General features: G+C 40.8%; 2 protein-coding genes across 4 annotated transcripts in view; one reads left to right on the forward strand and one right to left on the reverse strand.

Annotated features, from left to right (window-relative positions):
• Nucleotides 1-15,069: 15,069 nt before the first annotated feature.
• TEAD2 (TEA domain transcription factor 2) lies at nt 15,070-97,907 on the reverse strand. Of its 2 annotated transcripts, XM_072156869.1 has the most exons (14): nt 97,859-97,907; nt 95,631-95,739; nt 70,188-70,523; nt 49,725-49,993; nt 34,769-34,833; nt 33,479-33,541; nt 28,275-28,409; nt 26,374-26,432; nt 25,895-25,959; nt 23,000-23,127; nt 22,709-22,882; nt 19,020-19,160; nt 18,205-18,357; nt 15,070-17,376 (listed from the first exon to the last, which is right to left on the reverse strand). In XM_072156869.1, exons 4-14 carry the CDS (start codon nt 49,924-49,926, stop codon nt 17,263-17,265), a joined length of 1,299 nt encoding a protein of 432 aa, XP_072012970.1. In that variant the 5' UTR covers nt 49,927-49,993; nt 70,188-70,523; nt 95,631-95,739; nt 97,859-97,907; the 3' UTR covers nt 15,070-17,262. The 2 variants fall into 2 exon arrangements, with proteins under 2 accessions (XP_072012970.1, XP_072012971.1); XM_072156870.1 differs by lacking the exons at nt 70,188-70,523; nt 95,631-95,739; nt 97,859-97,907 and adding an exon at nt 69,704-70,126.
• Nucleotides 97,908-122,576: 24,669 nt separating this feature from the next.
• The window catches only part of LOC140135394 (dickkopf-related protein 3-like), a 22,926-nt gene continuing 1,323 nt past the window's right edge, over nt 122,577-144,179 (forward strand). Inside the window, exons 1-5 of one of the 2 annotated variants that reach the window (XM_072156871.1) lie at nt 122,577-122,896; nt 129,133-129,198; nt 132,456-132,545; nt 133,437-133,584; nt 137,791-137,947. In XM_072156871.1, coding sequence (XP_072012972.1) covers nt 122,771-122,896; nt 129,133-129,198; nt 132,456-132,545; nt 133,437-133,584; nt 137,791-137,947 — 587 coding nt within the window. In that variant the 5' untranslated portion in view covers nt 122,577-122,770. The remainder of the gene's footprint in view (nt 122,897-129,132; nt 129,199-132,455; nt 132,546-133,436; nt 133,585-137,790; nt 137,948-144,179) is intronic. The other variant, XM_072156872.1, reaches the window with a different exon arrangement.

Raw genomic sequence — 144,179 nt, forward strand, 5'->3', positions numbered from 1 at the left:
CATTTCTCGCTCTCCAACTTCAAAAATCCATAACTTTTTCATTTTTCCGTGTACAGAGCTGTGTGAGGGCTTATTTTGTGCGTAACAAATTTTACTTTCCCGTAATGTTATTTATTTTAACATGCCGTGTACTGCGAAGCTGCAAAAAATTCCAAATGTGGAAAAAATTTTTTAAAAAACCGCACATGTCACGTTCTTGTGGGCTCAGTTTTTTCGACTTTGACTGTGCACTCAAAATAACACCTCAGCTTTATTCTTTGGTTTGGTGCGATCGCGGTGATACCGGATTTATAGGTTTTATTGTGTTTTAATACATTTTCAAAAATTAAACGCATGTGTGCAAAAAAAAAAAAAAAAAAATTTTTGCCATCTTCTGACGCTAATAACTTTTTCATATTTCGGTGCACGGAGCTGGGGGTGGGGTCATTTTTGGCGAAATGAGCCGACGTTTTCATTGCTACCATTTTGAGGTCTGTGCGACATTTTGATCATTTTTAATTTCATTTTTTATGTGATGTAAAAAGGTGTAAAAGTCGCATTTCGGACATTTGGGCGCCATTTCCCGCCTCGGAGGTCACCGCTGCCCGTAACCGTTTTTATATTTTGATAGATCGGGCATTTTGGGACGCGGCGATACCTAATATGTCTGTGATCTTTACTGTTTATTATGTTTTATATCCGTTCTAGGGAAAGGGAGGTGATTAGAATTTTTAATATTTTATAAATTTTTTTTATTTTTAAAACCTGTTTTTTCTTTTTTTTCCACTATTTCTTAGACCATCTACGGTACATTAACCCTAGATGGTCAGATCGCTCCTACCATATACTGCAATACTTCTGGCTCATTGTAACGAACCTGCAGAAGCCATGTAGCCTCGTGTCAAAAGAAGACCCGAGGCTACCACGGCAAACGATCGCCGACCCCGATGACGTTCGGGGGCACAGCGATCGTAAAAAAGACTTTGCCGGCGACAATGACCGACTGCGGTTATTAGCGGTGGGGGTTTTCTGCAACATGCAAAACCCCCCACCTTGTATGAAGAAGACTCAGCCCATGAGCCCTCTTCATACACTCCTTATACTCTCTGCGTCGTAGAGCTACGGCGCAGAGCGTTAAGGGGTTAAAGGGGTTTTCCCACAAATACAAGTTAGGCCCTATCCATAGGACAGGGCTTAACCTGCTGATGTGTGGGGGTTTCAGTGATGTGACCCCCATAGATCATGAAAACAAGGGGTCTGTTGGGGTCCACATAAGGTCCATGTCATCGCTCTATGACGGTAATGGAGCAGAATGGTCATACACGGCCGTCTGCTCCATTACTCTGACGGAACAATTTTTGCGTTTCCATATTTCACTCCCCACTTTCAAAAATCAATAACTTTTTTATTTTTCCACGTACAGAGCTGTGTGCGGCCTGTTTCTGCGTAACAAATTATACTTCCTAGTGACAGTATTAAATATTCCAGGCCCTGTACTGGGAAGCGGGAAGGAAAATATCAAATGTGTTTTTTATGGCTTTCACTGCGCACTCAATAGGACTCCTCCCCTTTACTGCGCTCCATAGGACCCCTCCCCTTTACTGCGCTCCATAGGACCCCTCCCCTTTACTGCGCTCCATAGGACCCCTCCCCTTTACTGCGCTCCATAGGACCCCTCCCCTTTACTGCGCTCCATAGGACCCCTCCCCTTTACTGCGCTCCATAGGACCCCTCCCCTTTACTGCGCTCCATAGGACCCCTCCCCTTTACTGCGACAACGAGCATGTCCCCCCCCTAGACAACGAGGATTTCCCCCCCTAGACAACGAGCATTTCCCCCTGCTAGACAACGAGCATGTCTCCCCCTGACCCCTAGACAACGAGCATGTCCCCCCCCAAGACAACGAGCATGCCCCCCCCCTAGACAACGAGCATGTCCCCCCCCCAGACAACGAGCATTCCCCCCCCTAGACAACGAGCATGTCTCCCCCCGACTCCTAGACAACGAGCATGTCCCCCCCCTAGACAACTAGCATTCCCCCCCCCCCCTAGACAACGAGCATGTCTACCCCTGACCCCTAGACAACGAGCATGTCCTCCCCTGTGGCTGCGTGCCCTTTTTTGTGTGTTTGTGTTATTTTTGTCTTCCAGGACCGTGCCTGCTGTGGACTGCTTCGGATTCGAAGGATTACGTCTATGACCGACATTTCTAACAAATAAAATGGTCAACGAGGGTGTGTCTGCGTCTTTTGTTCAATAAAATTTTCTGAAAACGGTGTGATTATTTATTTTTTTGCGACACTCTTCATAGTTTGCCGTAGTAGTGGTGCCGGCTAGGTGACGGTGCTCATTACTAAGGGCTGGCCTTAGTGTTTGCCTTAATTTTTTTGGCAAATTTACACTAACGCCCATACCATTACCCCGGTACCCACCGCCACCAGGGGTGCCGGGAAGAGCCGGGTACAAACCAGTACCTGACCGTCTATAGATGGTCAGGTAGTGGGGCGGCTGCAGGCTGTTATTGTTGCGCTGGGATAGCCCCCTAACAGTGGCCTATCCCAGCTCAGTAATGGCGGCTGCTGCTGCTTTTTTGTATCTGGCTGATTTGAACAATAGGGGGCACCCCATGCCGTTTTTCCCCCCCATTTTTTTGTAAAAATGGGGGAAACAGCCTGGGAGCCCCCTTTAAAGGGGGGACCCCACGCATATTTTTGTCAAAAATTTGAAGAAAAAACGGCATGGGGTGCCCCTATTTTTCAAATCAGCCTGATACAAAAAAGCAGCAGCAGCCGCCATTACTGAGCTGGGATAGGCCACTGTTAGGGGGCTATTCCAGCGCAACAATAACAGCCTGCAGCCGCCCCAACACCTGACCATCTATAGACGGTCAGGTACTGGTTTGTACCCGGCTCTTCCCGGCACCCCTGGTGGCGGTGGGTACCGGGGTAATGGTATGGGCGTTAGTGTGAATTTGCCAAAAAAATTAAGGCAAACACTAAGGCCAGCCCTTAGTAATGAGCACCGTCACCTAGCCGGCACCACTACTACGGCAAACTATGAAGAGTGTCGCAAAAAAATAAATAATCACACCGTTTTCAGAAAATTTTATTGAACAAAAAACGCAGACACACCCTCGTTGACCATTTTATTTGTTAGAACTGTCGGTCATCGATGTAATCCTACGAATCCGAAGCAGTCCACAGCAGGCACGGTCCTGGAAGATAAAAATAACACAAACACACAAAAAAGGGCACGCAGCCACAGGGGAGGACAGGCTCGTTGTCTAGGTGGGGGACATGCTCGTTGTCTAGGGGGGGGGGACATGCTCGTTGTCTAGGGGGGGACATGGTCGTTGTCTAGGGGGGGGGACATGCTCGTTGTCTAGGGGGGGACATGGTCGTTGTCTAGGTGGGGGTACATTCTCGTTGTCTAGGTGGGGGTACATGCTCGTTGTCTAGGGGGGGGTACATGCTCGTTGTCTAGGGGGGGGCATGCTCGTTGTCTAGGGGACATGCTCGTTGTCTAGGGGGGGCATGCTTGTTGTCTAGGGGGGGCATGCTCGTTGTCTGGGGGGGACATGCTCGTTGTCTAGGGGGGGGCATGCTCGTTGTCTGGGGGCGGACATGCCCGTTGTCTGGGGGGGACATGCTCGTTGTCTGGGGGGGACATGCTCGTTGTCTAGGGGGGGGCATGCTCGTTGTCTGGGGGCGGACATGCCCGTTGTCTGGGGGGGACATGCTCGTTGTCTAGGGGGGGACATGCTCGTTGTCTAGGGGAGGACATGCTCGTTGTCTGGGGGGGGCATGCTCGTTGTCTAGGGGAGGACATGCTCGTTGTCTAGGAGGGCATGCTCGTTGTCTAGGGGGAGTGGAATATGCCCCCCAATTATATACATAAATATACATTGGTGCCAGTGGATGCGTTGAAGGTATGAGCAGTGGCGTGGCCAGGGGGTGTGGTTAGGGGGCGTGGCTAGGGTGTGGCTTCTGTGGGTAAAAAAATCGCCGCGGCGCGCTTCGCGCGCCGCCATTTTGTCCCTCTTTCTCCTCCACAAAAGTTGGGAGGTATGGGTATAGGTACAGTGCAGCTATACACCCCAATTCTAGTCTGTTCATACTTCAGGTAATGACAAAACTAAACAGAATGTAATCTTCTATGACAAGATATAACAGGTTTATCGGTCATAATTCCTCCATGACAATGTCTAGTAATATCTCACACTCAGCCTGAATAACTGGATTAGAGTTAATGAAGCATTTACACAATCTGGGGTGGGAAAGGTTTTTTCTTCAGCCTTTGTGTTCAGTTATGCCCCATTATCCTGTTATCATCGCTTCCAGTATGCGACACTTTAGAGGATTATCCAGTAATCGGAGAGGTCGCTGTTTACACCAGTAGTGACTCTGTTGTGTCTGACTGTAGTCTTGGGAGATTAGCAGCTGGATGTAATCGCCTTTCTGCTAGCAGCTAATAAGCTGGTTGCATCTGCAGAGAAAATGGGACCATTGTATACAGAAAATTAATTATACATAGTATGATGAAATATTAAATGACCCCTTTAAAGGGAATCTACCACCAGGATGAAGGATTGTAAAACAGGCACAATAACATGCTGGTGTGTGCTCCCTCTGGCAGGATCTGCTCTTCTTTAAGCTTCCTATGCCTTTGTTTTTAAGAAAAAAAAGCAAAAATTATGTAAATGCATATGCCTGCATATGCCTGAGTTTCCATTAACAGAGGGGACGCGCACCAAAATGTCAGTGTGCTTGGTTTGAAACATTGAAAGTTCTAAGTTGGCATGAACGGCTAGGTGATGCGCAGGAGTGTTTGAAATGGTGTGTTGCCAACTTTGTGTGTTTTGTTGCTTTGTTCATGTCTGAATATCAATCAGAGGAAGAAAATCTGTCTGAATTCATTGATTTTGCTGATGCGTTTGATAGAAAACTTTACCACCAGATAGACCTTATAGCTGTGGTATCAATCTCTGCCCAGGGTCTTATAACCCAAGGGCAGGGTTTTTCTATTTTGTTAAGAAAGATGGTGGACTTAGGCTTTGTGTTGATTATCATGAGCTGAATAACATCACCGTCAAAAATAGGTATCCTCTTCCTGTAATTCCTGACTTGTTTAATCAAGTCGACTCAAGGCCTTGATTCAACCTGATTTGAATCATCCATTTGTAGTAGAGGTTGATGCATCCGAACTGGGAGTCAGAGCTATATTATCTCAGGGGTCAGAGTCTTGTAGTAGAGGTTGATGCATCCAATGTGGGAGTATGATCTGTATTATCTCATGGGTTAGAGCAGTGATGGGCAACCTTTTGAGCTTGGTGTGTCAAAATTCGCCAAAAAAACGAGCATAACTCAGGTGGTGTGTCACCTTGACAAAAAACATAATTTTGTGATATTTATAGTTTAAATAACAAATATGTATATTATTTAACTTCTAGGGTACTTTAACTGTAGGGTCTGATTGTCTGATTGATCCTACCATGTACTGCCATTCTACAGTCTGGCAGTATATGGGGATTTTCCGCATCATCTATTACTATGTGCAAATCACACATTGTAATAGATCGGTTACAATCAGACAGGTGTGGAAATGCTTAGTAACATGTGAACTTTCAGTCATGAAAGTTCACAGGTTATAGCGAGGGCGCAGGTGCCGCTGTCTGCATCTCCCTTATGCCCTCTTGGCATGGAGAAGTTGTGAGGAGCAAAATAATCGCAATGTCTGGCGATTTGCAAGGCGTTGCTATTATTTCAGGGCTTGTACGTCACAAAACTGACACACAAGCCTTGATGACTGTCTTCTATCATACAGTACACTGACCTAACTTACTATATGATGAAAGTGGTTGTCCTCCCTTTCCCCTGCTGTGGAGATGGTCAGTGTAGAGGGTACAGCTGCTGGGACATCACACAAGGCAGCAGCGATGTGACCTCTGACTGTGCTGTCATCCTCCCCCCACCACAACTATCAGGAGCTGCAGAGGAGCCTCCTGGGTGTAAGGCCGGGTCACCACTCCTGCTGTGCCCCATGCTGATACCTGTGCTGACTGGAGACACTAGGCACAGCTCACACATGGGGAGAGATCGGTTCGGGGAGGAGGAGGAGGGGGGAGTGCTGGAAGCTCAGTGCAATCTCTCAGCCTCCCGGCTACTGCACCTGGTCATGTAGGATGAAACTTAACTCTCAGGCAGCCGCGTGTCAGTGAAAATGGCTACGCGTGTCAGCACTGACACGCGTGTCATAGGTTAGCCATCACTGGGTTAGAGTAACTAACTAATCTTAAGCCTTCCTTCTCACAAAAATTATCTTCTGCCGAATGCAACTATGATGTGGGCAACCATGGGCTTTTGGCCAACAAATGGGCGTTCAAGGAATGGAGACATTTCCTTGACGGAGTTAAGCATCAAATAGCTGTCATCACTGACCATAAAAATATTCTGTATTTGGAGAACGCCAAGTATCTTTCAGTGAAATTTGTGCCAGGTCTAAGGTGCCCCAAAGGGTACCAGAGAGGCTCCTCCAACCTCTTCTTTCTTTTCTGCATTTTACCCTAAGACTAGTGGGAAGACTGAGAGACTTAATCAAAGGCTACAGCAGTTCTTAAGGTGTTTTGTTTCTGATGCTCAGTAAAAGTGGAGGACCCTTCTCCCTCTCGCCCAGTTTGCCTTAAACAACAGGATTAACATATCTTCCAAAATGTTGCCATTCATTTGGAATTATGTGTTTAACCTCAGGTTCTCGTCTTGTAGGGATATGGAGTTGGTGAACCTGCACTGAAAAGACATTTCATCAGCTGAGCTCAGCATGGGACCAGACTCGGAACTGGTCAAAGCCCAAAACAGTTAACAATGTAAGGCCAAGAAAATCAGTCCTGAGTATGTGTTGGGGGAACGAGTGTGGTTATTAACCAAAAATCTTCTTCTCAAAGTTCTGTCTGGAAAGTTTTCCCCTAGATTTGTTGGGCCATATACTATCAGTGAAATCATTAATCCTGTATCCTTCAGACTACAATTACCAAGTTATTTCTTTATCCATAATATTTTTTAGAAGTCTCTTCTCAAAAAATACTTCCCTCCTGTGCTACTAGTGACTAACCCAGCGGCCCCTGTTGTTATCCAAGGTGAATTAGAATTTGAAGATGAGAAGATTTAGAATTCTTGCATGGTCCAAAATTCCATCCAATACCTGGCTCATTGGAAGGGTTATGGTCCTGCGGACCGAACATGGGTCTCTGGCAAAGATCTTCATGCTCCATGTCTCCTCAAATTGTACCCATGCCAAAACCCTTCCAAGTTTGATGGATGTAGTGCGGGTCCACATTGGTCCATAAGCCAGCATCGTCTTCTTTCCACAGAATACAACTTAGAAGGCATTAATGCCTATTTGTGTTTCCCATTTGTGAACTGTGGTTTAGGCTTTTGTTTATTGAGCCACAACCGGCTCCCTCTCAAGCAAAGGGTTAGTGGTGTAATGGTCAGCCGATCCACTCTAATGCAGGAGGTGTGTCCAGGAACTCCTTTATATACTAACCCAGCCCCACCGCACTTTGTTGGTTATAGTTGTATATCTCAACTCTACATCTTGCCTGTGCTTTCTATTCTATCCTTTATTCTGGTTTATTGATCTTGGTTATTGTACCTTCGACTATCCGTCTTGGACTCTGATTCTGTACTATATCTGCTATCTTGTTGTTACCCAGACTGCTTCTGGCCCTTGTGTGGGATTTGTTTGTTTGTCTTTTGTCTGCACAGTCACTTAGGGAGAGACCGTCTCCCTGGTTATCCCGTATCAACTTAGGATACGAGAGGCGAGTAGGCAAGTGACAGCTTTGGGGGGCTCAGTTTAGGGATCACTGTCCCGTCTGTTTTCCCTGTGCCCCTTGCCATCCTCCTTACAACTTCTCTCTGGAATAATCTCACAGAGATTTGACCCCGACTATTTATTCCACTATCATCCATCTTAATTCTGCTATGTGATGTTTTATATCATAGAAATGCTGTGCCACACTTGTTTTCCCAAATTCCCTCTGTTTCTTGATGTGCACTATTGGACTACACTCTGTGTTGGAAGCTGTATATATATATATATATATATATATATATATATATATATATATATATATTCAGTACAGACCAAAAGTTTGAGCACACCTTCTCATTCAAAGAGTTTTATGTATTTCATGATTATAAAAATTCACATTGACAAATCAAAACTATGAATTCACACTTGTGGAATTATACACTCAACAACAAAAAATATGTAAAAAATATGTCTTGTATTCTAGGTTCTTCAAAGTAGCCACCCTTTGCTTTGATTACAGTTTTACACACTCTTGGCATTCTCTTGATGAGCTTCAAGAGGTGTTCACAAATTTTAGCAGTCTATTCAGTAAGACTATCAGCTGTGCATCCACCTGGCTTCTGCACAACACAATTGATGATCCCAACCCCATTTATAATGCAAGAAATCTCACTTATTAAACCTGATATCTGTGATGTGAAACCCTTTTCTGGTGACTACCTCTTGAATCAAGAGAATGTGCAAAGAACTAATCAAAGCAAAAGGTGGCTACTTTGAAGAACCTAGAATATAAGACATATTTTCAGTTGTTTCACACTTTTTCGTTAAGTATATAATTCCACATATATTAATTAATAGTTTTGATGCCTTCAGTGAAAATCCACAATTTTTATACTCATGAAAATACAAAACACTCTTTGACTGAGGTGTGTCCAACAGAGAAACATTGTTTTCATAACAAAATTGAAGTGTGTTGTAGTTCTTATGATTATGAAAGCCTCCTTGTGAATAATAACAGATCTAGAAAACAATTAGAAGTTGAAACAGAAAATATAGTGGAAAATTGTACAACTCTTTAATGTACTTAAAATAATTGCTGAAAATGGACAATGCTGTTATGGTCAAGATTCTATACATTTACAACATTGAGCATTAAGATGTCAAGGAACTATGAGCCAGGATTGCTAACAGCAATTTTATGGTCTCATGCAGTGAAATTTGGTGAGTTCCCCATCCTCAGCAGACAGTACAGATTCCCATACTACAACATATCACATAAATATCATTGTTTTCAGTGGCCACAGCTCTGAATAGACATAAGTGCTATCTAACAACTTACAAATGACACTTCTGCTCTTTTATGTTCAAAAGTTTATGATGTCTTATTTCCACCATCCACTCTACACCGTGCTTCAAAAAATTCCACAGTCACAGCATAGTGTCAACTGGATGTTCCACACTGTGCTGCTAAATAATATACATCCTTTACAAGACAAGTGAGAACAGTGTGACCCATTATTCAAAAAATACCCTTGAAACAACTGACTGTGCCCCCACTGCAAATATATGTGACCTTGAATAATTATATTAAAATAAAAATATATCCTGTGACCACTAAATTAATAAACATATACACTGATACCCCTTAATTGATTATAATAAAAAGTTCTTGGTATAAACATAAAGCCATTCTTTTATTTATGTTTTGTACTGCTATAATGCTTAGGACGTATGACCTATTTGGCTTAAGGGAATCAGTCATCGGAAAGGTAATTGTTTTACATGAAAGATTCTATTACATAGGTTCTAATAGCCTCTGGCATATTGATTTCAAAAATTCCTTTTGGCATACATATGAATAATTCTAGTGCTTTTCAATAGTTTCTTTACAATTACCTGGCTCCCTGCTAGCAGCATGTGGTAAGCACATGAGGGCGGCACAGTTCAAATGAGAATGGCTTGTATCAGTGAGCTAATATAAGTGAGGGAAGGAAGGATGGAGCCGGGAAGAAGCTGAGGGAAGGAGAGGGCAATGAGTGTGGATGAGGGGAGGAGAAATTGAGGAGAAAACAATTGTGCCAATTGAACTGCCCCCTCCCCGGGACCCACCACACAGTTCTGGCAGGGAGCCAAGTAATCACAAAGTCATATTTGAAACAACATGCCAGTGGCTATTGGAACCTGCCATCATGGAAAAATTACCTTCCTGTTGAACTTATTTATATGACTTTGGATATTACATAGTTTATACAGTTGAAAAAAGACACATGTCCATCAAGTTTAACCTAGGAAGATAAGATGAAGAAGGGATTAAGGGGAAACAATTCTATATAACATAATGGTCAAAAAGGCATCTAGACCCTTCTTGAAGTTCTCTTCTGTCCCTACTGTGACCAGCTGCTGAGGCAGGCATTCCACAGATTTGCCGTTGTCACATTAAAGAAGCCCTGTCGCCTTTGGTGATTAAACCTTGTTTTCTCCAGATGGAGACTGTGCTCCCTTGACTTTTGATTTGATTTAATCTGGAACAACTCTTCACCATATTTTTTGTATGGACCATTCATATATCTATATAAATGAATCATTTCCCCATTACTCACGTTATTCCTCATTTTGCTCGGCGCCTGACATTCTGACAAGTGAAGTCACCATAGTACAGCCCGGCTTCACAAGCGCTGTACACACGGTGCATGCAGTGGCGTAACTAGATTCCACTGAGCCATGGGCCAAAAATTCCTAATGGCCCCCCCCCCCAATTATACCTAAAAAAAACCCCCTCAAAACCCTTTCTGCTAACCAATATTTCAGTGATTATTACATATTCTCTCCCCCCACAATGAATTATTAGATATACTGCCCCCCCCACAATGAATTATTACATATTCTCTCCCCCCACAATGAATTATTACATATTCTGCCCCCCCACAATGAATAATTACATATTCTGCCCCCACAATGAATTATTTCATATTCTGCCCCCCCACAATGAATAATTACATATTCTGCCCCCCCACAATGAATTATTTAATATTCTCTCCCCCAACAATGAATTATTAAATATTCTGCCCCCCACAATGAATTATTACATATCCCCCCCACAATGAATTATTACATATCCCCCCACAATGAATTATTACATATTCTGCCCCCCCACAATGAATTATTACATATTCTACCCCCCACAATGAATTATTAAATATTCTGCCCCCCACAATGAATTATTACATATTCTGCCCCCTCATAATGAATTATTACATATTCTACCCCCTAAAATGAATTATTAAATATTCTGCCCCCACAATGAATTATTACATATTCCCCCCCACACAATGAATTATTACATATACTGCCCCCCCAAAATTAATATTAAACATATTCCCCCCCCCCAAACAATGAATTATTACATATTCTCCCCCACACAATGAATTATTACATATTCCCCCCACACAATTAATTATTACATATTCCCCCCCCCCACAATGAATTATTACATATTCTTGCCCAAACAGCCCCCCCCCAATGAGTTATCAGATCAAATTAATGATTTTATACAATAAGCCCCTTTAAAAAAAAATCCTGTACTCACCTCTGGCAGCGGGTCCCGCGTCAGGACAGATGCGGCCGCGCAGCCTAGTTCATGGAGCGATGTGTGCCGGGGGTTGTATTTCGGCCACATCGCTCCAGTAATAGTGCTCAAGCGTCCGGAAACGGCCACATCGAGCACTATTCAGTGACGGACAGGAGATTCCTGTCCGGACGGACGGAGGCCCCTGCTCGACTACCAGTGGTGTACCGACTGCGGTCGCCATTGAGACGGTCACCCGGGCCCCCCCCCCCGTCCGATGGGCCCGTTCTCAATGGCGACCGCGGTCGGTACACCACTGGGTGCATGCGCAATGAAACCAGATTATTATTAAGAAGTGTCTTATTGGCCTTACATTTAGGTGAGTAACAAATTTGCCACTCTAAAACACAGGGCCATAAGGACCTATAGTTGCTTTAGGGTCCCAAATCGACCCGACGGGTCCTCTTTAAATGGCTTAGGAATTTAGGAACCCAAATTATTGGCTAATATTCTGACCAGGTGGTATACCAGGCTAATATTCTGACCAGCTGTGTGCGCCTTGTACAGGACCACAGATCCATACTCACTATGAGGTTTTAATGTTTTGCCTTTAATAAGATATTTGTTTTATTATCAATAAAGATTGATATTTATTTATATATGTGCTTATTCTTTTGTGTGTGTAGCCTAAACAGGTATCTGACCCCCCTACCCGCAATTAATTATACTATATAGGCTATATATTCCTAATTATAATATATATCATATACCTCAATAACTTAGTAATTGTCACAACATGTTAAAAAACAGTCCTTTAAAATCAATCCTTTAATATCTTCATCTCAGGTATGGTTAGTATTATAACAGATTTTCACTTTATTTATTGTGGTGTGTGCTCTACTATCTTGTGATGTCTGTCACGGGTGCTCCTCCGACCCGTGTCCCCGGTCGCAGGCACACCCGTGCGTCCCTCTGCTACATCCCAGACTCCGGTCCCGTGCTGTCTGTCTTGGCCTCTTGCATGTCCACGACTCCGTCTCTGCCTTACGATCCTGCACCCTGCATTGGCCACCTCGCCTGTGGAGTGACATGATGGTATCCCACCGCAGCAAGTCCAACCTGCTTTGCCCCGGGTTCTGGTGAAAACCAGGTGCCACTTAGACTCTGCTCCCAGGTGTCGCTTACGTCTTTGCTTGTGGTGGTTCAGTGGGTCTACAACCCCTGATTCTGACACTGCTCAAGACTGCCTGCATAGTAAAAAGTTAGGAAGATCCCACGCTCCATTAACAGAAATTCATCTAGATGTGTGCTCCTCTTCTTTTATGTCCTTGCTTTTAACAAAAAAAGTCTTTAAAGTTTATGCCAATGAGCCTCAGGGGCTTTGGGCTCTATTGACAGCTATGGAGCTCAGAGAGCCTCAGGCTCATTTGCATATTTTTTTCATTATTTTTTCTAAAAAGAAGAGCAGATCCTGCCAGAGGGAACACACACCAGAAAATAAGTGTGGTTGGCTTATTATCTCTGACCCTGGTGGTAGATTTACTTTAAGTGCTGACAAAGAATTTTACCACATCTCTGACAGAGCACTCTCTCCCTCTACCAATCCTGACATTGACCTGTAATGCAGGCCACAGCCAGCATTGGGGAACAAATTCCTTCCCTAACCATGCACTGTCATGAAAAGAGGTAAAATTCTGAAGGCCTTTGGTGACATCATTAGCATTTGATCAGTCACATAAAGAAGATGATTCAAATAGTTTCCATTGAATTGGGTTAAATAAGTATAAATTCTCATTTTGCAAGTCCAATGAATAATCCTATCAGAATCTCAAGAGGACCCATTAGAGTATTGCAGGGCCCCAACACCAGACAACATCCACTCAAAAACATATTGCACCATTATTCAGAAAAATAAAAAACGGCAAAGAAACCAAATTTATAATTCATATTCATGAGGGGACACAGGTTATTTTTGCTCCTACACCTTCAAATTACATGCTGTGTTAGACTATATGCTCCATTAGAAGAGGTGCTTCTAGTGAAATAACTCAGGCTCGCTAATAAGGGCTAACTAGGCTCATATTATCGGATTGGTGAGGGTCCAACATTAGATGTTCTCAGAGACTAGAAAAAGAAGCAGACAGCTTCATTCTCAGTGTAATGACTGTATCAAGTCACTGCATTTTAGTTTCCATTCAAATGATTTTAAAGGGAAACCATAAGCAGAAATTGACCTTATAAATCACTACCAGTATGTTGCCAAGCAGCTGAATACCTTCCAGATTGTGCTTCTTTCATGGTCCAGTGTGGTGGCATCATGAAGAAAATTTACATTGAGTGAAATGTAAATTGGTTGTATAAAGTCAAGGAGGTGGAGATTTTAACACTGACAACACTGAAGTCAAGCTCTCTTTTCTCAGAAAGGCCCCATCACTGTAATTGACGACCCTGCATCCGGAGACCTCACTAACCAGATCTCCTGAAGTCCAATGCATGATGTCAATCACAGAGAACGAGGCGTTCAGAGCTCCCCACTTTGACTTCATGTTAAACTTTATACAACCAATTTACAGCTCACTTCATTTTCTAGATGATGCCATCACACTGGACTGTGAAAGAAACAAAAACTATGTATTTTGCTGTTTGACAATGTACTGGTACTGTTTTTTAGGCCAATTGCCGATGACAGGTTCCCTTTAGGGTAACATGGTCTACACAGAAATTGAAGGGTCTGCTTATGAGTTGCTGACAACATTTGGTTTGTGTGGGTGTTGGACCATCACTTATTTGATATTCAACTAATATTTGACCTATTCTATAGCTTTTAATATTTCAGCCTGAAAACCTCCCTTTAAGGAAACAAATCTCATACAACCCAGTTAAAATAGAAATGTAAACTAGTTCAGATTATGAGAAATAAACTGGACAAAATGCAACCACTTTTTTTTGTAAAATGATTTTATATACTAAGAAAGTTTTGTTCACAATACAAACATAGGCATACATTAGAGTCCACTGTTTTCTTTTCTCCTGTGTACAATAGTTTTCCTTAAAAATCAGAGCAAATGAAGGATGATATTGAAAATTTGTCTGTATGCCAGTGAATAAAAAAAATACTAACTGGGGTCACTAAACACGTTCTTCCTGTCATCCTGTTACCACTCATGATTTTCTGTCATATAATAGGTTTATACTTAAAAAGGACCATCATTGACTTCTACATTTCCTCTATGGCAGGAGAACTGTGCTTAAAAATTTGTTCCCTCAAACATCAATTATGAACATAAAATTTATGGAATTGAAACAACCAATTAAAGACAAGCATCTCCTCAATGTGGTGCCCAAATCTTCACCAAAGCAGTCCGATCATAGATAATCGATGACACTCTAAGGAAAACCTGTAACAGCGATAACCATGTATTTTGGTAAATAAGCTACAACTTTGCATGGAAGATTTTCCATAACCAGGCAAAACTTAAGATACTTGAGGTAGGTTATGTTCCAAAAGACAAAGTTAGTTTTCTTGGCACACAAAACTTCATGTTGGCAAAAGTCCATTGAAGAACTTTGGAAAAACATTCCCCAACTTTTCTGAGTACTGCACTCAGCTATACAAAAGAGTGCAATTCAATTCAAATATCTTAAATTTAGACAGAAAAAAAACTTCATACACAGTATATATTGTAATATTATAATAATGAATGCCACAATAAATTTTGAGCGTTGGGTTCCCTTTAATGTTCAAGGGCAATAATGAAAAAAAATAAAGATGCTTGGGGTACACATAGGTTTAACATTTGGCAACAGAATGCAAGCCAAGAGTTACAACACATTGACCAGCAAGTTGTCAGGACAATTTATGTTTTGCTAATTGATAACATGAGGGGATTACTTAATTTTGTGGTAAACCTGCCCAATGTCTAGGATGTCAAATATCTATATATGAATATCTTTCCACACCTTCTCATACGCCACATGCATTCCTTCCTGTAAACGTCCTGCTTGGATTAAACACAATAAATATATGCATTCTTTAGGAAGAACAATGACCGATTTAAAAAAAATCAATGGCACAGGATGAAAGTCAATTCTATTTTACAACTGTATGAGCAATACACTCAGGTGGTTAAGGTTTGGCTTCAACCAAAGCTCACTGCTAAGAACATAAAATATTGCCCATGAAATGTTATAAAACAAAACACAAAAAATAAGAACTGAACAGGTGATCAGTAGATACGCATAGTAGGTATATCTTTGGTTTGACCAATTTGCTGCATGGTGTCTTCACATTGTTCTTCATCATACTCCCAACAGCAAAGTAACTGAAGACCTAAAGCTGTTCATGTCTTTTATTATTTTTTCTACATTTGTTAGGTCCACGCAGTAGTGGCATATATGAGCACATTCAGTTAAGTTCCAATCAACAGTCTCTTGGACCATTCTATGTCACATTGTTTTCTTTTGTTAATCGGGAGGTATCAAGCACTCAATCTGCACACCCATCATTCTTTCACTAGAAATACCAATTCTGTTATCATTCCAATTCCATAAAATTCCACGTATTGCAATGTAAAACATGAAAACCTCCATTAAAATACTGTTCCACCTGACATTCATGCCTTTTTCTGTAGTGCTTTGAGGGATGTGGGTTTTCAGTTAAGTACATATTGTCATTTTCATGGCACAAATAAAATCCACTTAGTGAAAAAAAGTTGCCTTTTCAATACAAAAAATATATATGTCTCTTTGTCATTTTAGTTTTAGGCACTGAATTTGTGACACCAGTGTGAGAGTCACTATACATTTCTTTCGATACTTTACAAATGTCCAACTGGTAGATACAAATCATCTTCAGTAATTTGTCTTCATAGCAGGCAAATCTGCAAGTATTTTTCTTCAGGTTGACGTTCCACCATAACACTTGTGGGAATCACCTAATTAAAGTATTTTACACATACTTGATTGGTCTTCTGCTTCTACTCATCAAGACATCACCAGGCCCAGATGGTAAAGCTTAATCACGTCTTGGCTACTTGTTACATGTTTTTGGCAAGCAGAACTGCTTAAAAGTTATTACGTCACATAATATACCAACTTCTGACTTCCATATAACTTTACAAGTCCATTATAGAGATTTAATGCTCATCTGCTTAAGGCTGGATGGCGCACCAAACCTCCCACACAGTAGAAATTGCTTTCCGTTACTCCCTGATATGTAAAATTTGACATTTAAAGTCTTAGTAGCTGACCCCCCAACACAAGGTTGAGAGGTGACCCAGATTAAAATACTGTGCAAGCCTACTATTAAACAAACAAACAAAAAATCTTTAGTGGACTAAAAAATGGTGGCTATAGCTACAAGGTTTCGACCACAGAAAGTGCAGGAGTTACATTTCAGTGGGGTCAAAGATGCTGGTTTAAAAAAAAAATTAAAAAAAATAAGTGAGAGGAGGAGTGTTTATACGATTCTCCTATTCCCCTCAGTCTTCCACACCTTACTCATAAATCGGTGCCGTACCGTGAACTGATGCACTTGGCAGCAACACAATGTAAAAAATAAAAATAACATTAAAAAATAAACAAAAACACCTTATGACAGCTGCGATTTCTACATGGTTTCCCCAGTTTGGAAACGGTTTCACACACAAACATATATTTATATTTATATATATAGATATTTATATATATTCCTTTTGGCTCAAAACATAACACAGAAGGTTCTGTTAGGTGAGGTCTTTGTGGTTTTGTGGCCCTTCCCCCGCATGTCCGTGCATCCACTAAAGGGTCCCATACCCATTTTTAAGTATCCTTTCCCAGGAAGTTTGAGGAGAATACGAGATGCCATCAAGATTAACAATTACAGCCAAGTCCTACATGGCTGAGTCATGAGGAAGGGTTCTTTATGTCTCAGTCTTTGACCAGTCTATAGATGTGATGCTGAGCTCCATGTTCACTGGTGGACACTTCAAAAACATAAGCTATGCAGAGAAGAAGTTCTTGGGTGTCCCGATTTGTAACCACCTAAAAATTAAAAGCAGAGACTTTTCAGTGGACATTATATGCATAAGGAAGCTATGAAAATAGGAACTATGAAAAGCAAGAAAAATAAATGTATTTGTCAAAGACACTGTAGACCATAAAGGTAATATTATATTTGTTCATAGATTTAGTGATCGGTCATAAAACTAGTATTAAAAATGAATTCAAGAGGAAGTTTAAAGGTCCTTTTTTCAGGAAAATTTTCTCCTATACATAACACTATACAAGGATACTATTATAAAATATGGAGCTAACGCTCTATACAATGTCATACTGTAATTAAATTCATATAAATGAAATCATAATTTACATTATCACATGACATTAGTATAAAGGTATTTTAAAGAAAAAAAACATGCTACGTTGTACTGGTCCGCCATTTACAGGATGAAAAATAATTAAAGAGGCTGCCTGGATTATTAAGATATTCTTATCGCGTTCAAGTATGCAAATTAGATCTTTATCCAAAAAGTCACTGTACAACCCCTTAAGAGGTCTGGCAATATGACTAGAATGCAACCAGAGAGTCTTCTGCAAACAGCAGTTTCAGAGTGTTTGCCACTCATCTGTACAGTGCAGAGGACCGGTAGGCTAGGTGAACCAAATACCATATTAAAAAATATATGAAGTGCTTAGTTCTGTGCAGAATGCCTTGCAAACGAGGAATGTGCATTCAAAGGACAACCCATTGATTTCAGAAAAGTTTCCTTGTGACTTAATAAAGTTTATAAACCCTTTTAACAAACATAAGAGCATGAATCCACTACTTGTGTAATATGACAATGCCCCATGTCTTATTCCCCACATTACCTGTAGTATGGTGAAGTTTTCTAACACGCTATTCATCATGTATTTTTCAGGAAGCTGCTTCAACTTGTGGATGAAGTTAATGAGATATTCACACATAGGTGAGCGATGGATGCGATAAAGGAAACGACCATTTTCAAACCGTGCATACTCTGTCTGTAGACCAATAAGAACAGATACAGCATGGATTATACAAGGTGATTCCTCAGGTTATCAAATTGTGCAAATCCATTATAAATCTAATGTATAAAGCTGGATGTATGTGTGTGTGTATGTATGTATGTCTGTTTCCATTATTGCCAGAAGCCATTGTCTGCTGCTGCATCTGTAGATGTTAGCTGAGCCGTGACTGGTTGCTGTTCTGCCACAGGTCATTAATATGAGCTCTGAGCTTTGATTGGCTACTACAGCCAATGAGTAGAAGACACTACTGTGTGAGGTAAGATGGATAGAGATACAGAGATAGGAGGAGATTTACCGGCCACACAGACAGTCACTGAAAAAGACTGCTGGCTATACAGACAGTCACTGAAAGAGACTGCCAGCCACACAGACTGTCAAAGACAGTCATTACAGTCAATAGATACATATAAAATATTTTTTGTTAACCCATTCTATTTTGTTGTAGCCAAGAGCAGTTATTTACTATCCCGGGGACCGCCGGGAGCTACTGCTAGTTCATTATAAAACCAACTAGACTGAAACTATTACCTTCGACGCTTACTTGAAATGAGTTCTAAAGGTTTGGGAGACACTTATGAAAATGCAAATAACTTCACCATTATGTAATAAACATACAAAAAATAACGATAACTCACCTCTACTTTCTCCACAACTTGTTTACCGAAAGAGCATACTTTGGAGGAACAAGTGATGGTCATATTCTCAGGGCTTTCATATTGACTGCTGACACCATAAAAGACACCTGGCTCATCCTGAATGTTCGTATTGAGGTCAGCCTGTCCAAAAATTAAATACAAGACTAAAGAACACAGAAAAACATCTTTTGTTGTAAAATATTTAACCAACACATAACTTCCACAAAAAAAATGTATTCATAGAATCTAAATGGAGTTTTACAAAGCATCTTTCCCAACGTGCCCCATCTGAAACTATTTGCTTAGGAATTGAAGGAGTACTGAAGGAGGCAATCCAATATCTAAAAGATATTACCAGGCTGTCTGCCCCAATCCAGAGGATGCGCCACCTACTGGCAGAAGTCGCACTAACATTTTTCCAGAAGGGTAAAAATACTCCTCTCACCATTTTTGAGGATTATTTTTACCCGAGGAGGAGTATGAAGATTTCGGTAATACACAGCGCACACACGACACTACACTCACACAGAACACACACGACACTACACTCACACAGCGCACACACGACACTACACTCACACAGCGCACACACGACACTACACTCACACAGCGCACACACGACACTACACTCACACAGCGCACACACTACACTACACTACACTACACTCACACAGCGCACACACGACACTACACTCACACAGCGCACACACGACACTACACTCACACAGCGCACACACTACACTACACTCACACAGCGCACACACTACACTACACTCACACAGCGCACACACTACACTACACTCACACAGCGCACACACTACACTACACTCACACAGCGCACACACTACACTCACACAGCGCACACACTACACTACACTCATACACTACACTACACTCACACAGCGCACACGACACTACACTCACACAGCGCACACGACACTACACTCACACAGCGCACACGACACTACACTCGCACACGACACTACACTCACACAGCGCACACGACACTACACTCACACAGCGCACACACTATACTACACTCACACAGCGCACACACTACACTACACTCACACAGCGCACACACTACACTACACTCACACAGCGCACACACTACACTCACACAGCGCACACACTACACTCACACAGCGCACACACTACACTCATACACTACACTACACTCACACAGCGCACACGACACTACACTCACACAGCGCACACGACACTACACTCGCACACGACACTACACTCACACAGCGCACACGACACTACACTCACACAGCGCACACACGTCACTACACTCACACAGCGCACACACAACACTACACTCACACAGCGCACACGACACTACACTCACACAGCGCACACGACACTACACTCACACAGCGCACACGACACTCACACAGCACACACTACACTACACTCACACAGCACACACTACACTACACTCACACAGCACACACTACACTACACTCACACAGCACACTACACTCACACAGCACACACTACACTACACTCACACAGCACACTACACTCACACAGCACACACTACACTACACTCACACAGTGCACACACTACACTACACTCACACAGTGCACACACGACACTACACTCACACAGCACACACTACACTACACTCACACAGTGCACACACTACACTACACTCACACAGTGCACACACTACACTCACACAGCGCACACACTACACTACACTCACACAGCGCACACGACACTACACTCACACAGCGCACACACACACACTACACTCACACAGCACACACACATACATTACACTACACTCACACAGCACACACACACACATTTCACACAGCACACACTACACATTTCACACAGCACACACTACACATTTCACACAGCACACAGAACACTGCACACACTCACCCGGCCTTAAGTCCCGTCGGGATCACATAAATGCAGGCAGCTGCGGGCAGGTAGGGAGATGCAGCAGGGCAGGGAGCAGCAGACCCGCTGTCCACAGGTATCGCGGGGCCTGCGCTCTCGCTCCGGAGTGCTGCTGACACAGATCACTGTGTCACGTGTCCCGCTGAGCGGTTCGGCGCGCGCTGTGATCGCGCTACAGACATTTACCTCTTTTGCAGCGCGCGCCGGGCCGCTCAGCCTGCGCGCTGCAGGGAATAATTGCCAAGCGTAACTCTACACATGGCAATTATTTTGGGGGGTAATGGCGCCTCATCACGCGTCTATGACACGTGGTGAGGCGTTAATGCGACCTCTGCCTACTGGTAAAATGTTTGTGAAGCATACATAGTGCCCATATGGTATTACAGAGCTGTAGGCATTCCTAAACTATTACAATTAAATTAACACACAAAACTGTGTTAATATGTATACAACTCACTATTTTATTATTATGAAATGTTTAGCTAAAAATTACACATACATACACTATAAAAAAAGAATTCAATATAAATTAAAAAAAATCCATATAAAAATCAATTAGGTCCTCTAACATCATTTTACATCTATCTTGAAGCTAATAACGCTGATTGTGGATCAAAGTGTTATTATGTTCATGTGGATAATAGATCCATGACTTATGGCAAGTTTTGGAATGCACTCTATATAACTATATAACTATGGGATGCTCTATTACGATTATCACTAATATTTACAAGGGCCTTATTGATTTACTATTTTATGAATTGTGAACTATTTAGATACTGGAGGAGAGACATACACAATTGATTTTATTTATGTGGATATCATTTTATTTATATTCAATTCTTTTATGCATTTTTACGGTCTATTTATGTGTAATCTTTACGTAAACATATCATAATAATAAAATAGTGAGTTGTATTTTGTGCCATGTTAATTTAATTTTCTTTTTTGTCCAACTGATACCCGGAATAACATTGTGCACAAACTTATATGTGAAAGTACAGTGTGCCTCCTATTATCAGATTTATACAATATTGTTTTACTCCTGAACTATTGTTCCTCTTTGGCGCACCAACATTTCCTTTACAGCAAACCTGTCACCATGAAAATGCAGTCCAACCTGCAGGCAGCATGCTATAGGTATTGACAGATATCTGTATATCAGGTATGAATTAGGACCAATTCTTTGATGTCTGAAACACATTTCCTGTTGTTTTTTATATGATAATTTCTTTTGTTCATCTAATAAAGTTTTTTTCCTTTATTTTTTCCTTTATTTCTAATTTTGCTACATGTTTACTTTGGAACTGGCCCAAGTGATTTTTTTCCTGGCATTCCTGCACAGTATGAAATAGGGTAGTATACCCAGTTGGGTGAGCTTATTTAGATTTTTCTCTTTTTTACTGTCTTGTAGATATTTATGCATACAGTACAGTCATCCATGTAGGTCTGTCAATCACCAAGAGGACACCCCATCCAATTCTTCTTACTAGAGGACTACAGTATTTTTCGGACTATAAGGCGCACCATCAATAAATGCCTGCTAAAATGTCTAGGTTCATATATAATTGTGAAATATGGGCCCATGTGTTACCATTTCATATTTGTAATGATCATATGCCTGTGTGTATGATTCCCCAATTCTTTTGAGACACAAGCCCTATATAATTCTGAGAATCAAAACAATTGTGTTGTTTCGGCAAAATCCTACGTATAAAAAATGTCATGGATAAATGCTTGGTTTTAACAATCAATTTTCCAATCTTACCCAGAACTTGACTAAAAAGAAGGCATTTGGAGGACCCTTTTCATAGAGTTCTTTAAGTCCTCCCTTTTTCTCTGGAAACTTATCATAGATTTGACGTACATCCACAGACTCCAATAATGCATCGCTATAGGAGGGGTTTGACTGGCTTATATGTACATACAGGTGCTTGTTATACTATAGGGAGAGTTCAAGAATACAAAAAGTAGTTAGTACAATTTACTATTATAAAACTAGTAGACATTATGAAATATCAATGATAAATTCATTATTTTATCTTCTTCTTATACTTACTGCATCAGGTTCTCCTTGCTGTTCCATAAAAGCCATAAATTCAACAAGACGCAATTTTGGTGTTCCAATAGACCGGCCCTGCCATGCAGGTCCTGTTGGGGAGAGGCTGGCAGGACTTGCGTTGTAACCTAAAATGAATGAAAAGTAGACAAAACAAATCATAAAAATCACAGCTCAATGTGTATTTGAGTCTATAACACAGGTTGGGCTCACAACTTCCCTTTTTCAGGACAATAAGGTTCTTAACCCCTTAAGGACCAAGCCCTTTTCGTTTTTGCATCTTTATTTTTCACTCCCCACCTTCAAAAATGTATAACTTATTTTTGCATGTACAGTGCCGTGTAAGCGCTTGTTTTCTGCATAACAAATTGCACTTCATAGTGACCATATTTAATATTCCATGCCGTGTACTGGGAAGCGGGGAAAAAAAATTCTGAATGCAGTGAAAATTATGAAAAACACATTTGCACCATTTCTTGTGGGCTTGAACTTTACGGCTTTCATTCATTGGGCCAGTACGATCACGGGTATACCAAATTTGTATAGGTTTTATAATGTTTTCATTATAATGTGTTCTGGCGCAAATAACTTTTTCATACTTTGGTGTAAAGAGCTGTGGGTGGTGTAATTTTTTGTGACTTTTGATGACGTTTCCAATGCTTCTATTTTTAGGACTGTACGACCTTTCGATCACTTTTTATTGAATTTCTAATATTTTTCAAAATTTCAAAAAAATGCCATTCGTCTCGAATGGGCAATATTTTCTATTACAGGGTTAAACGCAGAGAAAAACAGTCATTATATTTTGATATATCGGGCATTTTCGGACGTGGCCATACCTAATGTATTTATGATTTTTACTGTTTATTTATATTTATATGACTTCCAGGGAAAGGGGGGGTGATTTGAATGTTTAGGTTTTTTTAATATCATTTTTTTTCTTTTTTTACTATTTTTCAGACTTCCTAGGGTACTTTAACCCCAGGTTGTCTGATTGATCCTACCAGGTGTTAGCGACGGGCGTTTGCTTCATTTTGAAGTAAACGCCCAGTGAGTATAAAGAGAGTTCAACCCGTGAGCCCTTTTCATACTCCCCCCTGCACAACAAGACGTAAGGGTACATCTTATTGCACTATGGAGTTAAAGAAGCGCTGTTACCTCTTCTGACGTTTTTATTTTTTAATACTTTTACTTTCCATGAAATAACAATACTGAAACATATTTTTCTTTATTCAGTGTTTGAATAAAAAATATGCAAATGCTTTAATTTAATCGGACTTTGTTATTTCTTTTGTTAACAAAAATTCTCTGGATCTTGCTTTATTTGGTGACATTTAGCACTTTGCACTTTTTTCTTCTATTTTTGCACTTTGCCTTTTTACTTTTACTTAGGTTGCATCAATTTATTTAAACATTGACTATGGCACTAGCACTTTGATAAGAGTATAGTTTCTTATTGATTCTGCAGTTGATGATTTTTATTGGTCCCTGGTTTCTAAATTTGTTGACTGTATAGTGCTTCTATGGGATTGTGATTTAAGGCTATATAGTGGACACTTTCATATTATTCATTACTTTGTTACCCTGTCTACCTATATGGAGGCTAGGAGGCATTATCAAGTGTTCGGACAGTGGTGTTTTGTGGTTGACCCCCACTCGGGTCTCCGCTTTTGTATTTTCTGAAATATATATCTTTTAAATGTTTTTAAATGTATGTCTTTGTCTTTTGGTCTGTTCCTTAATAAAATTTATGATACTTTGACCTATTACAAGTTTGCTTTTGGTGACCCATTTTTGATCATTTCTGAGTCTTTTGTGGTTTACTATTCTATGGATAGGCCATTAACATTTTTGCAGAAAAAAAAACACTTATAAAGGTGACGACTGCAGCCCATAATTGGTCACAGTGACCATTGACCTGAACTAAACAAATCTTGGCCAGTGCAGGATACAATTACGAGTAATAAATTGCTTAAAGGAAACCTACCACTTGAAGTGGTAGGTATAAGAAGGAAATACCGAGCACCAGCCCAGGGTGAGCTGGTGCTGGAGCTTATTTTTGTTAGTGTTTTAAACCGCTGTATCGTGGTTTAAAACACTTTTTAAACTTTATAGCCAAAGCTGCTACAGCGCTTGGAGGTATGCGCTCGGCGCACCATGCGAGCGACCGTGCACGCGGCTACATAGGAAGTGAAGGAGAGCCGGTGAATGGTGCGCTGAGCCCGTACCTCCGTGCACCGTAGCAGGTCGGCCATAAAGTATAAAAAGTGTTTTAAACCGCGGTTTAAAACACTAACAAAAATAAGTTCGTACACCTACCACTTTAAGTGGTAAGTTTCCTTTAAACAAATATGTGAACCTGTACAACCTGCCTTTTAAAATCAGCTAAAAATGTAAATTCTGCTTAGCATGGTGGTATATATGAATAGAAGACATCTTCTAGGTGATTACAAATGGAGGGATTGTTTTTTTTTTATAGCAACAAGCGGTTTTTTAATCACCAGGAAACCCACCTAAAACCCTGATCTTTTTTCTATTCATACACATGTGACATTTTTGGGCATTGACCTAATTCACCTGTAACCTGAGAGGCTGCGGGATCAGAGAGACATGCAAGCGAAGATTCTCCAAACCAATAAGGTGAGAAAAATCTAATTTGCCTAGCTCACCTTACAATTTGGTTTTATCTGCACATGGTATCTATTGGTTCTTTTTATTTTCTACAGCTATTTTAGCATAGTTGTTCAATTATAGGTAACCAAATACCATGTAGTTGGGCCAGGATGTTTGCAGGATACATAAAGGAAATAAATAAGTGTAAAATCAAACAAATAATATATAATAAAATCATAACAAAATCATAAAGAAAAAAAAGCTTATGAAACTTATTTGTACCTGGTACAGGAGGAGGGGGGGCAGCAGGTTGCAGGGAATATGGAGGCTGGGAAAACGGCTTAACACTAAAGAAAATAATACAAATGATGAAATAAACATGAGTACATGAAGAAAACCAATTCACCTTTGACTTCTTTCTCCATGAAGCAGTTTATGAGAAAGAAAAAAGCAGAGTGAATACAACATTATAGAAAGTTTGGATAGCTACACAACTGCTTGTAGACATCAAGTGATATATGGTGATCAGCACTCGCGCAATGCTATAAACGTAACTGCGTGTGGTCGTAAAAAGGTTCCAAGGACATGTAACTTCCCCAGGAAACCTGATGGGGGAAATGGCTACAAAGGAAAAACCAACAGATTGTTGGTAGATGAAGGCAAAGTCACATTGACAAGCCATGACCTTGACTGAGACACAGTAAAGACATACAGTAGAAACTTTCAATTAGAGAAAGCATGAGCATATGACGATCACTTACTCCTGAGTTGGCCGGGGCTGGCCCGCTCCTCCAGGCCAGAACTGGAAAAAGTCTGGAGACTATAAAATAGAAACAATAGAGAGGAAATTAGAATCTGCATCCCAATCCAATCTCAGAGAAAATTAGTAAACATTCTTTCACAATCATTCTACTTAGAGAATATATCATCAGATCTATTAGCTGTAGACCACAGTAGCCAGTGCTCTGGATTGGGTATTTTATTTTGTTACCATCTAGATCTACGTAAGGTAGGTAATAGGTAGGCTTTTCCATTGGCCAACAGCTTTCTCTTCAGGTTTGTCAAATTATTCTTGGTATGCTTGGTTTGTCAAAATGTACAAACATACCATTGAAACTGTGGATACCAGCTCATTACAAACAGAGCTACATTTCCTGAAAAAAATGCATACATTTTCTATACTGGATTTTCTCAGTTTTGAGAGTACATCCTCATGCACAGGGTCAGTGGGCCCCGACACCTGCTGACCCGTATCTGAGCAGAGTCCGCCTCCTATCTGCATCAATCCCACCCCTATCTGTGCAGACTCTGTTGAGGATGCGAACAGCAAAAAGCGGCACTGTGTCCTTCCGACACAGATAGAGTTGAAAGCAATGATACTGCAAAGAGCTATGAGCTCTCCACATCCTCATTGTGCCTCTCTGCTGCCATGTGTTCTGTAATATTAAGAAAACATTTGTTGCTGCTGACACAAGCTGCTGACACAAGCGTTTACATCCAGACACATGTATGTTCAGGGAGGAGACTTTTCAAAACGCAACAGAATCGCATGTTGTGAACATGGCTCTATGCAGCTCTCACACTATAAGGGAGATTTTTCAGAAGTGTCTGAAGTAAAACTGTTCTTGTTGCCCATGGAAACCAATCAGAGCTCAGCTTTAATTTTGTAAACAGCTGTTGGAATATGGAAGCTGAGCTCTGATCTGCTGCCATGAGTAACTAGAACAGTTCTGCTCCCAGACACTTTTGATAAATCTCCCCCTGTGTGTTTGTATTTTAACCCCTATTTGTCACAGCCTCAAAAGGCTTAAATGACCAGGGCATTTTTATTGCATTTTCATACCTATTAGTTTAAGGGCCATAACTTCTTTTTTTGTGCAACATCATAAAAATGTTTGTGGCGTTTCTTTTGGGATAGTTAAAAAAATAACAAAGTGTTAAAGGTCCTTTTAATTTTTAGTGGTTTTTGGGGTTACATTTACAAATACAGGAGAAAAATATTTTTTATGTACTATATAATATATATTTTTTAAATTTTTATATAATCTCAAAAGGACCATTATAAATGAATTCCTTAGTGTATGATAGGCCATTTTGATAAATAATATGTATAGTCTCAGGCAATAGGGGCGACTATGGCAATTTTTATAGTGTAATGAGGGTTTTTTTATATTTTAGTGGGGAATATTAATGTGTATTTTAAAATATACATTAATATGTGATGAGCATGTGTGTTTTCACTTTATGTCATAAACTTTATATGGACATTTCCACAAATGTTCTTTTTTTTTTCCTTTCTAGTTTTCACCTGTAATTGGGACATCTGTAAGAGCCCCAGTTACAGGTGGAAACAATCCGCCATGGTGACAGATGTTTGCTCAGAGTTAGACTGGGTCTGATCAGACCCAGCAGCTTTGATTAACCCCTACCCCCATCCTGCTCATGTACATGACTATGTAATAGGGCCCTGTGATAGCCATTGTTTTTTTCTAAATAACATGAAACCCCATTACTTTTCCATGGGCTCATGCCCTTCTGATACCCTTCCACCCAGCACTACTTTCATTGCTATTGGTTACATAACATCTAGAAACTCTCCAATACTAGTAACAGAAAAAACACTCTCAAGAGCAGCTGTAAATAAATAGTAAAAGACACTTACCCCTGCAGAGGGTGGGAATGGGGTCTGTGATATACTGGGCACCCCCAGTTTATTTTGAATGGCTGTCGCAGATACTAGTTGTGCCGAAGACATTGCTGCCATACTCTGCAAGGCTTTATCTTTTGCTACCTGATCCTGCAACATGAGCACAAACACAGCATGAACTGCAAGGTAGAAAACTTTTTGTACATCAAGTACAGTGAAAACAATACAATACATTGCATAAAATGATATTTTATCTAAATCTGCCAGAATAATTCATATTTTTATACTTGAAAAGCTTTATTGAAGATGCCTGGCCCAGCAAAGATGCATAGTGTCTCTCTTATCTCAGTAAAAGGTGTCCCCGACTTAAGGTTACCTGACTTACAGATGACCCCTAGTTACAGACGGACCTCAGTGCGTCCTGTGACCTCTAGTGAAGCTCTCTGGATGCTTTAATTTAGCCCCAGGCTGCAATGGTCAGCTGTGAGGTGTTTGTAATAATGTTTTATTGATAATGCTTGTTCCAATAACAGCAGAAAATTTTGAAAATCCAATTGTCTCGGGGGCAAACATTTTTTTGCCTGGAGTTACAATGATAAAATTTAACAGTTCTGACTTACATACAAATTCAACCTAAGGGTAACTAAGGGCACATACTTTTCCTAAATTGTGTCATCCAGTATGGATGGCAATACCAATCTGCACAATGTTTACCATGTATTAAATAAATACATTTTTAATTGTGTTGTTGGGATCCTTCCCCATTTTTTCAAACAAACCTAAAGAACCTATCTTGTATGTAAGTCAGGACTGTCTGTAGTTCCAAAAAATATTAGTCCCTCTAGCATATTCCTAATGTTGAAGAGATACTGTATAAAAAAAACAATATCCACAAACCATAAAGAAATATAATTTGCTGACAATAATATTGAGGAACCTATTGCCTATTCCCATTCATGAGTACATCCATTTGTGGAATATGTTGCAAGTTTATGTAACATATATACGTTTGATAAAAATAAACCAAAAAAATATAATTATTTAAAATAACATGCAACTTCCTAAAACAGCACTATCAAAACAAAGAAAGCATTACGGACATAGTCAATTGTAGGAACAAAGCCCATAATCTAAATGTAAAGGCTTCCAAGTCAAGATCACACACATTCTCATGGATATAGGAAAAATCATTCAAATAGCATATGCAGATAATGGCCAGTGTTTTATGTGTGGTAAGGACATGTGCACAGAGAAGACAGTTTTGAAGGCCAAATCCCCAAGTCTATAAACTAAAATAGTGCATGCTGGGATTTCTTCCACACATACTGTGATTTTGCATGGGGAGAGAATTGCAGGATGCACTACAGTGGGTATGTGTGCTGCCCATGTACTTACATTACATATGTATAAAATACATTAAGGTCAGGAGAAAAGCTAGTAGTACTGTAGTCTCAATGTATGAACTCTGTGCCTTCTGCCATTGCCCTGTATACTACAAAGTCATGAAAAATATGGCTTAACTTTACAGGCAGAATGTAAACACTTCTATTTTTAGAATCTGAATAGATTATATAGATGTTCCACATACAAACACTTCCAGCTTTTGCACTTGCTTTTTGAACATAAGATTTTGTCATACACTATTTATATGGACTACCAACAATAACCACTCTCGTGGTAGCAGTGAAATACACGTTGAAAGAAACAACAAAGGAAAATACAGTGCAAGAATTCCTCAAGCAGTTACAGCCATTGTTTTTCTGTTAGAGGTACAATGTGTCACATTTACTAAGGGCTTAGCGCCGCACTTTTGTCGGACTGTGTACATTCTTCTAGGATAAAATGGCTTTCACAGGTATTTAAGAAGTGTCTGCGCCTCCATAGTGGCGCAGTTGCGCTAGCTTCATGTGACACAAATTAGGGGGTGTGACTGATTTGGACCGAGCGCTGCATTTAAATTGCAAATTGTGTTGCACACCCTATGTTCAAGGTGCACCACAGAAAAGATGGTGAACCCTGTCAGGTAAGTACAGGGAAGCGTCAGATTCATTATTTCTGGCACGCAATCTTATTGAATCGCCACAGCGCCATAGAAATGTATAGAGGAGTTGGCACATGCATGATCGGCTGCTTGTTCATCTACAGTTACAATAGGGGTAAAATTGGGGGACCACCCTTCTTGTGATCCGTCCTATCACTGAGACCCTCACTGCCGCCGTCATAGGGGGAAATGGAGAATAGCAGTCCCAGGCCTGGCCACTAGATGGGCCAGAGCTGCAGTCGGCCCCTTTCCAATCAGCAATTGACATTAGCACTGCCTGCGCCTGTTCCTCCACAACTCTCTATGACCCAGACGCCATCACCTATGAATAACTACCTAACTACCGCGGGGCCATGTGCTGCACTGGCTACCTATCTACTAGGGGGCCATGTACAGCACTGGCTAGTGATCTCCTGAGGGGGCCATGTGCTACGTTGGCTACCCACCTACTGGCTATACATTATATACTGTTATTGCATTGTGAATGTGATTGTGAATTCTGTGATTTGTTATATGAACACAGCCTTAATTAATGAATTAGTGGGTGCTATGTATAATCAGTTCAGGGAGAGCTGTATATATAATAAAGAGGGGCTGCTATAATCATTATAATCCATTCCAGGGAACTATATATAGGAGAATGAATTCATTAAGCACTTATTTGCGAAATGGCAATAGTATAAGATGGGAACTAAATTGTGGGGGGGTCCAGAAATTTTGTCAGCAGGGGATCCCAAAATTCCTAGTGGCGGCCCTGTCCTCACTGATCAACAAGTTAATAACTTGCTATGACTGGATAACCCCTTAAAGGTGATTGTAGTCATCCTTCTCTAATCAATTTTATCTGCCATACTGCCATGCTGTTTCCTAGCCATATTTCCCACTGCTGCTGCTAGCTGGGCAGCTGCACTACAAAAAGGCATAGCATGTTCCTTTGTGGCATGTCCGCTCTGCTTCCTATTGAGAGGGGGGGGGGGTGAAGTGTGTTCACCACTCTTCTCCACTTAGCCATGAAACTGAGGTTTCAAATCATACAGCCTTTGACATGAGAACAGAAATTGGCTAACCTAATAATGTCTATAGGAGACTTTAAGAAGACTCATTACATATCCCCCTACCCTCTTTCAAGAACACCTGCATCACATCGAGGAACAAGTATTAATAAGTTAAACACATTCGCCCTTCATCCAACCAGAAAGTGTCTATTGAGTGTTTTACCAATGATTTTAAAAAGTAGTGTTCTTTGTCTTCAGTGAAAGCCTACAAATTCAGTGAATAGTTTTGCAAAACGGCCAAGGTTTACTCTTTCTCCCATAGGACCAGAGCACATAAACTATACAATATTGGAAAATTTTATCAAATAAATGGGAAGAGGTTATTATATTGTAAAAACACCAACTTACCATGTTCATAGCCTGGACACAAAGAGATTGTCATCCAGAGCGGAGAACAGGAAAGTTGCAATCCACAAGAGGGATGAGGGGACAAGTGGCATTGAATGGAATGGAGAAGGGTAGGGGACCAAGGGAAATGATATCCAAAGAAAGAGAAACAGTAGGAAGAGGGGAGGAAAGGTGAATCAAACAATATTACAGGTGATTCAATGAACAACTGGATGGATTACATTTGTCGGGAATGCATAATCATGTAGGTAGACAACAGGCAGCTACAAAGTGGTTAGGGATGGAAGGAAGGAGGTTTATTTGCTTTACTTCATTAACAAGGAGTTGGGAATGCAGATGGCGCAAATAAGTGGGTTGCAATAATTGACATGTAAACAGACAAAGTACATTGTTAATATATGTGAGTGCTGAAAAACAGCCATTAATGAACGTAGGAGTGATCCTTGTTGATGCTACAGGAGGATGCCAAGCCAAGCAAGACAGGGATCTATGATCTTAGAGTAGCACAGACAAGCTGGTAAAATATTTTAGAGCAGGAAAAGATAAGGGGAAATTTGTGATAGCATGAAATCTAAGTATTCTCAGCTATTTTATTTTGCTTTTATTTAAACTCAATTCAAAAAATTGTAACATTAACCTGGTATTAACTATCTAGCAAGTGTTATGTCAGTCTTTGAAGACATAAGGCACAAGTTCTCCTAACATTGGTCATACTTAACATATTAGCACCTCTACCGATACATTATCCTCTGTTCCCTTGGCATTAGGTACAATAAAGTATTTTACCCACAACCAGTCATCGCCCGTATACTTCTGTATGAGATTTTTTGCAAAATCCCTCCTCATCTTTATGTGAAACTGACACCTCCATAATACAATCCAAACTGTAAGCAGCATTTTCTAGAGCAAGGTAAATGGAGATGTGATTTATAGAAAAAGATCTAATATAACTTGTAATTCACTAGTATAAATCCCTGTTGTCTTTTTCTCCTTAGGAGTCCAATGGGTCTCATCAAAGAAAGAGGTTAATTACCGATAATAACGAACAACTGGATTCCAAGGCTAGAATGAACAGAGATTTAATTAATAGAATTATTAAATGTACTAAATATTTACTCAATAAATTATACAGTGTATCAGTCTGTTCAACTCTATGCCTGTAATCCCATACTTACAGCTGGTGATTTACCAGGCAAGTCTAATAACTTTGATCTAATGACCGAGACATAATGAAATGTACACAAAATGTCTTAATTTTTCCAAGCATGTTCCTCTTACATCAGCTTCTAAACTATAGGTTACAAAGATAAGAGAGACTTCCATACTGTAAATGTTGAGGCAAAATACTTAGGTGTTTAAAAAACCATTTAGATATTACATAATTAATTAAATTTAATGATCATGAAGCCACCATAGATAGTTTCAGGAAATATCATAGCTGAGGCAATTCCTGGTTTGTCATGAAAAGTTTGTTTCATTTAACAAATCTTTGTTGACTAGATTCCATGGTTTAAAACAAGGATCTCATATGTACTGGATGATGTATATAACACACCTTCTTCAAGGGATCCACCTGCACTCCCTTTGCTTTTGTAAAAGAACCCCTTGATCCATTCCTGCCAAATGGCAATAGCAAACATGCATGTCTCCGGTCTAGCGCATAAGCCAACTTATGTATGATGCAGGCAATTTAGGAAGCCAGTCTGGGTGCCATGAAGCAGGCAGAAGCAGGGATGCCAAAGCCAGCAGATATGAGGAGCAGGTGTTTTACTTACCTTTAGCTTGGACTGGATCTCTCGTGATTTCCTCCGTGCTAGGACTTGTATGTGACTTGATACCTAAATCAAAGAAAATACTGTTATTAAGTGGATTTTAAGTGTACAGTATTGCCAAGCTGTAGCCCAAAGTAATCATGAGTAAATGTAATATATTAAAACATATGCAAACAGGTCAAAGAAATTTGTACACATACAAGTTTTGTCATTGGGTATATTGACAACTAAAAAAAGCGGCCTATCCACTAATGTACACTAGGAGGCACCATAAGAACAGCTTTAACAAACAATAGCAGTAGCTTTATATTCCTGCTACACATATGCTACTTGTCAGAGAGATGTGCTATGTTTAATTTTAGTTCTGTCATATGCAGGTTGTTCTTGTTGCATCTGCCAAAACAGCAGTTCGATGTTATGGCTGAAGATTACTTTTCTGTCTGTGGATAGGATTTGCGGTTCTGTCCATTCACTGTATTTGTCAACCACCCAATTTTCGGTTGATGGTCTGGTGTCAGCTCATTTGAAACCAGTTTAGGGCACATAACATTTTGTTAAAGTAAAAAAAAAAAAAACATTTTATGACATCTCATCTTTGTTGAATTGTTGGAATATTTCACAGGGATGAGCACTGACAATGATTCAGAACTATGAATCAGAACAACTTCCTACAAGTCTGTTGAAGAGTCAGAATGACCTAGCATCCTAGCAATGACAGACATGCACCCAGATGGTTTTCAGGAGTGGGTCTTCACTCAACACTGAGACTGGAAAACCATTAACCAAAAAAAATGTAAAATTCCATAGGTCATGAAAAATTCTTGAAGAATACTAATCTTTAAGGACAATATGGAGATATAGTAGTTATGGCCAGGTCCTACCAGCAAGCAGGCGTAACATTTATGTAACAAAGGTAGGTTACAAATTATCTGATGGGACAAGTCACAAGACTGATTACTCTTCAAAAACATGGAGAATTAGAAAATCAGAACTTCTTTGCAGACATTTTTCCATTATAAACACCCCTTGAACTATATCTCAGCTTTAAATGTTACAGCCACAAATGTAATCATATTTTATTGATATTGTAAAAGATGGAGCAGCACAAAGTATCAGGTATTTGTGATGTGTGCAGAAAATAATGCCCACGTTTACACATTTTAGCAAATAAAAATAACGTAAAAGTTTTGCATGCTTATGTCACAATACAATGTATTATAATGTAATACAATTTCTATAGGCATACCTTATATATACAACTATAATTGCATTCCTTAACCCCTTTTTCCTCACCTGTTTTCGTGTTCGCGTCTTTCCTGTTCGTAGTTTTATATATCTGGCTATTAGCTCATTTCGGCCTGTAAAAAGAAGGCAGACCCATTAAGAAAAAGTGTTTGATAAATATTTAAATCCAATCAAATGGAAATTATGAAATCCAAGGAAAAATTATGATCTCCAAGGGACAATATACAGATATTATGAAATATAATAATTGTGGGAAAATACATTTGAAAAATAATAATGTGTAAATAATACAGAAAAAGACCTGATGAGTTGGATCTTCAAAGTTACATTTTATAAACCTAACACATGTTGTGTTCTTTCTGGGTTATTTAAATGGCATACATTGTAAGCTCTTGTGACCGGGTCCCTCATTCCTATTGTTTCATCTGACCAGGTAGCTACTCTCTAAGGTCTTTATTTGTATACGCTCAACATGATCTGTCAAGCCCTGTAGAATATGGTGAAACTCTGTAAATATAGATTTATTATTATATTAATATTTATCTTGATTATGGTATTTCATAAAGGGGTTTTCCCACACGAAACAAGTTAGGCCATAAACATAAGTTACGAAAACGGGGGTCCGATGTCCCTGTGCGCTGTACTCTCCGTCAGCTCAATCGTCATCTCGGGAAGCAACGAGTTGTACATCAGACCCCATTAAACCCCTTGTTCAAGTGATCTGTGGGGATCCCATCACTTAGACCCCCACCAAATAGCAAGTTAGGTCCTATCTTTACGATAGGGTCCTAACTTGTTTTGAGGGACAATGAAGCCTACTTAAGACATATCTTGCTTAAAGGATTTGTCCAGGAATAGAAAAACATAACTACGCCACACCTTTCTAAAGGTTTCCTCCAGTACTGCAGCTCAGCCCTAGTCACTTCTGCCGAGTATATTATTGTAGCTCTGCTCCATTGGACAGGTGTGGCTTTGTTTTAAGACAAAAGGAGCCATGTTTTTCCAGTCCTGGACATACCGTGTAGGCCAGTTGTACAAGAACAGGTTTGCTCCAGGACGGCAAATCCCATACACACATGGACACAAGCAGTTGCTGCTAGCATTCCCAATCAGATTTTAGGCATTTTAACCCTCATATGTGCAAAATGTGTAATATTTTGCTACTGATGATTGGGAAGGCCCACAACAGGCTATTGAATACAATTGTGATGAGTTAAAATGTAACAAATGTAAAAATTCTCCAACAACTAAATTGGGAGCTACTCATCATTTCATGAGCTTAGGCAGAAATTTCCAAACTTTTTACTGGACACTTTGCAGCTAACAATCTTCACCGGAACATCACAGGCTTATATTTTTTTTCTATACAGGTGATTCCATCTTCAGATACTGATACCACCACTGAATGGAAAACAATACTGTGGCTTTGGAATATGGAATACAAATATTATTCCAATATATTAAAATAAAATATAAAGTTTCTAAATTATTAGCTATGAATACTAACATTTTATATTGTGCTCCTTCTAGTATCTGAATTTTATTTTTACAGTAAAGATATTATAGATTTTTAGAAAAAGAATTACAGATTTATTTTCATTAATTTTCTCATGTCATGGGAGTGAAAGATTCAGGGGAAAAACTAAATCTTAAAACGAAATGGTTGAGTGATCAATAAACAACTGAAGAGTACATGGCTCAGAAGGAACCTACTTTTCTCCAATTGTTAAGTTAATGCAGCAGCCACTTACTGCCCTATGGATTCATTGAATTGTTGGGTCAGCGAGGTGGCATGTTTTGAAAACACCTTCACTCCCAAGCCTTGGGGGAAGATAAGGGTCCCAGGGTCTTCATTATCTTTTGTTAGGTGGAAGGGAGGAGTCTTCCTGCTTATAGCTGTGGGCGATATGGGTGGAGGTGACTGCACCTGGGGTGCCTTACTGAAAGTAATGAGATCTCAGCTCTGACAGCACTTAATTGTACAAGATGGTAAATAAATAAGCTACAGTGTTTGGTTACATACAGGTAATAACAGTAAACCCATTAATATGTGAATAAAGTTATACAAATAAACCACATTTATAGAAGCAGCTATAAGGACAATGTTGTTATATTGTGAATGCTATGGTAGGGTCTAACATAGAATAACCTCAATTACATAATTGTGAATTTTTTTTTGGCAAGACCCAGGGCATCTATAGGTCAACAGAACTGACTGATCAACACAAAACTCCAGCTAAGTTCTCTTCTCTTCCAGCAGTGTAAAGCTGCTAGACAGTTACCACATGCTCACCATACCACACATTGATGAGATACATTCTATGACAATATTGTAGTATATATGACAAGCATAATACGGTATGTGTTTGGCATTTGCTGGACTGCTATACTGTGCATGGAACAACAGATGATGACGATTAGACTGATGCTTTCCCTAAACATACATAAAAGTCTGGCATAGGTTTATGAAGGTGTCTTTGGTGTATTAGGCAAGTTTCATTTTACTACGTACAGTCTCGTGGCATACTACAAATTTTGCATCAAAGAGCTTCAATTGTATCTAGATGGGGATAGTTCCATTTGTTTTAACAAAGTCTTCATTTTGTACTGGGTTACTATTATAATTATAATTTAAGGGGTTCCCTGACATTAGGAAAACTACACTACCTACACCCTTGGGCTCAGGTATACAAGAGAGTTGTGATGAAGTACAATAACAGATACAGCCCCTAGCAGGAGATTTTATTTGATTTAATCTAAAACGGACGATCTTTTATATCACATGGATACATTTAGTAAGAGAAAAAAGAACACAAAATATACCACCACTTTAAAGGACATCTACTACAAGGATTGCAAACCAAGAACACTTACATGTTGTTGTATACACCCTATGTCTGGATCTGCTCTTCTTTTAGCTTCTTATGCAGTTATTTTTACAAAAACAAGGCTTTGCAAATTATACTAAAATTTTAATGAAGCCTGAAGCCCATGAGGTTCATTTGCATAATTTTTTAAGAATAAGTGAATAAGAAGCTAAAAGAAGAGCAGATCCTGCCAGAGGGAACACACACCAACATGTAAGTGTTCTTGGTTTACAACCCTTCATCCTGGTTGTAGATTTCCTTTAATACAGGCATCTGGTGGTGCAGAGTAAAATTCTAAGTATAAAATAGGTCATTGGAGCCTTCAGCTGCAGATTACAAGAGTAATCTGATTGGTTTAAAAATCCCTGTTCAAGACCTTTTTTTGCTTTCACTTTGGGGTTAAATCTGGTTTATTAAAGCAACAGAGAACCATAATGCATTGTAAGTGCACATTGTAACGGTAGCCACCAGAATACATAGAAGGACAGATTAGTGAGATAACAAGGGCTTATTGTGCTTATTTTAAAGATTTGTGCATGTAACAGGTTGCAAAGTTTAGAGCCAATATTGTCACAGCTGGCCATTTCCACATAAAGCCACCATTTGGTCATCTCCTAACACATCTGCTTCATGCCCCCACCCTGTCTCGTGCTGCAGCACAGCCGTTGGGAAAACACATCCCCCTGAATGAAACAAGTCACAGCACATCAGTGACCAAATATAGCCATGGCAAGACTCAAAGCAATACCAAGCCAAATCCCAAGTAACTCAGCAGAAACTCTGGGCTACATACAAAAACAGCAAGCAAGAGCCCAGACTGACTTATTAACCCCCCCCCCACCACCACCACCAAGATATGAGTCACTGGCTATTGAGAATCCTGGAAGCAAACCCAATATAACAAAATGTGCTCCGGGCAGGCCACTTGTAGGGATTTCCTGCACTTATTTCTAATTACTAATAGAAATGCACAGTCAGCTAAACTGCTAAATTAATGAAGGCATAGATATTTCTGTGCTTCTTACGGTAAGTTATCCATAAAGTATAGTGAGTATAGTAAGTATTTATGGATTCTATATAGGAAAATTTGTGCCATATAGAAAAATGACATTGAATATCACATTTAGTTAAAGGGGGGAAAAAGAAAGAAAAAAAAATCTAAATCTAAAAGAACAGAATTTTTTTTTAAAAAAACCCTTAATTTAAGTATTTTTTAACCATTTTAAGCGGATTAGTATTTCCTAGTTCAGACTTTCAATGGGTTAAATACAGTAGTTTAATAGACCATGGACATATAGCTGTTCTACTTCTTATAGTGTAGAACAGGTTTTGGTGAAGAGACTGCTTTCTTTTTTTCAATAGTTCTACTGTGCCTGAAGCAAATGTCAGCGTACAGCTTCCCAAGGCATGATGTGCAATGTCCGTCACAATGGGGACAGGTGGCACAGGCAAGAAAGACACCTGTTCAGTATTTTTACAGACAGGGGAAGGAGAGAGTTGATCCGGTTAGGCCAGTGGGAGAAAGAGCAGATTTGTTTTTCTGTTAAGCACATTATAACTTATAAATCCATGCAGAGTGGCACAGTTGAACTTGCAGTATTACAGTTATCCGGGCGTGTTTTCACACGCACGCACACATCAGGTTTGACTAGGTAACCCGCTCCACCCCCAGAGTATTAAGACACTCATATGTATGATTCATACCTCCCTCTATAATTGTGTACAATGTTCTTTTAACAAGTTCAATGGAAAGACACATGATTGCACACATTTTCTAGAAGAGGAAAGAATGAAGCCAAGAACAGTGGGAGAGTCAACATTTCCAACATGTATTCTTAAAAGGGCTTCCAAGATAACACAATATGACTTATTTTAGCTTTCATGAAACATCACTATTTTTGTCCATAGTAATGAAGATCCAACCCCTTAATTGTACCCATTATGAGAGCCAAGGAATTCCTTTACAAAAGAACAACATTGGCCAAATCAGACAAGCAGACCATGGGGTCAGAGAGGGCGATGTTAGTTGGGCAGTAAAGACATACTTCACACACTATATTTCCATGATTCGGAGATTGGAAAGGACATCACATGCACAACAAATGTGACATCTTCAGTTCTGGTTTAACAGGCCTGGATGCACCACAGAATGGAGAGCCAGTGCAGGGAATGAGTAGTCTCTCCAGAGAGGAAGTATACTTTTTTTGTTTTTCATATTTTTCTCTTACCAAGTGCTACCCACTAAAGGAGGAAAAAACCCTCTGAAGATTAACACAAAAGTTTGATCTAAAGAGAATTTGACCATAAAAAACCCTGATGAAAAAGACAAAGAAAATCTGTATAAAGATTACCTTCCTACTACATTAAGGAAGGGGCATTAATTATTAGGGTTATGAACTGGTTTGGCAGAATTGAAGAATATGATCAATGCGATTCAACCAATGTACATGTATACAGATAATAATGTAATTCAATCCTTGTATTCTACTTGTCTCATTTCTATTCTCTATTAAAGTAATGCATATTATATGCTTCTCCACTTTGGACATACCTATACTTAATGTATTCTAAGGAGACCAGTCAGTTCATCTTTAGTTATATGGGTGGAAGACACCTTTAATTATCTTAAGTAGGTCACTAGACACATCCCAAGTTCTTTAGACCAAAATTTCATTGTGAACAAGCTTCCTGTTGCATAAGATACTAGACATTCCAATACATGAAAGTGCTATATATTGCATGACATTGCCCTGTTAGGAGACAACCTTGAACCTGACCTTTTCAGTTTACAGGTCAACTTACAAAACATATCTAGATTGTGTGGATAAGACCAGCCTACAAATCTGAACAGTGCTATGGTAAAATTGGTCAATATCACAACTTTTTTTTAACAGTTTTAGAATTTAAGCTATTGCGGAATCATTCTCCGCAGAAAGAGTTTATAGAAGAAGTTCATGTGCTGCCGGTCTTCTTTGGGAGAGAACAGACAGTTGTTTAGAAGAGAAGGAGGATATGGGGGTGGGGAGAAAGTAGAGCAGGAGAAAGACTGAAATTCAAGGAAATAGGCATGCCTTGGTGTTAAAAGAAAACTACAGCAAGGCATGACAGCTGCTTTGGGGGTCAAAGGGCATTACTTGTGCATTCATGGGCTTAACAGTTAGAAGGCAGCACCTGCCAGCTTCAGGGTGTGTCTGGAATATTCACTGTTGACATGTGACCAGGAGCGAGTAGAGGGAAGGAAAAAAGAAAAAAGGGGGATTAAATAGATAATGAAAACAAAACAGAAAATTGCACAGAGGTGAGGGTGCGACCAGCCTGGAGTTTATTTAACAGACACGCAGGAACATTAGTAAGGTAGATGGAAGAAGAGCAGAAGCATTGAGGGAAATCTAATAACTTCAGTAAACCACAGCCCTATACCCCTTTGGTGTGGGCACTTTGTACTCACTTTATTTAGCAGGAGCGTTTCCTGTGCGGGGATCATCAAATTCTACTGTGGCCCTGGTCTCAAGATCCATATTAACCATTTAACACTATTCTCATTATAGAAATCACTTTATTTTCAAGTCCAAGTAGATGCTGGCATTTTGACTGTGTATGTTCTCATTGGCTGGAGTGTGCTTTACTTCACTCCAAAATATACTGAAATTCTTTTTGACCAATTGCACATTTTATAAATACCTGGATCCTCAATATGCTGTAAGCAGAACTTGGCGTTCTGTGGTGTCTCTGTAATTTGGACTGTTAAAAGATTTTTACTTAGTAAAATGCCTTGCACACACTTGCCCTTCAATATGTACATTGTGCCAAAGTATGTATTAAACATTTTACCAATACCCAATAAAAAAAGATGGTGTCCTTCATGATACAGATTTATCACAACCTTACTTCCACCCTTCTACCAAAATGATTTGAAACAATAATGCTCATTTACTAAGGGTCCGCGGACCGCACAAACTTCAGATATTCTGACGATTAATGTTTTACGCCACAGTTAAAAGGGGATTGTGGCGCATGCTATCGGATTTAGCGCTTTTATGTGACACAAATAGGGGGGCTGGGCGGTGGGCGATCCGACGGATTCGGACTGAGCGCAGGATTTAACATTTGAATTTGTGTCACAAGCCATGCACCGAGAAGAAGATGGTGAACTTTGGCTGACCTGATCGGGGAAGCGACACATGCAGGATATCGGGCGCACGATCTTAGTGAATCGCGCTGGAGTCCCAACGCACAGCGGGGATCGCGCAAGGGAAGGATAAGTAAATGTGCCCAATGTGTTAGATAAAGAATTCACAAATGTTCCCAAGAGGTGAAATATTACAGATCCTCTTACTTCTAAGGTAACTTGTTATATAGCTATATATTCATCCCTACAGGACACATCACTAAAGAATTTACTTTTTTTTAAATTTTGTTTTATATAAGCGCGCATATAAAAGTCTTTACAGGACCATATACCAGACAAAAATGCTCTCCTTTCAGTTTTTCCTCCTGTCCACATCAATCTTCTTGTGTTCCACATGTAAATTTGCAGAGCAGCCCCATCTGGAAGGCACATGTGTTTCACTCTAAAGTAATTCTGAGCAATTGTGGCTGAGGACGCTGGAATTCCTGGCACGTAAGCCAGTTGTAGAAGGGTACTGTAGAACAATAATCAATGTAGAGATGGATAAGAGATCCCATCTTGGTCACATGTCCTAATCCCATCTTGTGACTATGTAGGAAGTAAAATGAGGTTTCCCCACTATGCAGTTCTAAATCATTCTGAAAAGATTATAACTGGTCAATTTCTTGCTTTCACCTGGATTGTTTTACTTTATTTGGAGGGTTTTTTTTTAATCTCTTACCTTATTTTGCCTACTCTAAAAGTACACTTGAAGGGGCATTGTTTTTAAAAAAGGGAAAATATGAGATAAGCATTTTACTGGATAACAAAGAAGTTCTTTTACACATGGGCTTCCTGTCATGTGACCTTCAATCTCATAAATATACTTTTAGGAGAGGATGGCATCTGACGGGAAGTCCATGGCCTGAGGTCTATAGAGGCTCTTCAATGGCATCCTTAGAAAAAGGAAAATATAAACGTTCTGACATCATAAAAAAACAAACATAAAAGAACATATATGAAAGTGTTATTTTTAGTTAAATATCTATTGCATATAGCATAATCCTTTAAAGTGGCATTCCAGGTAATTCATATTCAAATGGGTCACTAAAATATATGCTAATATGTAATTAGATGTTTTTGCTCCCTTTAGCAGAAAAATGTTGTGGACATACACTATAATGGAGAATTAAAATGCTACTGGCCCTTTAATGAGTCCTGTGAGAGAGACAAAGGACAGAAGATGGCCGCTGGTCACATGTCCACATCACATGTCCTCCACCTCCCTGGGCCAGTCATTTGATCATCATTTTGTTTGGCTGTAGTCCGTTGGTTGCAGAGCATCCAGTAAGGCGCCAAAAAATCTAAAAATCTGATGCATTCTGAAGGCCATCAAAAACGTGTGAGACTTTATGCTTTTTTAGTGGCACCTTCAAGTGGCATGAACAGGAGGGGAGCTGAAAACCCCCCAAAAAAATTATCTTTTTTTTAATCCCATGGGAAGTTTCCTCAAAAATAGGTCTCTATACAACAATGTGTCTCTTCAATAAGAAACAATCAATAACTTTATATATGATTTGCACAGGAATCTAAGTGCTATCCTAAACATTATCTAAATAAACTCCTTGCTCACGTGTGTTTGATCAAGATTATTCCATGGTCATAGACCTCTCAAGCGATATTTTTTTACTGAAGTGATTTGATGGGACATGCCATGCAGCAATAGAGATCTTCATGTGGTACAAAGCCTTGGCCATGAGTGGGCCATGAGTATGACACCTAAGATCTAATAAAAATTCACAATTTGTATTTGATTGAACAACACTTTCCATTGTGAAACAACATCTCCAGCAATTTTTCAAAATCCTGCAATAGTAGCTAGATCGCACATAATTTTTCTCCCTAGTAGTTACACAATTTGGATGCATCTTTAAGCCACCAATTTTAAGCTTTTTTCCCCCATCATACAATAATACTATTACACAATAAACAATTTCAAGTTAAAAATAGTTTGTATTGAGTTTTCATTACTCTGGGCAGTAGTGGGCCTTAGTTGTAGCTTCTTTTTGTCTGAAATCAATTTAGATATTTTTAATATAAATTTACACCACATAAAAAAATGCTTGAGCATTGACTGTCACTTTAATTAAGGGTCTAGACAAGGGGTTGTGATTTTGTAGACTCCTAAAATAACCCAGATTTTTTACTTGCATGGAGCGAAAAGCAATTCTCAAAAGTATACCAAATAAAAGTTGACTTCAATGAGGAATGCAATTAAATTCAATGAAGATAAATAAAAAAAATCACAATTGGGCCTATTTCCTCACTTACGCCACCTCCATGCCTGGTGGCTTAGTGGGCTGGCTATAATAAATCTCCCCATTGTGTGCAACTTTAATAAATATGACACATATTCTGAACTGAACTGGTGACAATATTCCTATACAATCCATCATTTTTTATTGTAAGAAACTCAAAACTTTCTTACAACAGCTCTACACTTGTCTAGGGTTGTGTCTGCTATGCCAGCTTGGATCTATTAGGGTTCAGTTTACAAATGCAATGCTTGCGGCCAGGGGCGGGTCTTGGGCCGAGCGCATATGCGTTGCAACACTTGCGATTGGGGATCAGCACACAGTGGGGCTCATTTACTAAGGGTCAGTGGAGTGCATTTCCGTCGGACTTCCCGCCATTTTCAGGATTTGCGCCGATGGGACAGGTACTTAGAAGGGGATTGTGTCGCACGTGATCAGATTTTTTCATGCGAAAGAAATCGGGGGCGGGGGCGGACGATCCGACTGAATCAGACTGTATGCGGGATTTCAAATTTCAAATTGGTTGCATCCAATGCACCTATTTACACCGGGAAGGAGAAGGTAAACTCCAGCGATCCGACAGATTCGGACTTAGCACTGGATTTAACATTTGAATTTGTGTCGCAAGCCATGCACTTACATGCACCGGGAAGAAGATGGCGAACTCCGGCAGACCTCAGCGGGAAATGACACAAGCAGGAAATCGGGCACACGATCTTAGTGAATCGTGCTGGAGTCCATGATCATCGGACAACACACAGCGGGGATTGCGCAAGGGACAGATAAGTAAACGTGCCCCACTGTGGGCAGGTTCCCAATTGCATGCACTTCCATGAAAGTGCATATATGATCAGACCCCCCACCAACCCCTCCGGGCACGTGTGACTGCACCCTCAAATTGACTATGATTGAGTTGTAATGCTACATTAAAGCAATAGACAAAAGGTGTGCTGTTTTTTGAGGAATGAGAATATGTTTCTTTAATCCTGGACAACCGTTTCAAAAGGTTTCTGACCTATTCCCAGCAGCTATTCAGCAGATATTGAGAATTGATATAAAGGACTGGTCATCAATAGCAGAGGCGCTGTGAGAAAAGTTTCATATATTGCTTGCAGAGATGTAAATAACACTGTGCTTCCTTTAGATAGCAGTAACATTTCATGTCATGTATTGCAACAGACCTAATATTCCTGGCAAGATCAGGCCAACTAAGAGTTAAGTGTGCAAAGTAAACCTTCATGACAGGGCTGTCTTGTAATAGATTAGGTCTGTATGTGCTACTCCCCCCACCAACCCCTCCAAACACACCAGAGCTTGTCCTGCCAGGCAGAGGCCAGGATCAGATTTCCTCTCCCACCTCCTCCCTCTTCTCCTCCAGCCTGACTCCCCTCCCCCTCCCCACCCGCTGGTGTCTTCTTTCCATGTGACCTTGCAAAGTCTTGATTTACTGGAATCACAGACCCCCTAGAAAGGCAGGGAGAGGAAGAGTGGGAGGAGAGACACAGGGTATTACACAACAAAAGCTACTTCTAGGTCTCTCCCAGCCAGACACCAATAAACAGCTGCTCCAGAGCGGGTACACCTATGCCAGGTGCACATTACATACGCAGTTCCATTGATAAGGCTGGCATCTTGTAAATAACTAGAATCCGATGGTATGAATCCATATATAAGCACATCTATGTAGTGCACGGATATACACAGGATAGAGAGGTCTCCAACAAAGAGTAAACATATAGTTCACTAGGTGCACACATAACAACAATAACACTTCCAAAAACTACTGCATGAATAAGGACAATCATTAGAGCGGATTCAAAGATATGCATGTGTGTGTGTACGCCAGATGAAGCTCTATATTCATGTCATCTGTTGTGGGTGATGCTAGCTGTTTAACAATTTCTTTACATTCTAATAGTCTACATGATGTGCCATGCACATGGGCAAATTTACACAGGCAGACAATCAGCACAGAATAAATGACGGTCGGGGAGGATACATGTAGTAGCCACTGTTCTCTACTAGACCTTAATCATTTTAGGCCATTTGTACACAAACAAGTTTACTACGACAAACTCAATCCATGTATCTGCTGGATTTACTGGTCCAATTGTGTACCAGTAACTGTACTAGTTCAGTAGCGCTACCCTCAAAAAAGGTAAATCCAGTAGACCCTGGCATAGATTTATTAAAGGACGTGCAACAGTTTTCTGTCTGACTCTGCACATTCTTCTATGTGAAAACTGCTTGCACATGTATTTAAAAAGTTTTGAATGCGACCCTTTTGAGTCTGACGGAAGTGAGTCACACACCCCATGTTAAAGGTGCACCAAAAAAAAGTTGGTGCACACTGTCAGAGCGGAGGGTGCCAGATTCATGAAGAACACGCACCACAAATCATGAATCTGGCACACTACACAGGCAAACTGCAGTTTACACTTTTTTTTTTTTTAGTTTTTTAGTAGATGTGCCCCACTGAATTTCATAGCCAAGGGGGGGGGGGGGGGCGGTTATTGTCCAGCCACACAGTTTGCAGCCAGATCTCAGTGCCCAATCATGCTTTTGGCACCCAAACGAGGTGCAGTGAGCACATGTCTCAGCACATTGTTGTCATGCATATCATATCGCCGCAGTATGCAGCCGGCTGCTCGCTTCTCTATGGAGGAGGGGTTATGAACAGCACTCACCCCTCCTCTCTCCAATGCATGACTGTATGCGCTTTTGTGTGCAAGGGGTCTAAAATTGCTCTTGTACAACTGTCCTTAAACAGATATGTGTTATACATGGTCACCATAGAAAACACATGCATCCATTAACTAAAAAAGATCAAAGTATTTTGTTTGAAAAAACCCAACGTGTCAGCAAGTTTGTGTTCTGTCCCTGGAGACCATGAACAGAACACAATTGTGATATGTAGCGGCATGCATGCTGCTAGTTTCTTGTTAATGGCCACTCAGTTTGGTAGGTTTGGCTGGCAAACTGTGCAGTTACTACATGTAACAGTAGGAAGTATTGAAGTAAAAGAAACAAGGGTTGGCATGCAGGGCAATACAGCAAGTGCCATGTCCTGGCCAATACAAATATGCATACTCTTATAGATTTGCTATACATGCTCATTTATCTACATTTATTAAAGTAATTATAATGAGCATGCATTCTCTTGTATATGGTTATTAAAGTAAACACAACCATGATAAAATTGGGAAATATACTTCAGACACCATGACTGTGGTAATCTTCTTATATTTGTTATCCTTGACCTCCTTCCTTTTAAAATCAACTTTTAAAATTATTCTAATTATCGGGAATTGTTTCCCTTGCTGCTCTGTGAACTGGCTTTACAGGCTTTTACACCGTCTCACCCTCCCCCTACTTCCTCAGCACTGAGATTACAGCAGGAATTACTCACTGCACAATGGTATTGTTCATCCCCATACAATAAACATTATAATTGACATGACATCTATTTACACCAGATGTACCATAGCAAAATGGATGATTTTAATGCCAGCATAAAACATTCATTCATCGACACATGTGGATGATTATCTGATAACCCAAAGCGATTGTGTGTTGCCATCTTAAATGAGATTCCAGTTAATTTCAAAAGATTTGTTTCTCAGGAACATACTATTATGAGCGTTTTCATTTCTCACATGTTCTTGGAAAATGGACACAAATGCCAGTTTTGGAGCAATACTTGACAACTGAGAGATGATTAAGGGATTATGATCATGTAGCATTTTAAACTCAGTTTTTTTGAAGTGCACCTTATTATATACCACACTGGAACGAGTTTGTAACCATATTACAACTTTTAAAAAGTTTGAAAATCTGGTCTAACAGGCTTTTACACCCACTGTTCAAAACTGGAGCAAGTGGTAGTAAGAATTATATGTTGTGAATTATTTTACTTGAAAGGTCACAAATATGTTCTGTTTTGCAACATTTTGAAACCAGAGTTCAGAAATTGTACTTTTGGGGCAACATAAAAGATATATGGCAAGAAAACTATTGACTAGTATCATTGGCAGAACTACCAACTGCTACAAACATCCAAATCTCAAGTACTGCTAGATCTCATGAATACTGGAAGCCATGTTTAATGCATAGAGAACTGAGGAGTTTGGCTGGATATGACAACTAAGAAGTACCCAGAGGAATTCCTCAAAGGTTAACTATGGGCAGTGACTATCAATGGAGGTGGTCTCCTGCATCCTAAGTATTACAACACACAACATACTCACATAGCTCCCAACCGTCCCGATTTTGACGGGACTTTCCCGTTTTTCGTACCCCTGCCCCGCGTCACGGGCAGCTATGATATTGTCACGGATTTCCCCCCCAGGTCCCGCTGTGTCCCGGCGCTGTGTCCGCATAGTAAATACTTTGAAAGTCTGAACTCACAGTACAGAATGGCTTCTACAGACATCGGGAGCGAATCCTTTTCAGAGAAGTGTCGGGCTTAGCGCAGAGCAGGGACCACGTCATCAGCTTCAGATCTGTCCATATATGGTCGCTGCATCTCCTAGGGTTCCCCAGAGCAGACATCGGGAGGGAATCCTTTTCTGAGAAGTGTCGGCTTAGTGGAGAGAGCAGGGACCACATCATCAGCTCAGATCTCTATCTGTCCATATATGGTCTCCAGGGCTTCCCCAGACACAAGCTCTTTATATAATTAAATTAAATAAAGTTTTGCCCAGGCTGAGATTCGAACCTGGGACCCTCTGCACCATAGACAGGAGCTTAACTAACTGAGCTATAAGCCCAGTGATACAGAGCTGGGGATTTCTGGTAAGTAAGACTTGTTATCTGCCATTTACATTGTGACACAGACTAATGCCCTGATATATAGAGAGGGATCTTCTCAGAGATTATTATTGTAATTATTGAGACTATTATTATTATTATTATTATTATAAATTTTATTATTATGGAGATGATTATTAATAATGGTAAAAATAATAATAATCATCTCAATAATAATAATAATAATAGTCTCAATAATTACAATAATCTGAGAAGATCCCTCCCTATATACCAAGGCAGTATATAGTTCTTAGTTACCAAAATTCTCCACTTGTTAATCACTGAGGTTATAGCTCAGTGGGTTGAGGCGCTGTGTTATTATTGTACATGGACACTGCAGGTTCTGGGTTCAAATCCCAATGAGGATAATTTTTTTTTTTTTAAATTATGATTTTTATTATTTTTAATATGGCTAAAATTTGGGGCGTGGCCAGGGAGTGATTGGGGGTGTGGCTTAGGGGGATCGCCACGGCACGCTACGCGTGCCGCCATTTTGTCCCTCTTTCCTTTTCCCAAATGTTGGGAGGTATGTACTCATACTCATACCTCTGCAAAAGGCATTACAAGGAGCTGCCCTGGAAGTAAAAAGCGATTTATGGGGGTATTCTTGAATCAAAAAGGGGTGGGTTTGAATTGTCTTGTGATTTAAATGTTAGGAGGCATGCAATAGTGTCTATCAATGTTAACACATGTCTTATAGTATATCACAGAGCACCACACAACTTCTTGTGTAACATCTTGCTTATGTCCACACCACAAGAATATTCTTTTAACATGCTGATATCCATTAAACTTGTCACTTATTGACATGGTTGCTTTCAGGTTTATCGAAGGGTGATATAAACAAGTCATGAAACACAGGATAATGATGCATTTAGGTGCATATTTATTGCAATAGAACTCACCATACATCTTGCCTTCATCAGATAAAATAATCTTGCGCCTCCCGCATGGCGGGTATATAGCCAATGCCTCCTGGAAGCTCTGTTCTATGTCTGGACTCCACACACCTTCCGCATCATTGTCCAGACTCTTCTCCATGGAATCTCCCAAATCTCCTGTGCTTTCAGCTGGGCTGCCAGCTTCACTCCACCCGTTGGGGTCCATAGTTGGAATAGGAGGGTAAGGAGAGGCTCCTCCAAGCCTCACCTTGCTAAAGAAGACTCAGCAAATTCTGCAAAATAAGGAAAGTTATATCAATATTTGACTCTATAACCACAAATAATATTTGTGAGTTTTGCTCAAAAAGAGATTAAAAAATAACCAAACAGTTATGATATAAATGTCAACTTGAGTAGCAATATTTCTGTTGGAGATTCAATTTATTGTCAAATAAAGAAAACCAATGAAATATTATACCAGCAGAAATGTAATTGGAACTATGGATTATACAAAGATTAGTTATATATCATGGAAGTAAAGAGATAGTGCCCACTAACTACATGCAGCAGAGTAAAGCTACTGCTGAACTATTTGGTACTAGGTACAGTAGATGTATATTGGGAAGAAAAATCTGCAAACACAACTTCAACACCTTAATAAAGCTAAGGCATTGTCTACAAACTGTGCAAAAAGAAAGCTATTTAGTTTTGAATACCCTTCAAAATACAAAAAAGGGTATACAGGAGACATTTTTAACTTCAAAGGGGTTTTCCATCAGGTACTTTCATTATATGGTTATTTTATAAAAAGGTATTAGAAAACAAAACAAAAGAAGCAAAACCTACCCAATACCAAACCCCTGCTGCACCCATTTAACCACTGCCTGGGTTCACTGTTCATTTCCACTTTTTGGATATTTTCCACATAGACAAAATCACTGTTTATTCAATTACTGAGGAGTGATCCGATTAGCCAAGATACATTTTCTGTATTAACAAGGGACCAGGAAGTAGAGAGTGGAGGCTCACCCAGAGACCACTGGAATAAATGCAAGTACTGCTTACTTTATGTTGTTCTTGTAAAAATAAAATAAATATTATCTGTCAGACAACCCATTTACAGAGAGATGTCTTGTCTTCCCTTAAATTTTCATAAACATACTGGAGACCATGATTTTGTTTACCCACAGCAGGCGCACATAAAAGATCACTGGTGCCTCCTCCGCTCCACCCCTTCTAATCTTAAACGCTTAAACAAAGGTCTGATAAAAATGCAAAGCATTGATATTTAAATGATGTGGTGCCTGCCGGAAAACAAGAGATAAGACCTTTTATTATTCTTCATTTTTGTTGGGAACTTTTACTTTATGAGGGGCATGAACATAAGAACTTTGGTTGGCTTGTGTGGTTTGGTTTAAATTTTTGAAAAAAGTAATCAAAAGCTATGGCTTTCAAATTAGCCAGGACTTAAAACAAACAAAATGGTTGTCCAATAAGGTCTGTGTACCCTTGGCAAATCTCAAGATACCTGATCTTTCAAAATCCCTGGCCGTAGTACCATTTAGCATAGGTCCAAAATTTTCTCGTATATAGACTTCTCGATGAAATAGGAAGCAAGAGGACATTTGCAACATTGAGCTGTGTCCAAGTTCATTTACAGCACAGTGATCTGGCCAAGCGCTAACATTGTGATGTTAATTTTTAACCTGGATTTAATGAGAGGCTTGGGCTGTCTGAAAACTTTGGTTAAAAAGTTTATTTAGCATAACTGCTTTGAAACCAGTTTCGAAATGCACATTGTAAACAGATCTCCCTTGCTAAAATCTTTCGACATTTAACATTGTGATCACATTGGTATATTTTTGTTTTCATTAAACATTTGAAAAAGTGTTTCTTTGGTGTGAATGTAAAATGTAAACCCCACACCATTCAACACATGTGAATGTGTAAACAAAAATTAAAATAATATAACGCTTTAACAGTTTATTGAACAGCAATGTATAAAAATGCAGAAAACAGACCTCATTTGTCACCCATTTTATCATGCAAGCCAATGTTTTCCAATAAGTGATCATGGAACCACATATGGATCTTGGGTTCCTAGCCTTGAGAAAGTGGCAATTGTAAATATTGGAATCTAAAAGCAAGAAGCATGACCATAAATGGCAGTGCCATATATCTCAATTATATCTTCTGTGGCTTTTTCTTTCGTTTACTAGTGTTTCTCGAGATGTTCACACAATTTATGATGTATGATGTACAGAGGATAATGGGAAGAGAAGAGTAAGTTATTTTGGACATCTAGACTTAGGGACATATACACACCCAAACACTACAATCAGTTTTTCACAGATCAATTGCCATAGGAAGTCTTAAGTCTTTTACACGTACATTTTATGCGTGTTATCTGCACATAAAAAAACACATTGCAATACAAAACATCAGTTTTTCACACATTGCTTGTGTAGAGGGTCTTATCCAACTGAGTGCAAGCTAATAAAGTATGCAATTTAACAGTGTTTTGGTAGACCCCTGAAATGGAATGAGGATCCCACCACTGGCAGGATCACTGTGCACACAGCACACACAAGTGACAAGATCCATCCAGTTAATATTTGGCTTGAATAGCCAATCCTCTGATGATGTATAAAGCATGTGGAAAATACAATTGCTGGACAGTTTACACAACCTATATGACCACATTGCTCCATCATAAGTGCTGACATTTTCGTACTCAAATAAATCTAAGAAGAATATTACAAGCACACAGGTGAGACATTCTAAGCTCACATGATGAATTTCATCTGTCCAAGAGGATGAGTTCAACCTTTTTCACAAAACCTGATCTCGTAGGGACATTTAAAGATTTCCAATGCAGAAACCTAAATTCTGCCTTTTTTGGCCCAAAGCTTTGGTCCATTCTCCTTAAGAATTACAGTTGGAGGGAAGTTATGTAGCAATTGGGTCCAGACCTACAGCTACTATCATCCACCAATGTATGAGATCAAGTACCAGCACCAACCAGCTGTAGCAACTGAGGTCATATACAGAGGTCATATGTCTAACAAAGGTAGAACCAGTGGTCACTTGTCACAGGCAATCATTTTTATTAATGTAGAGTCACAATAATCCAGATTTTTTTGCCACATGTAGAAACACTTCAGGTTTTGCTTGTTTTAACTACCAATGTTTTTTTAACTATAATTGGTTACAGTGATGTATTGCGGAAGAATCAAGGAAAACCAGAAAAAAGTTTCATCAGCAGCGATGTCCTACACTCACTGTACCACAGGACAAGCAGTCTTCTTCCTGTTGGTGGGCAGTTCTTGGAATACAAGGACAGGTTGACCTCAGCCACATTGAGTGGGTCTGTCAAGCTGCCAGACTGCAGCAGGTGTGAAATGAGCCCATGTCATTGGATCCACGGGCAGGGACAGGGCACAGCAACCCTTCTAGCAGAGCACATATACAGTTTTAAGAGCTGTTAAAAGTGCTACTGATACCAAGGAGAGGAGTAAATTCAATTCATACATTGGAGCTTGAGAGAAAAAAAATTATCAGCCTGCCGTCCACTTGGCCGTCAATGAAAGCATTTTTATTTAGTCCTGACATTCAGATTTAAGAGAAGCAAAAGTTCACATCACAGGCACCAGATCAACTATTGGACCCTTAGAAACTGTATATTCGTTAAGCAGGGCATGTAGCCATGACATACAATGGAGGATAGGTATGTAAGGTAGACGAAAACACAGGTTTTTGTATATGCGCTATCCCCAAGACTGAAATGTAAGCCAAATGAGTTGATAAGAGGTAGTTTTTATTAAGATCTTTTGTTGTACGGACGTGTTTCGAGGACGGATCGTCCTCTTCATCTGGTCCAATATATATAAAAAAAGCACACTAAAAAGAAATTGTTGCGACGAAACATACAGATAAAAACATGAATAAAATAAATATAAACAATCTCAGACAAAAACTGCATAAGAGAATATTAAGAAGGAAAATAAATGGAAATATGGACAAATGATGGTCAGTATAAAATGTCATGCTTAGCAAAAAAATTTAATAAATAGAAATTTATAAATATACATCATAAAAGTACATAATCATTAGTCATAATTTGTTTAAGACCATATACCATAGAAAATGTTAGCATAAAAAAATGGGCTAAAAAAATATCATAGGATTTAGGTCATTTGAGGTGATGATGGTGAACTGACATGGGGGGAAGAAGAAGGGGAGGGGGGTTGTAAGGCTTACCTGGGAGCAGTAGAGAAGAGCTGAGATACAGAAGGGTAATTGGAAGAGGGGGAATGGGAAGACCAGGGCAGGGAAAAGGGAAAACCTGGAATATAAAATACCAGTACATAGAAAAATAGTGGTGTGAAAATTATAATTGATGCCATGTATTAGAATTCATAAGCTCATGTACTAATATAGGTACATGGGGGCCATAAATGTATGTACAGAGCGACTTAGAGAGTATACTAGGGCAAATATTTATTCATAGAGCGGTTTAGAGAAAAGGGGGGTGGGTGGGGCTTTCCTCGGTGTTATGGAGGTAAATCAGGAATCCTATGGTCAGAGATAGACGATAAGGAGACCTGTTGGAAGAGGGTGTTAGGGTGATAGTAGCGATGATATGCCTATCCTAAGTATATGTGTATATATATTTTATGCCCTTTTTTAACATACAGCTGCAGCGGAAGAAGCTGTGAGGCGAAACCCAGGGTCAGGCAATGACTGGTGCCCTCGTGGATTTGTAATATGCACATTATTATCTGTTTTATGTGAGTAGATTTAATATTAAAATTTAATTGTATGGAAACTGTCTACGCTATATCTTCTCTATATAGCAAATTGGACTATGGTGGACATCTGGGGAAAATAAAAATGATAGAAGTTTTGTGTCTGAATGGCATCTTATTCTCACTGAAGTCTTTTGGTCGAATTGCCTCACGAGTTACAAGAAATTTTATGCACTTTTTTGAGCTCCGGTCGTACTGCACTAAATAAAAACTACTTCTTATCAATTCATCAGCTCATCATCTTACACTTCAGTCTTAGGGACAGCGCGTATACAAAAAACCTGTACAGGCAGTCCCCGGGTTACATACAAGATAGGGTCTGTAGGTTTGTTCTTAAGTTGAATTTGTATGTAAGTCGGAACTGGATATTTTATCATTGTTATCCCAGCCAGAACTTTTTAGGTCCTTTTGACAATTGGATTTTAAAAATGTTGGGTTGTCATAAGAATCAATATTAACACTAAAGCTTCATTACAGACACCTGTGATAACTGTTATAGCTGTTTATTGTATCCTAGGACTAAAGTACAATAAATTACCAATATCCAGAGGTCCGTTTGTAACTAGGGGTCGTATGTAAGTCGAGTGTTCTTAAGTAGGGGACCGCCTGTATTTTCATCTACCTTACACTACGGACGGACACTGACGGACACAGGTAACGCTGTAGTCCCCCTATGACTGTTTAGGACACTTCACATATTTCTATATACATATCGATCACTTCAGGGCGCCACGTAATGTCCCCTCTCTACCACAATACAATGGAGGAAACCACTGGTTGTGGTCTACAGACGCTTAAAAGCTATTTTATTTCTCAAATAATAAACCCAAGTTTTAAAGAGCTTATCAGCGAACTGTTATGGGTACTATGTCACTGCTAAGACCAGAAATTTGCTTTGGTAGTGACCTTTCTCCGACTGACTACCCCATTAATACTGAACAAGACTCTTAAAGGTAATGACTAAATTAATGCATTAATACCTAGGGAAAGTTATGTAGAGCTCATAATGAGGGAAAAAAACACAACACATTGCAGACATAAATGATGGAATGCCACTAAAATATTGCATTACTCAACTGCAAACCCATACTCATGGAGTGTTTGAAGAGTGTTCCAATATTTTCTTGATCTATTCTTAGTAATGGTCATCAATGTCAGATTGGTAGAGGTCCGCTTTTGGAAGGGTGTGTTTTTATTCCAAAACAAGGGAAATGTATAATGACCATGCAACAGGTCTGACTAAAGTCACCAAGATAATTTCTCCATTAACCTGAAATCGAGAGCTTTAACGAGATTGTTGTGATCAGTACTGCTGACATCTTTAGTAACACTAGTCTTCATGCATTGAAGAAGTAATCTTCTTTATAACCTTCTTAGACTGTTGACTGGAGCTATAAATTTATCATAGAGCCAAAGATTTTGTGCTCAGAGATCTCAGATACATTGTATTACACAGTAATAGTATTCAGGAAATCAGTTACTAGTTGGCATAGGAGAATGGGTTACCAGGCCTTGCTGTGAGTTTTAGTTTTGTAATAGCTATAATACAACACACAGAAGAAAAGTCCTATGGTGCAACACACTAAAGTAAAAACCATGGAGCTTTAATGTGGATAGTAGAGTAAAATATCAGACTACCATAATCCTGAGTGTGGGAAATAAGCCAACCATTTTCCCTACTAACTGAAAGAGAAAGCATTCAAGGAGGTATGCAGAAGAAATAGCTGGAATTCTGCAGGGGACAGGTAACTAGATCATTATGACGCCGCCATCCTGCAGGTTACTACACACTTATTTACCTAAATAAAACCCTGAACTTCAGCCAAACTCATAGGAATAAGGACAATGTCCACAGCTTGTTATGACCTAATTGTTGCTATTGGCTGTGAGCAGTGATAATGTAGTTATAAGAATAAATTGCCAAGCCGCGAAGGCACTAGGATATCTAGTTTACTGCCTCACCAGTTTAAAGTGTTCATATGTCTATTTCTAGGAAACAAGTTACTGATATCATGAATAGTACAACCTGCACAAGTATGATCATCGAGATCTCCCTTCCCTGAATGCTGAAAACAGCGCCTTCTCAGGACTCGCAGAAAATCCCTCTGGCCAAATACAGGTCATCTAATCATTAACTAAATCTGAAGATGGATATACATATTAGAAGTGTTTGGCAAGTTTGGCAAATATTTTTTCGGATCCTGGTGACTTTGCTTTGTTAGCCAAGTGCTAGACTTAATGCTATATTATGTTTTTTTTCAATGTTTTCATTAAACCTCTACTAATGTTAGTTGCAGAAGCAGGGAGGTGACAACTCCTTTTAGGCAGTTATTAAAAATGCCATATGTTGTCAATTACTTTTTTTTTTTAAATCAAATTAACATATAAATATATATATACCCACACACATAGACTAAATGGAGTTATACAGGGAGAAAAGAATCATTTGGTTTTTGCCACACCTCTGTCTCCCACAGCTTTCCATCCCCCACTTCCACCCACACCATGGGCAGCCTGTCAAGCAGCGCTGACACGCCAGACCTCCTGTTCTCCAATCTTAGCCGCAGAACAGGTGGACTTGCCCAGGGCAGCTGCTCCACACAGGATCTGGAGATACAGGACAGAGATTACAGTGGATAGAGGGCACCAAGGGCAAAGGCGAGGACATTGAAATCTTTAAAAAGAGATCACAATTTAACAAACACTTCAATTCAGCCATTACCATCAAAACAGTGGTCTTGCACTAGTTTAAAAAAAGTGGGATCGTGGGAAATAATATCCATAATCTTACAATGGAGCTCAAATGATAAGACAGATCACATTCAGAATCCTTTGTGTGATATTTACAGAACGTTTCTACCTGGCAGGTCTCCATGTGGACATAGACATGTTAATTCTTTGATTTGGATGATGAAGACTTGTATCACTGCATGTAAAGTATGGCAGGCGCCCAGTTCTATCCTGTTAGATCACTTCTGATGCACCTGGATTGGAATGTGTCCAGTCCATCAGCTGCACATGCCACTATATTGGTTTTATATTTGGCTTAAACATAAAGCACTTCGTAGATGAGATAAATATATTTTTACAGCTCTGGCACATTTATCCATCTTTTACGCATAGGATATTTTTCTAACACCTCCGACTATTTCCTGTGGAAGTCAGTCTCAGCACAGGAAACAAAATCTATAACAATTTCTATAGTCCAAATCTCCAAATGGTACCATAAAAACACTACAACTGGGCAAAGATATGGTAGATTATCTAAATATCATGGATACCGCTAAACTTCTACAGTCCTAAATTCATAATGACATATACAGTATAAAGTCGGTATGGCTTCCAAGGGGGATTGAATCCAAAATACACAGGATCTGAAGAAGCATATCACAATCTGTTTCTATACATTTATTATAAGAAAACAAAACTCACTATGCCTCCCACATGATGGGACCAAGTATGGCTTCTTAGATTACAAACCTATGCTAAATTTTGTCTGCGTATAACCTGGAAGTTATTTGAAACTACATTAAGGTCATGTGCATAAAGTGAATAAGCCATACTCAAGGTCATGCACAAAAAAATAAAGTAAAATAAAGAATAAAAATACTGCTGTTCAAAGGAACAAATGCTAAATATTTTTATATATCTGCATATATTTGTGTTGTTTTTTACAAGACAAAAAAACATGGAAGCTGCTCACTGTATATTTTTCTCATGTTTCCTGTTCTTTGGTCCGTCATCTGCTCTTTCCTGCCAAATCTTTGTTTTATTCTCCCATTTAAACATTCTGGCCTGCACTCTCCTTTGTGCAAGGAACTGTCAAATACTCTAAACAATAAAGTTTCCATGCCAAATATATACAAAGTTCAGATGGTCTCTGCATTGTTCCCTTCAGTTGTGGTACTTAAAAACACCAGCATTTATGGTAATTTAAAATCTCCTCTGTGATTCCATTGACTTCACCAAACACACAAGGTTCACTTACACTGTGCTTCCTTGTATACATTTTGCATGTAGGAATCACAACTTAGAAGCTACAAACATTCTATAATGTCATTTCCTTCAGTAGAAGATAAAACATATGCATTGTAGCAAGCAACTCCAATGTAGAAAATATATGTTAAAAAATGTAGACAATAACCAGTGTTGACAAAAGACTAAACATTATTTAAAATTGAGCTATGTGAATGTTCCTGCTTATTTTTAAATATACTCTTTATTATGGATGTTGGGTAAAGCTCCTTGCTTATATTTTCATATAGTGTCTTGTATGGAGAGTATATAACGTAAGTGAACATCAAAGTGACTTATAATACAGTGAACATCAGTAAGGGTAAGTACATAGAATAAGGGTACATTCACACTCGACCGACGTGTGCTGGAGAGAAGGAGGAGGTGAACCCTCCTCCCTCCATAGAAAACACAGGTGCGCAGCCGCACATTCGCAAAAAGATAGAACATGCTTTTTGCGGTGTGCAGCGCGGATCAGTCACCGCACCACCGCCGTGCCGCCATTGTCGTCTATGGGGACGTATATGCAGCCGCAAATTTGCGCCCACATGTACATCCCCCCAGACGGCCGTGTGAATGAGTGCTAAACATGTAACCATGAGACAAATAGATCTGCTTGACTGTGATGTTGAAAAGGTTCAATATATGTCTATATGAAGTCACAAATACACAATGGTAATTTTCATAAAAACAATAATACAAGAGACAGAAATAGTCAGTTTATCAGAAAACGTGCATAATAATATCAACAAGCACAGAGCATTATTCTCTGTGCAGATTGTGTGGCTGAGAGGCGCAAACTACAAAGTTTAACTAGTAAGACAAGCAGATTTTCTGGCAGCAGAGTAACTTGTACACAAAGAGGCGACGAGAACAAATCACAGACCAGGAAGGGTAGTGGGGCCGTGGAAAGATCTAGAAGCTCAGAGCCAGACCTTCCCTCTGTTTGTACGTTTTTTCCCCTCCCTTGCTCTCTGGCTAGGGGAGAGTTTGAAGAGGCAGGAAGTGGTTACTGATAGAAATCTCAGCTTCACTTACAGCAGAACCATGGCTTGACTTTATTCCCTGGAAGAAGGTCTCACAAAACAATGATGTTTCCTGTTCTATTGCAACAAATTGATTTAGAAGAGACAACAGACTTTGATTTTGTAGTACTGAATATTCCCACACCATAGATTTACTGGATCATTTATGGCCATTGCTAGTATTTGGCTGCATGTACAGTATTGGAACATAGTGAAGCTAAAAACACACAAATGTGCACAGTCCGTGAGTAATGGACCTTGTGGTGGGTACATTTCACAAACCTAACATTAAGCCAGGGAAAGGAGTCCAAGCATCTTAGTTATATATGATGCACAAAGTCACTGTTCCCCCTCATAACAACTGCACCATACCGCAATAGTGGATTTTATTGTGACAACTCCTTTAAAAAAAATGTCCTTTTAGCCTCACAACGAGATCGCCCTCTGCAATTTTATAGAAATCCATTAAGCGACTGTTCAATGAATCCTGTAAAACATGCAAACATTGTGGTGTTTTGTTTTATAACAGAAGGGTTACCGTGTGATTCCCTGTGCTCTTAAAGAGGTTGTCCAAGGGTATAAAAAAACCTTGGGTCGCCAGCGTGGGGTGGGTTAAAAAAAATAAACATGGACTTACCTTCGTGGCGTCCAGCGCTGTGATCTCTCCGGTCCGTGCCCCTTGTATACAATCAGGGGCACAAAAGCTGCACTGCATTCAGCTTCCGGCTGGCCTACCTCTTGCTATTCCCAGCGTTATATCATGCGGGATAGGTGACGGACCAGAGAGATTGAAGCACTTTTTTTTTTAACAAGCGTCTTTTTATACCTTCGGAAACCCCTTTAATGTTTACTTACTTTTATTTCACTGTATACACTAAAAGGTGGCTATAGTGAAATGGACTATACACAAAAAAATTTAGTTTTGATTTCTCAGTCAAAAAAATAATCCCAAATCCCCCAAAATACTGAAATCAACTTATTATATAAAAATATGGAGAGCAAATACAGTGAAAATACAGAGCAAATATTCAGTGTTACATCAGGTTGTAGATATTTTACAATGGCTGCAACAGATAAAAATAGTTCAGACCAAATCTCAGACCCCCCATAGCATAGACCATGTGAAAAAGATTATGTTTGGTCATGGGACAGATAGACCTTATGGGCATGAGGACACTGGACATATTACTAAGAGGTCCTTCGGGCCAACACTGTGCAAGTTCAGATACAGGAGGTCCCACATCGTTTTAGATGTTAATATAGGACCCATGACCCTTAAGTGTCTGGGGTAAAGAAATTCTCTGCCTGCCTAAAGGAAACTGAAGTTATGTTCTCACTTTACAGTTCCCGGTTTTTGTGTTATAAGATATTCCAGTTCTATAATGTTTCAGAGAAATTTGCTCACAAGTCTGGGAAATTTCTCTCCTCTATGAGATTGATATAGAACACTGCCTGTGGTAAGGAACAAAGTGAAGTTACAGAAAGGATGAAGTGTTGCCTGGAAACATATCGTGTCACTTCCTAAGTGACTCAGTCATGGTGGGAAAACAATGAGAGGATGTGAGGAGATGTGTTCAGTGCACATGATCTGGAAGTCAGGACATCGCAGATTAAATCATGGCGTTATTTACACACAGTCCTATAATCCGCACTAAATCAAGGAATAAGAACATTACTTCTCCCTTAGAGAATATGTATAAAAAACATGAAAGAATCACTTCGGTAGCAATTTCTTCCTCAACTGTTTCCATCAGATCATCACCAGATACGTAGGTGCAGATCCACAGACCAAAGGCTGGTGAAATGTCACAGACTTCGAGACAGTCCAGAACTGTCATATTAGACTATTACAGTAACACAACAATAAATATGTACGAGGGGACCGTTTCAACATGGCTGATGGCTTGTTCTTATCGAATGTACCACAGCCAGAGGGGCCTATTGTGTACTTTTTTCTCTCACCCATTGAGAGCAATAGCGATCAGCCAAGTAAGCGTTCCGTTTATAAAAGTTATCATTTCAGCCAACGGACTGGGCTTCCTTGTGCCCACCAGTTGAAATTATTTTAGTGGTCCAACCTCTATAATAGGCTTAGAAACAGACCCTACTAGTTTCCAAGAAGGGTAGTCTTCTGCTGTACTCTGGGGTCCAGTAATGGGTTAGTCTGCGGCCCATCAAAGGATCCTCTGGATCCAATCCAGTTGCAGCCTACCAATGCTGTCCAGTAGTTTGGAAAAACTTGGCCGAAAACCCTTTAAGTTTTTCAACTGCACACAGGTAATATAAAGAATTTAAATTTCATACACACACATATCCCCACACATAGGTCAGTGAATTTGCATCACAAGTGAGTGTATAAACACTCAGTCAGCCTACAGCTAAGACTGAATGTGATTGTTATCTTACAGAATGACAGAAACCTAAACATCCCATACCTTCTGGGAGGGGCCCTACTGCACATCTGGACTTGCCTAGTCTTTCCGACCCCCTGGAGGGTGAATAGATGGGGGATGGAAAGAGATGTTATCAGACTTGTGAAAAGATCCCCTTGGGACAGCAGGAGTATGATAAGACAGGCTAGGGTTTAACAAGATTGGTCTGGAGGCTTTGATGTTTACCAGAAAACAAGAAAATTTATTAAAAAGGAAAAAAAAAAATCAATGTGACATTGTTCTGTAGATTATAGGTCTAGGTTACAGTGTAACCATGTGTTGCTATAAAGGTAACTAGGCAACACTGACACTTCCTGAAATAAGTTAACTGTGAATGCAAAGTCTTGCCATAGGTTTTCTTATAAAGGCAACCATAAACAATCAGAGGTCAGGCCCCATACCATTGAAAAGCATAACACGTTAGCATTTTGAGAAAAATGGGTTAAAATAAGGGATGTGGGGCTCAATAATGATAAAGAAACTTTCTATTCTTTGCAGGCTATATACACATATACCCTTGTGATAACTAAAGGTGGTGCAAAGGTTACACTCACAATTATGTGTCTGAGCCTAGCGGCAGCAATTCTGGCTTTTCTGTGGCATTATACATAGCGCATAAGAGTCTAGTGGTATCAGCAGTCTTAGATTTTTCAAGATTTATGAATAAAAAAGGTTAGAAAGAGTTAAAGAGAAGCATACAAGAATAAAATACCATACAAGAATTTTACACAGTGCAGTTTGAGCATCTGAATTTTCCGCCTTTTTTCTGGAATGCTAAACATTTGGAATGTAACCAATTTCCTAAACAAGAAAGGATCCTCTGCCACGGAAAGCCAGCATTATGTCATATATATTTGCAGACTAAAAAGGTCACTTAGAGAATGTAGCCATGAGAAGCTGGAATTACAGAGTGGAACAAAAAAAATTAAATCTATCCTGTGTGTGAGGGTGACATTGGAGCCTGCCATTTTGTGAAGTCAAGTTGAGCAAACAAATGACTTTCAAATGGAGGCATCATATAAGGCGATATGTGATTATTCACTTAATATGTAAACCATATATAATCCAATGTAGAAATCAGAGAGGCCACAAAAATAATAAAAAGAAATTTGCTCACTCTCAAAAAGACATACTACTCTCCTTAAAAGATTTAACACTTTGCCACACAAAAGCTGGAATTATATAAACTTGTCTCTTATTGCACAACAGAGCAATTCTAGCTCTCAGAGTCCCACATAATCCATTCTGCTGAACTGTGTGAGGTGCCACTTACCCCATGTATTTGCTCCTCCTGGATGTTAAATGTAAACATGGTCTTAGTAATATGTATTTAGGAATTGATATGAGTAAGGGGGCCAGCCTAGCATTGTGCACGCAGACCGAGGGCCATTTTATATTTGTCCTATTTATTTTCCGGTGCCTGAATCTTCAAGCGCCCCAATAGAAAGAAAAATAAAATGGAAAAACTAGAGCCAAAAAAACAAACATGTCACAAAAATAGTAAATGACCCCCAGAGTTCTCTTTTCATTGACATTCTATATAAGCAATAAAACATGAAAAAAAATGTGTTTACAGATATTTGTGTGTAAATATCACAATGCATGAGACTAAGACACAAGTAGTGAGATCAAAGCAGTGTCTAAGAGAGTGCCCTGAAGACATGGTGTCTTCCCTCAGGCAGCTCTGTAGTACCTGCCTTGTAGATTAGCGCACTACCCCCACTACACCCACACAGGTTACAGACTACATGTCACCAGGGGAAAAGGGTTTTGTTTAATTAAACAGATCACTGGGAACTTTGCTGAAAAAGCAAAACATTAAGTTTTTAATTAGCTGCTGGCAGGAATTTCTGGTGGGAAACGAAGAGTCCTCTGACCTTATCCATGATAAATGAATACATCCCTGCATGTAGCTAGATATGTATTATTTTGATCAGGTTGAGGAGTCAAAGATAAAAAATGAAATAGTCCACTTGGGTCAAGCGACCAGAAGATTGAACAGTAGCATCAGGACAATTTGGCCATATACATATTATTATGTCTATGACAGACTGCAATACCCCCAATGTAAACAAGAAAATGCTGCTCTGTTGCTTTAAAAGACATGTAACGGAAAATGTTGCCAAGACTAGTGCCAAAGATGGTGTTTTGTTAATACTGAACTTGCAGCAGTGCCAGTATCGGGCTGATTGAAGCTCCAGGCTGAGTATACAACTCCCGCCTAGGGCACTGCTGAGTAAACTGCTCAAAGGTTTGATTTTCAGTCTATGTGTAAAGTAACTGGGATACTGAACAAAAGTAAATATCTTGTACTGGTGTTTACACCAAAGGTTTAATCAATTATGTTGTAAACAACTTTTTTGGTTCTTGGCCAAAACTACACCATGAACTACAATGGTGAATGCATCTGTCTTACAGTCACACAACTCCTGGTACTGTTAGAGCTACACGAAAATCCAAATGAACTCAGTAGAACCATGGAGGAGGGGTGCAGGTGCTGAATCCATATGAAACTTGCTTAAGGCCTAAGCACATATAAAATACAATAATATTATACCTAAGGAAGTCAACAGAACATATGGAGTTTGATTGAAGCATTTGCCCCATACTATTGGAGGCTACCTTGATAAGATAGGCCTATATGGAGGCACCATATATCAGCAAACTGTGTGTGTGGGACCAGGGATGGATTTACAAATAACGCAACCATTGCAGCTGCTTGAGGCCCAAGGGATCAGGGCAACGATCAAAATTCATCCTGATAAACCAGGCTCTTACTCATTTATCCAGGCACCATAATTGTGGTAATCTTATATTTGGTATCCATGCCACCTCCCTTCTATAATCCACTTTTACAATTATGCTAATAAGCCTGAAGGGGGCGTTACCAAAGCCCATCAGTGCTGCAGATTCACAGGTTGTTACAATGAGCAGTACATTCCTAACCCAACCTCCTTTACTCTCTTACTCCTCCCACTGCCTGTATCCCCCGGGAGGAGCAGAAAATGCAGGAGGAAGGGGAGACCTGGTCTGCTCATTGTAATTGCCTGTGACATTACAGCTCTGAGGGGCTCTTGTAACAGCCTCCCCTCCGCCACAGGGGGAGTCCTTCAGGGTTATTAGAATAATTCTAAAGTTGATTTTAGAAGGAAGGAGCCATGGATAATAAATATAAAAGATTACCACTGTCACAATGCCTGGAGTAAGTATTCCTAGTTTATCATGCCAGATTTTATAGGTGGATTTCCTTTAAAGCTAGATTGAGTATCTAGGAAGGAGCAAAAAGCATGCTGACCCACATCATCGCAATTGTTATTATTATCTGCACGTCACAAGAATATAGTATAAAACTATGGCAAAGCTGATAGCAATGGACTCACTCCCTACATTAGCCCCTCCCCCCAACATACCTATGTGGGCCCAATAGATCCTTCCCTGCCTAGGACACGGGAATCAGGTGCTGTTGTCAGACTCAGAAAGCCTACGTTATAATCCTTATATAGGGCAAATATAACAAAGTGTTGCAGAGAAACTCCCCCTCTGCAGAAAAAAGCAGATTGCTAATTCTATCTGAGAAAACCTTATTGGAGCCATTATTACAGCCATATTATGGTCATTACCCAGTTTTTCCAAAAACAGATATCTAAAAAACATCGACAAAACCGTACAATATAATAAGATTCAGAAATATTTCCAGGGTGTTAAGACAGTTACACAATAACTAGCTAGCTCGCCATATAAAATATATAAGAAGTATGAAAGGAGGTCAGAAAGCCTATACTTATCAATATGTAAGACTATGAGGAGCTGTAAACATTCAATGTCAGCTTCCAGCCCTTAAGGGGTTAATCCCACTAATCCCCTTTCATTGAGTTGGACATAGGTTTAGGCAACACAGTGTATTTATGTAATGGGGTTAGCTCTCTCAAAGAATAGGCTCTTATTCACTATAGTGGTCTGATATTTGCACCATCTGCATAGAATAGGACACAGTGAGGTCACAGTGTGGCAAGGCTCAAAAGGAGTCAGTCCTGTCATTGTCATGGCAAAACTTTGGCAAGACAAAGGATCATAATGAAGAAATAAAAAACTTCTGCTACAGATTAGGGATTTGCAACAATTTTTCATTCACATTTAGATTTAGAAATGCTCTCCAAGATTTAAACATGGCACATTTTATTACTTGTATTTTGGATACAAGACATGGCTGAACTAAGTAGACACAGGATTAATGGCTCTACATATATGGAGATCAGTGGACATATTGCAGCCTATATGGATGTAGATATGTTCATACACAACGCCTTCCCTCACCAAAAGCTCATAGTTATAGGTTTTCTGCTCTTGAGATTGCCAAATGTATTATATGTGTACTATAGTATTTTTGGTGATCAGTCCCTCAATGTCTGATTAGACAGCTATGATGATGCGTAGCACTTTAATACAGAGTGAATGAAATATGGCAGCACCCACTATGGCCACCATTAGAGAAGTGGTTCCAAACACTATATCTCAGCGAGCACTGTCAGCACTGTGTAAACTCCCAAACTAGTAACACCTAGTTGTAAATTTATACATAAAGTCTTAGGAAGAAAAACAGAGGTACAAGTCTTGAAGATTTGACCCCAAGAAATGAAGATGTTTCAAAGTTTCAAAGTTTCAAAACAGAAACCAGTTATACAACTTGAGGACATAAGCAAACAAATGAGGCGCCCAATGGAGGTGACTCAAGCAGGTAACCACAGTCTTGGACTTAAAAGAAGTCATTTAAAACTTGGACACTTGTGTTTATTTCTAGAAAGGGTGAGGATCATAAAGAACGTTTCTTCATATTAAAACCTGTAGATATCCTCAGCCAGGGGCTGAATCTATGAATATTTAATATAATTTACAAATCTTTGTGTTCCGATTGTCCCTGTTTTAAACATAGATCTAGGATAACTTATCAGTCATTGGACATCATTCCTGCTCGCTTACATGGAGCAGTGGAAACATCTGTAAACTCTATAGAGAAGAGCCCATTGGTCTTATTTCATTTTATCATATTTCCACGATTTACAGAGGCTCTTGTCACCACGCAAAAGTAACTGAAGACAAAGAAAGAAAAACTAAATTTGGACCTCCACAATGTAGGAAGGACCTTGACATAATTCACTGAATATAATACTTGTTGTAGTTGTATAAAGTGACATAACATGTTGTTGAAAGCTGAGCACTCGTGATAAAACCAGGCACAATACTTTATAAAGATGCCAAAAAGATCTGTTGACAGGACAAGAGTGAAGAAATCAGCGTTAACCAAATACTTCTGATACCCTTCATCTGTAGGAAAAAAACACAATACTGAAATCTAACCGACATTTGTCACAGTGGACATTAGATTGCTGGCCTTGTACTTACATATGATGTTAAACTGCTAACAGTCTATTAAATATCATTTTTCCAAAGATGTAAAAGTCCACAAGCAAGTTAAAAAGACGCAAGTTTTCTTGTGTTCCATGTTACTAAAAAATAAGTCATCCAACTTTTTCTACAATTACGGTACTTAATGAAAAGTCAGAAAATTTCATGTATAAACTGTTAGAGCAGTAAGAAAAATGTACGCAATGGATAATAAAAGATATGTGATATCTTTCTGTAAGAAGAATGACTTTACAGTAGGCTACCAGCACATGGCAACCATTGAATTCCACAGGAGGTCATTTGTGGACTTAACTCTATATAGTAATTATTGGGGTGTCTAGTCATTCATCACAAACGTAAAACCATTGGCCGAACACCTATCAAGTCAAATATGCATAAATGTAATGTCACCTCCCAAGGCATTAACAAAAGATGTTTACATGTTAGTAATTATTTCTGTACATGGGACCAAACACTAATGTTGTCACCAATAACAGAGTTCCCATAAAGATTAGAAATTAAGTAACAATCCACCTTCCTTGCCATGGATATCTGCTCTTTGTGTGCCACTAAAATGGCCGTCTCTAGTTATTGTAGTCAAACATTGCAGGCCATAAAGTAGAAAAGGGTCGTGATTTTAACTATGGATAATGTCCAAGTCCGCAGTATGGGCAAAAGTAGAGTAAAACAATTAGGAGTATTAGCAGCTCTCTACATACAGTTTGCCATACGAAAGCACATACACTTCACACAAGCATCGCTGTTACACAGTCACAGTAGTACAAACTAGTAGTTGCCAATTTAAAAAAAAGTTTGTTTTCAAGTTGAGTAACAATAGTTTGAGAATTTCTCAAATCTTGGTTCCTCATTAGCAATTTAGCAGCATTTAGCAAAAAATAAATTGGCAAAAATTCCTTGAAAATAATATGATCCAAACCTTTACTATCAATGCTGCCACTTTAGAACTGTACTGTTTTCTCAAAGGCTATCACCCAACTTTTCTGGAGTACGGAATGGCAAAAAGCAACAATAACAACTAGACAGACTTGTCATGCAAGTGCTTAGTAAAGCTGGATGATTACTTAAATTTATTAGCAAAAACCTGGCCAAATTTTCACAAGTTTGAGAATTATGTCATTCGATTTTGATCACTACAAAATAAACTAAATCAGAATTATGCAACATTGTCTTATCTTTCCTGGGAGTAAGAAAATCTACGTTACTAGATTACTTTGACTAATATTTTAGGATCCTGATTGTTGAGGAAACGGACAGCTTTGGGAGTTATGTAGTTAAACTAGTAGCAGGGATTGTGATCACTATTCTTTGTGCAGTGATTTCATCCCACCCCCACCCCCTCTACAGTTACACCATAAAGGACTTGTTTGCTGCTGTCCACAGAGTAAAAAGAGAGGGGAAAAGTGCTTCCTGCTTTTATTTACACACTGGATACTACAAAACAAATACAGGACAAGAGACTCCAGCCAGCATGGCAGATCTGCAGTGCCCAAGCAGCTGAACAAAGAAAGCAAACTTTGAAAGGCAGTTCTATTCCCTCCTTATCTGTCCTTCTCCCTCCTTTTTTCTCCCCCCCCCCACCCTCCCTCCTTCTCAAGCGTTTTCCATGTTGGCTTCCATTTCCTACAAGCTGCTCAGCAACAGTTGGGCAATATTCAGCCAGCAATATGGCAAATTCAAGATCCAAAGCCCCTCTGCCCCCCCCCTTCTCCTTTCCCTTAGTTACAATCCAAGACAAAGAACCTTCAACACTCTGGGACAGAAAGGGTCAATACATAAGTTACAGTTCTAAGATGTAAGATCTAAGTTCTAAGACATGTAGTTAGAAAACAGGAATATACAAGTTTATTTATAGGAAGTCTTTAAGAAAGCTAAAACAATCCTTCTAATTATCCTTCTTTAACTTCATTAATATATAAGGGGATTCCAGTTTCTAAAGTTTTCAAAGTTTTTAAACCAGTGAGGAAAGATTAAATAAAGAGAATAAACCCTTATAATTCTACCGGTAACCATTTTCTTGTATATATCAGGAATTGTGGGAAGTCAGGTCATGTACAGAGTGAAAGACAAAAGGGGAAAACTAAACTTGTAAGCAGTTAAGGAAAACCGAGCTGCACGCTTTGCCCTGTGCTGGGGATTTGTGCTTAGATCAGCAGAATGATGGAAAAACAAAGGATCAGGACATAAATGGCTAGGGAGGCAGCACAGATCACAGTCAGGCGGGTGGGAGGCTTACAGAGACCAGTTACTAAAACAAAGAAGTTGTGAAAAGAATCCTACAATATACAGTAAGTTGTACTTACAGTCCAGGAAACTCTTGGTACATGGAAAGCAGGTCTGTATAGTAAAAAAATATGGTGGTGGGGAGGGTGGGGGTGTAAGTCTTTACTTTTAAATTTGGCAAATAATCCAGAAAGTTGTATAAATATCCCTTGGCTGATCAGTATTCCGGACCCTGGAGCTGGGACAGAGAACAACCTATGTAATTCCGGATCCATTATCCAACCTCAATAGACAAATCACACGAGCAGCTAAAAACCTGAGAAAAAAAGGCAAATGGACCCCCCCGCCCATGTTCTTGGAAAGGACAAAACGAAAAGCCTCTCAGTTATCCTCCTCTCCAGCCTGATCCAGGCTCAAAGTCATCAGGAAGAGAGAAAGGAACCCAAAAAATGCCAAACATGCGAAAAACTACAAGGATTTCAAGCTCCCAATCCTGTGATAGACAGACCGGGAAAGAGAGAGAGAGAGGGAAAAATACACAGATCTGGAACTTTTTCTGCTTACCTTGCCAGCAGAGGGAAGGAACTTTTACTGTGGAACTTGGTGGCAACTAGGCAGCTATTGTGGGGTATCTGGAAGCCAGGAGAAAGGACTGAATGGGGGGCAGAGAAAGGCAATCCTGGTCAGCACTTTGTAGGGGAAAGACTTGTATTTTTTTTCCTTTTGGGCAGCTCTGAGAGGGATTGTCTCTGCCCCCTCCTCTGTGTGTGATGAAGGTCAGGTGAGGATGAGGAGGGCTTTCTGGCTAGCCCAGCCGCTGCTGTTGTTGTTGGTGCTGGTGCTGGTGGTTGGAAAGCAGGCTTGGTATTTTGGAAAGGTGACAGCTTTTCAGAGGAATCTCTGGAATGAAAGAGAGGAATGAAATTAGCTCAATGAGTCAGTTGCAGTTCAAAGGAGGGGCTAATACAAAGATGGGTGGTAGCCACCCAGGTCTCCTCCCCTCTGACACTCATGTAACACAGCAGTGCAAGGCAGCTGCACGGAGAACTAGTGTTACAACTTTTCAAGGCTTAAGTTAGTTATGCACTCGAGCCCGCTGTTCAGCACCTTCACAATGCAAGTATTTCTTCTAGAAGGAGCACAGGCTTCAAAATAAAACAAAACTCTGTGTGACGCCCTGTACAAAGCTCAAATATTTTAGGGGTTAAACTGCTTCAAACAGCAATGTGTTTCCTAAGCCCTGTTCATACAGAGCCATGCAACTTCTGAAATTAACATGCCGCTAGTAGCAAAATATGTTTCATAAGAAACTGATCATGTAATTCACAGACACGTTTTTAGTGATAGTGTACTTTTTTTTTACTTTACTCAATAAATGAAACAAACTAAGGTAAACATATAAAGCATGCTGGGATTTAAAATAAACAATATAATAATATAGAGATAATATGAAAATGATGAACGATATTATGCCTCATCAACTTATGTACCCCCCATTTAACCACAGCAACTCCATGGATCAGTCAGATTAGAAAACGTGTTGCTTATGCCTGCCATGGGACTCTTAGAGTCAGCCACTGCGCCCCCTAGTGCTTACTAATTTCTGCTCAAACAGTCATAGTACGAGCAATGCCAACTAGAATCTACCCATTACCAGGCACAATTTGTTAAATTAACTTCAGTGACCTTAGGCCAGTCATGGTTCATCATTTAAGCTATGTGAGCTATACAATCGTTAGAATCATCTAGCCAAAGTGTCCCCAGCCTGGCTTAATGCCACTTAAGTATCTCAAATACTTCTCACTTTCTGTTCCTGCCCTAAAGTCACATAAAGTTTAGACTCCGTTCACATTGATGTTGTTTGTTTCTGTATGTTCTACTCCATCAAAGAAGTAGAGCATTGAAAAAAACTGAATTGCTGTATCACAATGCAAGCAAATGGTTGAAAACAAACATAGATAGAAATGAGATCTGTCGGGATTTCCTCTTGGGTCCGGTGTAGCATCTCAACGACAGCCTTCATGTAAGTGGAGATATTCTTGCACTTTGGGCAAATTTGTTACTTCTTCTGTATATCAAGGAACTTGCAGATGAAAAATGTGGCTAGGTGCTACAGAATTTAGCCTTGTAATATAGAATAACATGGACGCAGTATTTCAGCCATCTTAAATAGCCCTAACTGAAGGCAGAAGTTGCTCCACCTGGTTATAAGTTGCCTAAAATATATGGTTCTAATTTTTGTAATGACACATTGTTAACACTGGTTGAACTAATACTTAGCACTAATCTTATTTGCTTGATGGGGATTGATATTTATAAACTGTTGGTCATTGAGTGGGAGACAATCATCACCTTATCTGTCCCTTTTCTTGGATAAGGGTCAATAAACACTTTTTGAGGCTTACCTTCAAAGTAGCAAAAATGATAAATTTTGGTTTGGGGGGCCTGAAAAAGATTTTGCACCGGGACCCTGCAGGTGTAAGTTATGTGTCTGCCAGTAATCTATGCCATTGGTCATTAAGATATATATATATATATATATATATATATATATATATATATACACACACACACACTACCACTCAAAAGTTTGGTGTCGCTTAGAAATTTCCTTATTTTTGAAAGAAAAACACATTTCATAATCACAAATGGCTATTCTATGTTAGGGCTCGGTGTCAGTGAACCCCCTGGACCACCGCAGACGGTGACACTAGCCGACACCTGGGACCTGAATCTAAGTGGCACCTGGTCTTCACCAGAGGCTGCGGCAAAGCGGGATGGTCTTGCTGCGGCGTGGTACAACCAGGTCATTCCACAGGTGCAACTAGCCCGCGGTGGCAGCCAAGGTCGGGGTACAGGAACGTTAGGTCATCTTGTGGTCAGAAGCAGACAGATGTTCAAGGCAGGCAGCAGAGGTGCAGAGTCTGGGACAAGTCCGGAGTCACAACGGGAGATCAGAGCTGGAACGCAAGGAACACAGGGGAATTGCAAGGAAAGCTTTCTCTGTGGCATATGAAGGCAAAGATCTGGCAGGGGTTGATGGGAGCAGCCGGCCTTTATGGAAAACCCGGAAGTGGCCAGCGGCAATCAGCGGCGCGCTGGCCCTTTAAATCTTCGAGTACTGGCACACACGCCCATAGGAGCGGGACGTCAGCAGGAACGTGGAGAGGTGAGTCCGGTAGGGACTGGGCGTCACCCCGGAGAGAGGTACGGGTGTGCCTGCAATCCGATACTTGGATCGCAGGGGCACCTGTGACATTCTAGCTGCAAAAGTCTGCTTTTTAATGCAATATCTTCATATTGTAGGTGTGTAAAGGGCCCATTACCAATAACAGCCACTCCAGTGATTTAATGGTACATTGTGTTTGCCGACTGTGTGATAAGGCTAATGGATGTTTAGAAAACCCTTGTTCAAGTAGGCTGATTAGAAAAGCTATAAAACTGACCTTCCTGTGAGCTAGTTGAGAATCTGGTGCATCACACTTGTTTGTTCTATGAAACTCTTAGAATGGCCAGAAACTCATGTGAAACTCAGCTTGTCTCTTCTTGTTCTTAGAAATGAATGCCATTTCATGCAACAAATTTCCAAGAAACTGAAGATTTGCACGAGGTTCACCAACCCTTGAGAGGGCAATAGCTCTATACCCATTATACCTTAAGCAATCTCACATGGCATACACGGATACTCCCATTATCTATACCGACACATATACAACTATACTGATCTTGCACAAATCCCATTTTCAGGTTTCCTACCCCTGTGTGACCACCCACCTCCCTCCCCCCCCCCCCCTTCCGTTTTCTCTCTTTTTTTTATTGATACAGTTGCTGGCTATGTATCATACCAAACTCTGTGAATTCCTCTTGCGAGTAGTATGTGCTTTGCCGTGACTTATTGTACTGCACCATTCTGCTTTCCTTCAATAACATTTTGTTGAAACTAAGAAACTGAAGATTTCCTACAACTGTGTGTACTATTTCTTTCAGGGGAGAGCACAAACAGGCTCTAACCAGAGTGGAAAAAGACAAGTACATTACAGTCTCTAGTTTGAGAAACAGGTATTCAACTGGCAGCTTCATTAAATAGTACCCGGAAAACGCCTGTGAAGAGGCACCTCTGGGATGCTGGCTTTCAGGGCAGAGTGGCAAAGAAAAAGACATATATGAGACTGGCTCATAAAAGGAAAATATTAATATGGGCAAAAGAACACAGGCATTAAAGAGAGGAAGATTGAAAAAAGTGTTATGGATAGCCAATTCTGGGTTTCAGCAGTTTTTTTCGATTACAAAGAATAACAGTTGGGAGGCACAGAACAACTGAAAAGATGCAGGAAGAGTGCCTGATATCATCTGTCAAGCATGGTGAAGGTCATGTGATGGTCTGTGGTTGCTTTAGTGCTGGTAATGTGGGATATTTGTACAAGATCAAATGGATTTTGAATAAGGAAGGCTACCACTCCGTTTTGCAATGCCAAGCCACATTCCTTACAATAGGACAATGACCCAAAGCTCACCTCATATTGTGCATGAACTATATAGGAAGGAGCAGGCAGCTGGTATTCTATCTGTAATGGAGTGCCCTGCCTAGTCACCAGATCTCAACCCCATTGAGCTGTTGTGGGAGCAGCTTAAGCATATGGTACACAAACAGTGCCCATCAAGCCAATCCAACTTGTGGGAGGGGCTTCAGGAAAAACGGGGGGGGGGGGATTATTATTTCAAATGAAAAAAAAATATTTCAAGCCTTGTCATTGTCTGGACTATATTTTTTATTCATTTTCCAGCTCATTTGAAAAATAAAAGTAATAGTTTTAATGGAAAACACAAAACTGTCTGGGTAAAAAACTTTTGAGTGTGATATGTATTTATAAACAGTATTATGTCTGATACATACATAGTAGCAATCATGCCTAGACGTGACGTTTCACATAGTTTTTTAACCTCACACAACTGTGTCCAAATTCTTTAGCATATTTTTTCCCACACAGTTGTTGCATGGTTAGGAATGGTGCCCACACTCTAGCACCCACATAGAATTCTATCTTATGCCTATGACTATTGGTGTATGGGCATGACTGGACTAACTTAAATAGAAAATCTTTAACCAGTTCTTCAACTTCCAATTTACTTGTACAATACAGGCAGGGGCGGACTGGCCATAGTACCCACCGGGAATTTTCCCGGTGGGCCGGTCGGTCCTGGGCCGGTGTGGGGCCGGTGCGGAGCTCGTCCGGGGCCGGTCCGCACTCCCTCCCTCCCTTCAACTTTTCATCTAATCTATAGTACCTGCATCATAAGATGCAGGTACTATAGATTAGTACACAGACGCAGCGCAGCGCTGCTGCTTCTGCGTCTGTGTATACACTCAGTGGAGGAGCGCTGACACCTACCAGATGTCAGCCTGCCTCCATGTAGCTCCGCGGCTTGATGTGAGAGGCGCGGAGCAGTGACGTCACTATCCCGCGCCTCTACACCAAGCTGCTGAAGACCGGGGACGAGACGAACCTGCGCCATAGAGGTGAGTATTATGGGGTTTTTTTTGTTAAATTATAGAATTGGGACATTAAATCTTTATCTGGGGCGGGGGGGGGGGTGTGTGACATTATTCTTTATGTGGGGCTGGCAGGGGGCATACATTATATGTCTGGGGCGGGGGGGGGACATTATTCTTTATCTGGGGCTGGCAGGGGGCATAAATTATATGTCTGGGGCGGGGGGGGGGGACATTATTATTATCTGGGGCGGGGGGGGACATAAATTATATGTCTGGGGCGGGGGGGACATTATTATTTATCTGGGGCGGGGGGGGGGCATTATTCTTTATCTGGGGCTGGCAGGGGGCATAAATTATATGTCTGGGGCGGGGGGGGGACATTATTATTTATCTGGGGTGGGGGGGGACATTATTATTTATCTGGGGGGGGGGATTATTATTTATCTGGGGCGGGGGGGGGGCATTATTCTTTATCTGGGGCTGGCAGGGGGCATAAATTATATGTCTGGGGCGGGGGCGGGGACATTATTATTTATCTGGGGCGGGGGGGGGACATTATTATTTATCTGGGGCGGGGGGGGGGGGACATTATTATTTATCTGGGGCGGGGGGGGACATTATTATTTATCTGGGGCGGGGGGGGGCATTATTCTTTATCTGGGGCTGGCAGGGGGCATAAATTATATGTCTGGGGCGGGGGGGGCGTTATTCTATATCTGGGGCATTGATTATATGTCTGGGGCGTGCGAGGAGGGGCCTTATTCTATTTCTGGGGCTGGCAGGGGGCATTGATTATATGTCTGAGGGGGGGGGCATTATTCTATATCTGGGGCTAGCAAGGGGCATTGATTATTTGTCTGGCGGGGGGGGGCATTATTCTATATTTGGGGCGGGCAGGGGGCATTAATTATATGTCTGGGGCGTGCGGGGGGGGGCATTATTCAATATCTGGGGCTGTCAGGAGGCATTAATTCTATGTCTGGGGCAGGCTGGGTCCATTAATTCTTTTTCTGGGGCAGGCTGGGGCCATTAATTCTATGTCTGGGGTAGGCTGGGGCCATTAATTCTATGTCTGGGGTAGGCTGGGGCCATTAATTCTATGTCTGGGGTAGGCTGGGGCCATTAATTCTATGTCTGGGGCAGGCTGGGGACATTAATTCTATGTCTGGGGTAGGCTGGGGCCATTAATTCTATGTCTGGGGTAGGCTGGGGCCATTAATTCTATGTCTGGGGTAGGCTGGGGCCATTAATTCTATGTCTGGGGTAGGCTGGGGCCATTAATTCTATGATTGGGGTAGGCTTGGGCCATTAATTCTATGTCTGGGGTAGGCTGAGGCCATTAATTCTATGTCTGGGGTAGGCTGGGGCCATTAATTCTATGTCTGGGGCAGGCTGGGGCCATTAATTCTATGTCTGGGGTAGGCTGGGGCCATTAATTCTATGTCTGGGGTAGGCTGAGGCCATTAATTCTATGTCTGGGGTAGGCTGGGGCCATTAATTCTATGTCTGGGGCAGGCTGGGGCCATTAATTCTATGTCTGGGGTAGGCTGGGGCCATTAATTCTATGTCTGGGGCAGGCTGGGGACATTAATTCTATGTCTGGGGTAGGCTGGGGCCATTAATTCTATGTCTGGGGTAGGCTGGGGCCATTAATTCTATGTCTGGGGTAGGCTGGGGCCATTAATTCTATGTCTGGGGTAGGCTGGGGCCATTAATTCTATGTTTGGGGTAGGCTTGGGCCATTAATTCTATGTTTGGGGTAGGCTGAGGCCATTAATTCTATGTCTGGGGTAGGCTGGGGCCATTAATTCTATGTCTGGGGTAGGCTGGGGCCATTAATTCTATGTCTGGGGCAGGCTGGGGCCATTAATTCTATGTCTGGGGTAGGCTGGGGCCATTAATTCTATGTCTGGGGCAGGCTGGGGACATTAATTCTATGTCTGGGGTAGGCTGGGGCCATTAATTCTATGTCTGGGGTAGGCTGGGGCCATTAATTCTATGTCTGGGGTAGGCTGGGGCCATTAATTCTATGTCTGGGGTAGGCTGGGGCCATTAATTCTATGTCTGGGGCAGACTGGGGCCATTATTATTACGCCTGGGTCATAGTCGGAGCTCTATCAATACTGGGGTGGGGGGTTGGGGGACTTAAGGGGGTTAAAGGATAGAAAGAAGAAATAAAATATCCTATACTATTACAGTATGTTACATTATGGGGCACTATTTGTGTGGTACTAATATTGTAGGGGGCTCTATTACAGTATTTGGGGCACAGTATTGGTGGCAGCAGAAGAAGGGACAATGGGAAAGTGCAGAACATAAGACGTCTGTGTGGTAAACTCTGCAGGAAAGCTGTGTACCTGGAGGAAGAGACAAGGTGATGGTGGAACTAAAGGAGAAGATGAGGAACGAGAACAATCCGGGGAGACGTCACCTGATGTCACTGGATGCAAAAGGTGAGGATCTCATGTGTTTTTTGTAGCTGTATATGATAAATACTGATTTTTTTCATGTTCGCTTCTGTTTATATATGTAGTATTATAGTAGTTATATTCCTGTACATATGGAGCAGTATTATAGTAGTTATATTCCTGTACATAGGGGGCAGTATTATAGTCGTTATATTCCTGTACATAGGGGGCAGTATTATAGTAGTTATATTCTTGTACATAGGGTGCAGTATTATAGTAGTTATATTCTTGTACGTAGGGGACAGTATTATAGTAGTTATATTCTTGTACATAGGGGGCAGTATTATAGTAGTTATAGTCTTGTACATAGGGGGCAGTATTATAGTAGTTATATTCCTGTACATAGGGGCAGTATTATAGTAGTTATATTCCTGTACATAGGGGCAGTATTATAGTAGTTATATTCTTGTACATAGGGGGTAGTATTATAGTAGTTATATTCTTGTACATAGGGGGCAGTATTATAGTAGTTATATTCTTGTACATAGGGGGCAGTATTATAGTAGTTATATTCCTGTACATAGGGGCAGTATTATAGTAGTTATATTCTTGTACATAGGGGCAGTATTATAGTAGTTATATTCTTGTACATAGGGGACAGTATTACAGTAGTTATATTCTTGTACATAGGGGGCAGTATTACAGTAGTTATACTCTTGTACTTAGGGGACAGTATTATAGTAGTTATATTCTTGTACATAGGGGGCAGTATTATAGTAGTTATATTCTTGTACATAGGGGGCAGTATTATAGTAGTTATATTCTTGTACATAGGGGCAGTATTATAGTAGTTATATTCTTGTACATAGGGGACAGTATTACAGTAGTTATATTCTTGTACATAGGGGGCAGTATTACAGTAGTTATACTCTTGTACTTAGGGGGCAGTATTATAGTAGTTATATTCCTGTACATAGGGGAAGTATTATAGTAGTTATATTCTTGTACATACGGGGCAGTATTATAGTAGTTATATTCTTGTACATAGGGGGCAGTATTATAGTAGTTATATTCTTGTACATAGGGGGCAGTATTATAGTAGTTATATTCCTGTACATAGGGGGCAGTATTAAAGTAGTTATATTCTTGTACATAGGGGGCAGTATTATAGTAGTTATATTCTTGTACATAGGAGGCAGTATTATAGTAGTTATATTCTTGTACATAGTGGGCAGTATTATAGTAGTTATATTCTTGTACATAGGGGGCAGTATTATAGTAGTTATATTCTTGTACATAGGGGGCAGTATTATAGTAGTTATATTCCTGTACATAGGGGGCAGTATTATAGTAGTTATATTCCTGTACATAGGGGGCAGTATTATAGTAGTTATATCCTTATACATAGAGGGCAGTATTATAGTAGTTATATTCTTGTACATAGGGGGCAGTATTATAGTAGTTGGCTTGTATATGGGAGAAGGTATGGTAGTAGTTTTATTTTGTATATAGAAGGCAGGATTGAATGTGTTATTGTAGCATTATTCCTGTACATAGGAGGCAGTATCAATATATTCTTTCTCTGAATTGTACATGTATGGCACAGGGTTAAGGCTTATCGGGTCGTGTGTTTGCATCATTTACTGAACGACAGGTCACATTCTTTGCACATTAAATTCACTTAATGCAAAACAAGAACATCTTTTCCAGTAATGCCATGTACCAACAATTTGTCTGTTATAACCCCATCCACATTATCTGACCACACCCACTTGTTTTGACTCCGCCCATAAAATGGGGCCACTTTTATAGTTTTTTCCAGGGCCATTTTAAATTCCCAGTCCGCCCCTGAATACAGGTAACTCAGGTGGGGTCTCTTGCACCCCAGATGTGACTGCTACCGCTACACCCACATAGCTATTCCAATACAATTAGTTCCTCCTATATAATGTTACAACAATATTCACATATACAATGCCCATACACCAGTGGCACATATACCCCAGAAGGTGCAACTTATGTCTATGTTGGTTTGAGAGCAGCGGTTTATGAGCCTGGAAGCAGGTGGAACATAGCAGTATAGAAACACATCCGTTCTGTATGGGAACTACCTTACATAACAGTCCACGTACACAGAGTTTTATGACACTAATGCAACACATATGTTGTTATGTTTAACTTGTCTGGCTCTATTCACATGTCAGCTTCTGCTGACCTTAGGCAATCAAAGTTATCTCCCTGCTTTTCAGGAACCAAAATTCAATTGTTAATTTGAGGATGGGGGATGGTGGGCTCACATGTATCATAATAAATAAGCTCCTAATAAGCTAATGTATATGAAAGTAATATGACTTGTAGCAGAAATTTCACCTGTTATCTAGCATCAGGAACAAGTTTTTACGTGTCCTGTCTTTTGGTGAGTAATTGTGGCTTTGTCTACTGTTGAAAATGGATACATCATATTTACTTTCCTCAGTAACTGGAAAAAACACACAAATTATACCAAAAAGTGTTGTAAAATGATTGGCAAAACGCACTGATATTTCTTCTGTTTCGACTGTTTAATGGTTAGCATACATCTATATACATTGGTACTTGATGCTCCTGCCTCTTTATATATCTGACACATTGTAAGGATTATATTTCTTTGTTATGTAAGCCCCTTCATATATGTGGCGCCTAAATGTTCAGCTGGCACCCGTCTAAACCCTGCTATTACTAGCGAACATGCACAGGGCAGGAGTGCCCCGCACCAGCTCACTCCAGGGCATGGCCCCCATCGAGCCCCTCCATGCTCACTTGGCTGTGCCAGGAATTGCAAATTTTGTACTCCAGTAATTCATTTCCATGTCAATAAAGAAATAAAATCTCAAGTGTGGCCTAACAACCTTCAACTTTTTGTGGACAGCACATGGATGCCAACAGTTCTGCCAACTGTTTCTTTATTACCAACAATTTTTGTTTATGCTTCTTTATGCTTCCTAAAGACTCCTTAGGCCGGCGGCACAAGGGTCGTTTTGAACCCAGTTTTGGGCCGTTTTTAAGCAGTCCGTTAAAAAACGCATGCTTTTTTGAAAACGCATCCGTTTCTGACAGTTTTTAAAACGCATGTGTTTTTTAACGGACTGCTTAAAAACAGCCTAAAAATGGGTTCAAAACGCCACGTGTGCCGCCAGCCTAATCGAAACACGCTTTCTGGTGTGGGGAATTAACAACTATACTCTTTATGCTTCGTTAGAGCTTCTTTGAAATTCAGATGGTTCATAACGACTTGGCTCTTTTTTGTTTTTGGGTTTCCATTTTTCATTTCCCACCTTCAAATATCTCTAACTTTTAAATTTTTCTGTGTACAGAGCTGTGTAAGGGCTTGTTTTCCTCATAAATAATTGTACTCTGTGTAATGGTATTTATTATTCCATGACGTGTACTAGGAAGTGGGAAAAAATCCCAAATGCAGGGAAATTGGTGAAAAAACGCATTTGCAACATTTTCTTGTGGGCTCGGTTTTTACAGCTTTCATTGTGTGCTCCAAATAATATCTCTCCTTTTTCCTTTGGGTTGGTACGATCAATGGGATTAACAAATTTATAGAGATTTTATTGTGTTTTAATAATGTTCTAAACATTGTAACAAAAACATTTTTTATTCCTTTTGCCATCTTCTGACACCAATAACTTTTTTAAGCTTCAGTGTACATTGCTGTGAACGTGTCATTTTCTGCTCAGACCTGTTTCTTCCACCTTGTGGGCGATGGCCTCAGGCGCCAACCGTTGGAGAAAAAAAAATTACTCATCTTCTGACACTCTCCGTGGCTCCTCTTCCCCTCTTCAGCAGTAGTGTGGGTAGGGCTGGCTCCATGTGCAATGCACACTATGATGTCATGAAGCACCACGTGGGAGGACTGTGAGCAGGTGAGGACTTTTGTTTTGTGCTTGTGCAGGGTTTTGGATACCTATATGCTGGATGTGCTGTAGTGTGCTCGCTACCAATATACTGGGAGGGTGCAGTGTGCTGGCTACTTATATACTGGGGGGTACATTGTTCTAAATACCTAAATACTGGGTGGGCAATATGCTGGATACCTAAATACTGGGTAGGCAGTGTGCTGGAATACAATACAGCTTTACAGACAAGTAAAATAAAACAAAACGGAAAAGAAAAGCTGGCTCGTCTGAGCACAACCTGTACATCAGCGAATCCCTCTCTAGAGAAACAGCGTTTTCACAGCCACTAGTGACACGACACACGGCTGGCTAGCCTTCCAGAGCAATGTCTCTCAATCAGTGCTCTAGCCCAGTATGCAGCTCTGAGTTATAACCCCATCACCCAGCTGCACTTGGTAATTAGGGCTGTGCAGTCTCTTTCTATGTGTTCTTTCAATGTGTTCTGCACTTAAATGGTCCTGTATTCACTGTTTTCACTGTTTTTATTCTATTCTTCACTTTGCAGATGTGCACGCACATCTCCGAACTTATCGGAAGACACGCGCGAAGACCTGCAATGTGAAGAATAGAATAAAAACAGTGAAAATAGTGAACACAGGACCATTTAAGTGTAGAACACATTTAAAGAACACTATTCTTCACATTCCAGATGTTTGTGCACATCTCCTAACTTAGCGGAAGACACGCGCGAACACCTGCAAAGGGAAGAATAGTGTTATTTCAATGTGTTCTTACAAGGAAAACATCTGTAAACATCTGTAATGTGTTATTCTGCACTGTTCTTTTAATGTTTTCTTTCAGTGAAAAAATGCTCGGGTCTCCCATTGACTTTAATGGGGTTCATTATTCGATACGAGCACTCGAGCATCGGGAAAAGTTTGTATCGAATAACGAGCACCCGAGCATTTTAGTGCTTGCTCATCTCTAGTGGTCACCTTCTAATTAGATATAAGCAGCTTGGTTGAAATTTGGAATCAAATTTGTGACACAATTCAGTTCGTACCCGCACTTCGAGCAGAACTGATCCGAACATGAACCCCAAAAATGGCTGTACAATCAGGGTAGTAAGGGTTAGAGGGCTGGAAAATGCCGAATAACACGGCAGTTGGATCCAAGTACAAAGAGGCAACAGGACCCTCTCCACACAGCAAGGGCTCTGACCCAGTCACGGCTGTATATGTAAACTGGCGTCAAGGCAGCTGTTCCACGGAGGTGCACATGCAATAACGAAGTGAGTCAATCAAATCCATACAGAGCGAAGACACGGCACTCACCGATGCTGGTAACGTAGACAACTTTATTTGGATGGACACAGGACAGGGGCGATGCACGCCACGACTAGGCGACGGGCCATTTCACGCAAAAGAGCTTCCTCAAGCCTCAGACATCGCGAGACCTACGGGTGTGGGTAAAATACCCGCCCCCGGCTCGCGTAGTCTCGGCAACAGTAAACAATGCAAATTAAAACATAAAACCTGTGTCTAAAGTGCATCTAAATAGTATTGCACTAGGACACATACATAATAGATTTATATATTAAAAATATATCTCACATCAGACGCATAATAACAAATGTTACAGCAAAGCATAATTTAAGACATATTGGGTCGACAAAGAGGAGCATGGCTATACGTCATTTGTTGGGCATTAGCAGCAAGAACAAGACAATGAGGAAGAGGGGGGGTGCGGGGCTGGGGGAACGGGATTGGGATGGGGGGGGGGGGGGTTGAAAGGGAAAGGGAAAACAGGGAGCGCTCCAGGGACAACAGAGTGCCAATGTCACTGTTGAACTTGAAAAAGCGAAAACGGAGTTAAAAACCCGTCTATCCGACAACCAGGCATCCCTGTTCTTCAAGAAGTTAGAGAAAAGACTAATCATCACACAAACCGAAGTGAAAGACAAAAAACGGGACAAGTTCCTAAGGGACAAGGTGGACTTTGAGAGTGGCACTGTTTTTGGTTGGCAAACCAGTAGGAAACAACATTTTAAAGAGAAACCGACAAAAAAACAGATCCCGAAACACTGAATTCTGGACAACAGAATCCGACTCGAGTGCGTCAGATGATGCACAGAAAAAGGATCTTGTAATTTGACAGTACCTTCATCTACCGGCGAAGCGACACCTTTAGGAAATGCACCAGGAGGGGTGGAAAGAGGAGGAGGAAGAGGCTGATGGCCGAGTCGGAAGCGCAAACAAGTTTCTTGGCGTTAGAAGACTGAGGTGATGTTGTATGTGAGACTAACATCATTAACCTCACTAACCTGACTCTTGACCCTGACCGTGTCTCTTTATTGTCTAAAGGACTAAATTTTGCTGTGACTAACAAATTTGATCCTGTGCAGTTTGAAATTGATTTATTAAAGGCTACTCGTAAACTGAATTTAAAGAATTTCTTCCAAGCTAAGGTTGCCGGTACTGGCTTTGATGTAATTGGGGAAACCCCGTGTGCGGTTGGCCCAAATTACATTGGGTTTCCTTCCTCCTTCTTTGCAGGATCCTGATGATTAATTAATTATTTGCACACTGCTCGATATTGCTGAATCTAGTATGGATGTATCTGAAATGTTAGAAGTTGAGAGCTTTAAAGGTGGTCTCCCGTCTACCTTCTGCCCACCCTTGTCCGCGGGCTCCCCAATTGACATCTTCAACAGGAAGGTATTAGAGGATGTTAAGGCTCTGGTATACCCCGAGCCACCCTCAAATTTATCGACGGGCAAACGTAGAGCACTGTTGCGGCTCAAGTCCCTTGGAGATGTCGTGGTGAAGCCCGCGAACAAGGGATGTGGTATTAATGACGTACAACCAGTATATCCAGGAAGCTATGAGACAACTGGGAGATGAAAACACTTATGGCAGGCTTTCCAGTAACACAACGCAGAAGTACCTAGGCCAATTACGTACCTTCCTAAGACAAAGCGTTGAGAGGAATACCCCCGGGCCACCCTATAGTGGCAGGAATAGGGTCATTATCTGAACCATTGTCCAAATACCTAGACTGGTTGTTGCGCCCCCTCCTCACGAGCATCCCATCTTATCTCAAGGATACCAATTCATTTCTTACAGCACTGAAATCCGTGACTTGGCAAGATAATTATCATCTGGCCTCGGTGGATGTCGAGAGCCTCTATACCCGGATCCCCCAAGATCTGGGCGTAGAGAGCCAGATACCCTCCAGAAAGCACAACAGAGTGAGGATTACATCCAGTTTGTTTGTGAAGGGCTTAATTTTGTTTTAGGACACAACGCATTTTTGTTCAACGGGAAATGGTTTATTCAAAAGACCAGCACAGCCATGGGCACTCCCGTGGCGTGCACCTTTGCCAATATTTTTCTGGCGGCCTTTGAGAGCAACTATATTTTTTCCCTTCAGAACCCGTTCGCTAAATGCATTGTGACCTTTTTCCGATATGTGGACGACATTTTCCTAATTTGGGATGGGACGGAAATAGATGTTTTGAACTTTGTGTCATTCCTTAATGACAATAATGCAATGAACATGCGGATTACCGCTGTTTTCGGAGGGGACACCCTGGAATTTCTGGATGTTAAAGTACAGGTCAAAGATGGCATGTTAACCATCACAGCATTTAGGAAGCCCACGGCCACCAACTCCATTTCGGGAGCTTCCATCCCCATCACACAAAAGGGTTTACCCTTTAGTCAGTTCCTTCGTTTGAAAAGAATTAATAGTGAGGTGGATGGCTTTGAGAAACAGACGGCCAAATTGAGGCAGAGGCTGATGAGCTGCGGATACCCTATTCCTTTGCTGGATAAAGCCCTTGAAAAAGCCAGAGATACTCCGGTCAACATAGCCACATGCAACTCTGAAAGCAAGAATGGGAGTAGAAGGAAGGACGATAGACGTGTGGCTTTCTCGTTTGGATTTAGCCCACACGAGCGAGCCATACGTACTGCCATTCACAGGAATTGGAAGATTTTAGAGATAGACGAGCAGCTCTCCGAGGTCACAAAACTTAAACCTTTGGTCACCTTTAGACGCAGTCCCTCCCTTAGAACCAAATTGGTGTCCAGCCACTTTACCACATCTAGTCATACCTGGCTGGACAAATGCATTCCTACCAGTAATTGTAAGTGCGGTACCTGTAATTTCTGTCGGTTCAACCTACAAGCAAGCACCATTAGGTTGGCCGGCCTATGCCACAGGGTGCGGTCATTCATTAATTGTAGGTCCACCTTTGTGGTATATGCAATTTTATGCCCATGCGAATTTTTCTATATTGGGTAAACCATCAGAAATTTGTTTGTCAGGTTCCGCGAACACGTCAATACAATAGGTACTGGAAAAGGCTGCCCCCGTCTTATTAATCATGTTAGAGAGAAACACGGAAGGAACCCCGACGTATTTAGATTCATGGGCCTCAAGAAGGTGGAGGTTGACCCTCGGGGAGGTGACCACCAAAAGAATCTGTTACAGCGAGAAGGGAGACTCATTTTGAAATACAATGCATTGGGCCCAATGGGATTGAATGACAGGAATAACATGAGTGTCTTCCTGTGATACGCTATATTAATGCAACGACCCATAGTATTTTCCTGTTTAACACAGTTCATGAGATCCAGTGCCCTCGCTGCAGCTACATGGCACTCCATGTTCCCCTTGGTCGATGTATGCCTCCCCCTGTTGTCCCTGGAGCGCTCCCCGTTTTCCCTTTCCCTTTCAACCCCCCCACCCCAACCCCAATAGCGATGAGAGCAGCATCTCTTGCCTGGGACTGCAGGAAGATTTGGTGGATTTGGTCCTATCTGGTGAAGTCTGTCCTGCTCTGAGTGCCCACAGAAATGGCTCTGAGTGCCAACTCTGGCACCTGTGCCATAGGTTCGCCACCACTGTCCTAGACCCAACATAGCTAAAAGGCAATGATAGTATGATAGTTTGGAGAAAGAGGCATTGGTCAAAAAGCCCTAAGTAGCCAAGTAGTCAAGGATAGAAAGGAAACCCATAGCTATGATGTGGGTTGCTACCACCCATCTTGTCCTGGACTGAGCACACAAGGGCCAGCCCAGGCATTTTTTCGATCTCTGTATCAAGGTGTGCTATTGATGGACAAAAGCACTTTTATGAACTATGTATCAGTGTACAGTATTAATGGACAGCAGCACTTTTATGAACTATGTATCAGTGTACAGTATTAATGGACAACAGCACTTTTATTGTCTAAGTATTAGTGCACAATTAAAGGACAACAGCTCTTTAATGTGCTGTTATATATTAGTATTTATTAGTGTGCAGTATTTATTGACAGGATCTAGATATGATTTATGATTTTTTTTAGCTGGAAAATATACAGACAGAACCTTCAAGATCTTGCTGGATAATGCAGTAAATAATAATATTCCTGCAATAAGAATATTCCTTCACTATAGCAGCTAATACCGATGTTCAGAGCGTCCTAATAAGGGCAATTATTTCAGATTTCCACCTGTACCTAATAACAACAGAATCCCCTATGCACCTGTGTAAGTCCCTGCCTAACTGACTGACCCTATAACAAACAGCTGTTATGTGCATGGTGTCTGGACTTATACTGCAGAGTCACATGTCCAGCCCATCCAATTACAGATATACCTGCAGAGGACATGCATGTGGTTGCTAAGAGGCTGGAAGCGTGGTGCTTTTTACTGAACACATACCCGTATCCTGTACAGAAGTGTATGTTCCATCTCCAGGTTTATAGCTGCCAAATCCGCCACATTCAGTAGAGACCAGATTTCTGGCATAAATATATATTTTTTTAAAAATCAAGTATTAGACGAAATGTCACAGTAATGATGTCACTCCATAAAATTTTAAACAGTGGGTGATACTTTAGAAAAAGCTCAACCAAGCACAAAACTGTGGTGTTAAAATAAAGTTGCTTGTTTAAGAATTGCTTTTCCATTAACCCCTTATCACCAACACTAGTTTTCAGCTCAATGACCAGACTCGATTTTTCAAAACTGACATGTCTCACGATAATTGGTTATAACTTCGGAACGCTTTAACATATCCAGGTGATTTTGAGAATGTTTTCTCGTGATAGATTTTATAACTAACATGAAGTACAATGTAAGTGATTTTGCAATTCGTTCTGAAAAAAAGTGAAAATTTGGCAAAAGTTTGTAAAAATGTTTCATTTTCCAAGTTTGAAATGTTCTGCTTTCCAGACAGGAAATAAAACTACCCAAAAAGCTTGATAATTAACATTTACGGAATGTCTGCTTTATGTTGAGATGATATTTTATGCGTCCTCTCCTTTTTCTAGGATGTTATGAGGCGCAGATCTTTAGGTGCGATTTTTCTCATTTTCATGTAAATTGGCAAAACTCACATTTTGAGGGAAAACTCAGCTTTCAAGTGACTTTGAGAGGCCTAAATAATAGTAAAACCCCATAAATTACCCCACTATAGAAACTTCACCCCTCAACATATGTAAAACAACTTCTATTAAGTCTATTAACCCTTTAAGTGTTTCACATGGGTTAAAAAAATATGGACCTGCGATTTAGAAACTGTGGAATTTTTTTGGAAAATACATTAATTTCGGCCAAAACTGACAGTTTCAGAATAAATTAAATGATGAAACGCACTGCAACGTTTGATGCCCAATTCCATGTAAAGGATTTAGTACAGTTTATATTAGGTCAGCACAAGGTACAAGGATATCAAGGTGTAGGACACTGTTTAATTGCCATAGTGGGTCAGTAATATCAATCTAGTATAAGAGCTAATTCCAAAACATGAAGAAGACCACTTGAAAGCTCAGTTCTTATTAAAATCTCAACATTTTTGAGGCTGCAATGTTCCCTCACAGATGTTGTGTATGGTTGTGCATGAGACAAGCATCCTAAGAATATATGTGAATAGGACACGTGAAGTCATACTTGGCAGAGTTTCTCCATATCATAAATAGGACATCTCCCTATCAGAATTAATAGACTTGTTGGACCTGTTTGGTTCTACTGCTAGATGACACAACTATGTGGGCAGAGTTTTTAAGGACACACTAAACAAACATAATTAAATATAGATTTGTCTTCAAGTTTCAGCCATGTTTAGTGGTTCTTGTCTATTTTCTTTTTTTTTTATTTCCACAATAGAAATGCAACCAGAGCGAAATCGAGCAAACTATTTACCTTTTATAACACAATGAAAATAAAACCTAAATTGTAAAGAAACATTTTTTATTGATTGTTTATCCAAACTTTAGGAGAACAATAGCAGGTCAGTGAAGGTCTCAGACCCACCACCATCGAACTAGCATTGCCCCTTAAATATTTAAGAGCCTTCTCCCTCTGTTTTTTATGTAACCTTAACAGATTTATTGTATAAGCATTCTGTACTCTGTTCAATGCCTTTTACTAGGAAAAACTGCGCTAGATACCCATGGAAACCAATCAGAGCTCAGCTTTAATTTTATAAGCAGCTGTGGGAAAATGAAATCTGAGCACTGATTGGTTGCCATGGGAAACTAGTACAGTTCTGCCCACAGACACTTCTGATAAAATCAATTCACCTTGTAACCCACTTTTATAATATAATTGCTGTTGCCGAAAAATAGAGCAACTATAGGCAAAGAATTCTTTCTAATATAGACCTGATCTTAAAGCTACACTTTAGTGGCAATCACTAAAGTGTAGGTCAGAGTCTGGAGATCGACTGGTGCTATTCGTTTGCTTTGTTGGGTCTATTTTGGTTTCAGCTTTTGAATACAAACTTGAATTTACAGCTACCAGAGATCTAAGGCTACCTCCACATGCATGTTTCAAAAACTGGTCATCCCTTTTTTCACAGTTTATTTGCATTAGTCTGGCAACCATTTTTCCTGGATCCTCATGAACCATAGTCTAGGAGTGATTCATGAAAAACAGTTCTCAGCAGACAATTAAAATCTTAGTGCTTGCTCCTACCAGTCTCAGGAAAAGAGAATATAATTCCAAAAAATTATATTTGCACCTCAATACCGATTATTCAGTACTCCAGCTTCTGATGTACCAAAGTCTGCTACCACTGCTGAGATCAACCCACACAGGTCAACATCTGCAAACAGTTTGTATGTTCTCTCCGTGTTTGCGTGGGTTTCCTCCGGGTACTCCGGTTTCCTCCCACACTCCAAAACATACTGTTAGGTTGTTTAGATTGTGAGCCCCATGGGGACAGGGACTGATTTGACATGCTTTGTGCAGTGCTGCGTAATCTGTAGGCGCTATATAAATAATTATTATTATAATAAAAGTTGGACAGAAACATAGTTTTATAACCTCTTATCTGAAAGATCTTCACTATTTATTTATCTACTCACAAAAAAGTTAAAATTGCGCATATGAAAACCAAAACTCCTTTAGACGCCAAGCTTCTCTTGGATATTCTCTCTTTTGGAAAGTTTTATTGGGAGTTTTGTCTAGAACTTGCTCAACTTTGATAGATTGGTCTATTACTCAGTTAAAATAATGGCCAAGGGCAATGAAGAACAGTTGTGTGCTGGTTGTTATAAAAACAGACGCTACAATATTTCCTACAATATAAGCAATTGTGCCTTGGCTACTGTTATTGGATATTGACATTGGGACCCACCAACATACTAATGTATGCAGGGACATCCAATCGCCCCTAGATGTCAGACAGGCCAGCAAGCTTTCAGGTCTATAAGTATTCCGTGCAGGGAAAGAGTAGTTCTATTTATGTTTAATTCTCTGAATTTTGAAGGTTGCAACAAACATTACTCAGTGTAAAAAATAAACAAGTTAGTTGAGTTCTGCTATAAGTCGGTGTAAACTGCAGAATAGTATCACACACAATTACACTGTGATGTGACTCCTAGAGCTGTAATACTAACTCCTGAACATAATATTTTTATCTGTGTAGTCAGAGCAATAAAAGTAGAATTGTGTTACAAGGTTATAAAAAAGGTGACGAGAGGAACTGCAGCCCAGATGGGTAAACACAACTCTTATGTCATAACCACCAACAGTATTTGTTATTGATGACCTTCTTGTTCTGAAATGGCAGGAACTTCAATGAATAAAGATACTGCTGCCAAAACATAACAACAACAGGTCCGTTGCAGCTAAAAATAGAATTTACACCTTTCAGTGAAAAATGCTACTACAATAGGATAACATTATTCAAAGGATAGACTCTAGATTAACAGTCTTGAGAATTCTATGTTTATGTGAATAATGACATAAATAAATAATGGCACGTTGTAATCATGTGTTTGTCACATGAGGTTGTTTTTCTAACTTTGTGGGTAAAACATTATGGATACCCTTACTATCTAGCTGCCTGGGGCTGCTAATCAAGAACCATTGATGGAATGATCATCAAAAAGTGTGTCCATCACTATAAAAGCAGAAATTCTGTCTGTATGCTGGAGCAATCAGGTGTATGGCAACACAATACTTGTAAGGGAAAACATACCTATTGAAACAATTGCAGCCCATTAATCTGAGAAAAATAACAGGCTAATTTCCTAACAATTTGAAGTCCATTGTTGTACTACAAGAAAGATTATTTCCAGGGGAGTTGACATCTCAGCAAATTCTCTCTTAGGTCATGCAAAAACATAACAGTTGCTAAATGTTCAGTTTCATCAAAACTCGTTAGAAAAGAAAGAAGAAGAATATGACTTGTTTGCAAGAGTTATCAGGAGACAGCCATCTAGATCTGAACAAAACCAAACCAATTTCTTGGATGGAATAGAAAGAACAGATAGCTGCTCACTCCTCCCCTCACTGTAGAAAAAAGAGCGGCACAGCTGTTCTTACAGCCAAAGATTGAGCACGCTCTATCTTTTTGTTGCGGCCATTGCACGGTACAGGGAGCACACATTGTGCTTACCCTACCTAGCCCAGGCGCCATAGACGCCTATGGGGGACGTACAGTATATCCAGCCGCAAATTTGGTATCCAGAAATTAGAAGGAATATAGGGAAGAATCTGTATTCTAGATCACATGACACTCTCTTATTTATAAAATCTTACTAGATACTCAATGTAAGCAAAAATATAACAAATTCATCCACTGTCCTGATGTATTCTTACAACCAATCTAGTTTATCCATCAGGCGTCAGGGAAAAGTGGAGGATGCTCAATGTTACCAAAAATCACATATGAAGCAAAAAAAACTTGCATAAATATTTATATTTTTGGATACTTTTGTCATAAGGAAGATTTTACACATTTTAGATAAAGAATGACTGCATCTTCAATGATAAATTTTGCTCTAAGCCTGAAACCTTGTTCACGCTCTAAGGCTGAAACCTTGTTCACCTACTGTTGAAACTCAGGAATATGAGCAACTATAATTGTGCTACGTCAGTGGTGATGATACTAAAATTATAATTATATATGTGCCCCCGCCCATAGATGTTATCATCTTTTCTCATGCTGTGACCTTCCCAATCCTCGTAGCTAATGCTCACTGGGGCTTCAAGTCAGACAGGCTCAACCTGATCCGAAAACATCTTATTAGCAGGTTGTAAACCGCTCAGGAAACCCATAGCTTTATCTTTATTTCTTCTAGTTAGCCGACATTACCATATTTACCAACATGAAGATTGTAGCTCTGCATTTTCTAGGCTAATCTAAATATAGAGATCATGTAAATGACATGAGTATTCATGAGGCTGAAAGTGAGAACACAAGGACACAGCTGGTAAGGGCAGCTGGAACAAGCAGATGTGTCACCCACACCAACGGTCATTTAGACAACATCTGCCCATCCTTGGACACTTAGCTGTGAACTTGAACTTTTCTTTTATTAATAAGTAGAATAAAGCCACAAAGAAGTTTAAACATGAATCAGAAAATAATTATAAACAAAATATCAAAATGATTTTACCTTTTTAGAAGGACACTGTGTACATCCTGACTTTGATTTTGGAAAAGTTCAGAATTTTTAGACGTGTTTACACAGGCCCCTGGAAAGTATTCATTAAAGTTAATAATCCTTGATCTCCATGACGTTGACCATAGATGGGCAAGTTGCCCTGAGCTCACCAGTAGTAAATATATTTCACTATTGGGGGCAGGTGAAGAAAAAGATTAGATCCTTTGAACAAAGTTTCATTACTGAGGAGCTAGAACTAATAGTTTTATTAACAAAGGCATGAAGATAAATATGTTGATTTCAGTTGTTATTGAGGTTTACTTTCCATCTTTACTCAGAGGACAAAACCTGTTTAAACCTCCAATGATTTCAAATATGTATATGGTCAAGTTTAGTTTTTATTTTGTTTTGAGGCACATTGTTCGCAGGGGAGAAGTGCTCTGCTGGACTTAGTTTAAATATCAAAGGGATATTCCCTATGAAAACAAGATTCTTAAATATACTCAAGTTAATAAAATAACACATTCTCTAATTCACTGTTATTAACAAAAATACAGCATTTCACAGATATAATTCCAACCTCTCTCTATCAGTCCTGGTGTTTCCAATTTTAGTTGCCCCTGGATTAGACCGTAAATCTGACTATGGTCGGATTCTTCTCATGAATAACTTCTCTCTGCCTCCTTCCCATCACCTCCCCCACATTACAAGACCAGCTCAGACACTTCCTGGAAGGGAGGCATATAGCAAGGCTGACTCTGTGTGAGTTATAAGTGAGTTAGCAGGGCTGAGAGTGTCATTGTGTTTTATATCCAGCTCATGGATCTCATGTTTCATCTCTGATCTGTCTCATCTCTTTTTCTATGTGTCAGATGTTAGTAACATATAAGGAGGCTAAATAAAAGTGTACATAAACCCTGTACCCTGATTATCTAAGCACATTGTCAGCACACAGCATCTCCCAGCACTAGAGGGATCATGAAATGTCTGCTTAGAGAGTCCCTGTCTATAATCTTATAATGACCATTACTGAGTTATTAAAGGTAAAACAGCAATAAAACTGAGTAAAATTGTAGCGAGTTAAAATGATCTTTATTGTGTAAACATCACTAGGGGATGAAAATTTGGGAACTTTCTTTCATGGGCAGACCCATTTAAACTTCGTTTTAAAAAAAAGTAATGGACAAAATCACATAAAAATAGAGCTTAACTCATCATCAGCCACCCAGAAGTGTTAATGGTCAATACAGCAGATTCACCTGCCCATCCCATTGTTCTGTGCTGGTATCTGCTTTTAGTCTTTGCTGGATTGTTCAGTAAAACACTTTTATTTGGTATTCAAGCTAGTCTGACCTGGTGACTTGAGTAAATTGGGAGTATTGGTGGATGATAAAACTATATTTAGTGACCAGAGCAAGATAGCTGCTAACAAAGCAAATACAATAATAGGATGTATCAAGAGAGGAATAAATTCCCATGATAAGGACATAATTTTGCCCTTATCCAAAGGGCACACATGGAATACTCTGTATAATTTTGGTCACCAGGGTATAACAAGGATAACGCCAAACTTTAACAGGTGTGGAGGAGAGAAAAAAGCTTAATAAAGGGAACCTGTCACCAGATTAAACTAATGACAAGTTCCTATAGCACTAAACTAACTTGTCAATAAATATAAGACAAATCATTTTTTTTAATTCAAGCCATTCAGATATCCGGAGTTTAAAGACAGGATCCAAAAGCCCTCCCTTTTGAGAAGGTGCTTTCTCCAATTCTCCCACCTGAGAGCTCTTCCCTCAGGTGATAGGATTCCACCATTTCTGTATCCAATCTTCATTAAGCGGTCAGCTCTGCATTTCTTCAGTCTTCGCTCCCACTGCAATCCATGTCTGATGAATGTTATACACAATTGCTTTTAGGTTTGCTTATCACTTAATACGTTTACACGGTTTCATCATAAAGAAGCAGTGTCAAGTCTTTATTTTACCTTTCTCCAATCACCTCCTCAAGGTGGACAGTAAACCTGTTCAATGCCACAGAAACGGAACAAGGAGAAATCCTTGTCTCGGATCTCCACAAAGTGCTTAGCTTCCCCAGAAGCAATAGCATCACCATTTTTTATATAATTTACGTGTTGTGCAACCCTTGTTTTTAGCTTTTTAACCAAACAACCCACATATACCGGTATACATGTATATCGAGTCCTATGACATTTATGAAAACCCAACAGATAACCATGTAACTGAATGGTAAAAATTCAAAAAATGATTTGGCACATATTTATTTTGTAGTTTAAATTGGTACAATTTAGGTTCATATTTTTTTCTTTTGTTTTTTACACAGTGGTTAAACTGAATTTTCTAAATTAATTTAACGTTTCAATTTACCGTATATACTCGAGTATAAGCCGACCCGAGTATAAGCCGAGACCCCTAATTTTACCATCAAAAACTGGGAAAACCTATTGACTTGAGTATAAGCCGAGGGTGGGAAATGTATTAGTCACAAACCCGCCCCCAGTAGTATACCGCCAGTCCCCAGTAGTATACAGCCAGTCCCCAGTAGTATAAAGCCAGTCCCCAGTAGTATATAGCCTGCCCCCAGTAGTATACAGCTTGCCCCCAGTAGTATACAGCCAGTCCCCAGTAGTATACAACTTGCCCCCAGTAGTATACAGCTTGCCCCCAGTAGTATACAGCACTGCCCCCAGTAGTATACAGCACTGCCCCCTTAGTATACAGCACTGCCCCCAGTATTATACAGCACTGCCCCCAGTAATATACCACCAGCCCAGCATTAAAAGAAAATAATAAACTTATATACTCACCCTCCGGTGGCCCCGACCTGCAGCGCTGCTCCCCCGATGTCCGCGCGGGTCCTCTTCTGGCTTCGGCGCCCGTCTTCTGTCTTCACTAACTTCGTGCCGGGTGCCGCCATTATTCTCCCCCGGACAGCGCCTAGTATGGCGGCGCCTGGCACGAAGTTAGTGAAGACAGAAGACGGGCGCCGAAGCCAGAAGACCCACGCGGACACCGGGGGGAGCAGCGCTGCAGCGGAGGGTGAGTATATACGTTTATTATTTTTTAAAGACTTTTTATGACTGTATGACTCGTGTATAAGCCGAGGGGACGTTTTTCAGCACATTTTTTGTGCTGAAAAACTCGGCTTATACACAAGTATATACGGTATATGTTTAAAGTTTTAATCAGTCTCACATTGGGACTTGAACAAGGCTTACATAATACACTGACTGGCACCTTTTTAGATCTTTAATTGGGCCCGAAGCTATACTGTATTATAAACTACAATTGTGGTAAGTAAATTACTTACCCCTGAAATGCAACTCAATTAGATTTGGCAGTTGCCATGATTCCAGCATCGAAACAGTTGCCTCTACCAGTTTTTCTTGTTAATTAATTTAACAAATAGTCCATAGTTCCTGTTAAAAATAAAGATTAAGATAAAAATGAAAGATCAAATTAACAGTACAAACCAGACACTTACATAATACAGGCAGTCCCCGGGTTACGTACAAGATAGGTTCCATAGGTTTGCTCTTAAGTAGAATTTGTATGTAAGTCGAAACTGTATATTATATAATTGTAGCTCCAGAAAAAAACATTTTTGCCTTAGTGACAATTGGAGTTTCAAAATTTTTTGCTGTATTTGGACCAAGTATTATCAATAAAACTTCATTACAGACACCTTACAGCTGATCATTGCAGTCTGGGACTATAGTAAAGCATCAAGAGAGCTTCACTGGAGGTCACAGTGGGCAGAGGGGTCGATCTGTAACTAGGGGTCGGGTGTTCTTAAGTAGGGGGACCGCCTGTATTAAATTTTTCTGGCTTCTCCTGTTTTCCAATTAGACACTTACTTAGTTACTTAAAGGGAACCTGTCTCCACATTTTCACAATAACAGTTTGTGATAGGTTCCCTTAGAGCCTAATTAACCCCTTACCGCAATTGCCGTTCATCAGCCGGTGCCAGAAGCAGGAAAGTAGTACTATGTCACAATGCAGCAAGACCCTGCCGTCGGTGATATAGTACTATGTCCAATGTGGGTAAGGTGTTAACAAACTGAAACCCTTCAAGGACCTCTTACATAAATCAACTTTATCTTATATTACCTGCTCGGCCAGCCCCTCCCATCTACACCTCCCCATTTCCTTTGCCTCTTCCCAGCATGTTATGTGGCCAGGGTGATGTCATTTAACCCCTTAACGCTCTGCGCCGTAGCTCTACGGCGCAGAGGTATAAGGGATGTATGAAGAGGGCTCACGGGCTGAGTCCTCTTCATACAAAGGTGGGGGTTTTTGCATTTTGCAGAAAACCCCCACCGCTAATAACGGCGGTCGGTGCTTGCAGCGATCGCGGCTATTAACCATGTGATTGCCGCCGGCAAAGTCGCCGGTGGCGTTTAAAAAACGGCGGCGCGTGGGCGCCGCCATCTTTAATGCGATCGCCGCGCCCCCGAACATCATCGGGGGGGCGGCGATCGGTTGCCATGGTAGCCTCGGGTCTTCTTTTGACACGAGGCTACATGGCTTCTGCAGATTCGTTACAATGAGCCAGTGGCTCATTGTAATGAATGTGCTGCAAAAGTGCCATATATTGCAATACAGAAGTATTGCAGTATATGGTAGGAACGATCTGACTATCTAGGGTTAATGTACCCTAGATGGTCCAAAAAATAGTGAAAAAAAAAGTTTAAAAAAAGTTTAAAAAATAAAAAAAATTAATCAAATATTAAAAATTCAAATCACCCCCCTTTCCCTAGAACGGATATAAAACATAATAAACAGTAAAAATCACAAACATATTAGGTATCGCCGTGTCCCAAAATGCCCGATCTATCAAAATATAAATACGGTTACGGGCGACGGTGACCTCCGAGGCGGGAAATGGCACCCAAATGTCCAAAATGCGACTTTGACACCTTTTTACATAATATAAAAAATGAAATAAAAAATGATCAAAATGTTGCACAGACCTCACAACGGTAGCAATGAAAATGTCGCCTCATTTCGCAAAAAATGACCCCTCACACATCTCCATGCGCCAAAGTATGAAAAAGTTATTAGCGTCAGAAGATGGCAAAAATTTTTTTTTCTTTTTTGTACACATTCGTTTAATTTTTGAAAATGTATTAAAACACAATAAAACCTATATAAATTTGGTATCACCGCGATCGCACCGAACCAAAGAATAAAGTAGGCATGTTATTTGGAGCGAAGAGTGAAAGTCGTAAAAACTGAGCCCACAAGAACGTGACGTATGTGCGTTTTTTTTTTCAATTTTTCCACATTTGGAATTTTTTTTCAGCTTTGCAGTACACAGCACGTTAAAATAAATAACATTACGGGAAAGTAAAATTTGTTACGCACAAAATAAGCCATCACACAGGTCTGTACACGTAAAAATGAAAAAGTTATGGATTTTTGAAGTTGGAGAGCGAGAAATGAGTCGAAAAACCCTGCGTCCTTAAGGGGTTACAGTTATGTTTACAACATCTAACCCCTGTAAGTATCTGATCACATGGGAAAATCACAGCATACCTGCATGGATTTGTACTCCTCACCATGCCTCCATGGAGGCAGCTTGTATTTCATATAATCAGATACATACATGAGATTGCCTATGCAAATGTACGTTATCTTAGATGACGTCACCATGGTCACACGACATGAAATGGCCAATGAGGTAACAGAGCTCTCTCAATGTTCCACACAGCAGCATGTTGTGTAGCAGTAAGACCTGTCAATCAGGAACAATGGTGCAGGATAATGCAAGTTACCCGTGAATATACAGAGCCTCATTGGACTAATGTAGTGAAATTTGACTCACATCAGGTGATTTGCATACAAGTTTACAAATTGATTTTTTAACATTGGAGCCATGGAGAGGGACCATTTAGGGATAAGGGCACTGCTTCTTAATCATAGTTTTTAATGAAGTATTTATTTTGGGTGGGTTCATTTGCATGACAGGTTTTCGTTAATTACCTAGCTTACTAGGTAATTAAGTCAGTCATCTGATATAAGGGATCGCTGTACGGGGGCACTCAGGTTCTTGCATGATTCACTGTTATAATCAAGTAAATTGTTCCTGCAACAATAGTACTAGAGATGTGATGCCATATACTGTAGGATGTCAGAGTACTTGAAGGGGTATTCCCATCTTATCTTTTCATGACATATCCACACTCCCATAGAGCTGAAAGGAGGATGGTCACACATATGTGGCACTCTCTTCATTCAGACCTGCTGCAGGAAGGAGGTCACCAGAGCTCTGTTCCAGAGATATGTGTGGGTCCCAGAAGTGGGCCGTGTAATCCTGTGAATGCGGTGAACCAAACCTTTCTGCTGCCCGAGGTGAGCTATAGGGAGACACCGCCCCCGCACCCCCCCCCCCATATATGTAATACATTAGGGAGGGTCAGGACCAGATCCATCATATTGGTTTGTTGTGAAATTAAAGCAATGCAAACTGCATACAGCGTACCACCATGTAGTATAAAATGCATACAGCGTACAGCAATGTAGTATAAAATTCATACAGCGTACCACAATGTAGTATAAAATGCATACAGCGTGCCGCCTTGTACTATAAAAGGCATACAGCCTGCCGCCATGTACAATAAAGTGCATACAGCGTGCCACCATGTACTATCAAATGCATACAGCATGCCACCATATAGTATAAAATGCATACAGCAAACTGCCATGTAGTATAAAAGGCATACAGCATAGCGCCATGTAGTATAAAACAGATACAGTGTACTGCCAAGTAGCACAAAATAGATATAGCCTACTGCCATGTAGTAAAAAAATGCATACTTTGTAGTATAAAACAGATACAGTGTACGGTCATGAACTATAAAATAGAAACAGCGTATCACTGTCAACTATAAAATAGATACAGCGTACCAGCATGAACTATAAAATAGATATAGCGTACCGCCATGTAGTATAAAATATAAACAGCCTACCGCCATATAGTATAAAATAGAAACAGCCTACCGCCATATAGTATAAAATAGATACAGCATACCACCATGTAGTATAAAATGCATACAGTATACTGCTATGTACTATAAGATGCATACAGCATACCGCCATGAAGTATAAAATGCATACAGCGTGGATATAGCGTGGATACCTCAGCTCTAGCTTCATCTGTACATGGATTATGGCTGTTTGTGACACTGAATGGGCTGGGCTTGCATTACATTTGGAGATGCAGATTCACACACCTTGCTGCGGAGGATAGGAGGATAAAACAAATGGACACATTTACTAAGGGTCTGTGGACCGCATTTTCGTCAGATTTCCCGTCGATTTCCGTGTTGCGCCGCATTTAACAGGGGATTTTGGTGCACGCGATTGGATTTCGGCACATCGGCTTTTCATCAAAGCTGACTGTGCTGTGCAGCATCATGCACACTGACTGCTTTGCTGTGCACAGCACAATTAGCAGTCGTTATAGGCCAAAAACATTTACCGCTGCCTTCAGCCTCCGCCCCCTCCTCCTGCTACCAGCTCCTAGCTAGGACATGCCACGATCATAGTTATCTTAAAGCGACATGTTCTGGCTGGTTGCCCTTTTTACTAGTTGCCTGCACAATGACTCCCCCTCGTCCAGCAGGAGGCGCACTACCTGAGGCGAGATTCTCAACTGCGCCCTTGGTTGTAGTGGAAACCCATGTGATGTTGAAGGAACCCACCCTGGATCTCTGGACTGCAGACTCAGAGACAACAACAACCATACCAGCCTACTCCTTACTATACATTACTGTTGCTGGGCAGAACATACAAAAACATTAATAGCAAACGTGTTGGCAGAACAGATATAACAACATCCCTCCCTCCCAAAAATAAAAACATATGCATGTCACATATTAACCACAAATCCAAATTTCAATTCAGAAATAAAGTTTAGAGCTCTGTGTAGATAGAAGGTTCACCGAAGAACAATCCATAAGAGGATCTGGCGGCTGTCGACTTGACTGTCTGGGATAGCATTGAGCCATTTCATTATAAGGGCTGCTCTAAGAACTTTTTGAGTTGTTGAAGCAGGAGCTGATGTCAGTGCAGGTGATGTACTATGAACTAAACAAACAATTGGGAAAAAAAACAAGCAGATACTTGTATTAGAAAAATGTAAATAAATTAATCTTTATTGGGACAAAACATATAGTTACAAAAAATATCCCTACGGTGGTGGGATACAGAGAAAATCCTGACAAATCAATGTAAACAGTAGCTCAAGCATTAACTCCTAGACGCACCTAGACGTTATAGTACGTCCTGGTGGGTGCTTCATTAGCGCACCAGGACGCACTATAATGTCTCGCTTCTGGCACCGACTCACGGACGGAGCCGGCACCAGATGCAGCGGCTGTCAACTGTCTAGTAAAGTTGACACCGCGCTGTAACACTCGTGATCAAGCATGAACACGGCGTGTAAGGGTCTTCCCCCTATGGATCGGATCCTCCGCGCCACTTACTGCCAAGTGCCCGGGACTGCACGATGTTCGCAGCAGTCAGACCCCTTCCGGGTCTGAATGTAAACTGTCTGAGCATGCGCGAGCAAGCCAGACAGATTACACTGCTCTACAATGAAGAAGTATTGTAGAGCAGTGTATTGGACTTGAACCAGCGATCAGAGCATCACTGGTTCAAGTTCAAGTATGCATAAGTAAAAAAAAGTTCAAAACACAAAAGTTTAAACATTGGAATAAATAAAAAATAAATACATAAAAATATAAGCCCCTAAAATTTCACTTTCGCATAAAAACACTTAATAAAGTATAAAAAACACAAACACACAAAAAACCGCCTCATATTTGGTATTGCCGCGTCCGTAACAATCTTTATAATAAAAAAGAATAGTTGCTAGACCCGCTCGGGAAAACGCTGGGGAAAAAAAACGCAAAAAACTTTCTGAAAAAAGGTCATTTTTAATAAATACCTTTTAAAAAAAATGCACTAAAAAGTGAAAAAAAATCATTACACTCTGAAATGAGAAAAATAAAAAGCACAACTCTTCTCGCAAAAAATAAGCCCCTAACCAGATTTTTCACCCGAAAAATAAAAAAGTTATGCATATGAAAAAATGGTGATGCTATAATGAACAAGATTTTCTCCAAATTAGTTTTTATCCTGTAAAATTGAATAAAATACGCAAAACCCCCACATATTTGGTATCGCTGCGTCCGTAACAATCTGTATAATAAAATTGAATCGTTATTAGATCCACAAAGTGAACCCTGTAAAAAAAAAACACAAAAAACGCTTCAAATATAAGATAATTTTTAATTAATACCCTTTAAAAAATGCTCTAAAAAGTGATAAAAAATATGTTACGCACTCTAAAATAAGACCACTAATAAGAACAATCCTTCTTGCAAAAAATAAGCTCTTAACCAGATTTATAGAATAAAAATAATATACTATTCTTATGATATGGTTAACGGCCAAAAAAAAACCACAAAAAAAATCTTCCTAAAAATTGATGATTTTCATTTCCTCCACCAACAAAGAGTTAATAAAATCTCACCAATTAGCTATAGATGCCCCAAAATTATGTACCAGAAAAGTGCATCTCATGTGGCAAAAAAAATAAGCTCCTATAGGTCCACATAAAAAAAAACAAAAAATTATAGCCTGTACAATCTGACAATGCAAATCTGCTCTGGATGGCACCTCCTTCCCTTCTATGCCCGTCCGTGTGCCCATACAGCAGGTTACCACCACATATGGGGTATCAGTGTACTAGGGAGAAATTGGGTATCAAACTTTGTGGAGCCTTTTTTCATTTAATCCATTGCAAATGTTTAATTTTCCACCCAAAATGAATGTATTGTGAAAAAATATTTCGATTTGTAGACCGCGCCTCCATTTTGTTTTAATCACTATAAACCCCTAAAGGGTTAACAAACTTCTTAAAAGTACTTTTTCGTAGGTTGAGGGGTGTAATTTCCATAATGGGGTAAATTACGAGTCTCGCTATTATTTAGGCCTCTCTGAAAATAAAGAATTTTTCCAAATTGTTTCCAAATTTAGGTTTTTTCATAACTACACACAAAAGATATCATCCAAATTTTTAAACTACGGTAATTTGAAGTACAACAAGAAAACAATCTCAAAATCCCCTGGATATCTTATAGCGTCCCAAAGCTATAAGCACTTATAGTGACAGAGGGCAGATTTGAAAAATGGGACCGCGACCTTAAGGCCAAAATAGACTGAGTTCCGTAGGGGCTAAAATAGGGTAAGTTTAGTTTTTTTTCCCAATTTGGGGTACTTTAGGTGGTAGAAGCAACGGAGAGTCCAGGTCATCTCAAACCGTGTGGAGAAATCCAACAAGGCGCGGACTGCCCTACTGCACGGGCTGCATCAGGTTAACAAACGTGGAAAAAAGATTCCGTGTCCAGCTTCGTCCAAGATACTCCAAACTTTATTTAAGGCATAATATTTAAAATCCCAGAGTGGTACTATTGAAGGGAGGCGTAGTATCCATTTTTACTGTTTCTGGGATGCCATATGTAAAAAAGATCTTGTCCAATGTAGTTAAAACATCCCTTGCAGAGGTTGAGGAAACAGGTTTAACAAGTGAAAATCTAGAAAAATCATTCATGATCATTAGAAGAAATAGGGCCTAACATGGTGATCAGTGGGGTCTCGGTGCTGAGACCCCTGCAGATCACCAACCCCTTGTCGCTGCGTCAGATTAATGGACATGACCGTTCTGCTCTATTAATCTCTACGGAAGTGACGGAAATTGCTAAGCGCCGAGAAGTCGAGAAAACATCAGGCCCCTGTAGACCCTCACCACCAGAAATCTGCTTTACCCTGCTGCTGAAGCAGCCAACTATTTCCTCCAGCCTGAGGCTACCTTACCGGGCTGAGAGCATCCCTGTGGAACTATATCCAACCAGACATCTCTATTCAGCTGAAGTTGCTGCTGTTGTGGCCATTGCCAAGTTCCAATAAAGGACTGTAAGTTGAATCTTATACCAATGTTGCCTCTGAGTGATCCCTGTGCAAGCTGTTTACCACCAAGGGCACCCCATCCTCCATCATCAGGGACCCTATCTACACATGGGGTTACCCAGGGAGATACCTTCACCTTCAGCCTCTCCCTTTATTTTCTTTTACATAACACCTGCCGGAGATCTGTCAGGCTGTGGACAAGGCCTCTGTTCTCTTGTACCAAGCACCGTGACCACCGATGATGGCTAGGCCCTGCTCAACCAACCACTCAGGTACCTCAGGCTCCGGCTTCCCCAAGCCATGAAAAAGGCTAGGCCCCGGTGGGGGATGTTGCATACGTGCTGCGTATGATTTTTTACGCAAGATGGCTGCTCTGGCCTCTATTAATATAGCTTGATCCTCTGCTGCTTCATTTATGTGTGCAAACTCTAGAAACTTTGCAAGAGTCATAGTGGAATATCTCAGTATAATTTGCATTTGATTCTGTCAGTAACTGTAAACTGTAACAGTAAGTAAGTGTCAAGATGCCTTAAACTGACATGATATGCAGCAATGCTTTCTGATGGAAACTATATGTCTAAACTTGAAAACCTCAAAAGCTGAATTTGTAGTATTTGGACTGCGAACTCAGAGAAAACTTTATTCCATGCTTCTCCATGCTCTCTCTGTAACAACTGCCCCCAAACCAGCCTGTTCCTCCAAATCATTACCTTCACATACTTCTCAACCATCCTGGATCTAGCGGGACAGTCCCAGTTTGAAGTCACTGCGGCTTATTTACTAAGGGTCCGCGGATCACATTTCCATCAGACTTACCGACATTTTTGGGATTTGCGTGGCTGTGACAGGTATTTAACCAGGAATGGTGTCACACGCCATCAGATTGTGGCGCAGCTGCTTTCATGCAACATAAACCGGGGGGGAGGAGTCGGACGATCCAACTGATTGAGACTGAGTGCGGGATTTAACTTTAAAATTGTGTCGCAAGACAATGCACTTACATGCATCGGGAAGGAGAAGGTGAACTCCGGGGACCTGAGCGGGGAAGCGACACATGCAGGATATCGGGCACACGATCTTAGTGAATACACGGACAATGCACTTTGGGTGAAGTAAATGTGCCCCACTGTCTCACCATCAGGGGCGGTTGGGAGAATGTCCCCGGGCCAAGAGGAGGCGGAATCAGCTTCTTCTTCCTCCTCACATGTCTAAAGGAGTAATATGAGGATGTAGCCCCTCCCCTTGACTAGCCACGCCCCTCCTTACCTTCAATTATCGCTCCCCCGAACGTCATCGGGGGGCTGCGATCGGTTGCCAGGGTAGCCTCGGGTGTTCGTGAGATCTGGTTTTTGAGCCAGTGGCTCATTGTAATGTATACTGTGCAAAAATGCCATATACTGCAATACAGTTGTATTGCAGTATAGGGTAGGATCGATCGGACCATCTAGGGTTAATGTACCCTAGATGGTCTAAGAAATTGTGAAAAAAAAAGAAGTTTAAAAATGTAAAAAATGAATAAAATATTAGTTCAAATCACCCCTCTTTCCCTAGAACTGATATAAAATATAATAAATAGTAAAAATCACATTAGGTATCACCGCGTCCCAAAATGCATGATCAATCAAAATATAAAAACGGTTACGTCCGGCGGTGAACTCCGAGACGCGAAATGGCGCCCAAATGTTCGAAACGTGACTTTTACACCTTTTTAAATGACATAAAAAATGTAATAAAAAATTATCGAAAATGTCGCACTGTCCTCAATATGGTAGCAATGAAAACGTTGGCTCATTTCGCAAAAAATGACACCTCACAATGCTCTGTACCCCAAAGTATGAAAAAGTTATTAGCGTCAGAAGATGGCAAAAAAGATTTTTTTCTTTTTCGTACACATTCATTTAATTTTTGAAATTGTACTAAAACGCAATAAAACCTGTATAAATTTGGTATCACCGCGATCGCACCGAACCAAAGAAGAAAGTAGAGGTGTTATTTGGAGCGAAGAGTGAAAATCATAAAAACTGAGCCCACAAGAACGTGACGCACATGCGTTTATATCCGAGCACAGATCTCAGCTATTTCTGGAACTCCCATAGACAGTGAATTGGAGTGCTGGAGATAGCCAAGTGCCTAACTGTCCTGCCACACCATCATTGTTATCCCCTATCCTATTAATAGCTTGAAAATTGGTACAAGCCCTTTAAAATCCAAAGTAAATTTGATGGCTGCAGACAACAACTGCACCTCATAATGCTCAGACCTCATCACTATCACATCATCTGCATAGACAACTACTGTTCAAAGGCAATCAAAGAGGAACTTGTTACCTACCTATGGCAGGTAACAAGAAATAGATAGGAACTGGATCTTTATCTGCAGCTCACATTTCCATCTATGTCTTTCACTGTTGTATCTCTGGTTCTGTAGCTCACATAACCACAACCTGATAACATCTGAAATTTGAGGTTCCTATCTTTAATATAACACCAAAATTTGATGCTCCTCCTTCAGCCTCTAAACTTGACCAAATTTCATATGCTACCTAAGGGTCTAGTAACTAAATGTCCTTTTAAAGGGGTTTGCCCACGAAAGAAATTTCTCAAATTTCAATCCCCTATTTCACACAATAAAAATCATTTTTAACCCCTTACTTTACAATTTTACTCAGTTTTATTGACGTTTTAGCTCCTATCACTCAGTGATGGTCAGTGTAAAATCCCAGGGTGTGGGTAGGGACTCTCTAAGCAGACACATTGGGGCACATTTACTTAGTCCAGTCTCGATCCCGCGGTGCGTTGTCCTACGAGGATTCGGGTCTGCCGAGATTCACTAAGGTCGTGCATCTGCGCTGAGGTCTGCAGGTGTTCACCTTCTTCTTCCCGGTGTATGTGAGAGCGTGTCTTGTGACACAAATTGTTTTTTAAATTCTGCGGTTTTTCCGAATCCGTCGGGTTGTCCGACGGCCAAACTCCCCGATTTCTGTTGTGTGAAAACCGGCGCTGATGCGGCACAATCCAATTGCATGCGCCAAAAACCCGGGACAATTTGTCGCAAAATGGCGCAAATCGGAAATATTCAGGAAAAAACGTCGGAATAAGCCCCAGTGGGGCAGATTTATCAAGCTGTCTGAAATCAGAATATTTGTAGTTGTCCATGGCAACTAATCACAGCTCCCCTTTAAAATATTAGTTGGCACTGGTAAAATGAAAGCCGAGCTGTGATTGGTTGCCATGGGCAATATTCTGCCTTTCAGACAGCTTGATAAATCTGCCCCATTATTTTCTCTTTAGTGCTGTGAGATACAGTGTGCTGACAATGTGGTTAGATTATCAAGGTACAAGGTTTATATACAGTTATATTTACCTTCTGAACATTGCACTAATATCTGACACATAGATAGAGAGATGAGACAGATCGGAGATGAGATGATGAGATCCAATGACACACAATGACACAGTCAGCTCTGCTACATATCTGCTCTATCACACTCAGATGTGATGTGCCTCCCACCACCAGCCTTGAGAAATAACTTATCTGGCTGTAGCTTGCAGCTCTCCTTTTGCTGCTGCTGTTTGCTGGCAGGAAGTGTGTGTCTGTGTGAGCTCATCCTGGAATGCAGGAGGGAAGGGTCCGCTGCAAGGAGCAGAGGGAGAGAGAAGAGCTCAGCTCCACAGCGTCAGGCAAGATGGCTGCCGAATCTAAAGTCAGAAGATCCAAGGTCGTAAACAACTGAAATTGTGTACACCAGGACTAATAGAGATACAATACTTAATTTTACCCATTTATATATTTATATTTTGTGGTATAATTAATTTTGTGTTAGAATATCATTAAATATATTTTTAAGGCCCTATGCAATTGACCGTAAATGTGTGCAGTGAACTAGTCACACAAACGGGGGCAAGCTGAAAGCACATGGCACACATTGAATTCATGCACCATGTCTCACAACACTGCAAATTATAGAGCAGGACCTTTTCTGGCTCGAATCGACGGTGACCATGGACTGACACGTTCACGGCCGGCGGTGCTCCTGGCGCGAGGCTGTCTGTGGGGATGGACTAACGACTGATCGGCTTTATGTTTATTATTTGACATCTGTTACCCTACTTATATTTAGGGATAGTGATCAGGGCAAGTGTGGGGCCGCCCTTGTTAGGGCGGGAGCTATTCTACTGGGGCACAGGCACCACAGCAATAGGGATGAAGTAGTCATCGGACAAATGATTTCCGGACCATCCCTCTATGTGTACCTGATCGGCGCCTGGCAGATCACTGGACTGGGTGAGATTGCTCTATTTTTTACCTCTATGCATTGTGGTTTATTACAAGGGTGTACCTACCCAGTATATTGATACTTGATGCTCTGTTTACACAATTTATTGGCATTCCTACATCCCACATTGCTCTGACTAGGAGGTGGGTAGATACCTACCATGGTTATTTCTGGTGAAATTGGTTTTCTTTTGGTGTTTTACGGCGTCATTCATTCCACTTGACATTGAGTCATGAGGTTTTTATCAGATTAAATAAAAGTTATGCTTTTTTACAGGACCTTTTCCTGCCAAAATTTTCATTGGACATCAAAAGCGTAAGAATTGCCCTTCATGACATGCCTCTATTAGTAAATACTACATTTTCCATTAAATCATATTTTTTGGATCAACAGTACGTTGTTCCATTCCTTTGTTATTCCATCTAAAAATCCATAAGTAGTTGGTCAAGTGAGTGGGATGGGAGGCCTGGAATGTATCAGCATGACAGATATGTACAGTTTCCAGACCCAATTGGAAACTTGCCTAATTATTCATACCTTTCTAGGAGGAATAAAAAAGTAACAACACAGCAAAGCTATAAGAAAAGATGCTTTAAAATAGCTATTTCATAGGGAATATGATTATTAAAAAGTCAGAAGTGACATTGTGGTTTGGGCTTTTTATTCATGGTTACACATGGACTCCTTTAACTTCTTGGATGGGATCCCTTCTCTTCACTGAACCTTGTACAAAGGTGACTATTCTCTCCTCATTTTTGTAGATCTCTTAGCAATGATCTCTTGATCAGTTGAAAAACCAGCCCCTAATCAGGATTCTTTGTTTGATTGCCCTGAAGAACACTGTGCTCTCTATGACCACGTTTTCAGTGTCTCCTTTTCTGGAACTCTCTAATTTCCTCTTTTCCTCAAGGTCTGGGTTTCTCAGGACTTACTCCTATGTCCTCTTCCCTTTTCCCTCCACACTGCCCCCTTTGGACAGATTGTTTTCAGTATCATATTTATGCTGATGATGCCCAGCTATGTTCTTATGCACATAACATGCTGCCTTACTACAGTGATTATTTCTCTGCTGTCTCTAACATCATCTCCTCTCTCTTCTTGAAACTCAATTTTTTCCAAAATGTTTTCCAAAATTTAACTCTTTTCACCATCTACTGACCAACTAATCATTACCCCAAGCAGGCCTGTTGTATTGGGGTTGTGCTGGAGTCTGACCTCTTCTTTTCACTGTATACTCACTCACTTGAACGCTTTTTCCACCTGCATCTCTAAAATCCGCGTAAGTCTCTACTTATCGATCTTTCAATTACTAAGTTCTCTCCTTTACAATCTATTCTTAAAGGGGTATTCCAGGAATATGAACCTCTGCTAAAAAAAAACACTAATGCTATAAATATGTTACTACAATAACACACAGTGTCAACAATCACAAAATAAAGGTTACTTAGTTTGTTCTGAAAACCTTTATAGGGTTTGTTAAGTAGGTGGAGTCATATCCAAGATGGCCGACACTCAGTACTACAAGTCCCATGAGCCTTTAGTATGAGACATGTCTTCCTGACCTTTTACTTATCTTCACAGTGATGTCAGTTATAGCCCCTCCCTCTCCTGCTCCCAGCGGTTTCCAAGGTGATCATCTCACAGAAGGGCCTGCTCTATTACTCCAGTAATAATAGCTAATAAATCACATTTTTCCATCTACCATTGTTTTGTTTGTCTGTGATTATCATTACTTCTTCCTGCCAAAGCATGGATGGTGTCAAACAGCAGTGTCCATTTTGCAGTGTTCAAGAAGTCTTACATCCTAGGGTGCGATCACACGTCGCATTTAACGCATGCATTTAAAAAGGGATTGGAATAGCTGAAGTGTGATTTGCCTAATTAAACAGCTGTCAACACTTGCGTTTACAAAACGCAAATGTTAACACATGCGTTAACAATGCTTTAACGGTTGCATTTTGTAAACATATGTGTTAAATGCTGTTTAATTAGGCAAATCACTCTTCAGCTATTGCAATGTTTTTTAAACGCATGCGTTAAACATGACTTGTGACCGCACCCCTAAAGTTAGTTTTAGACATTAGTATCCTGCTTAGTACTTTGCATCAATATTAGAAGACCAAAACCAAGAGTCTTTGTTTAGCAACTGCTCTTGCTACTCAGTAAGGGTGCGTTCACAGGTTGCGTTTTGACCTACATTTTCATTGCGTTTGAAATGCATTACAACAGCTGAGGAGAGGTGATTTGCCTAATTACATCACTGTTAACATTTACATTTACAAAAATATTAACATGTTCATTTTGTTAACACATGTGTTAACATTACATTAACAGAAGCAAACAGTAATGTAATTAGGCAAATAAACTCTCATCAGCTGCTCTAATACATTTCAAACATAATGAAAACGCAACAAAAACGCAACATCTGAACGCTCCCTAAGGATGCTGCCACACGTCACGTCTTTAGACCGCCTTAAAGCAAGTGTTTTCTGTCCATTTAAAACCGCGTGCGTTTGGCTACTTTGAACCAGTTTATCTTCATTTCTAGAAGTGTAGTAACATACAGCAGCACCTCAGCTTATCAAGATCAATAGGGAGTTTTCTCCTACTGTTATGTGAATCCAGTTATTTTCACTACTATCCTTCGGATATGTGATGTGGATGCATGTGTAGAGTGTATTTGAGTATATGGAATAAGTATGTGTTGAGTTGTGTTCACATATATGGTAAAACTACATAGAATCATCATGGTTGGGAAGCATTTTGGTGTATATCTCTTAGATATACAGTGTACACCCCCAAATGGGTTCATATATCCTTTGCAAGTGTGGGACATAATATTTTAATATTGAAATTTTTAAAAATAGTGAATAGTCCTATTTAAATAAAATTGAATTATACAATTAAATACAATTAAATTTTATATAACTTTTATAGTTTTTTGTATTTGGCTGTAGTAATAATTTAAGCTATGTTCACACAACACAGTGAGGCACTACATTTGATAAATTTGGGCCATTGGTGCACTCTGGATTCGCGAATCATGCTTAGACTGAGTATACCATTTTTTTTTAAATTTCAATCAAGTTGATTTTTCAATTGATTATGTGTATTATATGGTATTAGCCAACTAGTGGAGACAGCTTGTTTCACAATTGTATATAATTCACAGAGTACATTACACACCAAAAAGACTGAACCAATTTGGGAAGAAGAAGGAAGAAAAATGTCCTAGGTGTGACCTGTTCGATGCAGATCTTGTTCAAATGTTGTGGCACTGTCCAAAGCTGTATCGTTATTGGCTAGGAGTAGTAGACAGATTGCAGTCAGTATTTAAGTGTGATATTCCAGGGAATATTCAGGTGTGTGTATTAGGCTCAAGAATGGGTATTGTAGGACCATCAAGTCATACCAATTATATATTAAAAGGTCTTTTTTTTAGCAAGAAAGTTAATTTTACATTCTTGGAAGAATAGGGAACCACCCAAGGTAAAGGAATGGGAAGCAGGGGTAGACCTGCTGTGTTATGCAGAGAGGCAGGAGGCATTGGAGAGAGGTAGCAATCAGGAAAAAGTCTGGGAGGAATGGATAAAAAGATCATGCTAAACTACAGAGAGTTCCCCGGTTTTTGATTTTTATTTGTTTATTTATTTTTTTGTATTAATTTTTTTTTCTTGTCGATAGAAAATGATATAAAGAATAACCTGTCAACCGCCAGAGGGAGGGATAAGGGAGGGTGGGAAAAAAGGAAATAGCCTAATGGGGTTTTGAAATTATGATGGAGTGATACAACGATGAAAGAAAAAATGTTTTGAAGGTTTTTAAGTGTAATGTGTCGTTTTGCTATAATAAATGTTTATTAAAAAAAAAAAAAACTAGTGGAGACAGCTGAGCGCTGCTGGTCCCAGATCCGCAAGGAGCATATAGTATATGGACAGTGTATATAGTAAATATAGATAAATGTAATATATGGATAGGATGTAGAGATATATACAGTATATAAATAGGATTAGAGATATATACAGTATATGGATAGGGAATATATCTCTATTCCCTATCTATATACTGTATATATCTACATGTCCTATCCATATACTACATATATACAGCATGTGGATAGTGTATATACAATATATGGGTAGGGTGTAGATATATACAGTATAGAGATAGGATTAGAGATATATGCAGTATGGAAAGGGAATAAAGATATATACAGTACATGGACAGTGTATATAGATATGTACTATATGTTCATACACTATATTTATTCATATCCTAAATCCATATACAGTACACATCTTGACACTATATATTTATATATATCGGGTGTAGAGACATTTGCAGTATATGAATATATATAGTGTCAAGATATGTATTGTATATGGATTTAGGATATGAATATATAGAGTATATATATATATATATATATAGTGATAGGAGATAAATGATCAATTATCTTCATTACTATAGATGTACACATTGTATGTATTTCTTTTTTAGATTATGGAGCATGTATGTTATTATGCATGGTATGCCTTGTATCCACTTTTCTGAGGTACAAGTGAAGTTTATTTATTGAAAAAAATAAAGATACAGGAGATGGGTTTTACCTGGTTACATGATACAATGTTGCAAACTTTGTTTTGTGTAACAATCTCAGCACGGAGCAGAGGAGCTGGCAGCTGTGCTCTCTGCTGTGTGAGGCAATGGTAGGTCATGTGACCGGCCCAGCTTCAGATCGAGAGAGAGTGTGGAAGAGGCAGAGCTGACCCCACGCTGCTGACACAAACGTCTGACGTTAGCAGCAGCCGCCATTTTCCGTCCTGTGTCCTCTCCCAGTGGAGGGAAGGCACAGGACGGATTTACGGGCCAGTAGGTTTTTTTAAACTGTGAAATATAAGGTCAAAATCCTTTTTCTGCTAAACCAAGCAGAATTGAAAATAACAATCAATTACACATTACATTAGATTTTAATGACCTTTCTAAATACAGATTATACTTATTCCTCGAATACCCCTTTAAGGCAGCAGCCAGTCTAGTCTTTCAGTCCAAATGATATACGGATGCTCCAGTCTGGGCCAGCAACTGCACTGTTTGCCTGCCTCCTTCCGAATACAGTTTAAACGAATCACCCTCATGCACAAAGCCCTGCACTGTGCCACACCTCCATACCTCTACTCTCTCATCTCTGTCTATTTCCCAACCCATGCTCTCCAATCTGCCAGTCATCTTAGATTACAGTATTCTCTTCTTTAATTCAAAACCTCCCAGTCACATCTCCAGGACTTCTCCCGAGTCGCACCAATACTCTGGAATGCCCTACCCTGGTCTATCAGACTAATAACCAACCTTCAAACATGCTCTTAAAACATCTCTCTTTATGAAAGACTATTACATTCCCTACCGGCATGAAACTTCAACTCTCTCTTTACTAGCCTATCCTGTTTACTCTTCCTGTTTGTTATTTAGCAAATACTAGATACTAAGATACAGGCTTCTCTGCAGTTCCATTGACCTTGAACTTTGTATACAACATGGTGACTGATTACTGTTCCTTTATAAACCTTTTATATCTCTTGTGTCACCCCTTCATCCTCATAAATTTTGTATCCATGCCTGATGAAGGGGCCTGTATGCCCTGAAAGCTTGCAACAAATATAATTTTCTGGTTAGCCAATAAAGGTATCATTCCTTAAGCACTTTTGTAGTCTTTACAAAAAATTTACATCAAATTTTTAGTATATAGATCAAGTACGGTATATAACAGAAAATAATAACTTGTAGTTCTTTCAATTGTCCAGAAGTGTAAAACCTTAAAGGGGTATTCCAGGAATCAGCATAATTCATATACTAATGGGTCCTTAAAATCTAAGCTTATATGTAATTAGTTGTTATTTAAAATTTTGCTCCGTTAGCAGAAAAATGCTGATGACATAGACTGTAATGAAGAATTAAAATGCTACTGGCCCCTTAATCAGTCCGTTAATTTCCTCTGCGCGGTCCGTTGCGGAGCATACACAGGACAGAAGATGGCCGCTGGTCACATGTCCACATCACATGTCCTGCAGCTGCCTGTGCTGGTCATTTGATCACCACCACCTTTGGCTGTAGTGGGTTGGTTGATGGCAGTTACACAACATTACTATGGTAACAGAGCAGGAAAACCTGTTATATCATCACTGGGAGCAGAGCATAAGAGATGGGAGGAGTTACTGAGAACTAAAGGATCTTGGGACTTGTAGTTTCCAGTGGCAGCCTTGATGATAACTTTGGAGAGCACATAACATTTTGTGAATCGTAAAATCAAACTATTTAAGCTCCATTTTGTGACTAATGACATTGAGTTTTGTTATATTCCTTTATTTATAGCAGTATGGTTTTTTGTACAAGACGTTCATATTTCCGGAATACCCCTTTAAATATTTTATAAAAATGCAGAGAAGTAAATTCCTTCATTATTGCCATTGGGGCTCTGTGAATACAACTCTTTGATCCATTTGGCCTTTACTTGTAATAACTTTTGATCAATATTACCTCCACTAGGGCCAAATTTGACCTGACATACTTCCCAAATATTGAACAGGCTCAGGTTGCCACATCTCATATGTCTCAAAATCAAAGTATCTTCACTGGTGAGAACTGTACCCAGATGTTGGGACAAACTTTATCTCATTTCTTGTATGGTCTTGCCCAAGTACAATTTGGGGCAAGGACATAAACAATATTGGTGCTTCTACAGTTAATAAACTGTATAATTACATACTGTTTACCATTTACCGGATTCCAAAAACTTTTGGTAATTGGCATATGTGGGCAAAAAGAACAATTCCCACATGGGTAAGAAATTGTGATTATTTCAGTGCTTCTTTGCCAGTTTATGGCATAGAGGCACTGATAAATCTGTTTATAGCAGTAATGCTTTGTATCTAGGAATTTATTAATTTCTCTTTAGTTTTAATCTTGTTACTACATTTCTGTTGCATAGACAGAGGCGGATTTCAAGTAGAATACAGTAAACTGTTTGTTCTATGGAAAATATAAGATCCAACACCCATGGATTCAATTTCTTTATGAACATACTTCACCAGAAAACCCCCAAAGCACAGCTTTTTCACACTTCAGTAATCAGTGGCTTTGTTCTTACACACCCCTGCCCTAAAGGAAGGGATGATCTGTTCTCTACATACATGCAAATGTATACGTATGTTACCATTTTTTTTTTTTTTGCATCCAAAAGTTTAAAAAATTCCCTTCGGTTATGACCATGAAATCTGGCACACAAGGAAAATACAAAGCTACAGGGGTGACGACATATAAATAGTAGTAAATTTCTGGGATTAAGTCCAGAAAATTACAAAAAAAAGCAATGTCCATAACATATCGTAAATTAATTTTTGGAAATGTTCTAAGAATGTCTTCTTACCAGGTGTGTAAATCTTTTGAGCAATTTTGTGCTAAACTGAGGGCGTGGCGACGGGGGCGGCCAAGCCATCAACAGGCTGGACGCACGACCAGGCAGCTCCGTGCTTGGCAATAAAATATAGGCTCTTTGGCATCCTCCATCACCTCACCAGGCCACTTAATAAGCCCAGGGTAGCCAGCACATCTCCTGAGCCCCGGGGAGCGCCTCAAAGAAAATCCGCGACTGCGGTCTAGTGTGGCCTACATCGGACCTAAAAGCCCGGGCCTCAATAAACAGCTCGCGTCCCGCTCATCCCAAACCGCGGGTGTCCCAATCCAGCCCATAACAGCCTGTCCTGCCTGGGATAGCCTCCGATCCTTCCAGGGAACAGTCTGGGAGGGATTGCAGCAGCTGAGGAGCACGAGATAGGCCCCTTCGGGTTGCGGCCTACAAGCCCGGAGAAGCCTCAGCCTGGATTAGTGGGGGAGCCCAGGGTTGCGATCTAGAAGCCCAGAGAAGCCCTGGCATGGATTAGTGGAGGAGCCCAGGCGCAATTTGCCACCTACTAGCCTACACTAGCCTGCAACGGAGACCCAATGGAGGCTATCACATCCCAGGAATCGACAGAAGGCCTGTTCAGTTGGATGCACCTGCAGGCAGCCTATTCAGCTACTGTTTTCTGTACTGCTGCCATCAGACTCCCTGCACACCCATAGTATTCCGCAACTTCTTGGCTCAAGGACTTCAAATGGAAGGAGGACACTTAGGGTGCCCTGTTAGACATCCATTATTAAAGGGCTAGTATGCTCTCCACCTTAACATCTGTCTGCATCTTACTTACCCCACCACCACCCTAGCAACTGCTATTTTTTATTCACATAGGAGGCCCAGAGGATTTAAAAATGCTCCACTGAGTCCTTCTCCTAGGGTCACCCCCAACAGACATATGCTAACCCAAGTTTATCCGCCTGCATAATACTTTGAACAACTCTCCAGGACCCGTCACCTTCAGGACCCTCTATATTGGATCTTCTTCAACAACTCCAGACCTGCTATGGCACCAACACCGCCTCCTCAGGCTAAGCCGCACTCATCCCAGGCATCTCCTTTACGAGACGACCCTCCCTAGCCAACATCACAGCCGACACCGATTGCCACCGAGGAGTTCCTACGTTCCCTACAGAAAACCTTCCGCAAGGAACTTTCCACAGCTGATTGTTATGAATACTTTTGAGTTTACAGTTTGTCCACTACAATGTGTAGGGTACTGTCACATAATGTGAGGGGACTAAACTCCTCTGCCAGGCGTCGTAGAGCCATGATGGACAATTCAAACATCACCCCGATATCATCTGCCTCCATGAGACACATTTCTCCACCACGTCCGGCCCCAATTATTTCCATTCCCAGTATAGACGAGTTTACATGGCATCACACACCAGAAAGATAAGGGGTGTAGCTATCCTCCTGAAAAATTAATTCCCCTTCCAGCCACTAGATGCATATTCTGACCCGGAAGGGCGATTCCTGATACTCTCGGGAACACTACAATCCAGACAAATATGTATTGTGAATTGCTATACACCACCAACCCTCCTACTCCCCACTATTAAAGCTGTCTTCCATAAACTGCCAGTTTTCTGATTGTTCTCTGATCATTCTTTGATGTGGAGACCTTAACCTTACAGTCAACCCTGCCGTGGACAGCTCAACTGTAAGCAGTTCTGACGTGAACATTCTGGATAGACTCGTCTTTTTGCAATTACTCAAAACACATAATTTAGCTGACACCTGTTGAGAGTCACATGGCAATATACGAGGTTACACTTATTTCTCCTCAGTACACAGAACCAACTCTAGAATTGACTATACTCACTGACATCTCCTCTCTACCGTCCATGCTTTACTCTAGACACATACCTCAATCCTGGTCTAATCATGATTCTGTCCTCACAGTCTTCAAATTTGGGGCTCAAATCTCCCTCTATACAGAAGGAGACTAATTGAGTAAACCCTACTGTGCGCACACAAATAGAAACAGAACTCACTTCCTACTTCTCTTCTACACCTAACACCAAATCAACTGGTGGAAAATCGCTGGCTAGGCCACAAACAATTTATAACTAACACCATACAAAGACTGCCGAACAAGCGTAAAAGAGAACGCACACAGTTACAACATTCACTGGAGGTTCAGCTCCACCGCTTGGAACTGGCAAATCAGTTACATGCCACTCTACATCTAACCAAACACATATATGACACTTAACTCCAGATTAAAGCCCTCCTTACCATAAAAACCAAGAAGGTGCTTAAATGGACACAAGCTTTATTCTATAAATCAATAAAAAGGACAAAATACTGGCGCACCATCTGCAACAAGAAGAACGCATCAATTCAGTATTTTCCATTAAGACACAGGAGGGAAACATTACCTCACACCTCAAACACATTTACAACACATTTCATCAGCTCTATCAGTCCCTCTACACCCAGTCAACACAACCTGACCCACCAAGTGTAGCAAATTTTATCAATTCAATTAACCGTCCTTCTCTCCCTTCACCAGCAATGGAAACGTTTACAACCCCAATCACAGATGAAGAAATTACAGAAAAAGTTAAAGCACTTAAACTAGGGAAGTCTTGAGGTCCAGATGGCCTCTCGGCTGCATATTATAAAAAGTTTCTTCCCATTCTCTTCCCACATATCTGAACTTACTGCAACACCCTCCTACAGGGAGAACAAATGCAGCAAAATTTTTACCTTGCACATGTAACGGTTATACACAAGCCAAATAAAGATCCCCTTTCCCGGGTAACTATAGGCCCATTTCCCTACTAAATTTGGATTTGAAATTGTTCACCTCTATATTAGCACAGCGCATTTACCTATTCCTCCCAGCATAGAGGATGGCTTCATCTCATCCCGCCAAGTACCAGACAATATCCAAAAGAACTTAAACATCATACATTCCGCAAATCATTCACGCACCCCCCTACTAATGCTTTCTCTAGATATAGAAAAAGCTTTTGACACGGTTCTTTGGCCCTATTTGTTTGCAACTCTAGAACAATTTGGCTTCCCGTCTGATCTTATAGCTACCCTTAAACTACTCTACTATCAACCAGTAGCCTTTCTTAAACTCCCCACATTCAACCCCGTCCCCATTAAGATTGACAGAGGCACATGTCAGGGATGCTCATTGTCTTCAGCCCTCTTTTCTCTAACAATGGAAACCCTGTCGGCAGAAATAGGAGCAAATCCCAACATCCAAGGCCTCCAAACAACACATGATACCTATAAAGAAAATCTCTTTGCAGATGACCTACTTCTATCCATTACTAACCCCCACACATCTCTCCCAAATTTACTACAACTCCTCAATTGATTTTACTCAGTTTCGGGACATAAGAACAAAATGGAGAAGTCCGAAGCTTTGTGTATGCAACTTACTCAAAGGACATAAGCAGCTCTAACCGATTCCTTTGGATTCAAAATACAACCTCACTAAATCACATACTTAGGAGTACTTAGTAGCCCACATTGTTTCGCTGGAATTACGCACTACTAATACAACAAGTAATTGGTCAAAACCTTCTCTCTTGGCTAGGCCGGATTCACACTCCCTAATTTCACCCTCTATTACAAAGCAGCACAAAATGCTCAATTTGCCACCATTGCTACTCTCAAAAATGCCCCCAGATGGATTTCACTTGAATCCCAACTCATATACTCAGCATCCTTGCCAAGCCTGTTCTGGATGACAGGTCTCCTGCCCACCTCACTACAAGCCACTTCCCTTTTCTCACTACACTCCTTAAAACTTTGGTGTTCCATTAGATTCCAACAAAAGCTACAATTAAACCTCTGTCCATTACTACCATTGTTTCATAGAGTTTATTACGTTCCTGCCCGTCTGGCCAATATGTATGTAATAAACCAGCAAGGGTGAAAAATAAAGCACATTGATTGACTCAGTTTATAGCATTGGAAACTAGAATCCATATAGCGGCAAAATGGAAAACACCGGCTCTGTCACTTACCGCTGTAAAAAACCTATTGATGTTGTTCAAGAGGATAGAGGCGACTAGGACAGACACACTTTGTGTATTTGAAGGTATTTGAAACCCATGGATCACTGCACAGGGTTCACCTACCCTTTAGAGGGCTCTGACTTTGTCCCCTTAAGGACATTGGTAGATTAACTTTTATGAGATCCCACTGCGAGGGGCACATGTTATGCCATGTCCTATTGTAAAGCACTATAATGCTTTTAATTTCGATAAAATCTTGTTGAAACTAAACTGAGGCCGTGGCACACATTCTGCTAACATTGCTTTCATAACACAAGGGGGAAGGCCTTGGGCCGACTACATATGCATTTCCATGGTAACGCATGTGATTGGTAACCAGTCCCTGGTGTCCTGTATTGTTTAAATGATTAACAATCGTATGCGATCAGGCCGAGGCAACCCCCCCCCCATGCCCTAGTGTTGTGTTATGAATGCAACACTAAAAAACAGCATTCAAAAAAAGGTTACAAACATTTGGATAACAGAGCCAACAAGAAAAAAGCTGTTAAAGGGGTTGTCTTATTAGACGCAACTTCTTTTACAGTGGAGTTGCGTACTGCAGGTTTATTTTCCTCTTGCAGTGACCACCAATAGTTAAGTTTAGATAAATGGGCCTTCATCTACTACACAGAGAGCACATAAGCCTTATAAGGTGGCTCTGTGTTCTAGCTCACACAATGGGTGAGTGCCAAACTACAGCTGGAACCAGTATGGCAGTATATGGTAGGATCAATCAAAAAAAATGTAGGGTTAAAATACCATAGGGGGACTGAAAAATAGTAAAAAAAAAAAATTAAATCACCCCCTTTCTCTAGAAGTCATTTAACAGAGCCGGACTATAGTAGGGGCGCAAGGGGCCCCCACCAAATGTGGGCGATTCGAGCGGTCGAGCTTGACCGCCCAAATCGCCAACACTGTATTTGGATCTAGACTCAACGGGCTGCATCCCGCCGTTGTGCCCTAACTTCAGTCTATGGCAGAGTGAGGGAACAATACGTTCCCTGTTCTGCCATAAACAATCGGAGAAAAACAAAGATGGCAGGGGCACAAAATGTGACATTACAGCACTGCGACGTCACCGCGCCGACTGCAGCAAGGCACCGCCATCTTGGTAAATTCCCATATCCAATACCCTGACATGCTGAGAGAAGGGAAGGAGGTCGGTGCGCATCAGGGGAACGATGGAAGGTGACTACAATTGTATTATTTTACCTAGGACTGTATATAGTTATTATGGGGGGTGTATATAGTTATTATAGGGAGACTGTATATAGTCATCATAGGGGGGCTGTATGTAGTTATTATAGGGGGCCGTATACAGTGATTGCTTGGAGAGCTGTATATAGTGATTGAGGGGTTGTACATTGCGATTGCTGGGGGAGCTCTATATAGTGATTTCTGGGAAGCTGCACAAAGTAATTGCTGGGAGAGCTGTATATAGTGATTTCTGGGGGGCTGTACAAAGTAATTACTGGGGGAGCTGTATATAGTGGTTGATGGGGGAGCTGTATATAAAGTTTGCTGGGGAGCTGTATATAGTGGTTGCTGGGGGAGCTGTATATAGTGATTGCTGGGGGAGCTGTATACAGTGATTGCTGGGGGAGCTGTATACAGTGGTTGCTGTGGAAGCTGTACACAGTGATTGCTTGGGGAGCTGTATACAGTGATTGCTGGGGGAGCTGTACACAGTGATTGCTGGGGGAGCTGTATACAGTGATTGCTGGGGGAGCTGTACCTAGTGATTGCTGAGGGAGCTGTACCTAGTGATTGCTGAGGGAGCTGTATATAGTGATTGCTAGGGGAGCTGTATATAGTGATTGCTGGGGGAGCTGTATATAGTGATTGCTGGGGGAACTGTACCTAGTGGTTGCTGGGGGAACTGTACCTAGTGGTTGCTCGTGGAGCTGTATATAGTGATTGCTGGGGGGACTGTACCTAGTGGTTGCTAGGGGAGCTGTATATAATGATTGCTGAGGGAGCTGTATATATTGGTTGCTGGGGGATCTGTATATAGTGATTGCTGGTTAGCTGTATATAGTAGTTGCTGGGGCACTGTATATGGTGGTTGCTTGGGGAGCTGTATATAGTAATTGCTGGGGTAGCTATATATAGTAGTTGCTGGGGGAGCTGTATATAGTAGTTGCTGGGGGAGCTGTATATAGTAGTTGCTCAGGGAGCTGTATATAGTGATTGCTGGGGGAGCTGTATATAATGGTTGCTGGGGGATCTGTATATAGTGATTGCTGGTTAGCTGTATATAGTAGTTGCTGGGGCACTGTATATGGTGGTTGCTTGGGGAGCTGTATATAGTAGTTGCTGGAGTAGCTATATATAGTAGTTGCTGGGGGAGCTGTATATAGTAGTTGCTCGGGGAGCTGTATATAGTGATTGCTCGGGGAGCTGTATATAGTGATTGCTGGGAGAGTTGTATATAGTGATTGCTAGTGGATCTGTATATAGAGGTTGCTGGGAGTTTTTTTATAGTGAATATTGGGTGATGTATATAGTGAATACTGGGGAGCAGTATATAGCGATTGCTGTTCCCTGTCTGGACTACATTCAAAAGGGCCCCCACCAGATTATGCGCCAGGGGACCCCACCAACCTTAATCCGTCTCTGCATATAAATAAACAGTAAAAATCATAAACACATTAGATATCTCTAAGTCCAAAAATCCCTGATCTTTCAAAATACAATAACGGGTTTTCACTGCGTTTAACCCTGTAATGGAAAATAATGCCCAAAGTCGAAATTGGCACTTTTTTGCCATTTTGAAAAATATTAAAAAATAAATAAAAAGTCTGTTCAGTCCTAAAAATAGAAGCATTGAAAACTTCATCAAAATTTGCAAAAAAATTACACCACCTACATCTCTGTACAGAGAAGTATGAGAAAGTTACTAGCGCCAGAAGATGGCAAAGTAATTTTTTTTTGTACCTGAGGTTTTATTTCTTATTTATTTCGTATTCCATGAAAACATTATAAAACTTATACAAATTTGGTATCTCCGTTACTGTACTGACCCAAAGATTGAAGTAGACATGTTATTTGGAGTGCACAGTGAAAGCAGTAAAATCCACGGCCACAAGAAAACAAACTTTTTTTCACCAATTTCAATGCATTTGGATTGTTTTTCCCGCTTCCCAGTACACGGCGTGGAATATTAAATACCATCACTATGAAGCGCAATTTGTTACACAGAAAACAAGCTGTCACAGAGCTCTTTACATGGAAAAATAAAAAAGTCATACATTTTTAAGGATGGGGAGTGAAAAATTATAGAATATCTTACAGATAACTCTGTAACCATAGTAGCTTATTTGCTTTGCCATTCGTAAAAGATTTTTTGATGCTGCCACGGTTAACAGCATGTATTAAATCACAAACAATATTTGTATGCCAGAATTTATGCAGGCAGTGGATCTGAATGACTAAAATGTGTAAACACTGCCAAGGATAGAGAAAATGAATGAGCATGTGTGCTGACCACTGCTATCCAGCAGGGTGCGCTCTACCAAGGAAGCTTCTCATTCATAAACCATCCATTGGAAAGAACTCCCTGTGCAGCAGCAGCACAGCAGTTCACATCATAGACACAGACATCCCCCTAGATAGGCTGAGGATTCAGATACCATATTGTTTTATGTATTTCTACCAAATTTCAACATATATGGGCTATATTTAGGCATTGTGTTCAAGCCTCCTGCTTGACGGAAGAAATGTCTCCTCTGCTGCCTGCCTTCATCTTCCTTATTGTAAGCACTGCATTTACCACATCCTCCCCATCTCCTGGGGACCACAGCAACTACAATGAGGACATAAATACAATGGAACTGATGAGAAAGGTAAGCAGTATTGCAAGCACTCAACCCTGATGAATGACTGTGTCTTAACATACATGTTTTTGTTTATTTTTATATTTTCATGATAAATGATAATTAACCTCACCTGGCTAACCAAAGTACATACAATAATATATAATGGATGTAATATATCATACACACACATTAATAACAATAAATAATAATTCCTTTATATAGCGCACACAAATTACACAGCGCTGCACAGAGCTTGCCAAATCAGTCACATATAAAAATAGAGATGTTCTGTGCTGACCACTAACAACACTAGGCAAACATCATCAAATACAGTTAAAATAAAACCAGAGGTCAATATCCTAGCCATCTTCATTACTGCAGTAAGATATCATTACATTAAATCTTTACTGTATTCATTTGATCAATCTTTCAATTCAGCATCAACAGTACTTGATGATTGACAGATTATCAATTCACCAAAGAAGATTACTACAAAAGAATAGTGTATAAAATATAATGCCAATATAAAAAATAACAGTTGGCTATAGTAAGGCTATAGCTGTATAAATCAATCTATCATCATGGTATCATAGTAAAAAAAAGTTAGCCCATGAAGTCCAACCTACACATTATATTGCGTTGATATAGAAGAAGGCAAAAAGTCCAAAGCAGCACTGTGTGAGAAAAGGCTCCAAAAATGGAGGGGTGCAAAGTGTCGTGGTCCTGGCAATGCCTTGAATATATACACTCACCGGCCACTCTATTAGGTACACCTGTCCAACTGCTCGTTAACACTTAATTTCTAATCAGCCAATCACATGGCGGCAACTCAGTGCATTTAGGCATGTAGACATGGTCAAGACAATCTCCTGCAGTTCAAACCGATCATCAGTATGGGGAAGAAAGGTGATTTGAGTGCCTTTGAACATGGCATGGTTGTTGGTGCCAGAAGGGCTGGTCTGAGTATTTCAGAAACTGCTGATCTACTGGGATTTTCACGCACAGCCATCTCTAGGGTTTACAGAGAATGGACCGAAAAAGAAAAAACATCCAGTGAGCGGCAGTTCTGTGGGTGGAAATGCCTTGGTGATGCCAGAGGTCAGAGGAGAATGGGCAGACTGGATCGGGCTGATAGAAAGGCAACAGTGACTCAAATCGCCACCCGTTACAACCAAGGTAGGCAGAAGAGCATCTCTGAATGCACAGTATGTCGAACTTTGAGGCCACTCCTTTCAGCTAAGAACAGGAAACTGAGGCTACAATTTGCACAAACTCATTGAAATTGGACAGTAGATGATTGGAAAAACGTTGCCTGGTCTGATGAGTCTCGATTTCTGCTGCGATATTTGGATGGTAGGGTCAGAATTTGGCGTCAACAACATGAAAGCATGGATCCATCCTGCCTTGTATCAACGGTTCAGGCTGGTGGTGGTGGTGTCATGGTGTGGGGAATATTTTCTTGGCACTCTTTGGGCTCCTTGGTACCAATTGAGCATCGTTGCAACGCCACAGCCTACCTGAGTATTGTTGCTGACCATGTCCATCCCTTTATGACCACAATGTACCCAACATCTGATGGCTACTTTCAGCAGGATAATGCGCCATGTCATAAAGCTGTAATCATCTCAGACTGGTTTCTTGAACATGACAATGAGTTCACTGTACTCAAATGGCCTCCACAGTCACCAGATCTCAATCCAATAGCGCATCTTTGGGATGTGGTGGAACGGGAGATTTGCATCATGGATGTGCAGCCGACAAATCTGCGGCAACTGTGTGATGCCATCATGTCAATATGGACCAAAATCTCTGAGGAATGCTTCCAGCACCTTGTTGAATCTATGCCACGAAGAATTGAGGCAGTTCTGTAGGCAAAAAGGGGTCCAACCCGTTACTAGCATGGTGTACCTAATAAAGTGGCCGGTGAGTGTATGTGCAGAAAATCAGGTAACACTCCAGTATCCAGATCCAAATAAAAGTGAAGTATATTCAAGAGGGGCAACATTTCAGTGTATTACACCTTTGTCAAGCAAAGTACAAGTTATAGCAAAGGCATCATGGAAATTAGCATACATTAATGGTAAGATATATCTGTACATACCGTATTTTACAATAAAGGCACACAAAAAATCCTTTGATTTTCTCAGAAATCAAAGATGCGCCTTATAGTCCAGTGCGCTTTATATATGAACCGTACTTACAGCTGCCTTGAACTGTGCACAGATCTGTCACCTGCTGGTCATTCATCCTTATAATCAGGTGCGTCTTATATATGAACCTAGATGTTTTAGCAGGCATTTATTGATGGTGCGCCTTATAATCCGGTGCGCCAATGACATCCAATACTGCAACATAAACTGTATAGCCGAGACTTATCAAAAATGTGCAGACTGCGACAGATTATTGAATACTGGTGCATGGTCAATTATCTGTGGCACCCTGCATCTTTTTTAGGTGCACCTTGAGGGTGCAGTCACATGTAGTGCTTCTGGTAACCGATCACATGCGTTTCCATGACAAAAAAAATACATACACTTTCAGGCCGAGGCTTGTCCCCATACCTTGGAGCTGCCTTTGTAAAACACAGCGCTAGCGCTACGTGTGACCGCACTCTTAGTGTACATACAAAGTGCAACACAATTCTATTGAGTCGCTGTATTAAATGTGTTGCAAACTCCAACTAAGGCTACATTCACACGACCGCATGATTTCTCCAGTCCTGTATTTACGGGCCGTATGAGCTCGTATATACGTGACGTTTTTCATCCGTATGCAGCACTTATTTAACCCGTATTTTATACATGCCCATAGACTTTAAGGGCATACAGAACTGAAATACGGGAGAAAATAGGACATGCTCTATATTTTTATACGGCCAGTATACGGTACGTACACTCCAGTGTCAAAAACGGCAATATAAATGGTTGAACGTATTGTCCATTGAAATGAATGTGGCTGTATGTGACCCGTAAAAAAAAACGGTACGTATACGGCCATTTTTATACGTCCGTGTGAATGTAGCCTAAGCACTAACCCTTTAGAGGCCCATTTTTTCTGTCTTTTAATGAAACGCATATGTGTTTTAGCAAAACTCCCTCCTACTTTAGTTTTGGATGCGTTTATAAAACGTGACAAAAGACGCCATGTGGGAATATGCCCTCAGTGTCATTTGTACTTTGCTTTCCGAAGGTGTAACACACTGAAACGTGCTGATAAGCTAGGAAACACTGCAGTACATAGCGGTCTGAAGCTTACAGAGGTCCGACATATTCATCTCTTCATATTCTGCCCTGGACCGACACTCCCACACCTGATGTGGGCGGTGACTGCCAGACTGCATGCTGCAGTCACCGCCTCCTCGGACCACCCCCCTCATGAATACCCCAAGCTTACAGCAGTCCGCTATGTGTTTCCTAGCTCATCTGTATGTTCCGATAAAGCTAGTGATTTAACACTGCTATTAATGGGGTAGGGCTAGGGAGCAGCTTACTTACACAAGTGCTTCTAGAGGGTTTATTTAGCCTGACAGATCCTCTTTAAATTGAATCTCGATAGGGAATGCTGCTCGGCGTACATATCTCAATCTATGTACCCTGAAAAAAACATAGAAATGCCTGTACAATTTGTCTCAGACATATATGTAAATATTTACAGGTCTGATCTAATTTAATTCAATCCTGTCTGCCTACTGAGTCAAGTCTGCAGCAGGTCTTTCGACGTCGCTACAGCTTCTCCTGCTCCTGCGCTAATCTCAGGAGCAGCAGCAGCCCCCGGTCTTTTCTAGGAAGAAGTTTGTACCGGCTTCTGCCGTCTCCTTTTTTCGCTGCATAGTGCTGAAGTAAGGACACCATGATTGAAATTGGTTAAGCACCTAAAGAGTTAAATGATTGTAATTAAAATTAGCTTCAATCCCTGCCAGTGCAACAGATGGAAAATAGAATTCCTCATCTCACTAGTGCAGAAGATAGTTGTAGTTGGTTGTGTGAAGCGCCGTGTGTACAGGGCGCTTTCACACTGGAGTTGTTTTTTTACGTCTGTGGTTCAGTGATTTCCACGGGTGCATTACAAAGCCATTGTTTTCTAATGTGTTTTCACATTGGCTTGTGATCCGTTATCACAGAAGGCAATAGAAATCTATGGGTCTGCAAAAAAAAAAAACAAAACGGATGAAACTTTTTTTTTCACCGATGAGGCTGAAAAACCGGGTGTAATGTTTTTAAAGCAATTTTAAACATTCAGTTTTTTTTGCGGACACAGAGACAAAACTGATGTATCAGAGACAAAATGGAAGTAAAATGGAGAGCTATGGAAGCTATGGAGACAAAGCGCAACGGATGCACAACTGAAGCTGAACATCGACATCAATGTGAAAGAGCCCTCAGAGTGCATTCTTGGCCTGTTCTTGGTGTGGTTTAAAGGGTGTTAAAAAACTCACTAAGAACAGTTCAATATCCCAGATTCTTTATGCTGGAAAGGTCATGGAGAGTTGGTCCGCAGGAAAGGTGCATGCAGCCTGATAGTACCGTATATACCGGCGTATAAGACGACTTTTGAAGACAGAAAAATCTTCTGTCCTCTCTGGGGTCGTCTTATACGCCGGTAATCGTCTTATACGGTGGCGGTCGGGTCCCGGTGCAGGGAGAGGGCTCACGGGCTGAGCCCTCTCCATAGCCGGTAAGTCTTTGCTGAATATTGCAGCAAAGGCTTACCGGTAACACCGATCGCGGGTGTTTGCACAGCAATGGCTGCTGGCAGCCTCAAAAATCTGCCGGCAGCCTCAAAAAGACATCGGGGCGCATACTCACCCTCCGCTGGCCCCGATGTCCGCGCGGCTCGTCTTCCGCGCCGTCTTCTTCCTTCTGCTGGGCGCCGCCATGCTTTTCACCGGGGCGGCGCCTAGTAGGACGTTAGCAGCGGCGCGTCATACTAGGCGCCTGCCGGGGAAGATCAATGGCGGCGCCCGGCAGAAGAAAGAAGACGGCGCGGACATCGGGGGAGCAGCGCAGCACATCGGGGCCACCGGAGGGTGAGTATATAAGTTTATTTTTTTTTTAATGCTGGGCTGGGCTGTGCTGTATACTACTGGGGGCTGGGCTGTATACTAATGGGGGCTGTGCTGTATACTAATGGGGGCTGTGCTGTATACTACTGGGGGCAGTGCTGTATACTACTGGGGGCAGTGCTGTATACTACTGGGGGCTGTGCTGTATACTACTGGGGGCTGTGCTGTAATGGTAATGTTGTTGTTGTATGCCTTATGATTATGAGCGACAGTTTTCCTGCTATATACCTGCATGTCATAAGAATTTACATTAAAAAAAGGACCATGTTAAATTCAAATCTGTTTTTTTTTTAATTTTTACCAGTGTTTTGTATGCATTGGAAAAGGGGTAGTCTTATACGGCGAATATATCTTAAACTCTATATTTTAAACAGGAAAGTAGGGGGGTCGTCTTATACACCAGGTCGTCTTATACGCCGGAATATACGGTAGATGCAGGAGGAGCTGGTGCAGCTGGAACTGAGTCCAAGTGGTGGGAGCTGCAGTTCTCCGGACTTGCCCTGTGTGCTAGACAGTAGGCCTGAGGCACTAGAAGTTCCTGGGATTAAAGGCTGTGAATGCACTGAAGGTGTGCTGCACACTCTGTCTCCTCTGCAGTCTGCCTGAACAGACTGACTAGACTGAACCATTCACCCAGCTGGGGTTTTTATACTCCCCCTGGTCAGGTGGTAGCACCTCTCCAATCACCTTCCAGCTTACATAACAGACACATAGGGTACATTCACATGCGATATGCCCGCCGTGCGGGCATACCGCCGTGTGCTGGAGGTGAGGAGGAGGTGACCCCTCCTCCCTCCATAGGAAATAGCGGCACACGGCCACACATCCGCCGAAAGATAGAGCTTGCTCTATCTTTTTGCGGTGTGCGGCCCGGATCCCCGCCGTGCCGCTATTGCCGTCTATGGGGACGTACATGCGGCCGCAAATTTGCGGCCGCATGTACGGCCCCGCAGACGGCAGTGTGAATGAGCCCATAATTGGATAATTACATACACCAGTTAACTGTTGCCTTGCCAGGTAGTATCTACAGCTGCAATTACACAATATTCAGATTCTAGAACCTTCCTTGAGAGTTCCTCCTTCCTGATCTTAAGAGGGCGCTATCCGCAACTACCAGCTTGCCTATGCATTCGTAGGGGTGTTGCACACCCTTGGTCAGTCTCTAAGCATAGATCCATCTTGTAACCTTTTCTACTCCCAGGTAAATAACGGTAGTTTTCCCGAGGAGGATGCTGAACAAGAGAGAATTGAGGCCCAGAAAGCAAAGGTAAGATACTTGTATATACAGGCAAACAATCCATTTCCAATCAACAAAAAAATTACTTTAATCATTCTACACAAATTATGTGAAAGATATATCAGCGTGTCTATGCACGGAGCACAGGCTGCATTCACATGTTGCCCTTGCAATGCGTTTGGAAATGCAATGTAAATGCAAGTGGGTGGGGCTCACATTTACATAACATTTCTAAACACAACATGTAAATGCAGCCTCGGGGTACATTCGTACAGCCGTATGCCCGCCCGGCTCCCTCCTCCATAGAAAACGGCGCGGACACGGCCACACACAAGGTGAAAAAATAGAGCATACTCTATTTTTTTACCGTGTACGGCGCGGATCGGTACCACCGTACTGCCACTGCATATACATCCCTCCAGGCAGCCATGTGAGTGAGGCCTCCGGGTGTATGGAGAAGGCTCAGGAAATGAACTCTCTACAGACAAGGCGGGTTTTAGATACCTGCCTTTAACAGCCATGATCAGGGGCACCTAAACAACAGTGGTGCACATGACAGCTGATAGTTCTCATAGGCCTGTTATGGAATGGATGAAAACGCAGCTTGTCCTGCTGAAAAATTACCCCTGAGGCCTCATTCACATTTTCATTGCTTTTTGAAACGCATTACAACAGCTGAGGTTAGATGATTTGCCTAGTTATTTTACTGTTAATATTTGCGTTTACAAAATGCAACAGTAATGTAATTGGTCAAATCACCTCTCCTCAGCTATTGTAATGTGTTTCAAAACGCAATGAAAATGGAACATGTAAACGCGCGGCCTTATACAGTGTATAGAGCTGATATATGCCAGTAGACAGTCACTGGTTAGTGAAAATATTGGTATACTTGGAATGAGTGTTCATTATGCTATGTTTTCCAAATCTGTACAGAAACACGTGCATACTTTTTTTAACAAATTAAATTGCTGCGCTGTCTGTGATAACGGACTGGTCATGAAAAAATGTGAATCCAGCCTTAGGGTGATGTCAGACGTGCTGCTTTGTCTGCGTTTGCAAACCGTGCCGCGGCCTGATCGCATCGGCGGTTCTATGGTAACGCCTGCGATCGGGAATGAACCGCCGGCGTTTTGCATGCGTTTTTTAACGGACTGCTTAAAAACAGATCAAAATGCCATGTGTGGCATCACCCTTACTCATAGACACAGGTACCGTGTTGTAATCTTATTATATTTGTTATCGGTGGGCTCCTTCCTCCTGAAATCAACTTTTGCAAATAAGGAAGAAGGGCCTGGATAACAAATATAAGAAGACGTCCCTGCACATTTCAGGACAGGGTTATGACGTTGCTAGGTCAGCACTTTTATGGAAGTGATGTCACACATGGCGTTTTTAGGCCAGTTTTGGTCAGTTTTAGTGCGTTTTCAGATCGTAAAAAAAAACTAAAAACGGAACAAAAACGGCCTAAAAACGCCATGTGTGACATCACCCTTATCTGTTTGACAGGAGATTATCAGAAGCCACACAGATGAGGCCTTCAAGGAACATAACTATATTGTGACCACCCAGTATACAAAATAGAAAATCATATTAACCTAAAAATGGCAGGTACCTTTTAATACCAATGCAAATGACATACACAGAGATTACCTTACCTGCAATTAGAGTTATTACCATGGAGGTAAATATGTTTATATTATTTTTACAAAGTGTTGCTGTGACTGAGTAATTTATGAGTCATAGTATCCTTATAATAGTTATGTGTTGTATATACCATATCATTATGTAAATGTGGTTTAGTCATTTTTTGTCAGTTGTCAGGTGGCAAAAATAATAGGGGTCATGTGAGCGCCCCAGCAGCCTCCTGAGAACAGGTGGAGCTAGTTTAACAAGAGTAGTGAGTGGTAAAGCAGAAGGTTCCTGTCTCCATGTAAATCATATAGTCCACACCTAAAGCATGTTTGCATTTACCATAATAAGAAACTTCATACTTCCAGCATTTTGCCAATGTCTTTAAGAATAAGTTCACATTATAGCTTTACTTTGAATACAGAGAAGGATTGGTCTGTGAATCATGGAGCGTGTTGTGGGCGCATTTCACGGACCATGCACTAAGCTGGGTATGGAACTCCAAGCATCATAGTTAAACAGGGTAAGGCAAAAAGGTCGTGATGGTGGAATATCTCACTAAATACAGATCCGATGGAAAAACTAAAAATATACATGTCAAATATTTTCCGTGACCGTGGTCAGATTTCTGTCCACTTTAAGTAAACGCAGAAGCTTTCTAAAGAATGACAGCGAGCAGAGATATAGACAGCCATGAGGAACTGATATAGAAAGTATTTTGGAAAATTTTATAACTTTTTATCATAAAAACAATAACATTAATTTGCTGTAATGTGACTACCCCATTAAGTCTCCTCCCCTCTGAAGATGGGTATTATTCTTGTTGCCTTCGAAGTTTTTGAATATTGAATGCTCTACATGAAGTGCTTGAATTTGGTAACATTGCAAAAATCTTGCATATGTCCATTTTTTCACACTTTCTTGCACATATTTCAATTTTGGTCTAGATTTTTTACACCTACATTGATTAAGACCTAGGTCAAATCAATGTAATTTTTTCTGGGAAATCCAAATCTGCAATAAAAAAAAATGGGGGTTGCTATTTAAGGTTGTAAAATTGCCCTCTGGCCCTGAAATATTCCATAGTCCCTACCTTTTTGTTACACCATGTGATGCATGAAGTCCCTTCGTTCCTGCAGCAGTGAAAACCGGTTCTCACTACAGTGCTGTTGTTCCATGGGGTAGAAGGGTCTGCTTGCACTATATATGACAAAATATATATCCGCATTTAAGCTGCGGAATCTAGTCAGCTCACAGTCATGATTTTTTAGTACTACTTTTAATAGAATAAGTTCTCCATATGACTCGCGATCTCTAGGTTCTTCCATACCGAGTTCCTAGCACAATGCTTATGATATGGGTGCACTACAGCATCAGTGGGTTTACTATTGTAGGGTTGCCAAGTAAATAAAGATATGTTTAATTTGTTTTTCCCAATTGCAAAGTGCAATAGAATTTGTTGGTGATGATGAAAAGTAAAGACTATTATTATATGTAAAGGCATCTGATGGTTCCTGTATATCCAATCATCTGACACCTTGGCAAACTACATTTAACATTTTAAATTTTTTTGTACTGTATCTCTATTAGATGTATGTAATTACCACATATTACTGATATTACCTTATTTTTCTTATCTGTATTATATGTCCCTGCAGTGTAATGATTCACATGACTGCCCAGGGAACCAGTATTGCCATCTTTCTTCTGGTGCTGCAGAGTGTCACAACTGTAAAATACAAGAAATGGTGAGAAACACATTTTGCATACTAATGTATATGTCAATAGTGAGAAATTCTTATATTTTCAGGATTGTAGCTACACTTGAAACAGTCTGGTGCACTGATTCGTAAAATATTGGGGGTCATTTACTAAGGGCCCGATTCGCATTTTCCCGACTTGTTACCCAAATATTTCTGATTTGTGCCGATTTCCCCTGAATTGCCCCGGGACTTTGGCGCACGTGTTCGTATTGTGGCGCATCGGTGCTGGCATGCACGCAACGGAAATCGGGGGGCGTGGCCAAACGAATACCCGACGGATTCGGAAAAACCGCTGCATTTAAAAAAAAAAAAGTGTAGCGGAGCTTGCACCTACCTTCACTAGGAATTGGCCGGTGAACTTGAGTGCGTTCCGATGCTCTTCAGCGCAGCAGCGCCACCTAGTGGACGTCGGAGGAACTGTCTTAATGAATCCCGGCCGGACCCGAATCCACCGCAGAGAACATGCCGCTGGATAGCGAATGGACCGGGTAAGTAAATCTGCCCCATTGTCACTTAGCACAGCCCCTCTTTCTGACTAGCTGCTGTAGTATTCAGCAGTGACTCGCAGCAGAGGGAATGGGTTTTGCAGTTGCCTTTAACACATCGAGATTAAAACAGTATATGGGAGTTGGTTAGCACATATCCCTGGTATAAGCAATTTATTGAAGTCCCCTTGTTATATGAGATGGGGTGACATCTGATTTCTACATTTCACATGTCCTGAAAGTTCAGGAGGAGAGATAAACCCTATTAATATTTTGTCAAGCTGACATGTTTTGCTATTTTGGAATGTCACCCTGCTAGTAAATATTCTGCCTGTGAGCATTTCAGATATTGTATGAACCACATAACATTGTTCTTTTATCTCTGTATCAGCTTTGTCAGCAAGATGAAGAGTGCTGTCATGGGTGGGTCTGCGCCCTGAGCAAATGTACTGAACTCCCGAGCATTGAAAGTGGTGGAGCAAGGTGTGATCTGATAAAAGATCAGTGCGCTCCTGGATTTTGCTGCTCAAGAACTGAGAGTAAGTTATCAAATATTGCAACTAAGGTGAAAGAGCTATAAATTGTTATGGAGGCCCTTGAATCCCTGTGTCATTGCTGAACATCTGTCAAACACTAACATTACATCCCACCAACTCACATTTGCAGGTTTAGAACAAGTCCCCATACCTACATAATGAGGGGACCAACATAAATTATTGCTAAGAAAGGAAGCCTGATGGATCATGAAAACAGAGGCGATGGGCCATTTAGGCCTAAACGACAAAAATGACATGGGGGTGTTTTTGTAGGAGAATAAAGAGTTACAGATTTGATTGCTACCATCATAATATGTACAGACCTGCACCCTTCGGCTTCACCGTCCCTCCTATTGTATATGCCCATAATACAACATATACGTCAAGAATGTCGCTTACGAATGAGCATGACAACCGGACCTAAAATACAAGTTCAAATAATGCCCAAACAGGTCACGAAACATGACAAATGACTATGTTACGTTTCACACCGAACTATGATAAACTGTCATGCTATGTCCTATGTTAAACCAATGCACGCAACAAGCATCAAATCCCCAAATACTTACCTCGGACATTCGCTTTGTATAGCTCCACCTCCCTTCTGTTGACGTGGGACGACATAGATGCAGAACTACGCCCCTCTAGAATCTATCCCGACTTTTTTTCAGTCTCCTCTCAGTCCTCCCCCTAGTCCGATCATATGGAAACGCCCTTGTTTAGTGACGACAGTAGGCAATAGTTTCCATTCAGGTCTGCCTTTGCTATCCAGCGAAGCTCCACCTACCCGCTAGCGATAACTAAATCCAATTGGCTGCAAGTAGCGCAGCAGTTCCCGTTCAGGTCCGACAATGCATCTTGCTAAACTAAAAGGGCGGAGTTGATGTGAGGTCACCCCGCCCCATTCTGTTTTTAACCAATCACATATCTACTAAGGTGAAGGTGTGTCCGAGCTACGTTGTAGCTGCCTCTGGCGGCCCGATTTAAAAATCAGGTGTGGACGCCAAAGGCTTCAGGCAAGATGAAGCGTTGACAGTAACGCGAAACGACTCGTCCCTGGAACGCTCCTTAGCATGATGTTCTCCTCTCCCTGTGTATGCCATTTTTAAAGATGTACGAATAAACGAAGAATTTTAAGAAAACGTGGTGAGTGCCTACCTTTCTTTTCTTCTAAATTTCACATGGACAATCAACTGTAAGAACACGTTGTCAGTCCTCCAATAAAAAAGGCTCAATAAGAAGGAGGTGAATCATTCCAACTAGAATGTTATTGGGAGTGCCCCTTATTCCTACATGTATTGATTACATCCCACCAATGTTGAACTAGGGTTCCTTTATCAGTAACATTTATCAGCCTTGTAGGCCTGATTTCTGGCATATAAGCACTGAAATAACTGCAATGCCTAGGGAACCACCAGGTATTGCAATTATTTTCCTCTTCACGGCACCTCCATGCCAGTTGGCGAGGAGGGATGTGAAGGGGGACGTGGACAGTGGGGTAGTGTTCCGGCATGTGACAGTAACGACAGTTTAAGTCACTGGCAAATAGCGCAAAGTGTATACTGCACAACCCAGATGCCAGATACATCAGGAGGCCGAAGCCTTTTATTTCTTTCTCTTTTCTTTTACCCTTTCCTTTTACCTATCCCTTTGGGGGAATATTCTTTTTTGGTTTATAGAGGTAGACACTGATAACGAAATGCTATCATGGATACTCTATAATTGTTAATGAACATATATGTTAAAGAATAGGATATGGAAATGTTTTAAAATCATATATGTTGTGTTTTGACATGGTGTTTTTCTATATGCCATGTAAAAGGCTACTGCTGTTTTGTTTTTGCTATGTTTTGCAAATTATTTAAATTAAAAAAAATAATAAATAAATAAAAGAGGCCATGGCCTCCTAAGGGCTCATTCACACTCGGTATGCCCGCCGTGTGGGCATACTGCCGTGTGCTGGAGAGGAGGAGGAGGTGGCCCCTTCTCCCTCCATAGAAAACAGCGGCGCACAGCCGCACACTCGCCGAAAGATAGAGCATGCTCTATCTTTTTGCGGTGTGCGGCCCGGATCGGTGCCGCACTTGGCACCGTATCCCCGCCGTGCCGCTATTGCCGTCTATGAGGACGTACATGTGGCTGCAAATTGGAGGCCGCATGTATGTCCCCGCAGACGGCCATGTGAATTTACCCTAAAAGTTTAATTGCATTTTAAGCTTTGTTGTTGTCATCACATATAAAGATCTAATAATCATCAATAAGATCTAATGAATCAACTCATAAGAAGTAGTCCGCAGTAATCTACTCTAAAGTAACTGGTCCAAATGGTCCAAGAGCCTGAGTCTAAAGGAAGTGTCAGTTATGGGTCAGTCCGATCATTCACTGTGTATCAGTATCACTTGGGACACCTAAGTTTTTTTTAACCAACCAGGCCAGTAGCAGCCAAAGTAACATCAGAGATCTCTAGCAGTGACATATTTTACTCCATGCCAATGTTTATGGGAAAATTACAACAAATACTGTAGTTGTAATCTATTGAGCAAACTATAAAATATCTCTAGGATATGTCATCCAAAAGAGCTAACTCTGGATCGGATGTGTATCTATCTGGAGAAAGGTGGGGGTTCCACACCACTTGGGAATACAGAGGTGCCCATGTGCGGCACTTCCATTCATGTCCAATGGATCTCTCTTCCACAGAGTTGAATGGAGAGTTGCATGTGCGGTCACCTCTCCATTTGGGCAGAACAGGGGTCAGTAGACTCCATAAATGAGATTGATATGGGTCTGTGGATACAACATTAATACTGTAGATCAAAATATCTTCACATCCTATTGGTGAACAGGCTCTGCAATTAGGAAGTGAAAAGGTTGTGCTTTAATTTGAGTCTGTCACCTTTGTATACTAGCTCTGTAAACACAGAAATGTGATATAGTAACTTTTAAATTTGTTCTTTTGGTTTAAGTTGCCAGTCAGATGTGACAATGCCTAATCTATCACCTGAGATTAGGATCTCTTCATTGTGGGTGTAGAATAACAAGGGTATTCTGTTTCATGGCATCTTCTCCAGTATTTACTGACACACTTGAAAGATTTGGTTTTGAAATAGGAGAATTGAATTCACATAGGAAATTGGGCACATTTTATACAAGTGAAAGCGGTTGACAGTTATCATCTTTAACGCCCCCCGATACAATGGCATCTGCCAGAAGAGGATAAGCCAAAAGATCTTGAGTATTGTCCTATTTTTAACATTTTTGATGACAGGATTCCTCTTTAGAGGGAAATTATAAATTAATGTTATTCTATGTAAAATGAAAAGTTAGAAAATGTCCCATATACTGTCTGTATCAATTCCTTATTGTTATTTCATTCTAGTTAATTGAACAGGTCATGTGATGAACACACTGGTGCACAGCGTACAAGACAAAGGGGCACATTTGTTCTTTGCGCCAGTTTTCTGTCAGACTTTGCACACTCTTATGTGCAAATTGCATGCACATGTATTTAAAAGGTGTCCACGCCACCTGTGTGTTACAAGCGATCCTTTTGTATCACGGCTGCTCTACTCTTTATGTGACATAAATTTTGTCACTGAAATGGACGTTCCAGTACACAGTCGGACCAATGCGCCACATTTAAAATGCGAAGTGTGTCGCAGCCCTATGTTAAAGGCACACCAAAAATAATGGTGCACTTGGAGCAGTGCAGATGGCACCAAATTCATGAAGAACGACCGCCACAATTCAGGAATCTGGCACCCTCTGCACACTACACAGGCAAACAGCACATATTGGGATTGCGCTGTAACCTGTACCTGAGCAGGCGCAAGCTATAGCTGGTGTGTGGGTACATTGCTGGAACGCTGGACCTGGACTTGATGCAGTTGGGTTCACTTGTGTGTAAGATATTTTAGGAAGAACTGTAGCAGGCTTCTTGATAGATATTACACAAGGTGGGATGGGCTCGGTTGCAGTTTAAAGACTGCAGTTTCAATCAAAGATTGCTGCAGTTTGAGGAGAATCCCCCAGTTCTCTAGTCCAGCTTCAATCTTAGAATATAAAAGCATTTTCACAATTCTGCTGCTACTAACAACACACAAGCATAGGTATGATTACACAGATCTCCAAGGCAAATACCTAACAATGTCTGCATCATTTCTATGTCTGATAGACTCCCTTAAAGCTTAATATGTTTTATTATTGCAGGACTTCCATTCCCAGTATGTTTGGCACTGCCAGCTGAAGGTGAACAGTGTCGTACTCAGAGCAGTAATCTCTTAAAGTTGATAACTTTTGGGGCAGATTATGATTTGGGTTTGCAGCGTTGTCCTTGTTCCGAAGGTCTGGTATGCACCAGTAAAGGGTAAGTTTTCACTGTGAAGCTTCTACATTACAGAAATTATACAGATATTTTTCACATGATATAACAAAATGATGAAGCCTCATTATTACCATAGGACTAAATGGAAACTCACAGAAAAGGCATTATTAATGACAATACATGAAAAAAATTATATTATATGCTCTAGGTTTCTCCATCCCTATTCAACCTAGAATTTTGAATTCAATTGCCCACTGAGTGTTATCAGTTGTAGTTGTGTTCCTGCACGGTCTCATACTGTCCACTCGCCACTTCCAGATGACAGATTGTTCAGGGACACAGACTCCACATAGTAACACCCAGTACATAATTTAAGCATGAATTTCCAAAAGAGAGTTATAAGGAAAGATGTTCCCAAACAGTTTGTTCATGGAAAATGAAAATATTTTCATAAAATCTGGACAGGTGAGATAAATCGCCACAAAATATAACTACAACTTTTTTACCGGCTGTAGCTTTATTCTTAATTATCATATTAACTTTGTGTACCTTCATAGACAACAACTATATATTTCTTGCTACCAACAATCCAATGACTACAACTAGGTGAAGTTTGTTAACAATGTATGCAATATGCTTCTAAAAGTCCCCAGTGGCAGATGCTGGTCAGGGGAAGATCAAAACTGCCATGGGCCCTGGGCTGTATGAATGTTAAAGTCTGGAAGCCTGTTAAAGCCTACAAGTCTGGAATTCCCTTCTTACAAATGGTACTAGAAATAAAGCTTTCTGGAGAATGGAGGATACGTCCATTCCGCCTGATTTCAATCTGTGATTTCAGGACCTTTGGAGAACATGTGTATTGAGAGCAGGAACAGATGTACAGATGTAACAGATTTTCAAGGGTAAAGGACCGTCTCAATATAAAATTTGGTGGGTGGTTTGGATGGTCATGGGTCCCCTAGAAGGGTTTGGCCCCAGGCTACCACCCAAACCGCCTATATTATAATCTACTAGTGCTGCTTGTGGCCAGAATGTGATCATTTAAAGGGAACCACATTTTCACAAATGACAGGTTTCTATAACTAGATGATACCATTCTAAATAAAATCAGCCAAAATACTAAATGAAAGACAAGTGGCCAAAGATAGTAAAACAAATCTCAAGAAATTCTTTACGTACAGTGCCTTGTTAAAGTAACAAGTAGGACACACTTGTGAAGTGGAACAAAATCTATTGGATATTTTAAACTTTTGTAAAAAATAATAAACTGAAAAGTGGGGCGTGCAATATTATTTTGGCCCCTTTAATTTCAGTACAAACTCCCTCCACAAGTTCAGTGAGAATCTCTGAATGATCCAATGAATGAAACCAGCATGGGTTTACTAAGGATAGAAGCAATCAGACTAACCTGATCTGCTTCTATGAAAAGGTGAGCAGATGCCTGGATGGAGGAGCTACTGTAGATATTGTGTTCTTGGACTTTGCGAAGGCATTCAACACTTTCCCTGATACGCCTGATGGATAAAATAAGGTATATTGGTTTGGACAACTCTGAAGAAAGTGCTCTGGGCTGGCACAATAAAGACAGAGGTTCTCCTGTCTTTGGAAGACAGGAGCCAGACTGGGCATACAGTGGGTGCTGACTTGCAGTTCTTCCAGGAGTTGCCAGAGAGATGAGACCACTCAGAGTAGACAGCAGGTCACATGCAGACAGCACGTCTTTAACTTGTCCCGAAAGTCCCTTTTTAAAGATTCCAATCAGAGCTGCTTCGTTCCAGGCTCAGAGGCCAGAATAGGGAACTGAACCGCGTAATCAGCAGTGCCGTCTCAGCAGAAGACGCCCGTGAAGGTTCCTCAAAGATGGACTGGAACTCAGCAAAGAAAGTTGTAATAGCAGCTGTGACTGGGTCTTTTCTGTCCCAGAGGGGAGTAGCCCATGCCAGGGCCTTTCTGGAGAGAAGGCTGTTGATGAAGGCCACCTTAGATCGTTCCATAACAAACTGTGTAGGCATAAGTTCAATGTGCAAGGAGCACTGAGTGATAAAGCCCCTGCACAACTTGGGGTCCCCAGCATACTTGGACGGCATGGAGAGTCTCAGCCTAGGTTCAGCATAGGGTAGGCCAACTGGAGAAGCAAGAGGAGCCAAAGGAACTAAACGGTGCTGCTGAGTAGCCATCAATTGGTGTAACATGGCGGTGACTTGACCAAGCTGTTCACCTTGCGTAGAAATTTGCTGGAACTGCTGGACCACGAAGGTGGTAAGATCCGCCAGTTCAGGTAGTGGAACCTTGGCGGGATCCATGGACTGATCCTACTGTCAGGTTCCCGGGGAGGTGGACCCACTATACCACCGCGGACGATGACGTAAGCCAACACCTGGGAGCGGAGTCTAAGTGGTACCCAGTTTTTACTATCGCTTGCCGCAAAGTGGGTTGTACTTGCTGTGGCATCGTACCACCAGGTCTCTCCATAGGCACGACTTTGTCCGCGGTGGTGGCCAAGGCAAGGTGGCAGGCAGGAGGTTAGGACAGGCAGCACGGGATCAGAGTCAAGGAGGTAGCAGAAGGTCAGGTCAGGCAGCACAGGTGTGAAGTCAGGAACAGAACCAGGGTCACAATGGGAATTCAGCAGACAATCACAGAGCATAGGAATAAAGCTTTATCTTAGGCATGAGGCACAAAGATCTGGCGGGGCATAAGGGAAGAGGCTGGCTATTAATTAAGTATCAGGTGGCCAGCACCAATTAGCAGTGCGCTGGCCCTTTAATTCTCTGAGAGCCGGCGCACATATCCCAGGAGGCACAGCAGGAATGTGGACAGGTAAGACAGTATGGGGGACACTGGGAATTGGAGAGGGGCAAGGGTGCACCTGCGACCCAGAGCTTGGGTCGCAGGAGCACCCGTGACAGAACCCTCCCTCCCCTTTAGCCTCACTCTGTTCTTGGACTGGAGGAACATCTGCAGGAGACCACAGTCCAAGATATTGTCCTCGGGCTCCCAAGACCTCTCTTCAGGCCCGAATCCCTTCCAGTCAACAAGGAAGAACCGTTTCCCTCTAACCATCTTCATGTCCAGGACCACCTTGACCTCAAAGACGTTTGTGGAATCTGCCACAGGAGCAGGTACATCATGAGTGAAACGGTTCAGAATGACTGGCTTTAGGAGAGAGACATGGAAGGAGTTCGGAATGCGCATGGTGGGAGAAAGCCGAAGCCTATAGGCCACAGGGTTGATGCACTTCAGGACTTTGAAAGCTTTGAAAACATTGACCAAGCTTGTAGCTTGAGATCTTCAGTCGGACATATCTGGAGGACAGCCACACTTTATTACCAGGAGAAAAGATTGGAGGAGGTCTGCGTTTTTTGTCTGCCAGGGTCTTGATTCGAGCAGACGCCTGTAGCAAAAAGAGTCGAGTTCAACTGAATTTGAAAGGCCAATTTACCAGATCCTATCCACCCCGACAGAGGAGTCTCCCCCTTTTTATATGTACATGAGAAAGTGGGAGTCAGCTCTCAATAGAACAATCACCCATGATATGGAATAGAACCACCAAATAATCTATCTGTACCACTTATAAAGAGGCTCAATACAAAGTATTGATGCACCCAAGCACTACTCAACACACTTAATCCCACAATTCCAGCCACCTGGTGGAGGTGCTTAGCAGAGGTTGGTACCCTATACCTTATATTCTAGACCTGCCCACTTGTAACCCCTTTCTGAGAGGAGGTGAGATCCCTGATGGGAGAAATGTTGGGTTCTATGATTCAGCTGCACCCCATTGTGTATCTCCTCAATTTACCCCCAGTGAACCTACGGAAGTGGCCAAATGCTTGATTGTAGGGCCTGGAAACAAACTGCTTCCCCATCTGAATCAGTACTGTTTGTCCGGATAAAAGAGATTCATTCTCTGGAGCAGATGACTGCTTCCCTGAATAACACGATAAACACCTTCAGCAGAATCTGGGAACCATGGGATTCTTACCGCACTTGCGTTGGTATGAATGCATAGAATTTTCCGGAGCGCGGTCATGGCCTGGTTGAATGCCTCATGCCTCTAGTTTTGTAGAACAGAAATTATTCTATAAACCCCCTCTTGTCTCTAGTCTGTCTGTTATATGTGATTTTCTGTCTAGTTTTATCTTGGATGCTATGTTTTCAAAGTATTATTTTGGCTGTGTACCTCTAGACATAGTATTGTACACTCCCTTCGGCAGGATGTAGTTTGCTCTCCCATGCTTCCTTGTTGTTTTTTATAATGGTTATGCAAACACAATTGCGGTAGCGCCATTAACAATATGTAGCAGTACTATGCTAGGCTAGTTCATTGCTGACCTTGGGCCTTCATCCTGGCCTTAAATGGCCTTAAAATGCATACGTGAGACTGTACACATGCTGAGATGTCCATATTCTGTCTATTGTGTCATGGATCTTACTAATTATATCTTTTTTATATTTTCCCTTTCTGTAAAAAAAAGTCTGTTCTCAGGTGGACGTAAGATCCTGGACCAAGTCCTCCATGGCAGGAACGTCCGAAGGCACAGAAAGAAGAGGAGAGAGAGTAGAAGAGAAGCAGATGGCACTCAGGGGTATCAGGCACAGACAAAAGGACCGATATAACAACCCAGAGTCTGGTTAACTCTCTCTACTTGTCCATTGGACTGCGGATGGTATGCGGAAGAGAAATCGAGCTTCACTAAAAGTTGACTGCACAGGGATCGCCAAAACTTGGAAACAAACTGAACCTCATGGTCTGAGATGATGTGCTGGCGAAGTCCATTAAGCCGGAAGATGTGGAGGAAAAATAAGCTGGTAAGATGTGGAGCAAACGGCAGACCTGGCAGAGGAACAAATTGGGACATCTTGGAGAGCCGGTCTATTACCACCCAGAGGATGGCGGATTATCAACTTGGCAGACTTGGTTCAATGTGGATAAATGTAAGGTTATGCACCTTGGAACTAATAATCCACATGCAACATATGTCCTTGGTGGATGAAATCTGGGAGAGGCCCTTGTTGAGGGATTGTTCCTTCCTTGCGTTCCATCTATCAAGCAGCCAGCCATTTTCATGCAAGACAATTCCCTATGTTACACAGCAAAAGGAGTAAAGTTGTTCCATGAAAGAGAAAACATTGATATAATAAAATGGCCAGGCCAGAATACTGAAACCAATAGAAAACGTTACTAATACACTAAGCGTTCCTGTACCTACGACACTTCTTTCAGTGTGTTTGACTTTGGCCCATGCTGGGCCGAAACGTCCACTGTAATAAGGCTATATTCACACTGCCGTCGCCCGGCCGCACCGTACCGTAGCGGGCAACGGCAGTGCACGGGGAGAGGAGGAGGAGGTCGCTTGATCAAGCCTCTACACTGCAATACAGTTACATGCTCAGAAGGCAGAACCCAGCGAGAAGAGGAGCAGGAAGCTCCGGGTCACTCGCCGGACCCGGGGGCAGTGGCAGGAGGGATCGTATCCCCCGGTAAGCACACCGGGGGGGGGGGGGTGTCCGATCCACGTGGTCATACTTGACCACGGCGTGTAAGGGGTTAAACACCCGGGAGGTTTTCCGATCCCGGGTGTTAGTGCCGGGTCTGGGCTGTGATATCACACCCGACACCAGCACTATACTGACCCGATGTCCCGAAATCTACTTCTGACACGGCGCCGTAGAAAGGCGTCGCGTCAGAAGAAGTACCCTTAATGACCAACGTAGATTCCAGATAGTGCGGTCATTAAGGGGTTAAAGAATTGCATTACCCACAAGAAGTGGTGCATAGCCTTTATTATCGAATTGTCTTTGGAGTAGGATCCCAGGCTAGATGTACACCGTACGTTTTAATAAAGGAAGTACGACTGGCTATATAACAATTGTTATGATCATCATGTTTTTTTTTTTAATAAAATAAAGGTTTTATGTTGATATACTTTGGTAATTTTGTAAAACAATGTTCTAGCGGCAGGGTGTACTCCTTACAAAAAAATCCATTAATTGTTGATCAATGGAGATTACATTTCTTAAAATAACACATTGTTCTCTAATTTTAATCTCGAGTGTATATCCTATATAAAGGGTCTGAAGTATTCATTGTTGTTACGTAAATAAAATATAGTAATAATAGCACTTACTTACTCCAAGCATACTATACCAGATAGTCAGCACATCAATGTATGTAAATGATTTGCTGTCTGCCCTGACTCATAAACAGAAACGTGCGCTGTTGCTACTGAGGGAACAGACTGACATTTAGATCTCATCTTATTGTTTTTCA

The sequence above is a fragment of the Engystomops pustulosus genome, chromosome 6, assembly GCF_040894005.1.
Source record: "Engystomops pustulosus chromosome 6, aEngPut4.maternal, whole genome shotgun sequence".
In the NCBI taxonomy this organism is placed as follows: Eukaryota; Metazoa; Chordata; class Amphibia; order Anura; family Leptodactylidae; genus Engystomops; species Engystomops pustulosus.

Coding starts and splice junctions, on each gene's coding strand:
- TEAD2 (XM_072156869.1), bottom strand. CDS start 49,926: ATGGACCCCAACGGGTGGAGTGAAGCTGGCAGCCCAGCTGAAAGCACA. Junction 34,834..49,724: donor TGATGAAGGCAAGATGTATG/GTGAGTTCTATT, acceptor TTCTTTTTACAG/GCCGAAATGAGCTAATAGCC. Junction 33,542..34,768: donor AGACGCGAACACGAAAACAG/GTGAGGAAAAAG, acceptor TCTTTGATTTAG/GTATCAAGTCACATACAAGT.